The sequence below is a fragment of the Oculina patagonica genome, chromosome 7 (genome assembly GCF_052425735.1).
Source record: "Oculina patagonica isolate OP01 chromosome 7, crgOcupat, whole genome shotgun sequence".
Taxonomy (NCBI): Eukaryota; Metazoa; Cnidaria; class Anthozoa; order Scleractinia; family Oculinidae; genus Oculina; species Oculina patagonica.
Window position 1 is genome coordinate 11541365 of NC_135764.1, and position 143676 is coordinate 11685040.

The 143676-nt window shown below is 39.3% G+C and overlaps 9 protein-coding genes, 1 long non-coding RNA gene, 1 other non-coding gene and 1 pseudogene across 23 annotated transcripts; 8 read left to right on the forward strand and 4 right to left on the reverse strand.

The window, feature by feature from the left end:
* The first annotated feature begins 2162 nt into the window (after positions 1 to 2162).
* Positions 2163 to 58638, forward strand: LOC144659411 (uncharacterized). 11 transcript variants are annotated; one of them, XM_078519834.1, is made up of 21 exons: positions 5738 to 5866; positions 10590 to 11050; positions 13287 to 13462; positions 25240 to 25542; positions 30378 to 30443; positions 31692 to 31841; positions 34852 to 35015; positions 35813 to 35871; positions 36623 to 36714; positions 37543 to 37605; positions 38456 to 38550; positions 39040 to 39101; positions 39824 to 39898; positions 40219 to 40247; positions 40500 to 40549; positions 40698 to 40752; positions 41131 to 41247; positions 41473 to 41715; positions 43100 to 43239; positions 43547 to 43590; positions 54111 to 58638. In XM_078519834.1, exons 4-20 carry the CDS (start codon positions 25297 to 25299, stop codon positions 43551 to 43553), a joined length of 1713 nt encoding a protein of 570 aa, XP_078375960.1. In that variant the 5' UTR covers positions 5738 to 5866; positions 10590 to 11050; positions 13287 to 13462; positions 25240 to 25296; the 3' UTR covers positions 43554 to 43590; positions 54111 to 58638. The 11 variants fall into 11 exon arrangements, with proteins under 11 accessions (XP_078375957.1, XP_078375956.1, XP_078375960.1 ...); XM_078519831.1 differs by lacking the exons at positions 5738 to 5866; positions 43547 to 43590 and adding an exon at positions 2163 to 2269; XM_078519830.1 differs by lacking the exons at positions 5738 to 5866; positions 43547 to 43590 and adding an exon at positions 2167 to 2273.
* LOC144659417 (uncharacterized) lies at positions 32226 to 34123 on the reverse strand. The gene is made up of 3 exons (XR_013571886.1): positions 34066 to 34123; positions 32516 to 32729; positions 32226 to 32283 (listed from the first exon to the last, which is right to left on the reverse strand). It is a non-coding gene; the product is annotated as an uncharacterized LOC144659417 (long non-coding RNA).
* Positions 43732 to 46397, forward strand: LOC144660346 (uncharacterized). The gene has a single exon (XM_078520952.1). It carries the CDS (start codon positions 44658 to 44660, stop codon positions 46395 to 46397), a length of 1740 nt encoding a protein of 579 aa, XP_078377078.1. The 5' UTR covers positions 43732 to 44657.
* Positions 47486 to 51866, reverse strand: LOC144660237 (uncharacterized). Of its 2 annotated transcripts, XM_078520836.1 has the most exons (5): positions 51353 to 51866; positions 51104 to 51249; positions 49399 to 49725; positions 49007 to 49168; positions 47486 to 48219 (listed from the first exon to the last, which is right to left on the reverse strand). In XM_078520836.1, exons 1-5 carry the CDS (start codon positions 51546 to 51548, stop codon positions 47686 to 47688), a joined length of 1365 nt encoding a protein of 454 aa, XP_078376962.1. In that variant the 5' UTR covers positions 51549 to 51866; the 3' UTR covers positions 47486 to 47685. The 2 variants fall into 2 exon arrangements, with proteins under 2 accessions (XP_078376962.1, XP_078376961.1); XM_078520835.1 differs by having other exon boundaries at positions 51104 to 51487.
* A 5409-nt stretch (positions 58639 to 64047) lies between the features above and the next one.
* Positions 64048 to 65513, forward strand: LOC144661591 (uncharacterized). The gene has a single exon (XM_078522393.1). The coding sequence runs from the start codon at positions 64513 to 64515 to the stop codon at positions 65257 to 65259; it is 747 nt and encodes a 248-aa protein (XP_078378519.1). The 5' UTR covers positions 64048 to 64512; the 3' UTR covers positions 65260 to 65513.
* A 4549-nt stretch (positions 65514 to 70062) lies between these two features.
* Positions 70063 to 72399, forward strand: LOC144660894 (formate-dependent phosphoribosylglycinamide formyltransferase-like). The gene is given in 3 exon segments (XM_078521621.1): positions 70063 to 70154; positions 71140 to 72115; positions 72117 to 72399. Coding segments are annotated over 2 exon segments (1200 nt in total). The 5' UTR covers positions 70063 to 70154; positions 71140 to 71198.
* Positions 72400 to 74039: 1640 nt separating this feature from the next.
* On the reverse strand, positions 74040 to 88983 carry LOC144660396 (proproteinase E-like). Its single transcript, XM_078521009.1, has 8 exons — positions 88925 to 88983; positions 88405 to 88466; positions 82737 to 82877; positions 82324 to 82383; positions 81578 to 81799; positions 81233 to 81436; positions 80444 to 80752; positions 74040 to 76143 (listed from the first exon to the last, which is right to left on the reverse strand). The coding sequence occupies exons 2-8, from the start codon at positions 88457 to 88459 to the stop codon at positions 76136 to 76138; spliced, it is 999 nt and encodes a 332-aa protein (XP_078377135.1). The 5' UTR covers positions 88460 to 88466; positions 88925 to 88983; the 3' UTR covers positions 74040 to 76135.
* Positions 88984 to 101791: 12808 nt separating this feature from the next.
* LOC144660099 (uncharacterized) lies at positions 101792 to 102903 on the forward strand (annotated as a pseudogene).
* A 1144-nt stretch (positions 102904 to 104047) lies between these two features.
* Positions 104048 to 104270, reverse strand: LOC144661784 (small nucleolar RNA U3). Its single transcript, XR_013572351.1, has one exon. It is a non-coding gene; the product is annotated as a small nucleolar RNA U3 (small nucleolar RNA).
* A 3376-nt stretch (positions 104271 to 107646) lies between these two features.
* Positions 107647 to 139688, forward strand: LOC144659415 (uncharacterized). Of its 2 annotated transcripts, XM_078519841.1 has the most exons (3): positions 107647 to 108413; positions 108511 to 108576; positions 138220 to 139688. In XM_078519841.1, exon 3 carries the CDS (start codon positions 138279 to 138281, stop codon positions 139479 to 139481), a length of 1203 nt encoding a protein of 400 aa, XP_078375967.1. In that variant the 5' UTR covers positions 107647 to 108413; positions 108511 to 108576; positions 138220 to 138278; the 3' UTR covers positions 139482 to 139688. The 2 variants fall into 2 exon arrangements, with proteins under 2 accessions (XP_078375967.1, XP_078375968.1); XM_078519842.1 differs by lacking the exons at positions 107647 to 108413; positions 108511 to 108576 and adding an exon at positions 110557 to 110613.
* LOC144660896 (uncharacterized) lies at positions 113936 to 126215 on the forward strand. The gene is made up of 16 exons (XM_078521623.1): positions 113936 to 114048; positions 115930 to 116089; positions 116754 to 119205; positions 119419 to 119645; positions 119783 to 120005; positions 120381 to 120538; positions 120986 to 121097; positions 121421 to 121637; positions 121872 to 122805; positions 123196 to 123381; positions 123605 to 123823; positions 124112 to 124329; positions 124660 to 124930; positions 125226 to 125534; positions 125752 to 125817; positions 126012 to 126215. The coding sequence occupies exons 1-16, from the start codon at positions 113941 to 113943 to the stop codon at positions 126212 to 126214; spliced, it is 6063 nt and encodes a 2020-aa protein (XP_078377749.1). The 5' UTR covers positions 113936 to 113940; the 3' UTR covers position 126215.
* A 1522-nt stretch (positions 139689 to 141210) lies between the features above and the next one.
* LOC144661356 (uncharacterized) lies at positions 141211 to 143384 on the forward strand. The gene has a single exon (XM_078522081.1). The coding sequence runs from the start codon at positions 141211 to 141213 to the stop codon at positions 142417 to 142419; it is 1209 nt and encodes a 402-aa protein (XP_078378207.1). The 3' UTR covers positions 142420 to 143384.
* Positions 143385 to 143676: the final 292 nt, after the last annotated feature.

A 143676-nucleotide genomic window follows, 5' to 3' on the forward strand; every position in this document is an offset into this window, starting at 1 on the left:
CATCAACAACTCACTTTTTTTTCTCTATTTTGATGTACTAGGTGCATTCCCTGTACGAGATCGAGACCTATTCGCCATTTTTAGTACTTTTTCCCGAAAAGCATTTAAATCCCCGTAATAAAAGTAGAAAACAGCTACAAGTTGGTCAGAACGACAAGGTCGCATACTAATTTCCATCTCGTTTGATTTATAAAAATTTAAAGAGAGAAAAATCCTATACCAAGAAACCGGGATAGGTACTCTTCGAAATTTTTGATCATCGTGTACCGCTCAGCTCTCGGCAAATTCTTTCCTGATTTCGGCCAAAGTACGTTATGTTCCATTTCCGTTTCAAGATATGGGCCAAGTTTTTTAAAGTAGGATTAAGCTAATCCGGGATTAGCGAGAATTTTGATTTCAATAGCTAGTAACTTCACAGCGATATTTTATGTTTATATTTTTTGTGTTCCAGCTTTATTTTGACGTCGACTAATATCAAACTCCACAAAACATAAGGAATAAACTGAAACATTTTTATTCGAGAGAAATTAAAGCTTTGATCAACTTGTAATCAGGCTGGATTAGTGCCATCGGCTTTCGAACACAAACGTCCGGCAGGGCCCGGTTGCCGATAAAAAAAGATTACGGGTGATTTTCTGAAACAGCTCTCTGCGTTCTAGTGAATGGTTTCAAAGCGTTTTGGCTTTTTAAAGTACATTTTCTCCCGATTTATCCCTATAAGCACGGGAGAAAACTCCTTAGAGCACAGGGGCTTTCTCGAAAGCCCCGAAAACTTTTCGGGCCCGTAAAGCCATTTTAAATTATCTGTATTTTAAAAACAGAGAACTGTATAGGCGTGAAAACTGTTATGAAGGAAACCTCTGTTTTTGTGAAAAATATCATGGAATTAAACAGCTTTGTAATTATAAGGTTTGAGATTTTGCTATAGCTTTTCGGGTGCGAAAACGTTTCGGGACATTCGAGAAGCGGGCCCCTGGGCCCTTAACTACGATATATTTTGAGATCTCGCTGTGAGCGATAAATCGTGTTTATCCTGCCTCGTACCCAGACGCCTCTCTCTTGTTTGGGGACATGGGCGCGCAAGGGAGGAAGGGAAGGCGAAAGGAAGAGAGACGTCTGGCAGATTATGTTTTCAAGATGGCGGAGAGTTTAATGGCGGACGATTACGCAATTTTTAAAAATGAGTTTAGACCCGTTAATTTTGCGTTTTTAGTGGTCCCTCGCGCTTCGCGCTCGTCACCAATCACTCGCGCTTCGCGCTCGCTTTGTTCTCGCTTTGTCGGAGAAAGAAAATCGAGGCGCCTGAGGAGGAGGCAGAAAAACACGTCTATACAACCATAGTTTATAGAGGTAAATGGTTAGGAAGCCTGCAAAGTTCTTTGTTGTATGTTTTTGTTCGCTATTTTGGAGGTTGACCCTGCACAAAACCTGACAAAATACAATAGGTGGTTACGTGTGTTCACGTAGCTAACCAATAGAAACATTGGGATTACGTAATTCATGCATAGTGTATGAGCACAAAACAAAAGATGTGCAGGGTCGTGGACCTTCCAACATAAATCAAGGCCTCTTTGTTTGCTCCTTTGATGTTTGCCGGGCTTCCTAACCATTTCCCTCTATTAACTATGACGCGACTCTGCAAAATTCGGCAAGGTATTCGGGCGGAGTGTCAACCTCGAGGTCGGCGGAGTGTGGGGAGATGTTATAAAAGAGAAATAAACATTTACAACTGTTAATAACTAAATAATTGTGAATAACTGTACGTAACTATGTAACTCTTTCTAAGCCCTAATCGAATAACTGCATGAAAAGGAAAGAATAAAATTACAAAAATACGCCGGTTGTCAAGGTGACGAAGGCCTTTAAAGCTACAGGGGGCTGTATAATTTACTCAGGAGTGTTAGATAAATATTTTGTCAACTAAAACTGAAGATGAAGAGCACTAAGATATCTATTTTTCTTTTCGAAAAGAAGACAGCTCAAATATCTCTTCTTGACGACTGCCTACCAAACAGAATCTTCACAATTTCATGAATTAATGTCCAAATGCCCCGCGTGACACGCACGTGGGACGTGCGTCACGCAAGTACCATTCAATAGGTGCTTTACGTAAGCGACATCCTTTGTGTCTGGTCGGAAAAATCCAGACAGTGTAATATCGAATGCAAAATGCTTTCAAATTTCTTCCTTCGCGAGGGCGGAATGGATTACGTTGGATTTTCACCGTGTAAAGTCTGGCTAATGCTGAATTTTCCGTTGTTATGGTAAGGTAAGTTTCTTTTGCGATGTCTATTTCAAAATGTAAGTTTCAGACCAAGATAGTATTTGTAATTTACGCTGAGTCATTAAGATTATAGCGCCCAAACCCGTAACGAATTGAAAGATATTTTGAGTTAATGCCGTTTCATTTCTGTGCTTCTTTTAGCAAAAAAATGCGATCACAATTTTAATGTTTCTACTCGTTTTGCTGTTTGAGTTTTTAACACTCAAACGCACGACGCGTTCTTTCGATTGCATCAGTATTAAAGATAAACGAATATATTGTACCTACGACATCCATTGATCAGACAAAGACTCGATTTCTGCTTTGCACAGTTGTTTGTATTTTAAATATTTAGCGGTGGCAAAATTTTCTATGGATTGATGGTTTTCACTGACAATTTACGAAGCAACTAAATTGTTGGTTTCGGGCGCTGCCACACGAGAATATACAAGCTAACAATGAAATTTAAATCTTGAAATATTCCACTTCCAAAAGTCTCAAGATGCCGTTCGATCGCTGCTCGACTTTACGCCTACATTTGGCAAGCGGATTTTTTCTTCTTTCGTGCAGTTTTGACTTCGCATTTCGTATCTCTATTTTTTGATTTACTAATGATGTGTAGTCGGATCATACATCAATGTATAAAAGTATTAATTCACGCCGAATTCTCAAACAGAACGAATAGGGAACTTTATAACTGGTCGAGAATTAACTATTTAATATTTTTATTGTCCGAGGACGGTCTTCTGCATGTTACATAAACACCTCAGAATTTTGGAAAGTTTCGCTCTCACAACGTGCGAGAAGATGACATCCTGCTAAGCAATATTCAAAGCAATTTTAATTTAAGTGTGATGTCAAAATCGCTATCTATCATTCGATTGTTTGTAGAGTCGTAGAATTAAATAATCGTTTTCACATGGAAATTTCTCGTTGTAAACCATTGCAGTGCATTAACTGTTTTCGCAACTAAATCAGCGATCTGTGAACACTGAAAGAATTGTCTGTTTGAGACAACATTTTTTCCTCTTTCTTAGAACTCCAATTTGAACAGGAATTTTAACTGATTGCCAGAAAATTACTGTACTTCCTTGTTCGGTCAATATCGATTGTTTGAATTCTCGGTAGAAGAACTAAATAACCGTGAGTGAAAGTAAGATTATTTTCAGATTTCCAAAGCGTCTCAGTTATTATTTTATTCCAAAGAAGTCATCAATCACATTCTAAAGGAACATACTAGTATGTTGTGTCTGATCAATTGTCAAAATTTCATCGAAGCAGCTCAATTACAAAGCGTATAACTTTATAGGATATACCCAGGATTAATAGTCAGGTCTGATTCGGTGGCGAAAAAGGACACAGGAAATTATTAAGAGTTTTTAATACTGCCAAGTGTCAAATTGAAACGTTTTCGTCAAAATGCACTATGTTGGACGAATACATTTTATCGTTTTATTACGACCTCTAATAGGTTTAATATCTGATTGCCTAGCCGGTACATCGAGCAGGAAGTTTAACAACAAAGATTTATTTTCATCGTTTGGCCAGCCTTTCGTTATGGCGACGAATATGACAAGGGCGGTATTTTTTTCAAGTTTGCCATCGGCTGGATGAAATAAAATCCTTAAAACGTTTTCATTCTTCCACAGGGAACATTTCATGTGCTGAAAACTAACTTCAGTTTTGACAGTGTTTCCTTTTAGTAGGTTATTACCAAGTGCTTTAAGTTTTGATAATGTTTATAAACCATTTCAAACCGTATGGTATAAGGAAAACGTTGACAGGCAAGTGCTGTCAGCTGAGCAGGCAAATGGAACTTTATAAATCCAAAAGCTCAGTCAGTGATGATTTTAGAATAGAATATCATGCAAACATCAGATGTTTTCAGGTACTAACTTAGAAAACCCTTTGTGCCTAGCTCAAAACCCGTATGGGTCAAATTTCTGCAATTCAGTGCAATACGTTAAATGTTGAGCTGAGAGAAATAGCGTTTCCTTTTACTTTAAGCTAAGACATTCGCCAAGCCCGGCAAAATTGCTAATAGTTGATTTAGTTAGCACTGAAGCAGCTAAAACATTGAAAAGAATTAACTTATGAAATTAAAAATGCAAAATCAATTAGAAATTCTCATCGATAGATAATCTGGAGAATATTTTGAAAATTAAACAGTAGTGTCTCGTGACACGCCTCGTCGATCGAACCGTCCGATAAACCACACTTCTATATACGTATTGAATGTTTGATTACTGATTTAGAAGTGTTAATACCGGTTGAGAACATTGAGCACCATAGCTGATGGCAATTATCGTCAATTTAACGAAAAGTTCGATCTAACGGTTGTACAGTTCTAGCTAATTCTGCTTCGATTGTCATGAGGTCATGATCGACCTCGATGCGAAGTTGGCCTGGTAGCTTAGCCTAATCGGACGACAATCAGACTCTTCTCCAGTCCTTTGCTTCAATTGAGGAGTAAAGGAGTTGGAACATGTAAATTATCTTTCAAAATGACAAATGCTTAGCAGTGTTTTTCAATCTGTACAAGGTGGCTTCAACTGTTTAAGCCTACATCTGTGGGAGATACTTGTGTGTGTGACGATTCAAATGGCACTACTATGCAGTCAATCTCGTTCCCAGGGATTTTCCCTCACCTTGGAGCCCTGGGAACGAGGTTGACTATGCAGTAATTTCACATACTATTGTTGTAATTAAATATGCTGTACAAGGTGGTTCTTCCTTTTTTCTGCACATAAAAACCCAGTGTATGACCATTCAAATAACACGTAACGTTGTTGGGCAGTTCTGTTTATTCTGCTGTACAAGTCAAGGTGGTTGTTAATCTTACGTTTGTTGGTTAGAAACCCTACTCTGAATGTGTGACCATCCAAGTGAAAGCTGCTACGTTGTTCTCTTATATGGTACTTTTTTATGCTCCAAAAGATAGTTCTTACCTTTTTTAAGCCTGTGGATAAAATCTCAGTATGTTGATTGTGTCAGAAAATTAAAAAAAAAATGTCAAAACTAAGTTGGAAAAAGTTATGTTGTTGTCTAAACATTCTGACACAGTGAACATGCTGAGGGCATTTTTCATTCTCTGAAACTTTCAGCAGGTATTGGGTTTAGGATAAAATCCCAGTGTGTGATCATTGAAACACTGGGTTTTAACCATTTATAACAACATTTCGAAAATCTCGGTTGGAATTCCGTTTGGGAAGAGCGTGTTCCATTTAGGAGTAAGTCTCATTCGTTCACAGGCTCCTCTGTTCAGTTTTCTGTTAAGAAATCTATTTTTCTTTTCGAAAAGAAGACAGCTCAAATATCTCTTCTTGACGACTGCCTACCAAACGAAATCTACACAATTTCATGAATTTATGTCCAAACGCCCCGCGTGACACGCACGTGGGACATGCGTCACGCAAGTACCATTCAATAGGTGCTTTACGTAAGCGACATCCTTTGTGTCTGGTCGGAAAAATCCAGACAGTGTATTATCGAATGCAAAATGCTTTCAAATTTCTTCCCTCGCGAGGGCGGAATGGATTACGTTGGATTTTCACCGTGTGAAGTCTGGCTAATGCTGAATTTTCCGTTGTTATGGTTAGGTAAGTTTCTTTTGCGATGTCTGTTTCAAAATGTAAGTTTCAGACCAAGAGAGTATTTTCGAAATTACGCTGAGTCATTAAAGTTTATAGCGCCGAAACCCGTAACGAATTGAAAGATATTTTGCGTTGATGCCGTTTCATTTCTGTGCTTCTTTTAGAAAAAAAATGCAATCATGTGTTTGGTGTTTCTACTCGTTTTGCTGGTCGAGTTTTTAACACTCAAACGCACGACGCGTTTTTTCGATTGCATCAGTATTAAAGATAAACGAATATATTGTACCTACGACAACCATTGATCAGAAAAAGACTCAATTGCGAAAGATCGATTTCTGCTTTGCACAGTTGTTTGTATTTTAAATATTTAGCGGTGGCAAAATTGTCTATGGAGTGATGGTTTTCACTGACAATTTACGAAGCAACTAAATTGTTGGTTTAGCTTGGTTTCGGGCGCTGCCACACGAGAATATACAAGCTAACAATAAAATTTAAATCTTGAAATATTCCACTTCCAAAAGTCTCATCAGGATGCCGTTCGATCGCTGCTCGACTTTACGCCTACATTTGGCAAGCAGATTTTTTCTTCTTTCGTGCAGTTTTGACTTCGCATACCGTATCTCTATTTTTTGATTTACTATGTGTAGTCGGATCATACATCAATGTATAAAAGTATTATTTCACGCCGAATTCTCAAACAGAACGAATAAATAGGGAACTTTATAACTGGTCGAGAATTAACTATTTAATATTTTTATTGTCCGAGGACGGTTTTCTGCATGTTGCATAAACACCTCAGAATTAAGAAAGTTTCACTCTCACAACGTGCAGGAAAATGACGTCCTGCTAAGCAATATTCAAAGCAATTTTAATTTTAGTGTGATGTCAAAATCGCTATCTATCATTCGATTGTTTGTAGAGTCGTAGAATTAAATAATCGTTTTCACATGGAAATTTCTCGTTGTAAACCATTGCAGTGCATTAACTGTTTTCGCAACTAAATCAGCGATCTGTGAACACTGAAAGAATTGTCTGTTTGAGACGCGGTGACATTTTTTCTTCCTTCTTAGAACGCCATTTGAACAGGAATTTTAAAATTGCCAGAAAATTACAGTACTTCCTTGTTGGGTCAACATTGATTGTTTGAATTCTCGGTAGAAGAACTGAATAACCCTGAGTGTTAAATTATTTTCGGATTTCCAAAGCGTCCCAGTTATTATTTTATTTCAAAAAAGTCATCAATCACATTCTAAAGGGACACACTAGTATGTTGTGTCTGATCAATTGTCAAGATTTCTTCGAAGCAGCTCAATTACAAAGCGTAGAACTTTATAGGATATACCCAGGATTAATAGTCAGGTCTGATTCGGTGGCGAAAGAGGAAGAAAAATATGAAGATTCTTACTTACTGCAAGTGTCAAATTGAAACGTTTTCGTCAAACTGCACTAGCTGTGTTTGACGAATACATTTTATCGTTTTATTGTGACCTCTGATCGGTTTATTATGTGATTGTCTAGCCGGTATATCGTGCAGGAAGTTGGACAACAAAGATTTATTTTCATCGTTTGGCCAGCCTTTCGTTATGGTGACGAATATGACAACAGACAAGGGGAATTTTTTTCAAGTTTGCCATCGACTAGCCTGCGTTGCAGACGAACAAAACCCCCGTATATAGACGGACTATACCGGGGTTTTGTTCGTCTGCAACGCAGGCTAGCCATCGGCTCGATAAAATAAAATCCTTAAAACGTTTTCATTCTTCCGCAGGGAACACTTCATGCACTGAAAACTGACTTCAGCATGTTCAGTTTTTTAAAGGGTTCCCTTTTAGTAGGTTATTACGAAGTGTTTTAAGTTTTATAATGTTTATAAACCATTTCAAACCGTATGGTATAAGGAAAACGTTGCCAGACAAGGGCTGCCTGAGCAGGCAAATAGTACTTTATATATCCAAAAACTCAGTGATAATCTAAGAATATCAAACATCGGATTTTTTTAATATACTGGTACTACCCTAGAGAACCCAGTGTGCCTTGCTCAATTGTTTGAAAATCCTGTACGAGTGTGAATTTCGCGTATGGGTCAAATTTCTGCAATTCAGTGCAGTGCATTAAATGTTGAGCTGAGAGAAACAGCGTTTCCTTTCACAATCAAGACATTCGCCAAGGACAGAAAAATATGTTTTACTTATGACATTAATTAAAATGCAAGACGAGTTTGAGATTCTTATCGATACTGAGATAATCTGGAGAATACTTTGAAAATTAAACAGTGTATCATGACACGCCTCTTCGATCGAACCTTCTGATAAACCTCACTTCTATAAACGTATTGGATGTGTGATTTAGATGTGTTTGTACCAGTTGAGAACCTTGATCTCCATAGCTGGCGACAATCGTAAAAAAAAAACGATCTAAACAACGGTTGTACAATTCTAGCTAATTTTGCTTCGATGGTCATGAGTTTAGTATATGGTCCGGCCATGTTCAACCTCGACGGCGTGGAAGCTTAGCCTAATCAGACTATTCTCCATTCCTTTGCACCATTCCCTTGAACCTGTAAACTATCTTTCAGAATGAAAAATGCTTAGCAGTACTTTCAAGTGGTGTCTTTCAATGCTTTACAGTGTGGCTTCAACTGCTTAAGTCTAGATCTGTGGAAGAAAGCCTAGTGTCGACTAGGGTGTGTGACGATTCAAATGAACCTTCTATGCAGTCAACCTCGTTCCAGGGCTTTTCACTTGGAGCCCTGGGAACGAGGTTGACTGTGCAGTAATTTCACATACTATTGTTGTAATTAAATATACTGTATGAGGTGGTTCTACCTTTTTTCTGCACATAAACCCCCCAGTGTGTAACTATTCAAATGAATAACACATAACGCTGTTGGGCAGTTCTGTTTATTCCGCTGTAGAAGGTGGTTGTTACTCTTACATATGTTGGTTAGAAACCTTACTCTACATGTGCGACCATTCAAGAAAAAGCTGCTAAGTAGTTCTCTCATATGGTACTTTTTTTATGCTCCAAAAGATGGTTCTTACTTTTTTTTAAGCCTGTGGATAAAATCCCAGCATGTTCTTTGTTTCAGAATATTTAGACAACAAGTGTCAACACTAAGTTGGAAAAAGTTATGTTGTTGTCTAAACATTCCGACACAGTGAACATACTGAGGGAATTTTTCATTCTCTATATACTGAAACTTTCAGCAGGTACTGGGTTTAGGATAAAATCCCAGTGTGTGATCATTGAAACACAGGGTGTTAAGCATTTACAAAAAAATTTCGAAAATCTCGGTTGGGAATTTCCGTTTGGGAAGAGCGTGTTCCATTTAGACGTAAGTCTCATTCGTTCACAGGCTCTTCTGTCTGTTCAGTTTCTGTTGCTCTGAATGTTTTCTCAAATCCTCCGCGACATATGTTGGTTATGTTGATGTTGCATGAAATTTTGAAGTTTTCTGTTGACGAGGAAAGTTTGATATATTCAGGAGATGATAATTAATATCCCTACAGCTGCTGCAACTTTCATGAGACGCGACCTGTGCCAAAATCAACGCTATTTTGAATGTTCGTTGTCAGTATATTCAATCGATGAGTTTACTTGTACTTGCTCAAAGAAAGCTTGGCATCAGGCACAAATTGCACCTACCATTGATCTTGATGCAGTAAATTCTTTAGATCTGCTGCAAGTACGTGACAGATTGAGCACTCGTTTAAACCCTGAAAACTCGCAATCAAAGAACCGACATACTTCATACTATTCGCGCATATTTGATCAATGAATTTAACTGTACTTGCTCAAAAAAAGCTTGACTTCAGGCACAAATTGCACCTACCATTTACATGATCTTGATGCAATTTAGCCAGTTTATTTCGGAACTTTTTCAGTGGAAAAGAGTCGTGTGCCATTAACATCCGATCCGGAATTTCCTGAATTTTTTTTGTAAATGGTAAACACCTAGAGGCTACTGTTTATTATCATTAACAACATTCTCGTCCCCAGAGTTCACGATCCTTCTGGTCTGCGCCAGAGCTGGACAGAGGTCTCCATTCCTCGCGCAGACCAGAAGGATCGTGGGCTCTGGAGACTGGAATGCATTTACAAGAATGAGGTTCCCTATCGTTGTCACTTGACGTTTTTTGACTAAATTTTGACAACTTTCTGAAGGCTTTATTTTTAACTGGCCAATTAAAGTGCAAGAACAGCGAGAGGCGAAATTGCCCAGCCACGAGGTTGGGAGTTGTCAAGCTCCATGTTCGCTCTCTGACAATTGTCAACTCCGCAATCAAAAGTTTTCAAAAAGTTGTCAAAAATTCGTCAAAACTTTGTCAAGGGGAAACGGGACGGTGCACGCACTGTAAGGCCTGTAAACGTGCAGTTCTTTTAAAATTTAATACTTGTTGAGATTGGGAGTAACGGAAAAATGCGAGAGTATCAAATAAATGCTAACAAACCAAGTAAAGCTAGGAAAACTAACATTTAAAAAAAAATTATGGCGTTGTGTGGGTTAGGGACACATTCTATGAATAAAAGCTGGAGGTCACTTCTTATCTAAACTGCTCACTTCAGCGCTAACTAACTGCATTTTGTTTATTCTGTTTTGAAATTTATACAGTACATAACGTAAAATGATTTTACATTCGTTCCCAATTTCATTCCCAGCTCATGAACTATCAATTGATGCAAAGCCTCCCTCCCTTTTCTCGAAAATTATAAAAACTCGTTTTCTTTTTCAGACAGGTTGGACATTCGCCATAAAGTTTTGCAAAGTGCATCATGCCATTAGAAACAGTGGACACACATGCAACTGCAGACTGCAGTGCAAGCCGCAGAATGGAAAACTTCCTTTGGACATACAAACCGCAAAGAAGTTGATAGTGGTACTATCAACAATGTAACAAAAGTTGTCAGGCTTTGGTCAAGCTCCTTCTTCATAACCCGGTCAATTTCTCTGCGTGTTCTGTTTTGCCGTTTTGCCGATGAATAGCTGACTAAGCTGAAATGCAGATATTCCCAGGCTCGCAAGCTAAGGTCATGTCCTCACTCCTGACTGACAAAATTGAAGCATCGTATAAGCAGGTGCATCCAAATGTGTTGGCGAGCTCTCCAGTGCCTGTCGTTTGTATACACATCAAACAAGATGAGCTACACTAAACAGCAAAGCCGGAATAGCAAGGGGATTCTGTGAATGTCAACGGTAAGTACAGTTCCACCAAATGTTCTAACTTAAATTCTCTTTAACGGTCTACGTACGTTTCTTGTTGGGATACTAGAAGGAAACTAAATGTTAATTAAACTTAACATGTAAGTGTTTAGGCTCGATTTCCGCTGCTCTCTCACGTCTGGTCTTAATTCCGGCCTCGCCTTCGAGGGAAGGAGCGAGAGCTCCTTTCCCCATCAGTGGCTGGGAATTGAACAACCTCGTTGCCAGGGTCTCTCTCTCCCCCGTCCCCAAGAAGAGAGTGAGAGGGGGCGGGGAGAGAGAGACCCTGGGAACGAGGTTGGTTGTTCGAAAGTCAATAAACACTAACCCATGCAGGATTAAGGGCCTGTTTACATGGAGGGAGGGTGCCCCTGCTAACCGAGTTACCCGGCTAGAAGGGATGAAACATAGCCCGCCTTTACATGCAGAATTCACAGCCCTTCTACCCGAGATGAGACAGCTTCATTGAAGCGTGTCACGGCGGGGGAAAACATTGTAGCTCCAAATGATTGAAGAAAAATATGACTTTTTACTGAATAATCAAGGCTTTTCGTCTTCAAACTTATTTTAATTTGATGTACAAGTTCTTAGAAATTTACTGCGTTCATTTTTGACGAAATTCAATCGAAATTCAACAGTATTTGGCCGCTAAATTGAAATTAAATTTGTTGTGTCGTGAATTAGGATAATCATTCCCACGAAAATTTCGAATTAATTAGCTGTTGCTCAAAGAAATATTTCCAGCCGACTGATAAAACTAATTTTGATCAAATAGCACTGTTTGGGTCCAGAATTTATACATTTTATGCCATTAACTTCAAATTTAGTTTAAAAACACGCGCGAAAACTTATCCCGGCAAGCCGGGATAGCTCGGGCATAACCGTTTACATGGCAAAAAGCTATCCCGCCTAGAAGGGTGCCCCGGGCAAGTAGACCGAGTGCCCCGGCAAGGCGGGTTACCCTTCTAGCATGTAAAGGTTTCAATACATTTTCTTAGGAAACGTATGAAAAGTTGGCTCGCCCAGGGTAGCTCGGTTAGCCGGGTAACTCGGTTAGCCGGGGCACCCGCCTTCCATGTAAACAGGCCCTAAAAGTTAATCGAGGGTTCAGTTTTATCTTGTATAAAAGTGTTTTTATTGCTTTATGTTTTGTGGAGTTTGAGATTGGTCCACGTCAAAACTAGAGGGCGGAAAATATAAACAGAACACCTCACTGAAAACTGAAATCAAAATTCACGCTAGTCCTGAATTAGCTTAATCGTGCTTTGAACAACCCGGTCTAGCTCTTTTATATTGTCGTGGTTTTCACGTCTGTGATATGGTGCTTAGAAGTAATATTGTGGTAAGCCGGTTAACGTAAGGGATAGCTACTTTCCACCTGTTAGAACAGCCTATGTGGGCATATGTTCGCATTGGACCGGTCCGAGACCGTACTGGATCAGGTCAGTAGGTCAGTTTACTCTAGACCGCTCCTTTTACAAGGACCGGTTCACACTGGACCGGACCGCTACCAGATCAATGCAAGCGAATCAGCTCTTTCTATCATGCAGTTGTTCCTGCACAGAATGAGCGAATCGGTCTCAGACCGGATCCATTTGGGACAGGTTCCGTTTAAACATAGCCAAAATTTTCTAGGTGTTCACACAAGGCTTTCCAGTTTGGGACAGAAATGGTCGGACCGGATCCGTACAGACGCTACGGATAGCAAGTGAACGAAAGGCCTATCTGGTCCGATTTTTGGACGGGATGTATTTGGTACGGGTGTAGGTCCCGTGTAAAGATAGCCTACTTCGATCCTAATCCAGCGCAACACATGATTAATAAGTAAATCTAATGTTACAAGAGGTCTGAAAGTGAAAGGTTCGATAAGATCTCGTCGATAGCACCTGAATCAATGGAATTCATCGAGAGTTGGAGCCGGTTGAGAATTACAAATCGAGTTTTCTTTCATTCTTAGCGAGCGCAGGCCAAACGAGAAAAGCCTATGCTAATTTTCAAGAAAACGTTGAGCCGATCTATTCAAATTTGATGAGGGCACACCAGTCTCAATCAAGGCGTTTGTCCTAGGCTTGAATCGCCAATCGGAAAATGGTATCACTTGTTCTTCCTCTAAACAGAAAATTTCCGAGTAATGAAATTCTTTTTTCCCCGACACAAGTAAAAATATAGTCGTAGGAGTTAAAACAACGTATTAAGAGACTGAATAAAGCCGTTCGTTCTTTCTACACAGACTGCCTTACTGATCAGGATACACATGCATGCATGGGCAATCATGGTACGTATGGGAAAGCAATTGCTGTGTCCCTGGGCACGGTTATACACTCAGGGAGAGTCCTAAGATCAGAAGATGCTGACGATACCAGAAACCTTGTTGCAGCTTAAAGATTCGCCGGCTTGTAGGAAAAGGTAAGATTCTCTTTTAGAATGAACATTGTACGCAAAGAAACCACATGTTGACTCCTGAAATTAAGGACCATTCTCTTCCCCAGAGCTTCTCGTTTAGAAATGTCGTAACAAAAAGAAAGTAAAGCATTGGAAACGAGAATGATTAGAAGTACAGGTACCTCTTACGAGGAGAATTACTGATGTTATATATAATTACTTCATTCTAGAGCAGTTTTCAATGGGGTGTTGTAGAACCAAAATCAAAGTCATCACTCTGGTCAATTAGAAAAGGAGTAAGCAATCCAGTGATCCAATCAAAACTCGACGCAAGTGTATGTAGCCACCGCAAAGCGCGGGAAAACTTGCGTAAGCGAATCACGACAGCTTTTGGTTTTACTTATGATTAGATGAAAAAGTGGCGGGAGTGTTTTAGCCAATCACTCAGCCTAGTAATACAAAACCAAGCAAACCGACACCCAAATGAAAACCGCTCACTACAAATGAACTATACTATTGCGCGCAAACATTACAGAACTGGACAGACGGTCCAGCGTAGAAATTGCGCACAATGTTGCAACGTGTTTCCAGGGCTGTACGCGTGTCCCCTATCAACAACATTGCGCACAACTATTTGCTGCCTTCTGCCTATTCAACCTTAAATCCAAACACGACGATAGGTTTCTTTGTTTGACTTTCACCTTTTTGGTAATGTAATTGTAAACATCAGAACTTACTTCCCGCGTGAGCATTGCTGCGCAGAATGTTGTGTCCGGTCCTTAATTTATCCCTTCTTACAATGCAATGCAAGGCAACACAACACAACACAAGAAAAGAGAAGACAATGTAATGCAATGCAATGCAATGTAATGCAAGACAACACAACACAACACAAGAGAAGACAATGTGATGCAATGCAATGCAATGCAAGACAACACAACACAACACAAGAGAAGAGAAGACAGTGTAATGCAATGCAATGTAATGCAAGACAACACAAGACAAGACAATCCAATGCAATGCATGTCTTCTTCCTAACTGAAGACAAGACAGTGTAATACAATGCAATGTAATGTAATGCAAAACAATAGAAGACAAGAGGAGTGGAGACGAGGCGAGACAACACAACACAACACAAGACAATGCAATGCATGTCTTTCTTCTTCCTTATTGAAGTTTTGAACAATCATGCATGATTCTATAACAACAAACAAACAAAAACAAATTAAATAGAAAAAGCCCTCCGGTCCTAATTTTACCGTCGCAATTCTACGTTTTTGCACTGGCTGTTCAGTTGTGTAGACTGAATACTGCTTTACGTAATATTTATATCAGTATATCCTCCGCTATTCGTCCGACACCGCGTCGATGCGTAGTTGCTATTTATTGTTATCTGCGGATAGGCTAAAGCTAAATTGGTTTTCTATTTGAGGCTTTGCTCTTAAAGAATCCGCGTCATTAAAAATACCACAATCACTGGAGGACTCGGTTTAATTTCTTTTGTCGCCGCGTCATTTACAAAGCCACAATTAACTCGCGTGTTTATACGCACGCTAGTAAGTCATCAGTGCGTACCCAGCGAGCAGGAGGCGGTTTCCGCCACTCCCTTTTAAATGGAAACCTCTCATCGCATGAGGGGCGGTTCCATCCACCTCCTCTCGATCGAAACTTCTGCTCACGGACATACCATATAGAAGTCTATTTTAGGGTTAAATTTTAAATCACAGCTATTAGGTAATTACCGTACGTTTTGCTTTGGCGGCAACTCATCGGAGATTACGAAAACATTTGGTTCAACACTTATTTTTGATTGGACTGATATGAGGCGATCAAGGCTCAGTGGCTTGGTATCGCTAAAACTTTTTTTCGATGACGAATTTTGGAACAGCTAAAACTAAATTTTCAACGCCTAACGCCCAACGACTTTCTTTTTTTGGGGGGGGGGGGTGGGGGCTGGGAGGCAAGTTGCGCGGAGTGGGGGAGAGCGTTGCGTGACATCCCAAAAATCGGCTGCAAAGGAGACTATACCATCCAGTTCTTGTAATTTTCAAATCAAACGTGTGTATGAGGTTTTTCTCTTCTTAATCTTCCCATACTCCGGTAGCGAGGTGCCACTTTGTCGATAATTGCGGGCTCAGACAATACTTGGAAAAGCTGATATTAAAGGACCGAAGATACCAGTCAGGGATGTAACGTGAAGTTTCGTTGCTTCGCTCGGAAGACGTCGTAAAACGAAGAGCGATCGATCGTGCTTCGTCTCTTTCCGACGAAGGCACGGTACGTAACGAAGCATATGGAAAGTGATCGAAGATATATGTGGGCAGAGGGCAAGAGTGATCAGATAACAAAACTACAGCGGAAACCCAAAAAATGTTTCGCCAACGCCGCGCATTTCGTCGACGGCCAATGGCATTATTTCGCCGACGACAAGTTATGACCTGATGGCTGAAATATAAACTGCATAAAAACATGCAAGAGATCTACGATTTTCCTCACCCCAGTGGCCGTGAAAGAGGTTTACAGTCCCAGATGCAAAACTGTTGAGAAACATGCACCTTTGGCAAATCGACCATATATGTGAAATGCGCCCAATACATTAGAGCTAACTCTCCTCTGCCACAAGTGTTGTTTCCTGGGACAAGGTTGCAAAGTAGCACAGTACAGATCTGGGATACCCTCCCCCCCCCCCCCCCCCCCCCCCCCCACCCACCACCTCTTCTGCACAGACACACATACACGCACACACCTCCCCTGCTGGAGAAAAAGAGAGGTGAATAAAAATAAAGCAAATGATCAACTACCACCAAATTAATAATAGGACGGAAAGCTCATCTGCACAATGTACAATTTCTACACCACCACCAGACCCACCACCTCTTCTCTGTTCGTAGGACACACCTTCACACACGAAGCAATACACGAAGCGAATTCAGCGAAAAAAGCCTGCACCGATGATCCGATCTAAAAAGTCTGCAACAATGGGAACACGAGCTGAAACACTAGTGAACGCAAATGGAACACGAGCGAACACGAATCAACACGTGTTCCCACGAATGGAACAACAACCATCAAGTCTCGAAATAAATTCCAAAGTATTTAAAGAAGCTTACACGCAGTTGTTTACCTTTCACTAATTATTCAAGCCGGTTATAAATGTTCCGTCGGCGCCTGTTGAGAAACCTTTGAAGTGGTCACGCTTCACTGCACTTGGACAGTGGCCATCTTGGGACTCAGACAGACACCTTCATTAGCCAATCGACTAGTCAATTCACAACTCCGAAACGCAAACGCTTGTGTCCAGAACGTTCACACGCTTCAGATGACGAAGTCTCTCTTCGTTTCCCGTCGAGATTCTGTACTGTAATACCACGAGCAGCTACCATTGGGACGAAGGCTTGAAATAGCTCGCATTCCAGCTTAAAGGGTCTGGTTACACATTAATTGTATTGCGGCATTCCAGGCATAATTCACCGTTGTTGTTTGTCCCATTCAAAGGTCAACTAAATTAAGTTCAACTCAACTTCAAGGCCATTCACGGCCCTCTTATTGTTTCCTTTGCCGCAAAATTTGCTTCAAAAGTCACATGAAATGTTGTTCGCCTTTAATGCGATTGAGTTTGAAATAATAATTCCCGCCTCCGCAAAATTATTAATCACTTTATCACGTCTCATATTTTTTTAACACTTGAATTTTAAAAATGTAGTAGTAGAGAAGTTCCTGAAAATAAATCTTGATCACTTGCTTAATGATGTTTTTAAATGTTTTCTTTTTCTATTCCACCAAACTTCCCCTTTTTAAGTAGCACTTGATAAATTCCTAGGGGTAAACTATTATTTAGTTCTCTGCTACAAGAATTCCGCATTTTATACTTGCTACGCCTGAATTTTTCACCGTTGAAGTCACAGGAGTTTCTAACGCAAGAATTTTAGATCTGCGCACGTGACGTCCTTTTTAAAAACTAAAATCATTTACTAAATAAAATCCGAAATCATTTAAGTATAATCACAAAAAAAATGTTTATTTTTAATTTAATAGCTCGTTAACCTAAGAGTACCTAAGGGGGCTGTTGGAACGATTGTTCCTGCTTATAAAATTAAATGTCATTATTAATGTTTGCAAAATATCAGGGTTATTTTTACATTTATCGATCGATTATTTGTACTTCAACCTCAATTGCAGAACAGTGATCACGAGTCAATATCAGTTTGTATTAGAATTATCAAACGTAAACGCTTGCATGTCAAAAATAAGTGCATTTGTTTTACCCTTGTGAGACTTGATTTGCGCCGGGACATTAAAAAGGTCTTCCTATCATTAATAATATTTAAGCGGGCTTTAAATTTACGTCCATTTCAATGAAATCGATCACTACATGTTTTCCACTCCAGAGAGCACGTGTTTTTCGGTGGCTTTCTGCGCATGCCTACATGATACCTTGTTGGTCATTCATCGATCAATGAGGGAATTTTGTAGCGAAGAGCGCTAACCGCCTTTGCCAAGCTCTGCAACTTGTACGCTTATCGTTGAGTTGGAAGACTGCCGCCAGGTTTTGCTGTGATTCTACATTAGGTAGAGTGCTAGTACAGGTAAACAAATATCTTACTGTTGAATTCCACAAGTGTAGTCGTGCCAATAACATATTGCGTGAGGGTTGGCATAGGTTATTTTTTCGGCTCGCTTTTAAGCCCTGTCCGTTAAGGTAGCACCGAACGTTTGGTTGGTTTAAAATCCTCGATTTAATATCTTTTTTCGGGGACCAGTTTGCTTTTGCTAGCCACACTAAACAGCACGTGAAACAAGGGCAATCCGTAGTAGAGCCAGAAGGTGTAGCTACAACTTCAGATGCACCTCTCGTGTTCTCGGGGTTGTGATTCGAAAAATTACATTTTGTTGTGATGCGCTTCCAAGAAAGCTCTCTCGGACTCACGTGTGATTTACGGAGCAGCGTTAGGCTCTTGAGTCCTAATCGCGTGTGTGTTCTTAAAGACATCAACCATTGTTTGAGAGCCTATTAGCGAAAACACGGTAGAATTTTACGTACATGGATCTTGCATGTACAGTGCAAAGTATGTACTTTTCTCACTCGCGCTAACTGCGTGCGTTGTTCTGCGATTACGGTCGCGTCGATGGTGAATGGCGCATACATTGAACTTTACTGATTGAGTTGAACACTGAAGCAACGGCGAGCGCACCGAGAAATACAATCAATTTATTCACTTGGACGCTAACTTTGTTACTCTCATAGCGTGACTTGCATTGTTTATAGCCTTCGGTCAATTTCAGCCTTTTACGCGCGAAAATTGTGGTGATTCTGTTTACGAGCAAGGGGCTTTCTTTAGGTGTTGTTAACAGTGTGTGTTCTTGTAATCACTTTGTGGAGTTTTCCGGATTGAGAACGGTGTTTATGTCGGACAGAAAACACTACTTATGTTCGCCAAATATGATTAGAATGCGGCTACATGAAAAAACAAATATGTTAACCCGAGAGCCCCCTTCAAGTCTTGATCGTTTATTGAAAGGATGTTTTGTGGGCCGCTTCTAAAGCTCTCTGCACTGTTTGTGCACGGCTTTCTCTCTGTGAAGAGCTGATTTTGAGTTTGTTTAGGTAAATTTCGTGGAAATGATAAGCTTGTTTTTGTCACGGTTCTATGGCTCCATTCTTTTGTCCTGTGCTTCTTTACGGTTCAAACCACGCGACAAGCAGATCGACACCAAATAAAGATGTACAAATCAAACTCGAGAGAAAATGTCGTTGGCTAACAACTCGACGAGCTAAGTAAAATACTCCAAAGAAACAAGAGCACTTGTTGCGGCTTTGCTTCTTTTTCATTAACGTCAGTCAGGACACTATGCTGTATTCAATTAACATCACTGAATTAAACTGACGGGTTCGCTTTCCGTAATGATTCCGGGCGGAACAAAGGCGGAGGAAATCGTGTTCTTGATCGCACGAAAGTTCAGTGCTTTTCTATTTGTCTTAAGCAAACGCATGGCTAAATTTCAATTGAAAGTAATTCAAATTTCGACCAAGTTTGCATTTAGTGATTGCGTGAGTGCTTTTCAAAATGGCGCATGTGCCATTTGTTTTTCGTCTCTCTCTACCGTGTCAAAAACGCTTTGAAGCTCCACAAAGAACATCGGTGCGTTGAGAGCTTCATAGCAAACATTTTAAGCTAGCAAATGATTGTCACTTTCTTTTAAAAGTTAGTGTACAGTGCTTTCGTGATAAACCGGCGTCTTGTTAAGTTATTTGTGCGTAGAGAAAGGTGAGTAAATTGTTAACACCCTCGGCACACGTGGGTAGGCTCACAAAGTACTCAAAAAAAAACACGCTCGTCTCGCGATTACTAAGTCGAGCAACAGAGGTGTACTTTGTCGCGTTTGCAAAATCCACGACGAACCTCGTCCAAAGACAAAGTAGCGTTGTTCTAAGTGTGTGGCTCAAATTGACGATCTGCGATCCTTCGTCGAGGTTACCAAGAGGTCACTGTACTCACAACTGATTGTATATTTTTCACCTTTCACGTTGTTGCCAAGAATCATACAAACAACATCTACTTTGTCGACTTAATCAGCTGCTAAAAGTTTACTCGCTAAATTTGCTTCCAAACTTGTGTTCGTAACATTTTGGATTACAAAAGTAGCAACCATTTCCGTGCCGGCGATGTATTCCTGGCTTTCGTTCGTGTCCTATTGTAGCTATATATATTCATATTATGGCCACTTTGTCTATTTTATGCTAAAATATACTCGGTCAACAACAAACAAGATCAGCCAACAATAAAACGCCGCTTATATATAGCTCAGCACGCTAGCCGGATCCTTCAAAGAAATCCCTCGCAGGTTTTACCTCGCTGAAATGTACATTTCTCAGAGCAATTGCTGTTTTCTGTCGATTTACAAAGAAGCTATACAGACTTAGCACACCGAGAAAATTATGTATCAAGGAAGAAACTCACGCAAGCATCAGTATTTTTCACCATTCATCTGACTATTTCAAACACTTCTTTTTCAATATCTACAATATATCTGAATTCAGCAAGTGAATTTAACGCGAATCGCAAAATGTGTATCATTCAGGAAAAGATACCTGGTTGAAACACTAAGATGATTCACTTTATCTTTATATTTTAAAATATGACTAGTGATTATATTTTCACATAACGACTTCTCGGCCCATACAAAATAGCAAAGATATGTTAACTCTTAGGAACCAACGATATTTTCAACACTCTGTTAAATGTTATTTCCACCCAGCCGTGGTCTTCTGAGTACATCTCACACAAATAAAGTGCCATCAATTTCATAACATGACTACCGTATAAATCAGCAAAGATCATTTAACAAAATATGTTTATGTTAGTGCACTTCGGAAAATCGATTGCCAACAAAATGATAAAAGATCGCTTTTGCTCATAAAAATTGAAAAAAAAAAAAATGTTTCTGCATTGTTTCAAGATGAAACCCACATCTGGAAAGCTACCCTTCATTACGAATTTCAACAGATGGTTTTTCGACACGCAAACTATTAAACATCATTAAACTACCTCTATTTTTCTAGGCCTCTGTTGATGGCCCAAGCTAAGAGAAATACATTAGCACTGACATCTTTATCGCAAAATGCAGAACAGTACTATAAGCTTTTTAACGATCTCCATAAACTACGAGGTTAGCTTTAAGCTCTGTTAGTTATAAATGTCTTCTCGCATGTATCATCTCTTGCTTTGGCTGGCGATAGAGTCGAGATTGAATTGTCTAGTCGAAAACAACGTGTGGTCTTTCCGGCCTTTATTGTTGTGGACGGTGTGGCATGGCCGTGCTCTTGAATTCTACGGCGATTTTTTGTGTACAAATCATTTGACTGATACGGCGGACTTTTTATATACACACTCGCAGTGTGCTATCCTTTGTTTGCCAGACGCGAAGTCTGAAAAGAAATATAGTGAGTTTTTAAGAGGTGGCAGCTTTCTAAAATTTTTTGTACAAGACTAAATTGTAAAAATCAGTAGATTGCTTGATAAAAATGTTTGATACACAAAAAGGAGTGTTTGGAACAAATTATGTGACGAAATTGTACTTTTGTTTGCCTTTCAGCTAACAAACACTTGTTTATAATATCGGAATGTTGGAATTACTTTTACATGCTTGCATCGTTTTACAAAAACATAACTTTTAAGATTAAGATGAAGAATTTACTTTACAAGTTTACTTGTACGGGCGATGAACGATAAACATGTAGCTTTGTATTTTTACACAAGCTTTTTGAGAAATGGTTTTCTTAGTTAAATCGCTGAATTTCCGTGCGAAGGAAGTTTAGTTTATATATACCCTTCTTTTGATACGTTGCTTTTTGACATCCTATCTTTACTGACTTTTTCTTTATAAAGCTAATAATTATAGATAACTCGAAAAAAAAAACTTGACATTCAAAAATCTTCACGACAGTTGATGATACACTAAGTTTACTTGGTGCGTTTTCACTCTTTCAAACCAAACTAACGCAGCTCGAAACATTTTATAATCACCAAAGAGTTTTTATTAATATTAAAACCCATTGTAAATGCTTATCCCATAAACAGTATAAGCTTATTCGTCATTTTTATTCGTACAATAGAATGTTTAAATTAAAAGGTACAAGGTTGAGCATTTCTTAAAAATAAAGCGCTCGCAATGAGTAACGAATTTTACAATCGCGAAAATTATTTGTGTTTCAAATGAACTACGTTGGGTAAAAGGTCACTTAATGAAAGAGTTACGACTTATTCCTGAAAAGAACTTTCAACTTTTACTCCTTTGTCTCACTTGCAATTGTTTGGGTATTTAGCAATGCAAAGTTAAGTCGGAACATACAACAGTAAAAAGTTTTTTCTTTCGCACTTAAATTGTTCGGATTGCCATTAATTTGGAACATAAATCTTTCGTGCATTGTAAGAACAGATTTTGCGAGGAAAGATTGGTTGTAAAATACGGCATTTTAATACCAGTGTACAGTGGAACCTCGATGTAACAAAGGGCCAAGGGACTGATAAAATATGTTCGCTATAACGAGGTTTCGTTATATCGTGGTTTTTCCATATATTTTTCTATTACTGGTGTGAAGAATATCGTTTGTTATACCGAGGACTTCGTTACATAGAGGTTCGCTAATTCGAGGTTCCACTGCAAACGATTCTAAGAAATCCTTCGCTAGAGGAAGGATTGGTACATTTGGAAAACAATAGTTTTTTTCGTTACCTAATTTCAATGATTTTTGCTGTTTGTTAAGACGCCTTTGTCAATAAGCCCTAACACAATTTCGATGTTAAAAATCTTTCGTTTGGACGTTTCAACAAAGGAGGATTATTCTATTTGCAAATATCACCGCTTTAGCAGGTTCATAAAAATTAACCATTGAATAAGTTTTAACAACTCTATTTGTTTGGGCAAAACAAGGATAAACACATCAAGCAAATGTGTCAAATTTAAAAGTTGTTTAAATCATTAGTAAACCAGTTAGTTACAAAGTCTTCTGCTTAAATGTCTTGGTGTGAAACTTACGGTTAAAAAAAATGTTAGAAATACTTTCGGTTTTTGTGAAAAGTCTTGCGATTTTCTACTCTTCCATAGTTCAAGAATAACTATCACAAAAAGTTCTTACAAGCCGCTTTTATATAATGGCGTGTAAATTATAATTGGTTCCATGAAAAGCCATTCTTTTTGTGACTAAAATCACAACATTTTATAATGATTTCTCCGGGTTCCTTGTTTCGCTTCAAGGTTCGCGTGATTTTGCAGCCGGTTTCGCGCAAAAAAGGTAACGAGCATTTCCAAAGTTTGTCTTAAAAATTATCGTCTTTTCGCCGTGGTCTTTTGGTTGAATCCGAACTAAGTCGCCTAAGAACAACTTCAGAAATATTTAATGCGTGTTTATATGGTGGTAAATGAAAATCAAACGATTTCAAAGAGAGTCTTTCATCAATTATTCACGAAATCACTCTGGCGTAGCGAGAGATTCCAAAGGGTCGCTCTTTGTTCTCCCTTGCAATCTAACGGTTTGTCAGCCAAAGTCTCGTGGATTTAATCCTGCTGGTTTTTCACGGATATTTCCAAAAGGATTCCGCGCCCTACCGCTGTGAAAGCAAGGTAAAAACTTCACGCCACTTTCACTTTTTTTCAACCATCCATTCATTCCTTTAGCTTATAATACTTTGTAGCTATTTTAAAGTTGTTTACCAGGTCTTTTCGAAGGCCACCCAGAGATTTTTATCCTCTCAATGCCGGCTTTATGCCAAACGTCCCTTTTAACCCGCGAAAGCCTCATATATCATATTCTATCCCTGCTAAGTGTGAACGAACAAGGTTGTGAATTTTAGCGTCCGCAACACCTCAAACAGTTCACTTGTTCTAACGTCCAGAAATGAGAAGCAGTTCCACTGGATATATTTTTTTACGTAAATACACCAATATCTTAAGTGAATCACTTCAAAGAGAGATCTAAAGGATTTAATATAAAGAGAAGGAGCGCTATGTATTAATCCGCCATTTATCTGAAGAAAAGGTGTATTTTACTAGCAGTTGACGCCGTTCAAATCGTGTACACGATGATGAGATTAACACAAGTGCTAACTGAGCTTGTTTCTCGGTCATCAGTCACACGGCAAAGTGCAACCGTGGCGAGCTCGCTTACAATTCACTTTCGAACTTTTCACCCAGTGAATATCTCGCAGCAAATCAAGGCCGCGTGTTTAGAAACCATTTGGAAGCGTGAGGTTTAATGAATATCTTGCCATTGTTACATTGCCAGTGATGAGAACGACATGTAAACAAACGCAATGCGGCCACGCGATTGGCTACGCGCTTGTCAAACACAAAGTTTTGCTGACAGGGTTTCATTGTTCGCCGCTATTTGTGTGCTTAGCGACGCCATGCAGAAAATCGCACAAAAGTTTCGTTGCTCCGTGAATCCATTTTGGATGTACAATGGCAGAGGGCCTCTACCGGCGATAGTTTACAAATACCCACGCTCGCCGACAGCGGGACTCCCGTCTCAACGGCGCTAGCTTTCTTTGCGATAAATCATTTAGCGATTAGCGGCCCCCGCTGTAAAGCTTTCCCGCCGGACCGCTCATTGGCCGAGCAGCGTCACGTGCTCGCAGGCTAGGGAAAAGGTAGTAATTTGTGATTTGCTGGCAATCATCGAGTTCACGAACAAGGAGTTTGCGTGTTTCATATGTAGTTGACGTTGAGAGGTTAGCTGAGGCGAGAGTAGGTTTACATCAACCGCGCGTGTGGCGGGAAATTGACTTGCATGGCGTCACAGCATTTTTCATGGTAGTAGCATTTGGGCAGCCGATCGATGTCATTGCAGTAGGCAGTTTATACTCAAAACACGGGTAAAGCACCGCGTTCTTTGCAGTTTATTTTGTAAAAGAAGATAACCGATGTTGTGATCGGGCCGTAGAGTTCACCGAGTGGAAGCCATCCGTGGCCACGTGTGTAGGGGTTTGTTTACGTCCGATCGAACTTGCTCCTGCTTCTTCTAGCTTCTGAAAGTGAAGCTTTAGAGATACAAATCCCGCATTCAGAGTGACTGCAATTGGCGCACTTTGCTCTACGAAGAAAGATAGGCGATTTGTGCTGGATTTCGCGGCATGAAGTTTTGTTTGATGTCAGTAAAAAGCGGCATTTTGAAAACATGTTTGTAAAACACGATCGCTTGTACTACAACAAATCCAACTAGTGCCGCTTTAAAGTGGGTTCTCCAGCGTAGTATTTGAATTTCAAGTTGTTCTAACGAGCGTTTTATTTCGGTTTTCTTTCAGATTCAGGGCGACTGGAATGAAGAGGCCCTCGATCAGTTGTAGATTTGTAGGCGTATAATGAGCGATTCATTGGTTCAAGTTCTAGAGACATCAACGATGACAACTGATCGAACAGGCAACAAGGAACGCACGCACAACAAGGACGGTGAATCGCACGCAACGCACGCAACTCACGAGCCAGCGGCGGCGCAAGATCACGCGAGCAGGGATCTACAAGAAGGAGAAGCGCTAGAAGAGAACGAAACGCCGGCCGCGGAAGCCGAAAATCGCAACAAAAACGGACAGGAAAGAGATGACAAGAAGGTATTTTCCTCCGAGATAATAATTCTTGTATAACATACCACATCCGTTCATGTGACTGCCCGTAGATTTTCGCCTCTTCCAGAGAAGCGCTGTTAAAAGCCAGAGTGCGCCGGCTGTCGTGTTTTGGTTTCGTTTTTTTGAAAGCTTGCGTTTATTACACGTTCATGAATAATGAAATCTTGGCGATGTTTGTTGGTTTTGTTCGCGTGTTACGGCCACTGCGTTGCCGCGAATTCTCCGCATTCCCGCGTTTTCGGTGTCAATTGTACACAAAATCGCCATCGAGGATTCTTTAGCTATTTCACGAGCTCCGCCGGGTAATTTTCTGGCCGTGTGTTTGTGCGAGTGTGTGTGTGGCTTGATTGTAATTTGGCACGGCATTGTTGGTGTGGATCTTTTGTGCGAAGCAAACATTTCGCTAAAAGCTCACTTTTTGAACCATTGTTTCACGAAATGATATGGAGCTCTGCGAGCTCTGCGCCATTTAAAAGATCTCAAGTTTGCGTGTCCTTTCGCCGACATAATATCATCTAAGGGCACTTTCATTCATAAACGCAGTTACGAATACTATTTTCTGTTTTCGCTCGTATCCGCGAATGCTCTCCGTATAATAGTTTTCGTTCTCGCGCTAAGCGTGTACAATAAGCAAGGGATGAGCCTCGCAGTTAAGCCTTGTTTTTGTTGCTATTCTTGGCAAAAGAACCCCCGTTCGTAGCGGCTGCTTATTTCGAAGTCTTTTCATTCGCGTGATTTCGCTATTAGAGCGGCGCTCCGAAGCGAATGATCATTGTATATGAAGTAAATATTTAGCCCGTGATAAAAATAAAAACGCAAGCTATACTGTTGCGTGTGAAGGGGTGTTGAACACAACTGCCATCGCTTCCCGTGTTCATTTCATTCCCTTTTTGGAAGGAAAACCATTTTACTTCAGCGGGAGGGAATGTCTCATCGCTGTTCGCATCTGAAATCGACTGATTTCGTTGCGGTAAACGATTTTCGCATTGTCAAAATTAACACAGCGTTCCTTGTAAAAATCTCGGATCTCGGCTTAACACTCCGTCGCTCTTGTGAAACCTGTCGTCTCTTGAACAACATGGAGTGTCAAATAATCGATTCGCCGGCCGTAAACCGGTTTTTCCGACGGAAGTGTTACAACATTCACGACAAAATGTTCTGCGTGACTTGCCAAAGCCGTCAACGAAATTATCGAAAAGCTCGCAAAGCTAGCTAATTTACATTCTATATACAGTACATGATTTTATATTCAGCGGAGTATTGATGCCGCTTTTCATCTCCGCCGACAAAAACGTCCTTTTGTGACGGATCAACTGCGAATTTGAGGCTTGGTGTGTGAGCAATTTGAGAATGCCGTAATCGATAAGATTCAGGTGTTTGCTAAAGCGGGATGGTTGGTAGATACGAAAGGTCTAATTGACTCCAAATTGCGCTCAAAGCTTGGACGCCATTCATCCTGTTTTGTCAATAAAGCATCGGAAGTTCTTTAGTCACGGGAACTGTTGTTTACTCGTTAATCCCGCCGAAAAAAAATTCACGTTTCCGGAATCGTAGAAGACTGGAAGGCGAAAATCGCACGGGATTTTTTTTCTAAATCTTTTGAGGAAAAATATTTGTTTTTTGTTTTTTTTCGATCGCGGCGAATTTTATTCAAGCGGCTGATTGTTTTAGCGCGTGGATCGATAAGTGATTTGAAAGTTGAAAGTAAATTCATGTTTTATTTTATGTTTTTGGTCGTAACACGCTATCCTTTGACGCAGAACAAAGGCCCCAAGTGTATCTTCCACCAGTTATTCCCTGTTTTATGTGAAAATTAACAATGTTTTTGCCTTTTACAATTATATTCGTTGTAGTTTTGTTGTTTTTCTCGAAGCTAAGAGAATTTTTTGTTTTTTTTTTATCTCGGGCAAATCGTTATGTTTTAAGTTTCTATATGTCCTCTCTTTCGCACTTTGTTGTTATGCTTTTCGACAGGAATTACACAGAAAAATTACGAAAAAAATAACATATCTTTCAAAGAACCTCTACACTATGTTTGTACAGTGTAAAATATAGCAAGCGCAATATGCAATATCTAACATTCAACTTCAAACATGCGCTTGTTACATATTTTGGCGCGAAATTCGCGCGACTTTAAGTCAGCTTCTTTTATCTTTTAAAAATAAATTTTGCCTAAACTTAAGCATTTCCTGCGCAAACTTCAAGCCTCCAAAACTGCGTATTTGAACAGCGTTGCTCGTGAAAAGAACATCTTCATTAAGAAGTATTTTTTTTGCGTATTGCTTCAGTAAGTGTTTCACGAAGTCGGAGTTTTGATAAAACAGTCTAAATGCGTTCGTTATCAGCGGATCCTGTACCATTTTTCGCCGTTTGTTTAGAAAATGTAGTTATCTATAACTGATCCCTCATTATCTATATTTTCAAATTAACTAAATGTTTTTTGAAAAGGTACAGTGTAGTATATTCTAGTAGAAATATGCAATTGATATGGAGATGTTTACGCTCTTAACGCGGACTTCACTTGCTTAGTTTTTTCCTTTTTTATTTTTGAAAACTTCGGAAATACAGTTTTGTTGAAGAAGTTTTAGCTCGTCTGTAACGTTTGCTTTTTGCAAAGAACTTTTTGCGGCTTTCTTAGCACCAAATGGTATGGTCAAATATTGTTTTTAAAATCATGACAATTTCCTAAGGTCTTAGCCGAAATTTAAGAAAGGCACGGCGGCAAAACAATTTATTTAAGTGAGTTTGAACAACGACATAGAGACATAAGGTAAACAATTAAAAAAAATATGGTATAGGGTTTCAATATTTTCATCCATTTGTGTTTAAAGTTTCACTGGAGTCTTATTTAAATTTTATACATCTGATGTTGTAAATCTATCATTTAAAAAGATCATGTAGCGAAATAGAAATTAGGAATATTTCTGTGATAAAGCTTAGTTCAAGTCATACTAATGTATCTTTTGTGAAACTGTGAAGATATTGAATAACTGCAATTTTTCATTCAACAGAAGAATGTAAACATGATCTATTTTTGTAGCTTATGATATTGACTTCTTATTTCTTCTATAATACTTGTAACAACATACAAGTGTGATATCTTAATTTTTAATTCCAATAATAACAAAAATGCTATTGCATATATTGCTTAACAGTTTGCCTACACTATCATCAAACATATTTTCCTTGTTGTTAGTTATACTCTGTTTGATCTCCCTTCTTCAACTCATTTGAAACTCACTTTACTTAAAAACTCCTTACAAAAATGTTATAAAAATTGTATGCAAAATACTTTTAAAAATGTTTCTCTTGTAGCCCACACTTTTGGGCCAGTTGTAGTTTTTTTTTTATACAGTGTAAATACATGCAAAAGGCGAATGTCTTACAAACAAACATCGATCGGCTTTCACTTTGAATGTGACAAACCAATTTATCCCCAAGTGGTGCAATCAGCATATCGGCACTATTATTCTGTGTACATATTTGTATAGACCATGGACGGTATCCAATGTGCATGTGCAAAAATCAACAATTATAAAAAGCATTCTATACAATACAACAAAGGGCAATCTACAATGCAATGCAGTGTAGATTACTAATTTGCTTACCGAATGCAATAACTTTTAAAGGATATTTCTAAAAAATCCTGGTCATCCAATTTAACCATGCATTATACAATTAAAATACCATGGAGCTATATAAACACTAAAGAAAATTAGAAAAATGTATCACTGTCTGTGTGGTCATTCAAAGATAAAATAGGCCAGTCCAGTCTAAGTGGAAAATTTCTTGAATGAGTGGACCACCAGTCACCTATAGAGAGCCACTTTTACCGGTCAGGCCAGTCAATCTGAAATTCACCGTTACAAACCAGTTTGGACGCTGTACTTCAGACTAGGTTCTCGGATGCCAGATACTGTGGAAAGTAATGCAAAATGGAGAGGACTGTTCTGCCTGGTTGGTTAAATTTGAGACTCTTGTTCCATTTTGCAACTGCCGACCGGTTAGCTCAGTTGGTAGAGCGCCGGATTTCTGTGCGGGAGGTCTCGGGTTCGAGCCCAGACCGGACCAACACTCAGGGTCTTAAAATAACTGAGGAGAATGTGCTGCCTTTGTGATGACAACTGCAAATGGTTAGACATTCTAGTCTTCTCGGATAAGGACGATAAACCGTAGGCCCCGTCTCTTGCATCTTCACGGTTATGGTCAGCAGGGGACGTAAAAGAACCCACACGCTTATCGCAAAGAGTAGGGCATGGAGTTCCCGGTGTTGTGGCCTGGTCTTGTTCCGAAATTACATTGGGGGCATCTGTAAAAATAAATCCTCATTCGTTGTAAACTGCTCAATTGCAGTCTGTCTAAGTCCCCCGCAAAGTGTTGTAAAGCGCATTGAGCATATGGAAATGCGCTATATAAATACCGTCATTATTTATAGCTGATCCAACTGGTCAATCTCATCAAATGGAGAACATCCTCAGTTTACAGCCCTGGTTATTGAACCCAACTTTTTGATATAACATCTTCTAACATTGTTGAGCCTTGCTGTGTTGCTGTGACATGTTGTGGTGAAGTGAATGCAACATAGTTATTGGACTGTTCCACATGGTTTTTCGAATGCTGAAACATTTTTAAATGGACAATAATTTGACACCAATCAAATTTCTTTCAACTTGCTGCAACATGTCGCAATAGGGTGGCCAAATGCTTTCAACAGCTCTACCTAACAAAGTTGGATCAAACTGTTGGGCCCTAGAACTTCCAATGCTGTTCAATGTAAATATGTGATTTCTCATCCTGGTGACATTCTCGGTTTTGTTAAGGGTCCAATGAGACAGCAGCAGCAAAATCAGAACAGGAAGAAGCAACCTGCCAACCTTCCGAAAACAGTAAGTAGGTCTAGAAACAGATTAAATGCATTTTTGTGACTGGTTCACCATTCTTCTTTCAAGAATTGTCACAAATTGTTGGGGGCAACCTGGCAAAATGGGGGCAGGTAACAAACAAGCGAAGATTGCAACACTCCTACTTCCTTCATGCATGGTGAAGAATTAGAGTTTGTTGCTGCCAGGAACTTCTGATCCCTCTTCAGGCACCCATTATACAGGTTATACGAGCAGCTGAGTCCATGCTAATCCATAGCATAATGTACACTCCATTATCGTTTTCTGGGATACACAATTGCACAGTCCAGTAACGCATCCAGTGATAAGATTTAATGTAGTTGTAACTGGACAACTCGAGGCAAAAAGAGTGAACTATGATCAAAAAGGAACCAGCTGGTAAACAGTTGAATGTGATAGGCAACAACTTGATGGGAACCCTTGTACACCTGCATGTGGCTGTCAGTGCACTCAGAAAGAAAATTATAGACACACTAGACTTCTGGAGACAGTTTGGGAGGGGGTAATTTACTGTACATGCTCATGCCATGAACAACATTTGGAAGCATCGACACAATATGCCAGGATGCCTTAATTCCTTTGATGTGGGCATAAACATTTTCTCTGTCCTGTATCTTCTATACTAATTGTCCTTGGGATAATGTGATTGCAAGTCATTGTCAACAGGTCTAGAGATGATGTTGTCCATTTTAATTTGATCAGGAATTGGAGGGCCATGACAGTTGCAAAACTGTTTGTTGCATCCCTTTTTAAACAAAGTCAATTTTGCTTTCATGAGACGCCTAATCAAATTTGTTATAAAGGGTTTCTGCTGGGGATTAGAGGGTTAATCTGATGTGCTATTTGGAGGCATGGTGGTCTAATGGTCAGTGTACTGGGTGGGTGGTCAAGAGTTTGGCCCCTGTGCTATTGTCCTGATTTACCCAAGACATTTACCTTTCTCAATACCCCCCTCCATACAGTGTAAGAATGATAACAGTACATTGTTGGAGAAATCTGCCAGCAGATAGCAGTCAGTGGACAAGCATTTCTTCCAGAGAGAGCAATTCTACAAGTCACTTAGTCGCCTTATAATTTTCATAAAAACCAGAGTTTAGAGCTGGTACCAATGACCTCTTTGCTCCTCCAATCTTTGGGGCTGAAACAGCCTTCATCCCATATTTTGTTTTATAGTACCATGTTGTTCTGTGTAATACACTTTACTACATACACTTTCTCTTGACTTAATTGCAGCAGCAACAGCAGCAGCAAAAGACATACCATAGTGGGCGAAACATTCGTACAAGTCCAGCGGGAACATGGCAAGCATACCCTTCATGGCCTGTAGGATTCGCATCTCCACGCTTCCCACCAACAGCCCCAGTGTACGGTTATCATCCAGGGGTATGTAAAAAACAAACTATGTGTATGAATGCAAGACATTGATAGCCTTGGAGCTGCATTCTAATAGTCAGGTAGCTAGGACACATTTAATTCCAGACTGACAGAGATGTGAGCAGGGATTTTTTTTGGTAACCAGCCAGATGTACAGTTTACCAAGCACCATGTACATGTAGATACAAGCAGGGACAAAAGAGTAACTTAGGTGGGATGGTTTTGTGTGGTAAAAAAGAAGCAAACTTCACTGGACAAGAATTGCAAGTGCTGTAGAAATAAGGAAATAACCGACTGGTTGAAGATATAAAAAGCCACGTATGGCAAATGAAGTCGGCATATATCAGCCTCCATTCTAAAAGCAAGGGTTGTACATATTGGAGCAACTAATTTAAATTTTTACACTTCTTTGACGGTAAACAGAAACTGATTTGGTTTGTCCTTGGATGTCCTAGACAAAATGATGGTCTATTTATTTAATAAACAATAGCTAGTGTAATAAATAGTAATGACATGGTGCTGAGTGAAGACAGTTGTCAGGACAAGTATTGGCAGGGGGGCAAAGAAAATTAATTTAGATTGATTTAGAGCTTGGCCTTTGGGCAAGCTGATAATTCAAGGGCTCAGAGGTCATCTTAACTTGCACGAAACACATGCAAAGTCATAAAATTAATGTTGCTTACCTAATGGGCTATAAAACTGCTGGCCCTGGGCTATCAGATATGACTGTGTTACACACTTACAGTTCATGCTCAGTCTGTGAACATAACTGTTATCAACGTTAGGAACTGAGGGTATCCTAGCAATTGCTGCTAACGTACATATTCCAGAGATCAGTTCATCATTGATGGAATATGATGATTTCGGTGTTGTTTACATTTTTCAAATGCCAGTGGTCTACAGGTAAAAACAATAAACAGGAAATGAAGGTTAGACATGGGAAGAGGTCATGTAATCTCATGTGTACAGTAGTCCTACTGTTTCCTGTCTGAGTACAAACAATGTCTGATCTGTGGCTGTGGTTTCTTAACCAAGATGGCTTTACAGACTCCAGAGATGAAGACAACATCTCAATGTGTTGTTCCAGAAAATATCCATACTCTACCCACAGAAGGTCATTGGAAATTCTGAGGGAATGGGGTGTCTCAAAAGCCAAACTTTTTAAAGGAAAGTGTAAAGGGAAACTGGAATTTCCGGAGGGGGGAGACAAACCAAAATAAACTTCCATGGGAGAGGTATAGATATTTTCTGGAACAACACAATGTCAAAATATGTCCATCATTGTTAAAATGTTTTTGTGCTTCAAGAAAAGTGTGGGTGGCTGCATTGCAGTGTAGTAATCTAGCTACATTTACCAATCATCGCCATTGTGATGTATTACCTAATTTTGACAAAAATGATATTCATGGTCAGGTGGTAGCCCATTTGTGGCTAGGCTGGGTTGTGTTGACCTACAGTTTAGGGTAGTCCCTGGGATAGTTATACATGTACCTGTTTGTTGTTTTTCTTTTCCTCAAAGTTTACAAATTGTTAAGGGGGGAGATGAAATAAACACAAGTACCGCAAGACTAAGTTCCTCATGGCCTGTACATTTTTTCCGAATAAATAATGGCTATGATTTTTATTAAGAATAACAGAAATGAAAAGAGCATCCAGTGTACATTCATACATGATCAAAGAATAGCAAATATCAGGCCACTGGCATTTAGCAGCGAAATTTTGAAGACTTTTGAAAGAAAAAATAAAAACAAATAAAAGATTTGAACAAGATGTTAACTTCCACTCAAATCCTCTTAATTTTTCTGGCATTCAAAAAAGCATTGTAAAATTTCATCCTTAAATGTGACCTCAAAGTTGACATTCTTACTAATTTCATTATGCTCCTTCCAGACTGTCTGGTATTCTTCAATATGTTTACATGTTGCATAATTACTTAATTTAATTCTGACTAATAAATTTTGATTGTTATGTAATTTAGAAACAAAATATTTTTTTTCAAAGGAGTTAATTAATCCAAGATCAGTTTTGTATTGATCTTCACTGAAAAAAAAAAAACAACATCTGAAATTCATCAGTCATGTAATGTCAAAATTAATAGAGGCTTATTTAATTCACATTATGCAAAGAGCTGCAAACATCTTCAGTGCTCAAAATCAATGAGATTAGGAAAGAAAATAATATTATTGCTAACATTGATTCATAAATTAATTGATTATGTATAAGCCGGACCTACATTGTACATGCAAGTCATTAGCCATATTTCTTTTGGTTGACATTGTTATCTTGTGGCAAAGATAAGAATAAAGTAGAAATAAATGGTACATGTACTATAAATGTATGTTTAAGCTTGTACTATGGAACCTCAATTTAACTAACCTCTAAAAGAAAAGTTCTCAGTTTTACAACCAATATTTTTCACCCCAGTAGTAGTAGAATATTAGGAAAAGAACCTTGATATAAGGAAACCTTGTTATCACAAACATATTTTGCCACTTTCTTGGTCCTTCGTGATATTGAGGCTTCACTGTAGAACCATGGGAAAGAGAGTCTTACAAATGTGTGAGACAGCAGGGCATGCAAGACAAGGCAGCGATGCATGCAAAGGGAGGCAGTGACACAAACAGTCAGTGGCACAAACTACTCGGAAAACATTTTTCCATATTCTGCTAAGAAGTCAAGCTTGTGGTATTCAGTAGCGGATCCAGACCTTTAGCTAAGTGGGGGGCCCTTGAATAAGGAGGGGGCCCACTCTCAAAAATATTTTTTCTTTGCCCTTCGGCCCCTTTTTGGCCCAAAAGTAATGTGGGTGTCTGAGTCCCCCCGGGCCCCTCCCCTAGATCTGCCGCTGGTATTCAGCTCACCAGTTGGCAACATGCAATACTAGAGACTTGTGGTTGTTAGGCAGTATAGTTCAGGTTCAATGTGACAAACATCCTGTACACAAATAAGCCAGGATATTTTGTCCTTGGGAGCTGAAAAAGAGCTGTTTCTAATTTCACTGTATTCTCACCACCTTTAGACATACAATATACCAAGTAGTCCACCACCAAACTCTGGACAGAGAAGTTTATCAGCAAGTGATAGTCAAGATGAATCTGACGAGAAACTTAGCAAAACTAACCTCTACATTAGAGGCCTTTCACCAGGAACCACCGATGAAGATTTAAATAATTTATGTAGCAGGTGAGTGATGTGGGCAGGACTTTCATAACCTTTCAGGAAAAGAGGTGTGCAGTTGAATATCCCAAGGCTAAGACATCTGCTCAAGGGAGTGACCAAGGTTCACAGGGAGGGGGAGGGGGGATAGGGAGAATTACAGTGTCTAGTGGTTAGTGCATCAGACCCCAGATCAAGAGGTTCAAGACCTGGCTGGCATGGGGTCATTTTGTTGTGCTCTGGGCAAGGCACCTACCTCTAACGGTTTCTCTCTCTCCTCAAGGGTATAAATGGGTACCAGGAAGTTTTCAGGGCAACTTGAAAAATGCTTGGGTGGTAACCTGCAATCAGCTAGTACCCCTTAAACGGGGAGTGGCAATTGCACAGTTGCTATATGCCACATTGAACAGAGATAAGTGCCAGCAATGAAGATCCAATGACTATAATCCTTATGACATAAATGTCTAGTTGACTTTACCTAAGGACTGCCAGAGAATTAAGTGTGTGTTGCTTTCCCTACATACTTGACTATAGCTACCTGTGCTCCAGTATCTAGGTGATATGATAAAACACCTGTCACCTTTCATGAAACCTTGTTACATCACCTAGGTAACAGCTTAGAGGGCAGGCAGTGAACTGTGGGTAAAGTGAACATTGTTGTGGATGTACACCTGTACATGTAGCATGCCAGGAATTGGTCTCGAAAAGCCCCACTAGCAAGGGAGTGGTCAAGTAATTATTAGAAATGGTTATTTAATCATTACTGTTTGGCTGGCCCAAGATATTGCTCTTTAATTGCATAATATGACCTTTTTTATTCACAGATATGGAAATATTATTTCAACAAAAGCTATTCTAGATAAGAACACTAATAAATGTAAAGGTGAGTGCATACTGCTGTCGCATCTTTAGCAAGCCTTAATAAGGTGATGTTGTTGGCCTTCATTTCTCTTATTTTTTTCTCTAATATCTCCCGGCGTATCCAATCGAACAAAATTGAACTAAAAATCAATCAAACCTAATAGAACACCAATCGTTCTATTGGGTTCGGTAATCAAACAAAATCGAACATCTATTTTGCTGTGAGTTCGATTTTCCTACCAATCGAATTCAATCGAACACAATCGAATTCAATCTGACTCTATTTTGTTTGAAATCTGCCTCTTGATAAGTAAATCACACAGGACTAATCACGGGATTGGTGGACCGTACAAAATGTCCGCAATATAAACAAACTGCAGTTCTGTTATCGAACATTCATTTGAGAATGATTGTCGACTGTTCGGTGATCTAACGTTCGATTTTGTTCGATTGGCTGAATTTTATTGTGAGTTTGATTATGTTCGATTACTGAACGCAATCAAACGATTGGTGTTCGATTGGGTTTGATTACCGAGCCTTCAATTGGATACGCCGGGAATATCTTGATACAGTACAATGCATCGTTCTGTAGGTTTGGTGTAATGCGTTTAATTCATGATTTTATCAGTATAAGTTTACTTCTTATTACTTCTAGTAGCTTTTTATATTATTCATGTCACCTGCTTGCAACTGTTTGAGAATAATGTGTATTTTGAAGAGAAAATATTAATTACTGTTGGAAATAAAAAGATTCAATTGTTTCATTCTAACAGGATATGGATTTGTGGATTTCGAGTCTCCAACTGTGGCACAAAAGGCAGTAACTGCCTTAAAGAACAAAGGAATTCAAGCACAGATGGCAAAGGTAAGTAAATGTGGTGTTGCATTGTTCACTGTGTTTCCTGTTCATTTCCTACGCCAATTTATGATCATTTTTGTGGTCAGAAATCATGCAGTGATTTGTTTAATGTGCTTAATTTATTTTGGTCCATTTGAAATTGATTATGTTGCTTTAATAAAAAAATAATAATTATCACTGTATATTTACCTATTACCGGTAATGAATTATACAATGTAAAACTTAGTCACAGTGTCATGTAAAGTTGAACAGAAAAGAAGGCATCAAATCAAAGCCACAACATAGTTAGTTTTATATCTATTTTTAACTGCTTTGTATATATGCAAATGCAAATTTAAGAGAGTTTGCCTTTATACAACTGACAAGTACAGGTGGGTCAATATGCAGTGATTGGCTAGTTTAATGCACCTAACGAAAACACTGAATCAGATGTCATTAATGACAAGTCTCCTTGTCACCAAATTTTCTTCTTGCATTAATTAAGACTGCAGATGTCCATTTGATGACATAAGACATGCTTTTACAAGAATGACAAATTATGTATCTACATGTAATAATTTGAATTCTTTCAGTTGTTATGTGCATATGGTTAGTTAAAATTCTGTTCTACAATTTTTGACCACTGATAAGAATGTTTACAAATGGTATATGCCTTAGGTATATTAATTATGTTGTATACCTTAACTCTTTTATGTATGATAAACATTGTTAAATTTTACATTTAGAGTAAAATTTGAGTAATTTTTCTTAATTTGGCTTTAAAGTTGAGCAACTTGCATACAGTACTCAGTGATATACTGGAAAAAAATAAATGTATCATCTTCTTCCCAACAGCAACAAGAGCAAGACCCTACAAATTTATATTTTCTTTATCTTCCAAAGAATTTTGATGAAGCGGTAAGTTTGTTTTTGAATATTTTAAATGTGGATGCCTTCTTTTGTGTCATGATATACATTAAGTTATTGTTATATTGTCATCTCACTAAGGGGGTGCAACAAAATTATGGATTCTGGTATTTTGTTTTTACAATGTAGCAGGGCTGCAAATATTTTTTTTTTCACTTGAAAGGACATATGTCCTACTAAGACACCATCTTGGTTGGACAAAACAAAGTTCATGTTGGACAGATTTTTATTCATTGTTTCTGTAAAATGATTTTCGATCAAAAAATTGTCCAGACATCATGTCCGACCACACTTGGGATTTAGTGGGATATGAGCAAATTTTGGTCGGTCGAATTATTTGAGTCCTGATGTAGGGTGTTTAGGAAAGAACTCCAATAGTTACATTTAGCCATCAAGGTCTCCTTCATATTTTCATGCGAAGAAATAAAAAACACCATCATACTGTATTGGTGGTCTAGACCAACCAGACTTGGAAAATGGTATCTTTTAGCTCTCAAAAAAAGCTTGAGCCACACCCAAATTGGTCTTCTTCAGGGGACTAACAACCATCCCCATGGTTCTCATTAGAAGGTGGGACCCACCCAAGTCAAGAGTCGGTACACGCCTACCTTCAAATTGAACTTAAGGAAGTTTGCTTCATTGTGTTCTTTTCTGCTCGCCTACTCTCCCTTTGCTGCCTTCCTACTTCAAAACTTAATGAAACCCCTGCATCCCTGTCCTTTTCATATGAGAGTCTCTCTTCCTCCCCCTCCCTAGATGCATGAGCTACCAACATCAGAAGCAATCCCAGATTCTATACCCTCAATAGGCTTTAAACCTCAATGTTGTGTTGTATCTCCAGAAATTAGAAGCATTGCTGAGAAGATACGGCAAAGTTATATCAACAAGAATATTAAGAGATACAGATCATGAGAGTAGAGGTGTAGGATTTGCAAGGTGAGGTCATAGTTTGTGCTACAATATTTTTTTAAACCCTTACACAACACCAATTGACTCCTTGAAAACAATTTCACACCATAAATTTTGTTTTCAAAACTTAACATTGGTCAAACATTTACTTAATGTTGTGAGCGAAACAAACATTTTACTGTTTTTTTTCCTATTTTTTTTTTTGCGAATTCAGTCGTTAGTTTAGCTTTGCCAAGTCACCAATGTTGCAACATTCCTGTTTTCTTACCTTAAATTACAATTAATTTGTTTTTACAGTAGAACCCTGGTAACTGGAACTCTGAAGAGAAACAAAAAAACGTTCGAGTTAGTGACTGAAAAAAATGACTGAAAAGCGTGGTCAAATCCAAGGGAAATGGGACTTAGTTCAAGTTAGCGGGGTTGTTCTAGTTATCCAAGTTCGAGTTACTGGGTTTCTACTGTACTTTATTGTGGCTAATACATTAAAATCCTCTTCTTTTAAACCTTTTCTTACAGAATGGAAAATACACAGATTTGTGAACAAATAATTAAAGACTTTAATGGAGAAAAGATTCCTGGTAATTAAAAATTTTATTATGATGCTTTGTCTCTTCGCTACATCCTATTCTGTATGTACATGTATTTACAATTATGCAAATACATTCTGTAATGTATTTTCCATGGTGCTTTGTGTTAAACAACAAGTCCAGAACTTTGGGTTACAAATCAATTATAAAGTGTTGGTCTCTGACTGGCAACTTTCCATTATATAACTTTCCAACGTTCAAGATAGACCAGACTCCTTTTCTAGTTGGCTTAACTGTGAGCAGTCTTTTATTTGCTCTAAAATCCATGGGGATGATCACAAAAAACAGTGAGTGATCATGCAATTTGAGATATAAAAATTATGGGTGGAGAAGCTGCAAGCTGCAAGTAGCATAGGCGCTGGAAGAGGAGCAGAAGAAAGACTGCCCTGGTTGTCTACTGGTTAGCAAACAGGCTAAAGTTTCTGACAAAATATTTTGCTTCCTATATACGGTACACCTTGTGTACATATAGGTACAATTGAATTGAAAAGCGAAAATCAATGTTAAAAAATTATTCCAGTGACTCATCTGCATCAAACATTTTCTTAGGGACGGACCATTAGAATTTGATGGGGGGAGTGGTGATTTCCGGCTTGCATGATTTTTTTTGCAGGTGTAACCCTCTGCTCGAATTTTTTTTAGACAAATAGTTTTTATAAATGGATGGATATTATTAATGCATTGTTAAATTTATTTTTTCATCATCACTACAGGAAGCTATGAAGGACTAGTTGTCAAGTTTGCTGATGGAGGTCCAAAGAAAAGACAACAAACTCAGCAAAATCATGGTATGGGTTAGTTTGCTCACCTTATATATAGTTATTGCAGTTTGCATGCTGATACTGTACTTTTGAAGATGGCATAATGTGTGGGTTTTCCCTTGAATCCCCCATGAGCGTACTGAGCTTGAGCACCTAGTGAATAACCAGTACCTAATATTCTGATTATAAGCCCAAAAAATGACATGTGTGAAAAGTGACAAGAAAGAAATACTTGGCACTCTGGCAAAGATTGATGACCAGATTACATAATATGTATATTATTTTTTGGAGGAAGTACATGGATATCTAATTTTACCTTTTTTATATTCTTTTTCTTCTTTCAACAGAAAATTCATGGTCAATCAATAGACAGGAGGTAAGCGTTATTTTTATTTTTTTTAAAAAATATCAAACTCTTCTTCAAGAAATGTTTGGTTTGTGAATCAATCTTTTTTTCTAAATTTTAAAAATGACCAATTATATGTCAAAGAGAACTTTCAGTGTGTAGACACGCATATGTTCAAAAAAGCTGACAGTAAAAATCATGTTGGAAAGATATAGTAGAATTCTTCCGTGCTACAGAGGAAACACCAGTTAAATTTAACTGTGTTTTTTTTGTGTTATTTAGGGAGTACCCCTTCTGGGATCATATGGTGAACCACTAGTTATGCAAAATGGGTGAGTATTGTACAGTATTATAACAGTTACTATTTTTTTTATGTAGGAAGCTACATTCCCTTTCATCTGATACACAATAAAACATCAAAAGAGTATACCTTTAGTCAATATGCCCTATTTGATTGATAATTACATTACCAATATGCAGGTCTACTAGCTCAGCGAGGGTTATGACAACACATGGCACAGTACTTCCTGGACAGGTAGGTACCATAACTATTTGAAACTTGAGCTAAGATGCAAAATTTAGAACATCCAAACTCTTAACACAGCCAGATATGTGCAACTTAATTGCTACATGCAATCTGAACACAGTAACAGGGCTACTGGGTTCAGCAGCAGATGCCTAAGGCTTAAGGTCGTGCTTAAACCTTGTACTGGTTCTCTCAAGGCTGTCTCTCTCCAAAAATCATATGACAATTATTACTTTACCTTTGATAAAGTAAAAGTGTAAAAATGGACCTGCTACTGATTGATTGATTGATTGATTGATTGATTGGTTGAGAGAGTGAGCGATTGGTTGATTGATTGATTGATTGATTGATTGATGTCAAGTTTGATTTGTTATGTTCTTCTTCAAGCACGGTGCAGCCTTTGTGCAAACAAGCATACCTTTAGCATACCAACTTGCAGCAGGCGGAGGTGGCAGCTGGCTTGCACATCAACCATACATTCAGATGCAGCATCAGCTTCAACCGGTGAGGGCTCTTGTGCATACCCTGTTACAAATTTTCCTGGGAAGCCTTCTCATAGTCTCATTTTCTTTTGCAAAGCTAAGAAAGCCTCCGGCTTGTAGAAAAATATATCAGACTCGTCATCTTGCAAAGTCTCAAATTTACCATTTGACACCCCTTCTCTTTACCAGTTAACATTGCAATCTAGTTTTATTACAGTACTCACCGACATTATCTGTGATGATTCAGAGTCAACTGGCAGCAGCAGCTGCTGCGGCGACAGCAGTGACACCTTCATCGATGGAAGCCAATGTCGGCCCAATGCAGCAGAGCTCTGTGCAGCATCTAGCCAATCAGATGAATCAATTACAAATGTCAGGCTCGCAGTACATAACCAGTCCTGTTCACAATTCTTTCTCGCAAGCTTCATGGCAAATGATGCATCAGCACGGACAACCACAACACCCACACGCACATTACATGTCACTTGAGGTGAGAAATTTTTTAAAAGATTGTACTGTAAGAGAGGGAATTCTGTTAACAAAAGTCTTAAATGCTCCCCTGTTACTGTCTCCATATATTATTTCTTGTAATTCTTATTGACAGTACATGTATTGCGATAGTCAACCATCAATATAGTTCTAACTTGAGTGTGACCATTCAAATAAAAGCTATTGAGAAGTACTTTCATGTGGTACTTTTTACTTTGCTGTACAGGGTGATTCTAACTATTGAGTTGTATGTGTGGAGGGGGACAGGGGGTCTGAACCTCCCACCTCCTGTTCCTTTTACTCCTGCCTCCCCCCCCTTTCCATTTGCGAAATTTATACTCATATTCACAGGGACGGCGGAGCAGTTTTCCATGTGGGGGGGCTTAAGAGACTCTTCTCTTAAAAAGTCTTTATTTTTTCGGAAGTGGGGGGGCTAAAGCCCCCCCCCCCCCCCCCGCCGGCTCCGCCGTCCCTGATTTACCTTAGGAATCCTGTTTCCCGTCCTCTCTCTTCCCGTTTCCTCCCACCCTTTTTTTCTCCCAGGCTCCCACCCACTGTCCCCCTCCACCTATGTGGTACTGTATGTTATCATGACAAGGTGGTGCTAACGTTTAAGTCTGCCAATAACCCCCACCCCCACATTCCCAGTACCTCACCATTCAAATGAAAAGCTATTGTGCAGAACTTTCATGTGGTACTGTTATATCATTACAAGACTAGGACCTTGAATAGAGCTATAATATTGTGTATTTCTTTCTATCTTATCTTGTAATAAACCACACCTTGGTTTTACGATGATTAGAGCTGCAATGATACATTTTCTCACAATACGATATGTACCTCGATACAAGTGCCACGATACGATACACGATACGATACAAATAACATACAGCTGACAAGTGCATAATTTTAATAAATTCTGCTGGTAACTCAGTTTTTTTCCACTTTCTCAGCAGCGGAAACTCATTTGCAAAGTGACGTTCTCGTAAACCGCATGTTTTTACTTGTGGGCACACAAGGCTGTGTCAGTTGACGACTACTTGTTGCATCTTTAAAGAATAAGTGATTGGAATTAATAAAAGTGAAGCAAAATGGAACTTTCTTTTCCCTCAGTTTAATAAATCGCTATTGAGAGCTTTGACATGGGTTAAAAGTCATAAAAATTAGTTATTTCTGAATGCTGATGAAGAATATTTTATTGTTTCACGTACTGCGATATTATGTTTAAATACCGATATTCGTATCTTGACAAAAATTATCGCGATTCACCGGTGCACCGGTGTATCGTTGCAGCCCTAACGATGATAATGATCCTATGCTCTTGATCTCTTTATATCGTTTATTACATTCTTAATCTTAGGTGTGTTTTTTATTCTGTATTTCAGGACCATTCAATGGTTGGCGAAGGAGACCTTGGACCACCAATGTCACCGCAAGCGACAGGGCTACCGCAGCATCTTGCTGATCATGCTCAGTCGATGGAGGAACACAGAATGGCAAGCTACGCGTCACCTTACCAGCAAAGGTGAGTCATGCACACGGTGTTCATTTTACAAAAATAATTCGATCGATCTTGTTGCAAACTGAAAGTAGTTGTTCTTTTTTTCAAAAAAATAGTAGTTTGTTTTCTTTTATCCAGACAAAAATAATTATAATATACTTATAATAATCAGCTTTAACTGATAATAACAATGCTAAGTCAAGAATTATTTGCTGTTATGCAAGCTGTAGTTTAGTGAATGTTCTATTCTATATTTTGTTAACTTCTGTTAACAACTTGATGAGGGTCTTTTTAGTTGTTAGAGTGAAACCTTTTTTGTTCTTTATTAAAGAAAATGAAGATGGCAAAAAACTGGGGAACTACGAATTATTTAAAGTAAGTTTGCTAATGATTTTCATCTAATAAGCTTAATTAATAGCTGTAGATAAAATTGCTAGTTAAATAACCACACTAACTAATAATTGTGACCTCTCACGCGAAAACGTACACTAAGGGCTTTATACCGAACGGGTAAAATACACGGCTACCGAACGGGTAACGCACGGCTTGTAATTTATTCGGAACGCACGGTTATGAACAACCGAACGGCTGTCGAAAAATTTGGAACGCACGGTTATGAACAACCGAACGGCTGTCGAAAAATTTGGAACGCACGGTTATGAACAACCGAACGGCTGACGAAAAATTTGGAACGCACGGTTATGAACAACCGAACGGCTGTCGAAAAATTTGGAACGCACGGCTATGAGCTACTGAACGGCTTACCATTTATTCGGAACTCATAGCGATGAACGGCGGAACCTAAAGTTTTAAACAGATAGCTGTAAATGCCCGAACGCGAAAAGACAGAAATAATTCGTGATTGTATGCAGACGGTGCGGAAATAATTATACTAGCGGCGGTAAATTTCAAGCTTAAAACAACAAAAAATAACTTTGAACTGACAACCAAATGTTTCGAAAAGCCATTAATAATTTAAATCTCTTCGGCTTGAACCCAGAGTGGCTAAAAAGTATAATAAATTTTAATCGATCAAGCGAACAAGCAAAGATATAAACGTAAACATACTGAGCATGAAACGAGACGCAAAAGGTCAAATTTTAATTACATTCGACATTTTGTCGCTTTCTTTCGTTTGTACGTTCGAGTTTCTTTCTTAATATACTGATATTAATTTTTATTATAACTTAGGCCTGAAAACAAAAAAGCAAAACAAGACAGCTGAACTGCAAGCGGACTCTGTTCTGCTCAGTGAAGCATGACTTTGCGAGTCAAAATCTGAAAAAATTTGCATACGATTGACAGATCACCGTGACAGGTAACGCAACAGCAGCCAACCTGTTTCGATCAATTCCACAGAATGGCGCGTTGTCGTGGCAACTGCGCTATAAGCTCGCGTGCTTGTCCGCGAGCATTATCACACTCTTCACAAACCAACAATCATGGCGGAACGCGATCAAGCTGACGTAGTCGATTGTGAAGAGATCACAGCTAAAGTTAAATCGTTTTTAAAAGATGGATGCGGGTGCTCTCAAGGTACAAACGGAGGGCAATGTTCCCAGCAATTTCAGGAGACAACTGTGCTATCAAATCTTTACAACTGCTTGGAACTATCACACGGAGAACTCGACCTTGTGATACTAGCGAACATCCAAGCGTTCACAAGCGTTGACATAATCGGAGAGAAAAGAAAGCGAAGTGCACGATCCAGTTTTCACTACCACAACCATCCAATCTGCAAAGAGATGTTTTTAAACCTTCATGGCATTAGTTACTCACGGTTTCGCCGATTGAAAGAACATTATGAAGAACACGGGATCGCTCTTAGGATCCATGGAAATCACAAGAGGACACCTCACAACGCCTTGCCACTAGCCGTCACCGAGGACGTGAAAAACTTTCTTAACAATTACGCTGAGGAAAACGCTGTTCTTCTTCCCGGCAGAATCCCGGGGTTTAAAAACGACGACATTCGCCTGCTCTCGTCGTCGGAGACAAAGATGAATGTATGGCGCGCATTCAAAAGAGCTTGCGAAGCAGCGGACAAACAAGCTGTTTGTTACACCAAATTTATAAAACTATGGGAGCAGTTTTATCCAGAAGTCGTCGTCGCGAAACCCATGACCGACCTGTGTCTAACCTGCCAGCAGAACACATCAAAACTCCTGAGATCTGCCAACCTTCCGGACAGGGAAAAGTCCGAGTGCGTCCTGGCGCAACAAGAACATTTGAATTGCGTTCAAACCGAGAGAGACGTCTACAGGAACGCTTGTACTGAGTCGAAGAACAACCTCGAAGAATTGGAGGACACGATCGAATTAGATAAACAACATGACGCCTGTTCCCTTTTCACGACCATCCACTATTCATTTGACTTTGCGCAACAAATTCACATCCCGAGCAACCCGATGCAGCCAGGCCCGATATACTTTAAAACGCCACGCAAATGCGGAATCTTTGGTGTTATGTGCGAAGCAATCCCCCGACAGGTTAATTACTTGATCGACGAGGCAAGTGACGTTGGTAAAGGAGCCAATACTACAATAAGTTACGTTCACCATTATTTTGAGAAACACGGACTCGGCGAAACTCATGTACATCTTCATGCTGATAACTGTTCGGGACAGAACAAGAACAACTTCTTTCTCTGGTACCTGGCATGGAGAACAATTCACCATCTTCACGATTCCATTGATTATTCTTTTCTCATCGCCGGTCACACAAAGTTTGGTCCCGACCGTTGCTTCGGAATCATCAAGAGAAGCTACAAAGTCAATTACGTTTCCTCTCTGTACGAGTTTGCCCAGATGGTCGAGTCGTCCAGCACTGTTGGAGTAAACAAAGCTCAACTTGTCGGGACACACGATGGAAAAGTCATTGTGCCGGTGTACAACTGGTCAGCTTTCCTGGAACAGTACTTCATCAAGCTCCCACGAATCAAATCTTTTCACCACTTCAGATTTTCAAAAGACGAACCTGGTAAAATCTACTTCAAACAGTACAATTCATCTCCTGAACAATCTTTCATGCTCCTGAGGAACCCCACCATTCTTCCACCCGCTATTCTGCCACCCGTGGTCAGCCCCCAAGGATTTTCTCAAGAACGGAAGCAGTATCTGTTTCGTGAGATCCGTCAATTCTGCAAACCCGGGACGGAGGATTTGGTTGCTCCCGTGCCGTGATGTGATGACCGCAATGCTGCTGTGAAGCCTGGCTCAAGAAAACAAAACAGCTGTCAACGCTTGTGAATGCTTGGATGTTCGCCATTGTCTCAAGAAAACGAAAACAGCTCTTTTAAGAGCTCCCACCCCGCATTGCACTCCGCGGGGAAAAAATCCTGTGGGTCGAGCGTTCGACGTTGCACTCCACAGGTAAAACACAAAAACGGCTCCTTTAGGAGCCACCACTTGCAATAAAAGTCATGACCAACAGTGAGTTTCAAACCCCTTCCCATTAATAGTTGTGATGCTTAATTCCCTGCGTTTTCTCGTGTACTTGGTTTCGGCCAAATCGCGCACCAAAAGTTAACTAAAAATATCTTATAAAAATAGCTTTTCTAGATTTTGGCGCTTTAAAACCACGCATCACAAAACATAGAACAAGAACGACCGCAATTGTTACAATAGTTTAGAATCGAAATTAGAAAATACTTTGTCAGACAGCGCGCATAAGAAGGTCAATCTCTACATGTTTGACAGCTTTTCGTGGGGTAATATTGCAATATTGATTGGCAGCTTGCTTGTCGCATCCCAATTGTGTTGTATTTACAAATTTTCAACTCAAAATTATATTCTTTTCAAAATCTCAGCCTCGAGTTAATTCTAAAAATATTCTTAAAAATACGGATTTCGACGCCATCTTGACGAGTAGGCAAAGCGGGTAGAATTTACAGTGTTTGTATGGGAATCCGACGGTAAATATCTTTCACAAAAACTGAATTTTGAACAAATTATCAATTGTAAAGTTAAGATACTAGTCAAAAGATTTTATTCGCCAAGTTTGAAGGATGTAGCTGGGCTAGAAAGCATTCAGTCAACGTAAATATGCGGAATAATCAGAAATCGTTCAGTGTCGAGTGACTTGAGTGAACCTAATCTGTTTTGTTTACGTCGCTCACTTTAGCGATTTTTTTGTGTTCAGGCACCCAGGGTACGTTTTCGCCCAACTTTATTTCAGCTTCCTCGCGATAGACACTAAGTCTTTACACTGCGAAAAAAATTATGCGTAATCCCCTGACAGTCAAAGTACCACACTCAGTTTTGAACTGACAACAACTATTTTAATAACTTAAATAATAGCTTTACAGCAATGTTTTTTAGAAGAAATTATGCGTAATCCCCTGACAGTCAAAGTACCACACTCAGTTTTGAACTGGCAACAACTATTTTAATAACTTAAATAATAGCTTTACAGCAATGTTTTAAAAAAAAATATTCTTTCACGCCTACATTTACAACTTGAATTTCAACTTCACAAAGAACGCTGAAGATGAGCATTTTCTTTTGCTAGCCTACGTTTGACACGACACTTAGTATTGATTTTACTTTTAATGACGCTCCAGGCCCTGTTTTTTTCTTCGCTGTTGCTGGCCGGAAACTTGCTAAACACTAATATTTTTAAAGAATTCAGTTTGTTGGCGTCGAGACAGTTTTTGTTGTGGCTGCCGTCAGTGTTACATGTCGCCAACTCATCCTTGCTGAAGAAACAAGGAAGAAGCTTAAGTGCACAAAGATGCCGCTGATTCTCTGCTAGAAGGGCCTTCTGCACCATTTTTATTCTTGATGGCGTAACGCATGTACTGATGAGCTCCTCGCCAACTGGTGTGGTGGTAGCTGCCGGTAAGAGTGGACTGCACAGCTCGGGTGGTTCCTCTTCGTGAAGGCTGCTCAGGTCATCTAGATTGATGGTGGTCAGGTCTTGGGTCTCTTGGCTATCAGGGAGTTCTACTTCATGAGAAACCAGGCTTTCGTCGACGATTTCAGAGTTGGCTGTGGTGTGATGAGGCTGGGGAAAAATATAAACATCAATTAGCGAAAATAATGCTATCTCTCGTTGTATTTGGCATAAATCGATTATTGAAACGATGAATGATGCGCTCTGAATATTTGTTTACTTTTTTGCGAGATAAATTTTTGATCTATTGGCACGCGCCGACGAGACTTGATTGCTAATTGATTGTTTATTGAAGCGTCACGGCAAGTAGCTAAAAAATGCTAACTCTGGTTCTATTCGGCATAAATCGGTGATTTAAACGGTCAAATCTTCGTTAAACCAAGAAATGATGTACTATGATAGTAAATATGATGCGCTCTGAACATTTACTAACTTTTCGGGCCAGATAAATTTTTGATCTATTGGCACGCGCCGACGAGACTTGATTGCTAATTAATTGATTGTTTATTGAAGCGTCACGGCAAGTAGCTAAAAAATGCTAACTCTGGTTCTATTCGGCATAAATCGGTGATTTAAACGGTCAAATCTTCGTTAAACCAAGAAATGATGTTCTATGATAGTTTATATGATGCGCTCTGAACATTTACTAACTTTTTTGGCGAGATTAATTTTCGATCTTTTGGCACACGCCGACGAGTCTTGTTTGCTAATTATTTGCTTTGACGGCTGTCACAGGCTAATGCACAAATGGAGTACTCAACTGTCGATGAATAGAAAACGCTGTTTCTCTAATCTTGAATGAAGTCAACATCATTTTGCGTTCACAACAATATTCTTTTCTAACTCTGGTTCTATTTGGCATAAATCGGTAGCGAAAAATAAACTAATGATATCTTACCATGGTAAACTGATTTACTCTTTGTTCCTCCAGAAAGTCGAGGCGCTTTTCAAGGCTAGAAACTGCGGAAGTCGTTGCTTGTACGTTCTCTAATATCGCTGACAGTTTCGTCGCAAGGCTGGAAACTGCGGTAGTTGTCTTATCCTCCATATTCTCTAGCGCCTGCGAGTAAAGACAAAAAAATGAGATGAAGAACAAACCGAGTGTGTTTTTTTTGCCGGGGTGGGGGAGGGCTGCTTTGTAGGTTAATCGCCAAAACTTAACGTATTTAGAAAATAGAAGTTTGATGTGTGACGCACGTTTATCTTACAAGGTGATTTCGAACCCCCCCCCCCTCCCCCCCCCAAAAAAACAAACAAACAAAAAAAAAAAAACGAAAGAACCTCAGTTACCTTTAAAAAATTCTCCTGCATATCGGACTGGTTCTTGATAATTTTTGCGTTAACTTCTTCGAGGCTATCCAATCTGGACATGAGGCGTCGGCACTCTTCCGTCTTTGCAGTTAGCTGCTGGCGTAGAACAGCGACGAGGTCTTCCTGGATGTCATCACCTTTGCTCGTCGTAGGTGTTGTGGTCTGGGACTGCACCTTGGCCCGTTTTGCTTCACGACTTGCCTTCCAGTCCGATTCCCGCTGCTTTTGGCCCGCCAAAAACTCGTTGTAAGGATGGTCGCTCTCGGTCGATGTCGCAGCACTGATAGCTTCTTCATTAGCAGCAGTCTAAAATAACAAAAACAATGTATTTGTTTTTAAGTACCGTAACTGAAAAGTTTACACGCGCTTCGCAGCTTGGCTTTTTTTTTCGACAAAAACAATTTAAACTTCCCTCATTGATTTTTGTTCAATTTCTTACAATATGCTAAGAATTGGAAGAGGAAGTCGTCCATCAAAACAATTCGTGGTTACCGGCCATTTAAAAGCTGCAAGCGAAGTTTAATCGCAACGGCGACCATGAGCGCGCGCTTAATTATTGACATGAATTACGTACGCAGTAAAGATGTGCATAAACAACGTAGTTGTTCATGTTCCTCGATGTGCTTGTGTTCGCGTCTTTGGAGGTCAATCGTGTAAAGCGGGCGAATAAAAGGCACACAAAATTGTCTCGAACGCACTCCGCTAATCCATGATTATTACTAATACAAAATAAATTGTGATTTTTAAATAGCATGCGACTTTCAATGTTGTTTGTTGTCGTTGTTCAGTTCCATGTCATTAAACCTGCGTAGTAATAAGGCGATTCCTTTTTGAAGCACGAGCGAACAAAAAAGGCGCGCGCTCTCGTTCGCTCTCTATTTTATGAAACGCAACTTTCACGTCAAGATGTAAAAACGAACTCAACGATATTCAAGTCTATATTTCTTAAACTTGCTTAGTGACTTCAAAAAAAATCAGCGTCACGGTTAAAGGCTGGTTCTCATATGATCGCCCCGATCGTCTCTGTCGCTTCTGTCGTTTGCAAAGTCTGAGGCGATTGGAGCAAGCAAACTTTTTTAAGCGACAGAAGCGACAGAGACGATCGGGGCGATCATATGAGAACCAGCCTTAAGAGATCGGAGGTTTTGCTTCATCACGAGTTCACAACCAGCTAGTAGTTTGTCCCATCGGATACGAGTTCGCTCCAAACAGAATTAACTTAGCATGAAAAGGATGAAGAGTGTTCACTTTGTTATTCCTCGACATTCAAAGCAAAAATTACTTGTATGCGAAAATAAGTGGTTGTATTTTGCCAAATCTTTTTCAGTTAACCCAGAATACAGCATTATCAGTGACGAAGGAATGTCTCATGCAATTTAACATTGAATGTCTTATACTTAACCGTGTATGCAATTTGCAGAGATTGCTTTTAAAACTGACACACTCTGTTGAAACTCAATTTTGAAAGACTGCAAACGTGCGAACTTATGATAAAGTGAAGCCTCCGGTCACCAACGTGACTGCAAAACAGAATATACGCTAAAACTTAACTCTTATCACTCAACGTATATCTTTCATGTTATTCAATTTTTTTTTTCTTGCGATAATAACAAAATATTTGTTCTAATTCATTCATTTACGTTGAAGTAACAAATGAGTCCTCGTACGCAAAATTAAAACTTACCTTTTTTCGAGCAACTTTCTTCCTTGGGGGCTCAGAAGCGTCTTCCTCTGATGCTGGCTGCTGCTTGTTGATTACAGCAAGGTACTCTTCCGGATAGTTGGCTTTGCACCACTCATTGTCTTTTTGGGTCAATACTTGTTCATCATCTACAAAACGTGTGCAAAGAGGCAGAATCGTAAGTTTACGTGTGATTATGTGCATAAGAAAATTACACTTGGACAACATTGAAAACACAGGATTAAAACTTACCGTGCAAGGCAAGGATCTCTGCTGGAACTTTCTCTCCATCCCAGTTGACATGGACAAGTTGTCCCACGAAGTAATCGAGCCCCTTCTCAATAATTTTACGAGTTGGCGCGATACCAGTTCTTCTTTCATTCGGGAACATAAACAGTGCTTTTGAAAAAGATGTGTTTGTTCGTTTGCACAATTGTCTGACAGACATCACGCGACTTAATACAGACTAAATAGACTTCGAACTCTCGATAACAGCAGGTAGATTGCAATTGTGAAAAAATTGAGTGCCCCAGTTCCTTTTATATGTTACACTTCAAATCGCACGGATCCAAATTCTACTAATTTCATTGGATGAACAATGAACTCGAATTTTTTATTTAGCATATGAATATCCACGCGAGCTTGTATGATTTGATAATGAGCGTCATTAAGCGCAGCTTGTGATTATAATATCAATAGGCTTTTCAAACTTGTGATAAAATGGCACGCGCCGACGAGACTTGTTTGCTAAAGTGATTGTCTACTGAAGCATCACGGCAAGTAGCTAAAAAGAGTCTAAAAAATGTTGAACTCTGGATATATTTGGCATAAATCGGTGATTTAAACGGTCAAATCTTCGTTAAACCAAGAAATGATGTACTATGATAGTAAATATGATGCGCTCTGAACATTAATTTTACTAACTTTTGGCGAGATAAATTTTCGATCTATTGGCACACGCCGACGAGTCTTGTTTGCTAATTGATTGTTTATTGAAGCATCAGGGCAAGTAGCTAAAAAAATGCTAACTCTGGTTCTATTCGGCATAAATCGGTAATTTAAACGGTCAAATCTTCGTTAAACCAAGAAATGATGTACTATGATAGTAAATATGATGCGCTCTGAACATTTACTAACTTTTTTGGCGAGATAAATTTTCGATCTTTTGGCACACGCCGACGAGTCTTGTTTGCTAATTGATTGTTTATTGAAGCATCACGGCAAGTAGCTAAAAAAATGCTAACTCTGGTTCTATTCGGCATAAATCGGTGATTTAAACGGTCAAATCTTCGTTAAACCAAGAAATGATGTACTATGATAGTAAATATGATGCGCTCTGAACATTAATTTTACTAACTTTTGGCGAGATAAATTTTCGATCTTTTGGCACACGCCGACGAGTCTTGTTTGCTAATTATTTGCTTTGACGGCTGTCACAGGCTAATGCACAAATGGAGTACTCAACTGTCGATGAATAGAAAACGCTGTTTCTCTAATATTGAATGAAATGGAACAACATCATTCTGCGTTCACAAAAATATTCTTCTCGCAACGCGAACTTGCGTTTACTTTATGTTGTTTTTTGTTTTAAAGGGTAGTTTAAACGTGTGGTAAGATAAAATCTGAAGGATAACAAGTCATTTGCAGATGTTGACAAAAATTTTTTTTTAATTAGGGACTAATTAATTCTTTCGATGTAAACAAACGCAATTGCCTTGAACTAGAATCAAAATCTCAGAAAATCGACTAAAAATACAAACTACTACAAGAAATTAGAAAGAAAAATACGTTTAGTGCCCTGTTCGTAGCCAGAGTAAAAGAGGAATCCGTTTGCATTTCTTGGGTTACGTGAGTATTTACACAAGGGCAAGCTTTGAAGATTCCACGCATTTCTCTCTGAGCGGATACCGTAAGCCGTCCGAACTGATCGCGTTTGCTTTTCCTGAACGATTTACTCAAGCCGCTCGCACGGATGTAATTTTTTACTGAACGGTTGACTCGCACGGATGCAATTTTTTTCCGGCGGAACGGATGACCTTAGCCGTGTGCACGGATGCAAATTTTTTCGGAACGGATGACCTTAGCCGTGCGCACGGATGTAATTTTTTTCGGAACGGATGACCTTAGCCGTGCGCACGGATGCAAATTTTTTCGGAACGGATGACCTTGGCCGTGCGCACGGATGCAAATTTTTTCGGAACGGTTGACCTTGGCCGTGCGCACGGATGCAAATTTTTTGAGAACGGATGGTGAACGGCTACCGCACGGTTTTCCGTGCAGGAACGGAAAAGCCATAGTGTACGTTTTCGCGTGAGAGGTCACAATTAAACAAAATGAATTTGCTTTCGTTTTGATTCATACGATCGCCGTGTGGAAATGGATATTCATAATTTGTGGGGCTTTCTTAGAATTAATCTTGGTGCTATGCATTAATTAATTAACGGCTCGTTTCGCCTACTCTTGGGTAGGCCAGTTTAGCGATAAAATAAAATTTTTTAATATTTACCTCCCAAGCGCCATCCTCTTCCGCCATTTTGAATCTCTTCGCGAAAAGCATCATGGGATGATTTACCTCGTTTACCGTCACCAGGCAATGTTCGTGTAATTTTCGTGTAGTCGGTTAGCGTTCGGTATGGCTCGAAGTCCCCAATCCCTTCCGAAATGTTAAAAGCTTTTTTCCCGTACCGTGGGCGCCGTGATTTTACGTTAAGACCCAATTTATTGAAAGGCAGCTGTGTAATTTTTTCTCTTGATTTTATCCTCATTCATAACAAAAAATAACATGTCGTATTCCTGTTAACTAGGCCGGTAAGAGGCCGGTAAAAAAAGCCACTAGCTTCCCTTTTTGGTCGCCATATTGGATTTCTTTCGTGACTCTATGTAGCAACGCACGAAAAATACCCTCCTTCCCAGATTCGTCTCCAGGGCTCCGCGATGACAACTTCGTAAACGTCGTTTTTTATTCAGGCAGCTTATTATTTACAATCCTGTTTATTCTGTTTTGTTTCAGTTTAACGTGATCGTGGAAACTGGGCTCAGAGTCTACCTGAAGAAATGAATGAAAGAAACCTTGGCAAATGAATGGAATAAGATTTTACAGGCCGCCGCAGTGGAACCTGGCGGGTCAGGACTGGGTATTAATTTAAATAGCATTCACACCTGGTGCTTTTAGCTGAAATGAACTGAATGAAGATGTCTATTTTTATGATCCGCTTAATTTTTGTGACCTTGGCAGTTTTCGGTTTTATGTCAAAGGAAGCCGAGCCTTTCCCACCCAACTTGGTATCTCTCGAGGAACACCAACGTTTACCTACCATCCCACCGCGGTCAAACGACAGAAATATGCAAAAAATAAGAAAAGTACTGCAAAGATAAAGCTTTAATTTTCACAGTTCAAAGTTCGATACATAACCGGTATCCTAAGGGTTTACTAAGTTTTTTGAAGCTTTACTAAAAAAGTTCTACGTGTTTGAAAATAGCGATATGCGGACTTGTCGGCGCCATTTGTCAAAGCACCTTTGGTTCGGATGCGAAACATTTAAATAGTAAAAACACCGGTTCACCTGAGGGAATGGGATTATGCTTTCACTCGGCAACTATTTTTATCTATCCGTGCTTGTAATAACCCTTCAATTTGAACAAAAAACGGCGAAATGGAAAGAAAACCTGCCTGAGACGTTTGACCGCGGTGAAACCTACCATAGGCGAAGGACAATGGCCCGACCCTTACTAACAATGTCAAATACCCGAATCATGATTTCAACCTTTGCGTACAGTAATCCGATCATATTCTCGATTTTTCCCAAAATATGAGGGTGCTGGCTAAATGGAATACCTCACAATTACGTAGGTTTTTATAGCATTTTGTTGCTTAGTAATGTTTCATTTTGTGGGAAAGCAACGATTTAGTGTTTAGATGGTTAGATTTAGTAAGCTTGCAACGATTTATTATTTTCCGAGATTAGGGTTAGGGTTTCGTTGGAAATTGGAACGCAGCTACAAGGTATTCCATTTTTTTAAAGCCAAGTTTTATTTTACAGTAGGAATCTGGGCCATTTACCACCTCCCCATCTCATTTTTTGGCGCATATTCATGTCTGTTTTTTATGTCATTTTCTGTTTTCATTTAATCCCAGATCTCATCTTTATCGTACCCAGTCGCTGTTTTAATTCCTCTGAGAATGTTACCGCAAAGAGTCTGGGTGGGAAAGTTCAGAACGAATTTATTCCGATCTCATTCTCGTAACCAGGTCGTGTGTTTTAAGGTGTGCCCGTGTGTCCATGTGAAGCCCTGGGGAGAGATTGATTTTTATTTCGAAAAGGAACAAACAGATTATTTTAAATTGTTTTTCGAAACCAAGAAGAAAAAGAAAGAATCTATTGTGATCCGTATTTAATTCTTAATAGCGCTTATGTATGGCAGTTGTGGTTGCAAGCGGTTGACGTGTAAAATAACATGCAAACAAGTTTACCCGAATGTGCCTCGTTTTCATGTATTTCTGCACACACTAGAGCTGGACTATGTCATGGGGATTCGCAGTTTTTTGCTCTAAACTGTTCTGAAATAAGTGGTAGGCAACTTTACCCAAGGAAAACATTCTCTTTCAACATTTAACGGAAGATATAACCTTTATTTGGGGATAGAAGTCAAACTTCGACTATAAATATCGATTTTTCTTTTGAGGCGCGCGAAAAAAACGATGGCTAACGTTTTCAAATTGCAATTCATTTCCATCGGCAGCCAAACGCGCCTTTAAACAGTTTTAGTGCTCTTAAATAGCAATTCTTAATAAAAATGGACCATTATTTTCAGGTTTCCTACTACACAAATATAAATTTGGGCTGTTCAAAAATCATGTTTAAATCCATGACATAGTCCCATTAACAGCTAGGACTCAGTTGTTATAAGCGCTATTCTCAACTGTCTATTTTATGAAAGATGCAGCGCGCATTTGTACAAAAGCTGACGCAAAAAAGATTTCACGTCTTAAGTAGTTTCGTGGGTAGCCCAGGCTGCAAAATTTGATGCTAGGGAGCTGGAGTTTGAAATTGTAGTTTAGCGAAATGCAGCTGGATTTGGTAGTTGTTAGAAAAAAAATGAGTTTGACCTTAGAGGGGGAATTTTCCTTCCATGTTCTAAAGGAATTTTTATTGCAGAAACACCGAGCAAAACGGCAATTTGATACAACAACCAATCACGTTGCAATTTTAGGTTACGTGACATAACATCGCCTGTGGCAGCTTGGGTAACGTGGAGATAGCGAACCTAAGCTTGCGTCAATGTCAATGAAGTTACAGGGATTCCTTCCCCAAGGTCATTCTCTCTTAAGAGTCAAATTGTTCATTTTATTTTCATTGAAGAAAAGGGGTGAAAACATTTGTCAAATTTCATTGTACATATTGAGAAAATAGACTGAAAGCCGTCCAAATTTTCGCTTTGATTTGTTTTGAATCTAGGATGTGTTTCTTGTACAAAATCGTTTGCCTCGAACGGGAGCCGTGTAATTTTCCTTTCGTTTACTATTACAGTCCATTGTACCTTTGTCAGCTAAACGTTTTTTTGAATCAGTCGAGAGAAAGTGGAGAACACAGCCTATTCATTAATATTTGGAAGAACTCCATCCACTATACCCTTATAAATTTAAATTCGCTGGCTTAACTGTATCAAAATTTAACCATGTACCGTTCCCACATTTTTCTTCATAAAGAGTGCCCATACTCACAATTCTGACACGATAATATACTTCAGTTTAAACTGTTTCAAAGCTCCTCGCCACTGGCACATTTTTCCTCGTGTTCAATTCCCTTTTTCGATATCAAAGTGTTGAACATTCACCTTGCAAAGTTTTTTCTACGAAAGACACCGGATCAACGAAATATTTAAAATCTAAAATTCATTGTTCAAGCGTTTAGTCCTGAATTCCGTCTCAGTACACTGTGATTGTTTATATTTTTTTAGAATCTTTAACAATGGTCATTTTTATCCAACTGGCATGAAAATTACGCTAATTTATATTAAAATAAAATACAACAGGCCTTTTAAATACATTCGTGTTCGCTCCAATTTCGATGTACTCATTTTATTGCATTCCCTTAGAAGGAAACAAACTTTTTAACACTTACGTTTTACAGAGCGAAAGAAATCTTATCCCGTTTCTCCATTTATAAATTAAAATTTAAATTCAGGGTTAGAACATAACAGTGGAAGGACTGAGTACCAAATTAAAAATCGAATTTTAAATCGAGGGGTGTCTAGCAACGCACTGACAAGATGACGTCATTTTCGTAAAGTCCCCGTGCAATGTTCGTTATATTATCGAGGTCGGAAATCGTTCGGTTAGTCCCTCTGTTAGCTAAGCTTTAGCTGAACTAAAGTTTATTAATGACGGATTTTTTACAGTCTTGGCTGCTATGTAGCTGTCAATTGGTACAGAGACGTAAATCTCACATCGGCATGATTACATTCGGGAAAAATTGTTTTTTTGATTTGGGTTTAACGTGATTTGGGATTTGACCTGTGTGGGTTAATATAAATAACGTAGTTGTAGGTGAAAAAAATTTCCTTAGGGGTGACGTCGTCTCGTTCAATTTTTTGTCGGTAAGAAAATTCATCGCAGAGACGAATTGTGTTAAGAGAAATTGGCAAGTTTTGATATTGGAAGTTACAATTGCTTAAAAGAAAATTAGCGAGCAATAGTTGCATAGAAATGTCTCGAATACAACGCTGAGGGAACAAGCTCCTATTTCCATCGCTAAGCGAGAAATAATCCACCAGTAACTACGAAAAATCAAAACCCCGCGATTTACGAAGTGAAAGTCGTTTTGTGACGTCACCACTAAGGAAACCAATATAAAGAGCGGTTTTCCACTGACGTTAGCTAATCCAATCAGAGAGCCAATCATGAAGAATTTCATTTAGGATTACCAAATAAGGCGAACGCGGGAAAACGTGACGTCTGCGGAGAATGCTCTCTGATTGGTAAGTGCTAAGTGCATGCTTCAAATCACCCAGAAATATCACAATAAATTTCCTGACAGTATTTTTAATTAATAATTCTAATGTTTCTTAATAATATTTCTTTAATGTTGCTGGAAAACCCTCCACCCTTGATTGCCTTGCTTTGGTTTAACCAAGGATATTTGGTCAACGAACTGATTGTTCGGCGATGAAATATTCCTCGTTTTTTTTTCGGATTTTTTTTTCCTCAAGTAGTTTGGGCGTTTCACAATGCTTGAAGGTGCAACTTGTGTAAAATGAGTAAAAACACTTGAAATCAGAAGCAAGGTAATCAACGTTGTGTTTTATTTAAGGTTCATGTTGTTCGAGGTTAAAAGAAATTCATTGAAACAATGTCAGTAGTTTTGCTCCATCAAATCAACTCTAGAAATTCCAGTCGCTTTTTTAACGTGCTTGCATTGGTCTAAGAATGGTCGAATTGATTTGTAGGTTTTTCTCTGTTTTTTAAGTTTTAATTAGAGGTTTGTGTAGTCGAATCAAAATTCAAAATGAGGAAATAAAAAATGGAAACGACAAATTCAGTTACAGCTGTGATTACTGTGTCGCTCATCACATCCGTCCGTCTATCCTTCATTTTAAAATAGTCATTGATTGCTGGAGCTTTGACTGAAAGAAAAGCAACAGCCATTGCCCCTGGTTTACCCATGGTTTCTGGAAAAGGGAGGGCGGCAGACCGGAGTGTCTGGCGGAGAAAATCCCTTGAAAAAAGATGCGAACCAACAACAGACGTGGCACACGAGTGTCTCGCGCACGGAAAACCCTTCGAAGTTTCCCGAAGACTTCCAAGTAACTTCGAAAGATGTTTGAACTCACTCAGGAGACAGAATATCGTGACAAACCAATTTTACGCTACACTCGCGATATTTTCGGCACCTAAACGTGGAGGGGGGGGGGGCTGAGCCCCTCAAATTTTCGTTTGAGGGGCTTCAGCCCCCCCTGCTCCGCCGCCTATGAGCTACGACTCAGACTAGATCCCACTCTGTGATCCCACTCAGTTCATTTATTCACAAACAAGTGACTTCCAAACCTAAAAGAAATTAACGAAAGTTACAAATCTAAACCAACAACTCTCCCAAGACATCGGCAAAATACGTCTTCTGGAAACATTAAGGTAACGGAACCTCTCCACTTCATCGACTTGAGAAAGCATAGGTACATTATGTCTATTTAAAAGAATAACGATCTCAAAACGTAAATACTCACAGGGACTGATATTGCTTTGAAAATTTCTGCGGATTGATAGAAAATGCAGAAAAATGCTCGCACTGGCTAAAACTAGGTTCACCTACTACATTAGCGGGCGTTTTAATCCAAATACTCGAAGCATTGATATCGAGGCTAATCTAGAGGCAAAATATTTAATAATTATTTGCCGAAGTCGAGGGGAATATTTGCCGAGATTCACTTCGCCTTCGGCGAACAATTGTTTTAGTCTAATTTTCAGAGGTGAATATCAAGAACTACAAAATAAAGAACTAAAACACGGAAACAACAAACACAAGTGCTCGTTTAAATACGTGTAAACAAGTTTAATTCAGCTATTGTAAATCAGAATTTACACTTACGTTTAAGCAACATAAAAACGAAACAAAACAAACACTACGAAAAAGACAGATATCAAGTATCTTTGTTTAATCGATCTTATCACGGTTTTCGACGCCATCTTGACGAGTAGGGTAGAAATTATGTTTGTATGGAAATTCGACGGCAAATATCTTTTGCAAAAATTGAATTCTGGACAGCTTATGAATTGTTAAGTTAAGATACTAGGCAAAAGTCTTTATTCGCCGAGTTTAAGGGATGTAGCGGGGCTATAAAAGCGTTCAGTTACGTTTTTAATTTTTCCATACATTTGTCTGTATTTTTTTCCACATGATAGACGCGGCTCGCGGGAAAAATTATAGACAAATGTATGGGAAATTAAAAACGTAACTGAACGCTTTCTATCCCAGCTACATCCTTGAAACTCAGCAAATAAAAAATTTTGCCTAATAACTTAACTTTACAATTCATGAGTTGTCCAGAATTCAAATTTTTAAAAGATATTTGCCGTCGGATTCCCATACAAACACTGTAACTTCTACCCGCTTTGCCTAATCGTCAAGATAGCGTCGCGAACCGGGGATAAGGCCTATCGTTGGCGACATCTGAGCAATTGTGTAAACCCTTTTGAAATAAGTCGAGTAGCTCTGATCTGATGAGAACTGTATAGTTTTTTGTCAATTGATCTGCCACTGGGTTTCTTGTGGCCCCGTGCGATCTCCAAAACCACCGTCCTTAGCACCAATTCTAACGCCTTGAGAACCATCTCTTGAACATATTTTCGGTTCAAAAGCCTCGGTAGCAAATTTTAAAAATACCAACTGTTTTGAATACTCTGGACTTGGAGTGATTTCTTTCGAACGAACAAAAATTTCATTCAGCAAATGCTGCCATGTTTACTTGCCTGGATGGCAAAGATGGCGTGGCTTAGTAACCAAGCTCTGAAATGCTATATTCACCTCCAAGCGAGGTGAATATAGGGTCATAAACCAGAGCTTCTTGGCCAATCAGAATGTCGCATTCTTATATTCACCTCTTGAAATTAGACTAAAACATAATATATATCGGCTGATTGGAGGTTAAATCAAACAAGGATGCTGTTTAATCATTATCGACAACCTCATCCTCTGCAAAATTTGGCTAAAACGACATCAAAACGCAAAACTAATGTCACCGGGTTCGTCTCTAAGTCAATAACCTTTTACACAATGTAACTTCGACCCCACGGAAAGCGACCCGAGGTCTAAAAAGTCATAGAATATGGATTGCTGACTTTCTTTAAAGTTGCTTTCGCATCACATGGAGCCCCATCGCTGGATGATAAGCGCAACCGTACTGATCATTGAGAACCAGATCTACTGATCATGATATATATATATATATATATATATATAACCAACAAATGGAGTGAAATTCTCATCTGCTACAAAGTGCTCAATAGCTGAACTAGAGCGGTGAATAACAGTAAAATCTCGAGAGTTAGTTTATATGGTCATTTATTCGCTACTCTGAGTTTCATGCCTCGTGCGAGGCAATCATCAGGCGACTGCCAGAAAAAACGGTTACATTCAAAGATATTTGAAAATTCAGAACAATACAATACATTGCGTGTCATATGTCACGTCACGCGAGAACCTTATCACTAGTTAAAAAACATTTTTCAGTAAGAATTTCCTAGAATGTCTGCAACACGACACAAGCTCATTTCTGCTGTTCAGAGTTGACATTTCCGGTTTACATAAAATGAAAAATTTCTCCCACAAACACAAATTACATCTCTTGGTTACATTCGAATAAGACCTAGCCTGTTTAACTTTCCGCCACTTGATGTCATACTTTACTTTCTGATCTTTCAGGCTCCAGATATACTTACTTAGTTCAGTGGCGTGTTTATACCGCATAGCCGAACGACTCAATTTAGATGATCGCATTGAAAAATTAGCTAAGAAAGACGCATTTATCACATTGAAAGATCACAAGCCAAATTTTCAAGACCATCCAACGTGTCGCCTGATAAATCCATCGAAGTCTGAGATCGGTGTAATTAGTAAACACATTCTAGATGAAATTAACACAGCTATCATCGACAGCACGAAGATAAACCAGTGGAAAAACACCTCCAGCGTTCTAAAGTGGTTTAACAGTTTGGAAAACAAGAATTCACTCTCGTTCATATGTTTTGACGTATGTGAGTTCTATCCCTCAATAACTGAGAAGTTGCTTTCTGATGCGCTTGACTTTGCCACCAAGTACCGTCGAATCACCGAGCATGAGCGTGAAATTATCCTGCAAGCAAAACGATCTCTGCTATTCAGCGATAATTGGCCATGGGAGAAGAAATCTGCAAACAACCTTTTCGATGTCACCATGGGGTCCTTCGACGGAGCTGAAACCTGTGAATTGGTTGGGTGCTATCTTTTGTCCATCCTTACAAAGAAGTATGGCCAAAACATCGGCTTGTACCGCGACGATGGATTGGCAGCCCTCAAGGGCAACCCAAAGGAAGTGGAGAGGATTAAAAAAGATATATGCAAAGTTTTCCGTGACCACGACTTAAAGATCACAGTCGAAGCAAACACCACCAAGGTCAATTTCCTAGACGTCACGCTTGACCTCCAAAGTGGAAAGTACTATCCCTACACAAAGGAAGGCAACGTCCCTCTATACGTCCACAGAAAATCCAACCACCCACCATCCATCCTGAAAAATATCCCCGAATCTATCAATAAGAGGCTCTCCGAAATATCCTCTGATAAAGAATGCTTCGATAACGCTAAAGGCGTCTATCAAGAAGCACTCAACAAAAGCGGATACCACTTCAACCTTTCATTCAATGCCACGCCAAACCAGACACCCCGCACACGTAAAAACAGACAGCGCAACATCCTATGGTTTAATCCACCATATAGCAAGAACGTGGAAACAAACGTCGGCAAATGCTTCCTTTCACTTATTGATAAACACTTCCCCAAATCTAACCCACTTCATAAAATTTTTAACCGTAACACAATCAAATTAAGCTACAGCTGCATGGGCAACATCAAAACAATCATATCTAACCATAACAAAGCTGAAATTAACAAATCCACCAGTACTAATGACCAAACGAAAAATTGCAATTGCCGGAAATCTAGCACGTGTCCTATGGATGGAAATTGTAACATTGAAAGCATTATTTACCAGGCCGAAGTCACCACACCAACCACGAAGGAAACATACATCGGGCTATGTGACACTACGTTTAAATTAAGATACCGTAATCATGTATGTTCTTTTCGAAATGAGCGGTATAAACACGCCACTGAACTAAGTAAGTATATCTGGAGCCTGAAAGATCAGAAAGTAAAGTATGACATCAAGTGGCGGAAAGTTAAACAGGCTAGGTCTTATTCGAATGTAACCAAGAGATGTAATTTGTGTTTGTGGGAGAAATTTTTCATTTTATGTAAACCGGAAATGTCAACTCTGAACAGCAGAAATGAGCTTGTGTCGTGTTGCAGACATTCTAGGAAATTCTTACTGAAAAATGTTTTTTAACTAGTGATAAAGTTCTCGCGTGACGTGACATATGACACGCAATGTATTGTATTGTTCTGAATTTTCAAATATCTTTGAATGTAACCGTTTTTTCTGGCAGTCGCCTGATGATTGCCTCGCACGAGGCATGAAACTCAGAGTAGCGAATAAATGACCATATAAACTAACTCTCGAGATTTTACTGTTATATATATATATATATATATATTGGTTATGTAATATATCAAATACGAGAGACAGTGTTTCATCGGGATATCCAAACACCGAGAGGAGAGTTAAAAATACGATACACAGCGGAGTATTTTTGACGAAATTCGAGGTGTTTGGATAGCCGATGAATCACTGTCTCAAGTGTTTGATATATATTCTCGATCAAAGCAAAAACTATGGAGTAAACGAAGAAATAAAATCATAAACATCTATGCTAATTAAGACCGGGTATCCAATCCTCCTTCACGGTTATGATTTTCTTTGTTTTCACTTGATGAATTATTAATGAATTTGAGAAATTTAAGTCCGATTTTTTTGTAAACCTGCCGTCTTTGAATACGTACGTAGAAGACACAAGTGATTATTATTTACATTCTACACGTATATTTTATGATAATTATCCGCCATGCAAGACATTGTGAAATGTGGAGCTTAGGATATTTCCACCGTTATTATTTCGAAATAGTAAAGGATGAATGTGACATTCCATTTTGGGTTAAAAACTATGTGTCCCTTCTTGGGACATCGATAGATTTTTTTGTGGCAGCAACATGGTAGGTGTATCATTTCTTTTTTCTTTTTTTCTTTTTTCAGGTCATATTTAAGTAAAGTGGCGCTCTACACTTCAGATAACAGTTGGTCTTAACATCGTGATGTCTTCCAAGAATGCTGTCACCATTGGAAGTCTTATTGAAAAAGACTTGAAGGAAGCCTATTTTTAACTACAGCATCCGTCCTCGTATAGCAAAGGATACAGATTCTTGAACGATAAAAAATACCGACTATTCGATTATCCACCGTCACTGAGGGTGAGTCGAACTCTGTCGGCATTTAAACATCTTCCCGCAGCCGGGAATGAAATTCCAATTATTCTGGAGTGCACACCAGAATCCTACTTGCAACAGCACTGGAAACAATGGCTTCCTGCTTTCCCTCCCGTAGTTATCAAGCCATCGGACGAAGGACTGCAGGATGAAATTCCACTCGTGACAACAGCGGCATTCCAAGGCATCCCGAAGCACAAGCATAGCGTAGATCCAGATATTTTGTATGAAGTACAACTGAAGAGCTCGATACTTGACATCAAAGCGCCAACGCCAAGACACATGGACGAAAATGCCATTTCTTATCCTTGCATGGTTAAAGTCGACATGAGCTTTAGTGGACTTGGCAACTGTCTCGTTCAGAACAAGAGCGAGCTATCTGCCACTTTGCGACAAATCAGAGAAGTGTGCAGCTGGAAGGGAGGGATTGTGTTCCAAGAATTTATCCCTGGGGTCAAAGGAGTGGCCAGTTGTAACTTCCACCTGCACAAATCGGGGGAAATCTTCTGGATCGGCACAACCATCGCAGCCAGTTTTAAACGGTATTGTGTTACCTCCACAGAAGTGGACTGGGACAGACAAGAAGAGTATGAACACCTTTTGTACCAAGAGTTCACTGTACCAATCAAAAATTATCTTCAAGAGCGAGGCTACTTTGGCTTGGTCAATTTTGAGGTCTTGATTACAGATCACGGGAATTACCTGGTCGATTTGAACCCGAGAATTGGTGGTGATACCGCATATATGTTACTGGCTCGCTACATGGCTTTAGATTTTGGCTTGAAGCATTTAAAACTATTTTACTTCAACAAGCACAAAACTCCAGCTAAGAAGTTGGTTGAGAAGGCAAATGGCATCAACGAAAATGGAGAAGGAATAGTTATTGTTCTGTCTGCGGCTGATGCGGACGAAGGATGCAACATCAACAACAACAACAGCAGCAAACAACAACAATGCCAGTCTTTCTTGTCTGTTTTTGCCAAGACACCAGAAATGGCGCAAACTCTCTTTCACAGCATGGACAACTGATATCAGAATCAACCCACCAGATATGTTAACAGTCCTTCTTTTCAATATGGTGGTCAGTTTTCGTTTTAGAAAGGTGTAGAGTTATTTCACATAAAAATGTAAATGTAGCATATTGTTTTTATAGCATAGCGGTCATGTACTTAGCTCCCAGGACTTATAGGCACACCATATCGCTGTATATAGCTGTAGCTCTCTTTGAAAAAGAGTTATGGCCTGAGGCGAGAGTTTCCGCGCGAGTAGTGATGGATTATTTTGGGGACACAGTAAATAAATAAGCTTAGAGAAAGGCTGAATGCAATGGTGATTTGAAAGTTGGTCGAGAAAAGATAACAGACCAGTTTTAGTGTGTGATAGACCGTTAAAACGAAAATCGTGGGTATGGCTATCCGAAGCACTAGAAAGACAAAATAAGGATTTTTGTTCCATTTCCATCCGAGCCATCCGCAGCCAAAGACGCTTGTTTACAGTTTCAATGCTTTAATATAGCAATTGTTAATGAAAATGGACCATAATTTTTAGGTTTCTTACGACACAAACATAAATTTTGGCTGTCACAGAAATTTGGTAAAATCATGACAAAGCCCCGTTAAATAGTTTGTCCCCTTCCCTACCCAAGTAGGTCAAGTAATTGAAAGTTATTACCATAGGCGTACGAGGCGGGGGGGCGAGGGGGGCTGCAGCCCCCCCAGTGCCGAAATTTTTTCGGGCAAAATGCTTAGAATTCGGGCAACAAGCCTAGAGAAAAAAAGAAAATAAGCCGAAAAATCTCAACATAACGTTCAAAACGAATCACACCAACAGAAAAAGTATTGGAAATACACCGAACTTTGTGATTTAAAAGTCCAAATTTCTCATTCATCTGCTTTCGTTTCCTCTCGCAAATTGCTATAATCATCTTTGATTTTTCTCGCAAATTCTGCATGACCCCTCAGTTTGATTCAGTTGCAATCAGCTTTTCCATAGTTTGAGCGTTTACGCGCGGTGGATCCAGTGTAAGACTTTGAAACAAAGCTGTTACAATGCGATGAAGTTAATGCTTTTGACTCAAGTTCTCAAGACTAGCTAAAAACTTTCAACGAAATGTTTTGACCATTCATCCCTAAATGTTTCACACGCTTTTGTTTAACTTTCAAGTGGGGGAAAAACAATGTAAATTGGCTCCCCAAAATAATACTTTAATTTTTGTTGAACTAGAGTGAATAAATAAAATATTTCCGAAGAAAAGGATAAAGTGCATTAAACTCTTCGGGCAACGGAATTAATCAAAGGACTTCAAGCAAGCAGGCTAGTTAAGGTTTGTACACAACTATTTAAATGCCGTTTTTGTCGTCCATTTTATATGCCTCAGTTATTCGGTTTTAACCCCATGACATTTTTTTTCGGGCAATAAGGTCTCCGCCCCCCCAGGTCCGAAGGTGCCCGTACGCCTATGGTTATTACCCTTGTTCACTAGCGACACATTATTTGCTAGATAGTCAGGGGCGTTGACTCTATCTTATCGAACAAGGGTGGATCAGCGGCATTCAAAAAAGTCTAAAGCTCGCTGCGCTGCGCTGCCCTGCCTCGCTTCGTTCGCCGATTTTTCTTTCGCACTAGTTTATGTTAATTGTCGGTTAGACTACGAGGCCTGTTCACAGGCTAGAGAGACAAGCAAATTGAAAGAAATCGAGCGTTACTCTTTCTTTGTTACGACTCCTCCTACCCATTAAGTGGTTATTTTCTACTGTTGTTTCATATTGACAGTTAAACAAAGGTGTTTCGCAAGGTGCGGTTTATCATTGCCCCGTTGTACAGGACTTAGTCTTGCCTACAAGTCGAGCTCACAGAGCGCGAAGCGCGAGCAAGGAGTACTACCACCAAACCGGAAACGAGAAGCGAACGACTTTTAGAGGGGGCGGAGCGTTTTGGAACGTGCGGAGGGGGGGGGGGGGGAGGCTAAGACTGTCCCTAAAATACTCGACAAGTTTTCATATTTGAAACAACTTTATATTTTCTAACCGAAAATTTCCGAAGATTGTTGTTTGAAGGCCTTACGAACGTTTCCGGTCATTTTCGAACTTTTACCAAGATAAACGAAGTTTCCCGAAGACTTCCAGGTAACTTCGAAGATGTTTGAACCCACCCAGGAGACAGAATATCTTAACAAACCAATTTAACGCTATACACTCGCGATATTTTCGGCACCTAAACGTGGGGGGCTGAGCCCTCAAAATTTTCGTTTGAGGGGCCTTCAGCCCCCCAGCCACACCCCCCCCCCCCTCCCCGCTCCGCCGCCTATGTATCTAGGACTTGGACTAGGACTCCACTCTGTGATCCCAGTCAGTTCATTTATTCACAAAGCAAGTGACTTCGAAACCTAAAAGAAATTAACGAAAGTTGCAAATCTAAACTAACAACTGCGACAAGACATCATCAAAATACGATTCTTAACAAACACTGAATAAATGATATTTACCCAGTGACTCGCATAACACAGCAGAACGAAACCTCTAGATTTCGATGTCTTATGATCTTGCCGCCGGACCAGTTACAAAATAACAATCTCGAATACTAAGGCCCCGTTTACACGGGTCCGGACAAATTTTTGCACGGACAAAAACTTGCACGGTTCCACCTTGCGTTTACACGGGACCGGCGGAACTGGACGAATTTTTGAACGGCTAAGTGTGCAAGTTTGGGACCTGAAAAAAGCAGGTCAAATTTTTGACCGGCACGGTTCCATATTTCGTACGGACTCGTGTAAACACCCGAACCGTGCAACTTTTTGCACAGATAGCGCGGTTAAGGCCTGGAATCTAGTTATATTTTGCCTGGTTGCTTAGCAAAAATGAAACATTTTGTTGCATTATGCCCCTATTTTGTTACATTTTGTTTTAAAAATTTAAAAATTTGAGGCAAAAGAAACCCAGAAAGCAGTTCACAGATATGAGAAGACGAGCGGCGGCAGCCTGCATCGCTATTTTGGCGGGATTAGCTGGGCTTTTGTCGAACACTTTGCTGCAAATGGCCATTGTTTCCCATCTTCATCGATCGAGGCATCATGGATCGATTCCCCTGCTTTTCTTGCTTTGTAGTCTATAACTACATTAAGCAACAAATTAATTTCTTCATCAGACCACGTAAAGTTCTTGTCTGCTGCTTCTGCCGCCATGTTTGATTTGCCGCGTGCTGCATTAGCTGAAACATGATTGGCTTAAAACATAAGCGATAACCAATCACAACAGACACGTAAAAAAGCCATTCAAATGCCGCGACTGGTCTAAAATTGCACGGTTCCGTGTAAACACCACTGCAATCTGTAACAAAATTTGCACGGATCCATGTAAACAGGCGGTCCAGGTACAAAATTCGTCCGTGCAAAAATTTGTCCGGACCCGTGTAAACGGGGTCTAAACTGACACGAAAATGCAAATAATTTATCACACTTACACTATGCAAATTATTAACACACGCGTTCAAACGAAACAAAAGGCATTCATTCATGTGTTCTTTAATTTGGGTTCATTCACCCATTCTGCGTAGCATGCTAACCGTTAGACACGCAAACTAAAACACAGTGTTTATGATGCTAAATGGGTTTCCATTTAAAGAACTTAATCATTTCTCGAGTCCAAATTACCAGGAGCATTCAATGATCGTTCAATAAACATTTAAAGTTGACTAGTGTCTCAACCCCAGGGAGGGGGGGGGAGGTGGTACTCTCCGAAAATTTTAGGGGGTGTGCGGAGTGCTTTGTAAAACCCTTACCCTACTTCAGATTAAGATATATACGATTTTCCCTGATCTATTTCAGACCTCGACCGCGGTCAAACGACAGAATTTTGCAAAAAAAGAAATGTACTTCAAAGATAAGTTTTTAATTGAACGTCCAGTACATAACCGGTATCCTGACGATTTACTAAGTTTTTTACTGAAAAGGTTCTACGTGTTTGAAAACAGGGAAATACTGACTTGTAGGCGCCATCTTGTCAAAGCATTTTGGATTGGATGCGAAGCATTTGAAAAGTAGACTACTCAATTATCTGAGGAAATGGAAATATATTTACACTCAGTAACTATTTTGTCTACCCTTATTTATACGTCCACTTCAATATGAACAAATTCCCCTAAAAAGAAAGAAAAGCTGCCTGAGACGTTTGACCGCGGTCAAATTTTCGACAAATTTTAGCCCCCGTTTGTGTAAACATCTGATAAGGGATTCGAACGTCTGACGTTTTTTAGATTGTGGTAGCCTAATGGTTAGTGCGCCAGACAGCGGATCGAACGGTTCGTGTTCGAGACCTGGTCGGAGTCACTGTGTTGTGTTCTTGAACAAGACACTTTACTCTCACAGTGCCTCTCTCCACCCAGGTGTATAAATGTCTACCAGTACCTCCTAACCACGTAATGCAACAGAAACCGGGTGGACTAGCATCCCATTCAGGGGGAAGTAGAAATCTTCCTAGCCATTTAATGCTACAGAAACTGGGATAAGCTCCGGTAGTATGGGCCGCATGGCTCGAGGCTTCCCTTCTAAGGGACATGGATAAAAACTGTCATAAAGAAATTTTCTTCAAAAAATTACACCTTATTGTACCGATTAAACAATACCCTATTTCAGACCAAAATGATCAAAGTCAGTGCCCTATTTCACACGAATATTATATAGGTCGAAAACCAAACCCTTTTGCGCCGCAGATACCTATGTAGTTTCACCCCCTCCCCCGCTGGCAGGTGTTTCTGTGGGTCGGAACGATGTCATTATTATTCATGTAGGCAGCAAACTGAAACAAAGAACCTGGCTTCCGATTATCCTTTCCATCAAGGCAAAACCCATTATCGTCATTATCAGTTAGCATCAGGGCGAAGATCGAAGATTTTTCTCTCCATTTTGCACGTCTACTGGAAAAGTTAAGGTAACGGAACCTCTCTACTTTGAACACCAAGTAGGCATAGGTACATTATATAATTATGTGTTTTAAAGGATCTCCTGAACGTAAATATTCTCAAAACGTAAATATTCACAGTGACTAGTACTGATATTGCTTTGACAATTTCTGCAGATTGATAGAAAATGCAGAAAATGCCGTTACTGGCTAAAAACTAGGTTCACCCTTACGTTAGCCGGCGTTTAAACGCAAATACTCGAAGCATTGATATTGAGACTATTCTAGAGGCAAAATATAACCATGATATAACATATTAAAGATGTTAATTAGTATTCAAATGGCAACGGTTATGTTATCGGCTGATTGGAGATTAAGTCAAACGAGGATGCTGTTAAATCATTATCGACAACCTCATCCTCTGCAAAATTTGGCTAAAACGACATCAAAACGCAAAACTAATGTCACCGAGTTGAGTCTAGTCAATATACTTTTACAAAATGCAACTTCGACCTCACGGAAAGCGCCCCGAGGTTTAACAATTCATAGAGTACGGTATGCTAACTTTCTTTAGAGTTGCTTTCGCATCCCATGGACCCCCATCCATTGAGAACAAGATCCCTCATGATATATATTGGTTATTTTCAGTTCCGTTTTTTCGTAATTTTAACTGCTGTCTTTGAATACGAACGTAGAAGACACAAGAGATTTTAATTTACATTCTACACGTATGTTTTAAATGTATGATAATTATCCGCCATGCAAGACCTATTATATTCATTTCACAACTTCGTAATCTTTTTTAATCCAGCGTTATGGACATTGTGAAAAGGGGAGCTTAGCATATTTCCACCGTTATTATTTCGAAATAGTAAAGGATGCATGTGAAGAACTGATGTTTGTGTCCCTTCTTGAGAGTTAAAATTACTGATAGATTTTGTTGTGGCGGCAACATCGAAGGTGTAGCAATTTTGTTCAGTGTTTTTATTATTATTATTATTATTATTATTTCCAGGTCACATTTCAGTAAAGGGGCGCTCGACACTTAAGATAACAGTTGGTCTAAACATCGTGATGTCTTCCAAGAACGCCGTCACCATTGGAAGTCTCATTGAAAAAGACTTGAAGGAAGCCTATTTTCTTGCACAGAAACCATCTTCATATGGCAAAGGATACAGATTCTTGAATGATAAGAAATACCGAATATTTGATTATCCACCGTGTTCACTGACTTTTCGTCGGTTTTTGTCGCCATTTCGTCACCTTTCCGCTGCCGGGAATGAAATTCCAATTATCATGGAGTGTACACCAGAATCGTACTTGCAACAGCACTGGAAACAATGGCTTCCCGCTTTCCCTCCCGTAGTTATCAAGTCACTGGAGGAAGGACTACAGGATGACATTCCAGTCGTGACTACAGCGGCATTCCAAGGCATCCCGAAGCACAAGCACAGCGTGGATCCAGATGTCATATACGAAGTACAACTCAAGAGCTCGATACTTGACATTAAAGTGCCAATGCCAAGGCACGTGGACGAAAATGCCAATACACCCATTTCTTATCCTTGCATGGTTAAAGTCGACATGAGTGCAGGTGGGCTTGGAAACAGTCTTGTCAAAAGTGAGGATGAGTTATCTGCCACTTTGAGAGAAATCAGAGAGGTGTGCGGCTGGAAGGAAGGGATTGTGATCCAAGAATTTATCCCTGGGGTCAAAGAAGTGCCAAGCTGTCATTTTTACCTGAACAAATCTGGGGAAATCTTCTGGATCGGCACAGCGATCGCAGGATTTGATGGATATTCCTATATCTCCGGAACAGTAGACTGGGAGAAGCACGAGGAGTATGAACATCTTTTGTATGAAGAGTTCACTGTACCAATTAAAAATTATCTTCAAGAGCGAGGCTACTTTGGCTTGGTCAATTTTGAGGTCTTGATCACAGATCACGGAAATTACCTGGTCGATGTAAACCCAAGAATTGGTGGTGACACCACACGTGTTACTGGCTCGCTACATGGCTTTAGATTTTGGCTTGAAGCATTCAACAATTTTTTTCTTTAATAAGCACAAAATGACAGCTAAGAAGTTGGTTGAGAAGGCAAATGGCATCAACAAAAATGCGGAGAGAAAAGTTATTGTTCTATCTGCCGCTGACGAGGACGAAGGATGCGAGTCTTTCTTGTCTGTTTTTGCCAAGACACCAGAAATGGTGCAAACTCTCTTTCACATCATGAACAACTGGTTTTTTTTTTATTATTATTTTCAAATGACATAGCAGTGATCGATAATATCTCAAAAATCTGAGCTTTCTTAGATAGCCCAGTATATGTTTACAATGTAATTCATCAAATTGAATTGATAGCTTGGACCAAAAAAGACCATTGAACAATAGCGACTAGTTCACTGGACATGTTGAACATCAAAAATGCCTTTTTTTCAATATGAAAAGAACAGAATAGAGTGATCCCGCGTTGTTGCATCCCAACAAATTAGCATCTTTTAGTGCAGCAAAGAATTTATGGTAGAATTGTGGTAATGCACCCATGGAATATTTAGGATGGAGTTCAAAATAGCGTGCTATGTAAACGCTCATTCCTCATTGTGTATAATTTTGACTTATAAAATAAAATGAAGTAAATGGGCTCTCCTGGACTATTTTCTGAAGTTCGTTTGGGTAACTTGGCCGTTGTTGGGTGTTTTGCCATTCATGTAAATAAAGGTTACGACAAATAAAGGTTTCGCCGCTCGAGTTGACCAAAAGTACCCCGCCGTGAAAAGAGCACTCGGTCGCGAAATCCCGGCAGCTACGCAGGCTAATTTACTTCTTACATTTACCACTTTTATTTATAAGCTTCATAAATTAATAACAATTATGCTTTTCGTATCATGAGCTTGGAACGCCTGTGATATAAGAGCCATATAGCCATTTTCGTCCCCATAGCCCTTTTCGTTTCTCTTAGCCAGCGGGGCCTTGGCACGAGAGACGAAGGGCTCTGGGAACACAAGATTCCCAGTCCAAAGCCTTGTGCGAATTCTAGTTCTATCATAGCGGAGCTCCAGGGCGCGAAGCGAGCCAGCGGAGCACCATGGCCTGGGTTAGGAAAATAATATTTGGTAAGCCCATGAAGCCGAAAAATTTGGTTATCGGAGTGAGCGTACACCCGCCCGCCCGCACCTACAGACTCAGGATGAATTTCACTATGGTCGCTTTTGTCAAGCGCTGACTTATTCGCTCTACTAACCAGTGCTAACCTCCCGCTAATTTTGTCTGTCTTACTTGGGTGGCGAGTTCTTTACTGAGCTCTTGTTATCGATGGGCAGAATATCAACTCGCGCTAAATTATTCTGTCTTACTGGGGTAGTGAGCTGAGTTCTTTACTGAGCTCTTGTTATCTGTGGGCAGAATAATAACCTCACGCTAAATTAGTCTATCTTGCTTCGGTGGTTAGTTCTTTACTGAGCTCTTGTTAACTGTGGGCAGAATAGTTACCTTGCGTTATTTTTTTTTCAATCCGCGACGGAAGGGTTATTTTATCCTTTTTTATAGAGCTGTTTTAAGACAAGAACATCAAAACCCAGAATCCGGCTAATATCTGCTTTTTCTTTCTCTACAGAAATGTTACCAATAAAACCATTATTATTATTATTATTTATTATTATTATTACAGAGAAGCCGCGGCTATTATGACTGACACCTCACGGCAGTTCAACGTGCGACAGTTCAACGTGCGAACTACGATCTTATGTTACCGATCTTAATCGCCCTTAATGGAGAAATATTCTCCACTAAGGGGATTAAGATGTCCCAAACAAATTTCAGTGAATATATATTTTTGAAGTTAAAATGAGTTTATCGTGCATGTTGGAGAGGGGACTTGAGACAGCAAAGAGAACTCTCCTGTTTTAGATCAACAGACACTTTATTATTTTAAAAAGCTCCTGACTTTACATTTAGGTCACTTTGTAACTGATTAAACGTTGTATAAAAACTGATGCTCAAGATCAAACACATTGCGTTCCCGCTCTGGTGAGCTGTGATTGGTCAATTACTACGTGTCGTCATTTCTGTAGCTTCTGTTGGAAGTTAGGTATCAATCACTGCAGTGACTGGAAACAATGCGTCAGGAGTAAGCGAATGCGATCCTGACCTTTTTTGAAAAAAAACTTCAAGGAACAAAACTATATTGGATTGAGTAAATATTTTCGCTACTAGGTCAGCCTTAGGTTTCAGCGGTTATTTCGCCATACAGGCAACGTTTTTATTCTAAGAAAGTCTACTCTTCAAGCGGTCACCTAAAACTTACATAAAACATCACACAAATTGTTTCTTCAAACTAAGACAACTATAACAAAGTTCTTGTCATTCTAATATCGCTGATGTGTTCAAAAACACTGTTGGAAACATTTAAAAGCTATATTAAAGTCATCAAATGGAACAATCAAAATGATGTTTGCTTCGTGAAGGGCAATGAAATGAACTCGACCCTGTTTCAATTTTAGTTTCTTAACAAGAAGCAATTTCCTTAGTGATCATAAGGTGGAACTCGTATCAAAAAAATATTCTGGATTTGTGCTTATAGCCAGTGAAAAATTTTGGTTACAGTTGAACTGATATATAAGCGAATTGGAATGACAAGTTGCTTTGTCTGTTAATACAGCAACAAAGTATTAAAGCAAGCAAATAAAAAACGGACTCTTAAATCTAAAAAAAGCTTCAACACATTATCATTTCCCGCTTTGAGACGTTGCCTCCCAGTGACAAGGGGAAAAAATGAAGAAACAATGTAAATTGAAAACAAAATGCGGTTAATTGTTTTTTTTTTAAGATTTTTGGATCTTTTAACGTTTTTTTTTCTTTTTGTTTCAAACACAAGACACCAATATAAAATGAAAATACGTATATTGAAGTAATGGCTGAACGCAGTTCAAGTGTCAAATTAAAGGAAGCCACAAATTCAAAGATTTGGATTGGAAGCGGCATTCCGTAAAACGAAATCACAAGTGATATAGTAGTTCAAAACTGAACGGGGATGGGTACAGCTTCTAACACAGTAACCATAACCCAGCCATTACTTCCTAGAAACTAAAACAACGACTTAAAAAACCCAAGGAAAGCCAACAACCTTGAAGTAAAATGAGAAGGCAGTTCAGGGCGGGGAGATTTGCAAAAAGCAAGGTCAGTTAACTACAATAATAACGGCTTACCTATCGGCACAAAAGATGACTAAAGCAGGGAAAGAAGCCTCTGCATTTCAGAAATGTAATGTAAAAAAACTTATGTTTATCTAAAGGTTTGCGTATTCTGGCTTGAACGCCGTTCTAAACAAACAAACTGAAATAAAAAAAACTTGAATAAGTGAAAAAACGGATAAAGAAAATACATGAAAATGTTGCAAACCATGTTGCAAAATTTGATGTTTTGTCCAAACACAGGCGGCCCAAGCTCACTACGTGAATTGTTCATAAAGTTTAAGCGAACGTGACTCTTGGCTTCGAGTGGTGTTGTGTTACAAAGATTCGATTTATTAGGATTTGTATGGGAACTCTACGATCTTGGTTCAAAAGGTATAAAAATAAATAATCTGTGAATAAAATCGACTTATCTTGTTTGCATGTTGTATTCTTTGTTGTTTGCCTGTGTCTCAGTCCGTTTTGAAGCGTTTTCGGTGAGTAGCGCTGCTGAGACACAGGCAAATAACAAAAAAGACAACATGGAAACAAGGTGAGTCGATTTTATTTACAGATTATTAAATTTTATATCTTTTGAACCAAAATAGTCGAGTTCCCGTACAAATCCGTATAAATCGCATCTTTGTGACACAACACCACTCGAAGCCAAGAGTCAAGTTCGCTTAAACTTTATGAATATTCACGTAGTGAGCTTGGGCCGCCTGTGGTCCAAAAGCGCCCTTTTTCCTCACGTTTGACTTTTACTCTAAGTATTATGTAATGATTGTTATCTTCTACACCACGGTTGCTTCATTACATTACCACTGTAAGCCTTGGAAAAATCAACGACCTGTTGGAATAAGAGAACATTGGGATTAGTTTGTGGCTCAATGCAAATGGTCCCCACTATTGAGTTTCTTAACCCTTTAAGCCCTGAGGCGACTGGTCTTTTTTTCTTAAATCAATGTATGTCCATGTATGATACACCACTTGAAAAGTATTGATCAGAATAGTTCATAAAGCATGTCAACAAATAAAGAGAAAGTTATGGCCTTGAAAGAAATGGCTTTAAATTGTTAAAGGAAAAAGGTTTAAAAATGCATGTATCTCCATATAGAGTAGGTATACCCCTCAACTATAGCTGATTGTGCAGCTCTCACTGTTGTGGTTAATTTCGATTCAGTTATGTTGCATCTCACATACGCATCAGGAAAAAAGGTTCAAAAGTTACTGGGGTGATCGATCAAGTCACAAATACGGGGGAGAAACAATTTTATGTTTTTAAAATGCAGATCTTTCCAAGACAGTTTTGGTGGCAAAAATTCAAATTATTTGGACAAATATTGACCAAGTTAGGACATTATGTGCCAAATGGCACTATCGGGACTTCAAGGGTTAAGACAGTTTAAACTGTCAATTGTTTCATAGCTCAGTTGATTAAAAGATCGCACCAGTAGCAATTAGATTCTCATTTTGAATTCTTTTTGCAACTCAAGTTTCTTGCTTGGTTTACACTTGCGACGTAATAAGAACTAACAAACCCATCCTCATTCATAGCTCAGTCAACAAAGCATCGCACCACTAGCGCAAAGGTTATGGGCTCAAATTACGTTACATATCGAATTTATGATAAGTGGAATGGTGACTTGGATAAATTGAAAATAAATGAAGAAGCGTTCTAAGTCAAATACTCAGGAAAAAGACTTTCTGAGCCCCCCAACGGGAGTCGAACCCATGACCTTCCAGTTACCGGTTGGACGCTCTAACCACTGAGCTATAGGAGACCCGTGGTAAGCGAGGTCATATACCAGGTTCTTATCTGTAACACGTGTCCTGACATAGCTGTAAGGCTCAATACGTCGAAATGATAAATGCGGATAAATGATAAGTGGAATGGTGACTTGGATAAAGTGAAAATAAATGAAGAAGCGTTCTCAAGAGACAAGGATACAGATAAGAACCTAGTTTATGACCTCGCTCACCACGGGTCTCCCATAGCTCAGTGGTTAGACCGTCCAACCGGTATCTGGAAGTTCATGGGTTCGACTCCCGTCGGGAGCTCAGAAAGTCTTTTTACTGAGTATTTGACTTGACAACGCTTCTTCATTTATATCGAATTTAGTTCGTTTGTACATCCCCACCATAAAACTAAGATAACAGTCTTACGCTAGAGGTTTTAACTCGTTCTGCTTATTGTAATGCATTCCTTAAAAACATAGGTCTGAAAATTTGAAATATCAGGAAATATCCCTATCTAGTTTATTTCCTTTGCTTGGAAATGTGTTCACATTGTGAGGCTAAACAAGATGTTGATTACTGTTAGCAATAGAAGTACGACACTTAAACTTTGACGAATTTTTTTTTCTTATATAGGTTAAAATAAACAGTATATTTGGAGACTGACGGTATGGCTAGTTGCTTGCATATTTTGGTTGAAAAGAAAAGTTGCCTTCGAAATTTATGTGAAAACGTTAATGATCTCTAACCCCTCGCCTGTGGCTGGGGTTCACTAAAACATCGCAGTTCTCTTAGGAAGGCATGCATCATGATGTATTTACTAATTTGATGTTGCATAAAACCGGTTAATAATAGAAAATACTACAACACTTGCCAGGAAAAGGTCCTGGAAATATGCCAGGAACTGGTTCTAGTACTGGCCCTGGAGCGGAGATGAGACGGATAAGTTATAACCATCTTTTTTTCCTCTATCTTCACGCAAGACGCATCGGTATTACTGATCAACTTAGCAATTTGCAGGATGCATGTCTCAAATGAGCTTAGTAAATGACCTAGCACGCACCGCACCGAGTCGAATCTCCCTGTAGCTCTGTGGTTAGAGCATCCTACCGGTGTTAAAGGACATAGGTTCTATTCCCGTTGGGTATTCGGATTTTTTACTTTGTTCCATGCTCGCGACGGTTGGATTTACATCTTTCTAATCTCAGGTAACTTACTGTAAGCAAAACAAGCAATGTCATATAAGGTCCAAGGTGTTACAGAAAGTTTATATATTGATCAGTTTGAAGCCTCAAGACAACAATTTAACAGGCAAAATTTTTTTAAAAAAATCTTTCTTGAAGTAGTTTTCAGAAAGGAAAAGGTAACACTTTAAAAACTGGAAAAGTTCTCAAATTTGTAAACATAAAATAAGAACTGATTTTACAATAAAAATGGCAAGCATTTGAAACTGTGAAGAATAACAACAGAGATGCGTTTACGTTCTTCATAAGATATCGTAAAATTTGATATCCCCCCTGAAAATAATCTTTCCAAGTTTGAAACGATAAAACCGACCGATTATAATTAAGCCGCCCCCGAATATAAATCTAGTGCTTTTATCTGATCATTTGGCTCTTAAGGTGGCTCCATAGGGTTTCTTGACCGCGCGAAGAATGGGTACGAGCTTGAAATGCCGGCAAATCAAAACAAACATGGTGGCTTCACGCGAGCGTGAAATTTCCGGCGAGAAAACGCGAGACTTGCTTCCTGCCAATGAAATAACACCCGTGCTTTCCTGTGTTGAGCAGATAAAAGAGTTTACAACACCCTAAAAAGGTGTTTACAACGTCCGCGGTGCTTCTGGCCGCTTTTGTAAAGTTCGTACGATCGAAAGCAAAAGAGAAAATAAAGAATAGTCTCCGCGATTGTGAGATACTTCGAGCAGAATTTCAGAGGTTCTGCTACATAAAGGATTAAGGTATGTCTCTAACTAACCTTTGGGTTAACAGATATTCGTACAAAAACCGACAACAACGGGGAACGCTCGTCTTTACACATCAACTCGTATGGTTCGAAAGTTCGCGCATGCTCAAATAGCGATCTTGGACAATTTCTATTCTGATGACGTAATTGTTATTCAGGCGAAAATAGACATTTTCCCCCTGGTATTTACTAGAGTTTCCTTCGGTGAAATTCCTTAAAATTTGGCATAGATGTGATACCTTTTTAACTGCCCTTTTTGCCGTTTTTTAAAAAAAATTTGTAAGCGAGTTTTTTTGCTTGGTCAAAAAAACACAAAATAACCAAAAACGCAACCCCTACTTTTTTTATTTTTAAAAGTTACTTCTCATCAGATTCAATCCGTTGGGAGAATTTAAAAATTTTTCACCGAAGAAAATTAAAGAAATTTAAGATCAAAACCATAAAAACACCAAAAAATAGGACTTTTTGAGTAGATGTAGCTCAAAAACAAAGGCCGTTATTTTAAAAAAGAATAATGCACAACATATTTTAGTCCTTGTTTTTAATATTTCGGCAGCTTTTATTTAAATAGTTTAAAAAATAACGCGAAAATGATCTTTTGATGGGTATCACTTGTGCGCGCGCCGTAATATCTCAAAACCCTATGGAACCACCTTAAAGAACGGATATGAAAATGGCAAATGACCCATACAGTCAAATATGAAATACTTATTACACAATACTTACGTTGAGTCCTGGATTGGCGCTTATGGGAAGTTTGAACTCAAAGCAGTTTTACAGTCAAACCCGATGTTCTTTTGATGGGAACTTTGCAATGTTGCGGCGAAATGTTCCAATATTGATTGACAGTTTGCTCGTCGCAACTTGCAACTTTCAATTCAAATTTGCTCGAGCAATTTGCCAAGTTCCGGTTTTCATTTTGCCGTATAAAACGAGGTTGTACCACCTTTGTTTCAAAGAAACAGATAATAATTGCCCCTTATTTGACTGTTTATCAACAGAATGCGAGAAATAAGCGACAGGCTTAGGTTACATTGCTAAGTTGGGAATTACGCTTCAAAATTACAAACGTAAGCCGTAACTTGCGGAGTAAATTCATGTAAATTTGAATTTTTAAGCGCGATTCCAAGTTTGGCGATTTAAACTAAGCCTGTCGCTAGTTTATCGCAGTTTGTTGATAAGCAGTCGACCATAAGACAATTATTTCATCCTTCTTTGAGACAGAGGTGGAATTGCTATGTTTCATACGGGAAAAATAAAAACCGAAACTTGGCAACTTGCTTAGGCAAATTTGAATTGAAAGTTGCAAGTTGCGACGAGCAAACTGTCAATCAATATTGGAACATTTCGCCGCAACATTGCAAAGTTCCCATCAAAAGAACATCCGGTTTGACTGTAAGTGCTTTAACTAAAACTAATTGAAAACTGCTCTAATTAACATTAATTACCTGCTATAGTGGAGCCGATCCAGTCCACAAAAGAACTAACCCGAGTGAACACACTGGGTACAAAAGGAAAGCAATCGTCGCGTCCAGAGGAAGTGATTCCCTCAAGGACCCATACACCATTGTCGAAACAAGACAAAGGACCTCCGCTATCGCCTTTGCATGCACTCGTTCCTGCTCCTCCAGCACACAGCTGAAGACGGGGATCGGCAATACTTTGACATTGAGAGGTGTCCTGGATAGGCAGTGGGGTTTCTTGGAGAACTAAGGGATCGAATTTGAACGGCCCTGCCACAAGTGCATGGCCCCAACCTGTAAAACATTGTAAAGTAAGTTAGGTAACATATACAAAAGAAATAAAATGGACTTTCTGCTGTATAGTAACGCATTTTCACACAACACTAACAGTAAAAAGTAACAGTGGTGCCTAAATAAATTTAAAAGGCTAAAATTACCTTGTTATTTTTAATCAAATGATTATCATTATCATCATCTAGGGAATGGTACGTAATAGAGAGGGGAGTACCTAAAAACAATTGAAATTGCCGAGGGGGCTTATCACAGGGGGGAGGATGGACAATGGACTTTAAGAATAAAAAAACCTTAAGTAGTCAAATTCTCGAACTGTAAACAAACAAATTCATTGTGAGTGTTAAACTGAAAAACCATTTCGTCAGGGGAATCTCCAAAAGATAACAAACTCTTCCATGAAACTGTGGGGCTTAGTGAGGAAACTATGCACGTTGAAAGACAGGCTTTGATTATCATTTTTTTACGGTGTACTGTACTTACCCGCAACCCCGCAAAGACCGTTTGGTACTGGTGTTCCGCTAGCAGGCAAAAGTGCAAACGGAAAATTTAATGTCCTACCAGCAAGCCTTATAAGGGCAATATCAAACGGGCCGATTAACATAGGATTATGAATGTACCATGGATGAATCACCACTTCTGCAATTTTAAATGGTATCCCCTCTAGGCCAAGTCTACTCTTAGCTCCTGAAGAAAAAAAAAACAGACAGGATGTATAATAACTAAAATAAGAAAATGAAATAAGAGACTAAAAAAGCACGGAAGCTTATGTTGACGAGAAATCCTTAAAGCGGCCATCTGTAAGGCTCACTGTTGCCCGTTACTTACCGCCGACCACATCAATTAGCTGCAGATTAACCAATTGACTGTTTTTGTCATAGAAACAATGAGCTGCTGTGACTGCCCATTCATCAGCGATAAGTGAAGCACCGCAGCCATGTTGACCAAGATATTTGATAGACAACACCCAGGGCCAGGCAAAAGGGTGAAGTGCTGGCTGCCCTTGAATAACTCTTTTGAATGGAGGGGGTGGAATTGCGCCAAATGCACCTAAGGAAAAAAGTAATTTTTTTAATACGGAAGCCGGTAGAATAGCCTTTGGAAGGTTAATCGAAACGCTTCAGCTCTAGAGTGGCGCTTATTGGAAGAGCCTTTCGCCACCAGAAGGAATTTACTGATCGACCGACCGACTGACTGATTGACTGACTGACTGACTGACTGACTGACTGACTGACTGACTGACTGACTGACAGTCTGACTGACTGACTGACTGACTGACTGACTGACTGACTGACTGACTGACTGACTGGCTGCCTGCGGGCCTGCCTAGCTAACTACCTGGCTGGCTGACTGACCGACAGACAGACCGACCGACCGGCCGACTGACTAATCAACTTTCCGGCTGGCTGGCTGGCTGGCTGACTATTTGACTGACTGACTGACTGACTGACTCACTGACTGACTGACTCACTGACTGACTGACTGACTGACTGACTGACTGACTGACTGACTGACCTGCCTAATTGCTTTAAAAAAATTTTATCTGAACAATTTAAAAATTCCAGTTATCTTACCCGCTAAACGTTTAGACAAATGTTGAGATCCAGGAGCGTCCGATTGCTCTGAAACATTCCCTGAAATCAATAAATTGACGTGATTCCCAAACTTACATTACGAGTGGACGGCATAATTACGAAAAAGTCAAAACAAAAGGATTTCCATGGTAACGTGCTTTGCATAATTGAACTAGAGTAATGGGTGTGTGTGTGTGTGAAAGGTGGGGGGGGGGGGGGGGTCTTGGGTCTGCAACTCGATTTATTGATGTAAGCCAAGATGAGTAAAGCATAGGTCAGTTGAAATTCTCTTTTCTTTGCTTGAATTGGAGCACAAAATTAAGAAACACAGGGAATAATCACATAAAATAGTATGATAGTATGACCAAGTGAAACCGCTACAGTTTTATATAAAAAATATAAACGTTTATTACCTTGCTTTGTTTGGCACAGGTCTCCTGAAAAGTCCTTTGGGCACACGCATTCATAAAAGCCGTCACGTTTAACACAGGCTCCCTCATTAGCGCACGGCTGTTCCTTGCTGCATTTGTTCGTGTGTAAACTTGCTGCATTGCCTGAGAGCAAACATCAAACATTACAATCTAGCCAAACGATTTTTTGTCATTTTTTGCCAATGTGTTTATTAATAATAAACATATCCCGAAGTTTCAAAGTAATCGGACATTGCATCGCAGAGATATGGCAAGTTGAAATATGCTTTTTTAGGCCTTTATGATCGTCGGCAATCTCGAGCCCAGAGTCCGCCTAGTCTGTCAGCGGTACGGGACGGACTCTGGGAAACTGGAATTGATCAGATCAATTTCAGGTCGATTTCAGGTAGAAGCTTGGTCTTCCGGTTTTTATTGCGCATGCTTTTAGGTCTAAGCGGAAGTAAATTTCCCAGAACGGAAGTAAATCGAGAAACTATTTCTAACACAGTATCGACAGAACTTGTGTTTATCGAAGCAACAAAAGTAACAACAACGTTCTGCAGTTAACAAAAGAGACAGTCAAAAAAGAGCGTCTGGTGTTTTGATTTCCTTTAGTCTCTTTCTTGAGCATACTGCTATATTTGCTTTAAATCAAAGGTCTTGTTAGCCTTCCAGAATTCCGTCCGTGAAGACTGTCTGCGTGTGTCCCGGCAATGTTGTTTTGCAGTGACGGCTAAGAACAGGGACGGCGGAGCAATTTTCCAAGTGGGGGGGCTGACTAGTGACTTGAAGTGGGGGGGCTTAAAAGACCATTCTCTTAATAAGTCTTTATTTTTTCGGAAATTCTGGGGGGGCTAAAGCCCCCCAGCCCCCCGGCTCCGCCGTCCCTGAAGAAATCTACATAATGCCCAACGCATGGGTTAGCTACATTCTCGACCCCAGAGCACTTCTCTTTTGCGCATGACTGACAGCGAGAAGAGCACTGGGCAACCCTGGAACAGAACCTATTCCCATTTGAAGTTCGTTGAAACAATGAAAACACCTCTGATTAGTCAATCTGTAACCCGCCAAAATTTAAATGTGCGTCGGAATGGTTGTCCTGGCCCTTGGGGAATTGAATGTTTGTGCTTTATGCAAATCAAAGATTGTGCACGCAATCGTAATATGTTTTGTTTTCGGATGTATTTCTGTTTGGAGACGATATCAACAGTCTCGGAGCAACTCTTCCTTACTCAAATAAGCATGTTTAATGTATAACGATGTTTAACTACAGACAATCGTCCAAAAACAGCACTGATTACAATATAACGTGACACGATCTAAATTTGCATAAAACGCAGAGTCTAGTCTCTGGTGAATAAATGTGGAGCGTGCGCAATAGAGTCATCGCAGCCAGATTTTGGCTACGCTTGCGTGGAGTTTCCCAGAGCTCTACTCGCCGTCAGTCATGCGCAAAAGAGAAGTGCTCTGGGGTCGAGAATGGGGCAAGCTATTTTTCTATTGTAAAAGTTTTCGTTTGGCGACTCTCGTATATTTCAGAGGCTTCTCGATGACAGCGCATCTTTTCAGGATAGATTGCATGTTTTCGAGCAAATAATTTCTTCCTCGTCGAATGGCGGTAATATTAATAAAGACGAAAAGGCCACACCGGTCAACGCTATTCAAAAGGTGTAATTAGAATTTCGGCGACTCAGCACGTGCACACAATTCACGTGCACACAATTGTACAATTCTTTTTCCCCAGCAAAACAACAACGCGTAATGTTCAAATTCTGTGTTATTAGTTATTACTTTGAATCGAGCACTGTCTGCGATATTCAGTTTTTCAACCGAAACGGAGATTTGAATGAAAACAGTAGTTCTAGCGACATTTGTAAGTCAACTGTAAATTGAGTTTTTAATCGACCATACCTTAGTGACGCCGCCGCTGTTGTTTTAAAACTCCGTTCAGAATTGACGTTTAAAGGAAATCCTTTTTTATTCATGGTATCTTTCGAGTTCAATGAGAAGGGTAGAATTAGAAAATACTTCATTTATTTAGCGGCATATCACGAGTTCTTAGGTGTTTTACAAAATTAAGGTGATACTTCTGAACATTTGACCGTGGAAAACAAAAAATGTTTTCCAGGGTTTCCGGTTTGGTTTACTTCCGGGAAGATTTTCAGACTTCCGTGTTGATTTCTATTGTTCTGTGAGGACCAATAGAAACAAAGAAATACATTTCAGTTTCCCAGAGTGAGCAATCTCGAGCCCAGAGTCCGTCTATGTCGGTCAGCGGTACGGGACGGACTCTTGGAAACTGGAATTGATGAGATCAATTTCAGGTCGATTCCAGGTAGAGCCTTGGTCTTCCGGTTTTTATTGCGCATGCTCTTAGGTCTAAGCGGAAGTAAATTTCCCAGAACGGAAGTAAATCGAGAAAGTTGAACTATTTCTAACACATTCTCGACAGAACTGGTGTTTATCGAAGCAACAAAAGTAACAAAAACGTTCTGCAGTTAACAAAAGAGAGAGTTAACAAAGGAACGTCTGGTGTTTTGATTTCCGTTAGTCTCTTTCTTGAGCATACTGCTATATTGGTTTGAAATCAAAGATCTTGTATGCCTTCCAGGATTCCGCCTGTGAAGACTGCGTGCGTGTGTCAGTTGTTGTTTTGCAGATGACGGCGAAGAAATTTACATAATGCACAACGCACGGACAAGCTATTGTTCTGTTGATAAAAATTTTTGTTTGGCGACTTTCGTATATTTCAGAGGCTTCTCGCTGACAGCGCATCTTTTCATGATAGATTGCATGTTTTCGAGCAAATAATTTTTTCCACGTCGAATGGCGGTAATATTAATAAAGACGTTAAAGGCCACACCGGTCAACGCCATTCAAATGGTGTAATTAGCATTTCGGCGACACAGCTCGTGCACACAATTCACGCAATTCACGTGCACACAATTGTACAATTCCTTTTTTCCAGCAAAACAACAACGCGTCATGTTCAAATTCTGCGTTATTAGTTATTATTTTGAATCGAGCACTGTCTGCGATATTCAGTTTTTCAACCGTAACTGAGATTTGAATGAAAACAGTAGTTCTAGCGAAATTTGTAAGTCGACTATAAATTGAGTTTTCAATCGACCTTGTCCTTGGTGACGCCGTTGTTGTTGTTTTAAAGTGCCCATGTCACAAATTTTTTTGATTTTTCAAGTGAAAGTCCACGTTTAAGGGAAGTCCTTTTTTTATTCATGGTATCTTTTGAGTTGAAAAATGGTAGAATTAGAAAAAAATACTTCATTTATGTAGCGCCATTTCACGAGTTCTTAGGTGTTTTACAAAATTAAGGTGATACATCTGAACATTTGACCATGGAAAACAAAAAATGTTTTTCCAGGGTTTCCGGTTTGGTTTACTTCCGGGGAAAATTTTCAGACTTCCGTGTTGATTTCTATTGTTCTGTGAGGACCAGTAGGCAACTGAATTAAAATTCAGTTTCCCAGAGTGAGTCCCGGCGACCCTACCGCTGACCAACCGCTGACGGACCGAGGAGCCGGGGGTCACTCTGGGCTCGAGATTGCAGAGTGAGTCCCGGCGACCCTACCGCTGACCAACCGCTGACGAACCGAGCAGCCGGAGGTCACTCTGGGCTCGAGATTGGATCGTCGGAAATAAAAACTTGTAACGTCATAATTGGTGTTTTTGAAGACGACCGCAAACCGATTCTGCAGACCGCACCTTAGAATTTAAATAAATGTGTTTAGTGACATTTCAAGCAGTTTTTTCGTTCTGTTCGGCCGTTTTTCAGTTGATTGCTTGTTGGTTGTTGTTCAGAAACGCGCATTTTTTTAAATAAAAAAGCTAAAGCTCAAAAATAGCTTAAAGTTTTGATTGCCGTCGTTTTGAATATCTTGTGAGACATAGGTAGAATGCACGCTGGTATGAAAACAAATCAGGAATCTCTATTGTTCTTTCTCATTAGCATTTAGCGTTAATGAGCAGAATTATCTGCACGTGCGTTAACTCTGCACGTGCGTTATGAATCTTGGTACAATTGGAAGCCGTTCTCTGCAGAACGACAACGTGAAATGACCAAATTCTACGTATTTTGGACAACGTCAGCCACGACGGCTAATTTTTGGTTTTTCTATTTGAGGTTGAACGCTCTCTTTGAATATTCAGCGGCAGCTAGTTCTTAAAGCGATGAAGAAGCAGAATATGTCCGAAAAGTTGCGAGATCGATTCTCAAGTAAAATATAAATTCGTTTCCACAAGACGTTGTCGTTAACGTTGCCGTCGTCGTTGCTTAAGCTCTCTATTGTCTCGAACTTTGACAACCAGTGCGGTCTGCGGAATCGGTCTGCGGTCGTCTTCAAAAGCACCAAATTTGACGTCACAAACTCGTTCCATTCCTTCCATTTCAGTGCGCAGTAGGCCTTTCTCGATTATGCTAGTAAAACTGGCATTTAATGCTACTAGAAATTCTCGCATAAAGCCAAAAAAATGCTAAAATAATGCCTGATTTCTTTAAAAAATGCCACTTGAATTCCAAAGAGTGCTTTATTTTATTTCAAACAAAACGTACAAACTCTTACATTATATGCTCATATCAACAACAGGTGATACTTAATAATTGTTTGTTTATAAAAAAAATATAAAAAAAAAATAAAATAAAATAAAAAAACATATGTAAAAAAAAATTAAAAAATATATATTTTTCAAAAAACTAAAAAAACACACACACAAGTAACACAACACAAGTACACAAGTAACACAATGCACAAACAGTCGAAACAGACAGAAAACAATCAAATTAAGTAATCAAAATTGTGAAACTTTAGGATTATTTCTCCTTCTGAGTGCTGAAATCTGGATCACTGTCATGAAAAATGACAGAAAATGCTAGAAATTCTTTTTCAAGAAAAAAACGAAAAAAAATGCTCGTTTTCCCAAAAAATGCCGAAAAAAATGCTAGCATAATCGAGAAAGGCCTAGTGCGCAGTCAGTCAAAAACGTTTTCGTGACGCCTTCGGAAATCTTCGTATTTTTGCTGTAATTCGCGCTTTAAGGATCGGAAAACATTTTTTTTTTTCTTAATTTCACTTAATAACAGATATTTTTAGTGTTTGGTTGGTAAAAATGGCATTTCGAATTTCTGTTCATCTGACCTTTAAGGTGGGTGAGCCTTAAATACAGAAAGTACTATTAGGTACTACATTAAACAAATTTCGCAACTGTATTTAGATGTATGCGAGATCTTTGACGAGGACTAATGCTTAAAATGTCATCTTTCCAAATTTGTTTTGACAGTTAACTCTCCGTTATCGACTTAAATTTAATAGCACTGACCTAAGACAGAACAAAATACTCCAAGCCATTCATAATTTAGAAACTGTGTTAATAAAGTGTCGGCAAGAGTGAAGAATAGCCCCTCTCCATCCCCTTGGAAACATATGTGAACAGAATCGATACAATATATTGGCGATTGAAACACGCGCATCACACATTTACATTAACTTTATTCAAGCCTTTTTCAAATAACAACTTAGAAGCCTATGCGACTGTTTGGAAGAAAGAGCTAGCAACAAGAGTCTCGTAATTCGATTCGTGGAAAATTGCATTTATTTACTAGCTAGTCTCGACTAAAAACATAACACAATTACAAATTTTCCGAAGGCATACTTACAATAAACAATGCAACAGGTTACGATCAACAGAAGAATCCCACAGTTCAAAGTCATGTCTGTCCTGTGCGGAAAAAATGAAACAAAGAAATATGAACCTTAATTTGTAGTAAGAACGGGTGTAAACAATGGATGACAATTTCATTTAATGTTGTCTTGATGTACCGAACTTTCTCTGAAGTCTAGATTTCACTGAAAAATCAAATCGATACGGCAAAGAGAGCAAAAAACTCAGTATGGTTATTTACTAGAAAATAAACTAGGATTTAGTGATAGGTTATTGAAAAAGGAAAGAATACCTAAAACGAAGGTGTAAGGAAGTTCACGCAAAGCGAGTGACAAAGTGATTTCTCGCCAAATCAAACGCTTCTTAATTTTGTAAGAAACCAGCGCTATAACATGGTCAGCAAATTACACAAATTAAATCATCATAATGAAGTTTTAAAATGTGTATGAAACGACCTTAACACATTTGGCCTTCTTGAAGTTAAACTTTGCTAGAATCGTTTTGTTTAAGCTTACCTGCGAACGTCTAAGCACTCTGTCTTCTCAGCCTGGTACACCTACGTTGTAAGCTCCCTGAAAAGAAACATGCAAACTCCTAGCACTGAGGTCCTTTTATGCGTCTCGAGACAAAAGCAAGACAACACATTATTAACATCAAAATGGGCCATGCTATTTTTGTTAGGAGCATAAGTTCTCGTCTGCTCGTAGAAAACTTCCGCCATTAAGGCTTACTACTTTAATTAAATAGCAATAATACAAATTGAATGCTGCCGACCTACGTGCACGTACCTCTGTTTCATTCAGGCGTGGCATCCTTACAGGACCCCCACTCCTCCCCCTTCACAGACAAACACCGATGTCGCCAAACAAAATTCGTCGTGAAAGCTACAATATTGAGAAAGGACACAACTTTTTTCGAGCAACAGCAACTGGAATGTCATACTTTGTCCACCACGTATTGCAATTTGGTTGCTTTTACAGTCAACTCTATCTCTCTTAACGGACACCTCTATAAGATTGTACAATAGTGCCTTTATATAATTTTGCTGTGGTTTACCAGCACAATAATGAACAGCTATTGATTAGTAAGAGCGCGCGAAGCAACCTCAGTTATTGTATAAAACATTACGCTTTAGGTTTCGTACTAGGCATGTATGGAGGTAAAGATTTATTCTCAACGCGATGAAATTCACTCGAAAAGTTATAGCGAGCATTATGCTAAACTTTAATATCGCTTAGATCAATTTCACTCAAGTGTGTAACATAGGAATAAGCAGTGGGCATTGGTTATCGCACGTAGAGCAATTTTCACTCAAGTGAATCCAGCTGATAATAAAATGCTTCAGTAGAGCGGTTTTCACTTGAGTGTCGAAAGTAAATTGCTACATGTATTTGATTGGTTCACTGGTTTGTCTGTGTCCTTTGTGATTGGCCAGAGTAATTACTTTGGTTTTGGTTTTACGACACTCAATTGAAAACTGCTCTAAGCAGGATAAGGGCCTGTTTACATGATTCCGGAATGACTTTCATTCCGAAACTCGTTCCGGAATGAAATTCGTTCTGCATATACATGACAGAGTCGACCGGTTCAACCAAAGGCATTTTCACGTGCACGATTTCCGCGCGAGATCAAAACAAGGTGGTGCATGTTTCGCGCGAGATCAAAACAAGATGGCGCATGTTTCGCGCAAACATGTTTTTGTTCCCATTAATGGCCGTATCTGCAGTTTTAACGAGTAATTTGACCTTAGAGCTGCTTCTTTGAGCTAAACAGTAAATGCTATTATGTTTTTTCGCTCTGAATTCAAACTGTGGAGTCCGAATGCGGTTCAACAAGTTGCGAGTTCATCTCGGAACGAAATTCGTTCTGTGTTTACATGATACCAGAATGAAATGTCATTCCAGAACGAAACTTTCATTCCGGAATTAAAACCGGAATGAACTCATTCCGGAATGACTTGTCTTTCGTCTCGGTATCATGTAAACAGATACAGAGAAATGTATGGGGATGGAATGAACTCGTTCCGGAATGAAAGTCATTCCGGAATCATGTAAACAGGCCCTTAGTTAGTGATCCGTCACGTGTACATCAATTTCACTAAAGTGTGCAACACAACAGATAAATGACTGACAGTAGTAAGAATTAGTTAGCTATCGCACGTAGGGTCTGTTTCACTCAGGCGTATAACCCAACAGTTAAACAAAAGTAGTAAGCATCAGCTAGTTTCTGCACGTAGGGTCTGTTTCACTCAGGCGTATAACCCAACAGTTAAACAAAAGTTGTAAGCATCAGCTAGTTTCTGCACGTAGGGTCTGTTTCACTCAGGCGTATAACCCAACAGTTAAACAAAAGTTGTAAGCATCAGCTAGTTTCTGCACGTAGGGTCTGTTTCACTCAGGCGTATAACCCAACAGTTAAACAAAAGTAGTAAGCGTCAGCTAGTTTCTGCACGTAGGGTCTGTTTCACTCAGGCGTATAACCCAACAGTTAAACAAAAGTTGTAAGCATCAGCTAGTTTCTGCACGTAGGGTCTGTTTCACTCAGGCGTATAACCCAACAGTTAAACAAAAGTAGTAAGCATCAGCTAGTTTCTGCACGTAGGGTCTGTTTCACTCAGGCGTATAACCCAACAGTTAAACAAAAGTAGTAAGCGTCAGCTAGTTTCTGCACGTAGGGTCTGTTTCACTCAGGCGTATAACCCAACAGTTAAACAAAAGTTGTAAGCATCAGCTAGTTTCTGCACGTAGGGTCTGTTTCACTCATTCGTATAATCCAACAGTTAAACAAAAAGTAGTAAACATCACCTAGTTTCTGCACGTAGGGTCTGTTTCACTCAGGCGTATAACCCAACAGTTAAACAAAAGTTGTAAGCATCAGCTAGTTTCTGCACGTAGGGTCTGTTTCACTCAGGCGTATAACCCAACAGTTAAACAAAAGTAGTAAGCATCAGCTAGTTTCTGCACGTGGGGTCTGTTTCACTCAGGCGTATAACCTAACAGTTAAACAAAAGTAGTAAGCATCAGCTAGTTTCTGCATGTAGGGTCTGTTTCACTCAGGCGTATAACCCAACAGTTAAACAAAAGTTGTAAGCATCAGCTAGTTTCTGCACGTAGGGTCTGTTTCACTCAGGCGTATAACCCAACAGTTAAACAAAAGTTGTAAGCATCAGCTAGTTTCTGCACGTAGGGTCTGTTTCACTCAGGCGTATAACCCAACAGTTAAACAAAAGTTGTAAGCATCAGCTAGTTTCTGCACGTAGGGTCTGTTTCACTCATTCGTATAATCCAACAGTTAAACAAAAAGTAGTAAACATCACCTAGTTTCTGCACGTAGGGTCTGTTTCACTCAGGCGTATAACCCAACAGTTAAACAAAAGTTGTAAGCATCAGCTAGTTTCTGCACGTAGGGTCTGTTTCACTCAGGCGTATAACCCAACAGTTAAACAAAAGTAGTAAGCTTTAGCTAGTTTCTGCACGTGGGGTCTGTTTCACTCAGGCGTATAACCCAACAGTTAAACAAAAGTAGTAAGCATCAGCTAGTTTCTGCATGTAGGGTCTGTTTCACTCAGGCGTATAACCCAACAGTTAAACAAAAGTTGTAAGCATCAGCTAGTTTCTGCACGTAGGGTCTGTTTCACTCAGGCGTATAACCCAACAGTTAAACAAAAGTTGTAAGCATCAGCTAGTTTCTGCACGTAGGGTCTGTTTCACTCAGGCGTATAACCCAACAGTTAAACAAAAGTTGTAAGCATCAGCTAGTGTCTGCACGTGGGGTCTGTTTCACTCAGGCGTATAACCCAACAGTTAAACAAAAGTTGTAAGCATCAGCTAGTTTCTGCACGTAGGGTCTGTTTCACTCAGGCGTATAACCCAACAGTTAAACAAAAGTAGTAAGCATCAGCTAGTTTCTGCACGTGGGGTCTGTTTCACTCAGGCGTATAACCCAACAGTTAAACAAAAGTAGTAAGCATCAGCTATAGTTATTGCACGTTGGGTCTAATTCACTCAGGCGTATAACCCAACAGTTAAACAGCAGTGTTAAGCATCACTTACCTTTAAATCAATTTATGGACTTGTACCATCTTATCTAAGTGACTTGGTGAAGGTTAAGCAAACGAGCTCATACTCGACATACTCGTTACGCTCAAATAGTAGCCTATTATAAGAAGTTCCACAGGAGACAATGCATGCTCAACACTTGGCGGCAGGTCTTTTACTTCAGCTGCACCGGCTTTATGGAACAGCTTGCCGGCCGACCTGCGTGTTATCACGACACTTGGTGTTTTTAAAAGTAAAATTAAGACATTTTTATTTCGATCAGCATTTTAATGTATCTTTTTAATTTTTTACACAATATTAAGCGAATAAGTAAATTTCTAGCAAGGGATAAATTAGAAATGGTTTTGCACGCGTTTGTTACTAGTAGAATTGATTATTGCAATGGACTTCTTTATGGGCTACCGGACTGCGAGATTGCTAAATTGCAGAGAGTGCAGAACGCCGCGGCTAGGCTGCTTACTTCGAGTTGTAAATATGACCACATCACGCCTGTTTTACAAGAACTACACTGGTTACCTGTTAGATATAGAATTCATTTTAAAATTTTACTTTTAACTTTTAAGGCTCTTAATGGGATGGCTCCAACTTATATTAGTAACTTAATTAAGGTAAGGAAGCACGCACGCTATTCACTGCGCTCTATAAATTCAGGTACGCTTTTAGTGCACCCAGAAGGGAAAATGAAAAAGTCTTTTGGTGACAGATCTTTTAGTGTCAGTGCACCTACACTTTGGAATGCGCTTCCAGCTAGCCTTCGTAATATTAGTTCTATTTTTAGTTTTAAATCTCGTCTTAAAACATATCTTTTTAAATTAGCTTTTTTCTAACTTTTAGATCTAGCGAACATTATTGCCCCCGCAGGGTTTTGGCCCAGAGGCCAAAACCCGAGGAGGCATCATTGTAATCCGCGCGAATATAGAGTATATATATAGTATATACTGGGAAAAATCTCGATTTGATCAATTTTTGCCCGCAAATAGTCTCGGGAGTTGAAAATGCCGACAAGCTGAAAGCCCGCAAGTAGGTATCGGGAGTTGTAAAATGCCGACATACGGTGATTGATCAATGATGACGCAAGTAAACGATGATTGGGTAATGATGACAGCCCAAGCATGAGCACGTGCACGGATGACAACAAGCAAACAAACGACGCTTGTAAACGTTGATTGCAGTTGGGCAGAATTTTGAAAAAGATAATTTCAGGTTTTATTCGAGGCCTATTCATTTCACAATGCCTAAAAGCCGAAAGCAATGCAATTGTTGAAAAGACTTCGCGATAATTAACTAAGTAACTTGCGGAGTGAGTGGCCGAAGAAGAAATATGTCTAGGAACACGTACGAACATATCAAGCCATATCTTCAAATTTAGTCCAAAACCGCGATTTACCAAGCGCAAACTACTTGAACGGAGAAAAGCCTTGATCAGTCAATCTTCGGACGAGATTTACAAGAAACTTAAAAAAAAGATCTCGAGATAATTGTTTAAGACTCGCGGCAGGCGAAACCGGAAACCAGAAGCGAGCGACTTTTAGAAAGTCAAGCGTTTTCATTGTCAAAGGTGAGAAATTCTTTCGGTATCCTTTCCTTTTAAAAAGTTGATCGTTGTCATGAAGCGTGATTTACGATAAGAAAGCCTTTGTCCAACTGACCGTAATATACTGGGCACAAACTACTTGAATGGAGAAAACTTATGCGGCATCAAGAAAAGAAATTCAAAAGAGATCTCGAGATGCATTGTGATTATTTAAAACTCGCGGCAGGCGTGTTAGATTCGAGCCCGCAAAGCGGCCCATTCAAAGCGACGAAGTCGCGAAAACGAGCCACGCAAGTCGCGATAGGTCGACCGTGTTAAATTAATAAAGACGACGGACTTTTTCTAAAGTCTAGCTTGAGTCTAGCTGAGATCCCCACCACAGCAAAACATGACAAAATGATGTCAAGATGATGTTGCGTTCTTGTAATTAAATGATTTACCGTATCATAATTAATAAACATCCAAAATAGAAAATTAATTTCTAATAAAATGTCTGAATTGTAGAAAAGGATGAACAGCAGAGAAAAACCGATAAACATCGTCGAAACTTCGGGGGCAACCTAGTGTCAGCTATTTCTAGTGACAATGTGTATATAGTTAGTATATTTTAATATTTTTATGTTTTAATATTGTAATGTATATAGTTAGTATATTTTAATATTTTTAAGTTTTAATATTGTAATGCGCTTTTGCTCATTTATATGTTAAAAAGCGCAATATAAATTCATAAATTATTATAATTATTTACTATATTTTACCTTTAGGTTTTAGTTAGTTTCAGACGTCGAACTTCTGCCGAATTTAATTCGTTTAATTGAATTCGACACGGCAGAAATGCGACGTATGAACCGGGCCTTACTAGCTTTAGTTTTTATCAAAATATAGTTTGCATTTTGTTGTAAATATGTTGTATAACTTATTTATATATATACTTTTTATTGTTTTTAATTACATTCTGTAAAGCGCTAATAAATTATTAAAATAATTTAATAATTTATAGAGCGCTTTTTACATATTTTGATCAAAAGCGCTTTACAGGAATGATAATACCCTCCGAGATCTGCATAATTCTTCATATCATACAAAAGCCGAATTCAATAATTGCTTTATTATCCATTCAAAATATTTCCAAGAGCTTTAAAAACACAAAATGAATTAAAATGGCTACTAACTTCGGCGTAGAATTTTCGCTAACAGTGGCCAATTCCTCCGGTGTCGCTGGTTTTTTGATGTTTCTCTCCTGAAGATAAGCTTTAAAAATCAAGTGACTTCCCTTCGAAACTTTTTTGATGTTTTTGCTATCTTTATCATCTAATATTTTGGCCATTTTTTCGTCGCAATGTTGAAATTTAACGACCATTTTCGCCTTCGGCTGAGCTCTGTACAAAGCCGTTGTTGCGTGACGTCAATCGTCCAATAATTTTTCTATTATTGGACGATTGACGTCAATCGTCCAATAATTATTACGTCATTCGTCCAATTATAGAAGCGTCTTCCAAATTTGGTCGGCGCTAGCCGGTTAGTTGGAATTAGCCAGGGATTGGAAGCCAATCAGAAACGAAGAAATATTTTGAATGAATAATAATAGCAATTATTATACATTGTAGTCACTAGCTGTCTTCTCATTGGCTAAGAGCCTACAGCTAATTCTGGGAATCCGCGCAACCCCGCGCAACCTACAGATAAGTGAATAATCTGCTAGCAGATTATTCACTAATCTGTAGGTTGCGCGCGCAATGCATGATTTCCAAGAGGAATGTGTCAGGCATCTGGCGGCGAAAGAAATTCATAGTTCGTCGATTCACTTCTTCAACCGAGAAATAGTTTGACCAAAGTTCAAAAATTGCTGACAATAAAGTTTCGGAAATCACTAAATGACTAATTAACAATTAGACTACGAGCCCGAGTTTTCTATGAGCAAATAGTCAACGAGGCGCAGCCGAGTTGACTATCGCTCATAGAAAACGAGGGCGACTAGTCTAATTGTTTTAGTAGAAACTCTAAAGGATTGCAGTTCAAAACCTACAATATTGTGCACTTTGAAGACAAAAATCAAGAAAATTTACCGCTTAAAGAGCTACGCGCGCGCGCGACTGTTTTCTATCGGCGAATAGAAAACAGTGGGAGAACCAATCAGATTCGTGGATTTCCAATAGAACACAGCTGAGTTTCTACTAACAAAAATTAGAAAGGAATTATTCCACGATTTAGTAGGACCACCAGCCGGAATTAGCACATGTTTTGAAACATGTTGAAATCGTTTATCATTACTTCCTTTTCCAGAAAAACAATGTATAATAAAACAATTATTAGATTCGGTTTATGTGATATTCGGAATAAACGGCTGATAACACTTACCTCGACCTTGATTATTCCGGATATCACAAAAACCTCATCCAATATTAGAGATATTTACGTTTTTGTGTCTAGTGCGAAGCGCAGACACTAAGCTATAACGCTAAAATTTTTCAGTAAGTACTTCATATACGGCAAATTATGACGTCATACTAACCAAATTCCACTGAGATTTCTAATACGTGACAGCGTACACGAAGTTTTTTACAGAAATGCTTCTCTGCATAATAGTAATCGATAATCACTCGTTTTGCCTTCGTTACCCCTTCGTTATTCCTTCGTGAACAACTGATGAAAACGTAGAACAAACGGAACAAGTCTAATTTGAGATAATTAAGACATTAATTACGTCAACAAACGTCAACACAAAAGTATTGTGCTAAAAATAATAAATTCTCGGACGTTTGAAGACTTTTGTCTCTTCATTAACGTTAAAACTGCCGTTAACAGACAGCACGCGCAAGACCCTGCATTCAAATGGGATGAACGTTGACTTTGCTTTCTTGTGACAGTGCAAGCGCGCGCTTGCGGCAAAGATGCATTTTAAATTAATTTAAATGTACACGCGCGTGCTGTCTGTTAACCGCATTTTTTACACTTACGAAGACGCGCGTGACGGTATTTTTAACGCTCACGAAGAGACAGAAGTGTCGAAACGTCCGAGAATTTATTGTCTTTTAGCGCATCAACAATACTTTTGTTCAGATGTACGCGAGAGTAATAGCCCATTTCCGAGTTCTCGCATTTTAGAGATCTGGTGCCGAAATCGACTCATGAGATCGAGGCTAAGTGCATTGCATTCCATCCAACATGGAGGCTTCGAGTGAAAAAACAACATGCAGTGAAAATTTCTCGAAATTAAAGGTCGATGAGTTGAAAAATTATTTGCGAGAGAGAGGTATACAATTAAGCGATGGTAGCAAAGGAAAACGGAAAGCTGAACGTGGCCATCACGAAACAATTCAACCTGAAGCCAAGAAGACTTTTGAACGAACAAAGATTTTCAGGTGAATAATCTTCTTTACCTACCAAATAATTGTAAAGGTCTCCGAACGTGAACTCTGGAATTTTCGAGAAGTTGTGGGTCCAAGCGCTCAAAGTTTTAGGGTCTGGCAACTTCCATTCACTTGTTTGCAATTTGTCCTCCAGTAGCTTTGTGCGGTCTTCGGCAGAATCATCCAGTTTCCTCTGCTTCATTGCCGCTGCTTTCTGGCATAAATCAAGCAATTCAGCTTTTCGTTTTTCTTTGCCACCATCGCTTAATTGAATACCTCTCTCTCGCAAATAATTTTTCAATTTATCGACCTTTACTTTCGAGGAATCTTCACTGCATGTTGTTTTTTCACTCGAAGCCTCCATGTTGGATGAGATGCAATGCACTTAGCCTCGATCTCATGAGACGATTTCGGCACCAGATCTCTAAAATCTCTAACTCGGAAATGGGCTATTTATTTAAATCTCTTAATGTACAAATTGCTTCTCTGATCATGGCGCGTGCCCGATATCTTACATTGTGACAATGCGAGCGCACGAAAAAAGCACGAAAAAAGCGCAAGAATCGTCCATCTCTAGCTTCTATTAGGCGACTCTAGCTATTATGCAACGTCTATTGCAGATGGCTTTCCAGCATCACCTTGCACTTGTTGATAACTTCTACCCATATTTCTTCACTACACTGTTGAAGCTAGAATCCTCTACAACTATAGTCTATGCCGACAAAAAACCTAATAAATGCACTACCGTGACCGAGCAATACAGTAATGCACAAAGCTCAATAAAGCTCAGCACTAGACACATGTACGCAGTGCGGACCTATTTTTATATTATGCAAACGAGGAAAGTGATGACGTCATTAATTGTTCCACAAAAAGATGAAGCATTGAATCAAGAATATCTCTAGGAATATTTGAGCTGTATTCTTCAAACTTGGCACGATTAATGTACACCACAAAAGACACAAAATGACATCTGTCGTGTCGTTGTCATGGTAACAGTTTTGCTGCAAATACCTATTTTAATTAATACTGATATCCCTAGTTTTTGCTTAATCAAAGATGATCCACTCCCAACAAGCTAATGAGGAGAGTTAGTGTAAAAGGACATCATGTGTGTTCCAAGTTGGACCCTCTGTCCCACTTTAAAGGGTTGCAAATTGAGATATTTGGTTTATGACAGAAAGAGCCTGGAACCAAGAGTGTTGCCATGGTTACATCATAGTATGAGCTATCTTGCACCTTTAAGGAATCTCACTACTGATGCCAAGTTTCAGAAATATCACCTTTATATTTTCAGAGATATCCTTGATTTTGTGATCTATCTTTTAGTGGAACAATTTATGACGTCATCACTTCCTCATTTGCATAACACAAAAACGTGAATATCTCCTAAACGAAAGAAGATCTTTCAAAACGGTAAACGCCATTCTTTTTTATTTGTAAATGTCTTTTAAAAAAGCATTAATTAATTTTTACTTCATAGGCACTTTAAGGGTTTGTATAGGAAATACAGGAAATAACAGGAAATATTCGCCACCGAAGAGCCATGGGTGGCTGGGGCAAATTCTCCTATGAGTTTTTCACTTGAATGTTTAAGCATTTTTGTGAGTATTTAAAGCTCAATTGACCCAATCACTCTAATTGGGGCATCACCGGAAAGAGCTTTTCCTCCTGCAGAGTTTGAGTGTAAGTGATGCCTTTTTTGATCAAAGATGATTACGTCACAAGTGGAAGAAAGAGCAGCGATCGTCAAGGCCGGTTTAGGCCGGTACGGGAGCCAATGGGTTAACATACCACATAAAGCAATAGGAATTTTCTCGATTAAGTACAATAACCACTCCAGGAGAATGTCCACTTTTGGAAATGTGGAAAACAATAGCGTGACGTAACAACATGGCGGTTGTCAATTCTTCCCGAGTGGACTCCACTAGAATTTTATTTTTGCCTTTTTTCAAGTTTTCCCGTGGTGCGTTTCCTGCCAGATGGTAACACAAGACAAAGAAAGCATTGAAGAAGCGTTATGCGTGACAATTGTGTAAAATCACGGCGGATTGTGCGTGGAGGTTAGAATTTACTTTCGATGCGTATGTTTGTTTTGGTTGTGTTTCGGGTCGTTTCTTCAGCTTTAATCCCGTGTATCTCTTGTGAAAAATTTTTCTGAGCCTTGAAAAAATTCAGGGATGTTCTACAGTTATTCTAGTTGCTCTGTGCAAAATCTGAGCGATGGGCCGCAATTTGGGTGGATGGGCCGCGATTTTTGCTGGAAGCCATCGTCTACGCAAAGTGAGACTGCTTACAACTAATCTGTTTGGGCTTCTTTTCGTTCGCTTCAGTCGATGACTTGATGGATAAAATTGTCAAAGAACATCTTAAATATATCCAGGATCGCCACAGATTATCTACTGGACGTGTTTAAAGACACAACAAGGTTAACAAGGGCAACAGGATGCGAGCTTTGTTTTCTTTCTGGTTTCTTTGGACCGAAGGTCTTAGCGCGGTTGAGAGTCGGTTGAAAACCGCGAAAGCACATTGAAATGTATTAAAAGGAAGGGTATCTGGCAAAAGAAACCAAGCACAGAGTCGCCTGAAGCGAAGGAAATTATTTTCTTGATTAGATTCAATTTCTTGATAACCTGGAGTTAGAAAAACATGGAAGGAATGAGAACCCTGGCGAGCTGCGTGTTTGCGCCATGCCAGGGAAGGCGAAGGAGACTTCAGTCAATGTATGTTCGTTCATTTCAGTGGAGTCAACTTAATTCTAACCAGCTAGGAGCTAGGAGTTCTGACGGTCTTGTTGTTATGTTTATAAGGAGCTCAAAATGCCATGATGTTTTCAAATGATTGAGCTAACCTTCGAGTTGAGGTCATCGGTCTAATTGATTTCCTGGCCAGCTATTTTGCGAAGCAGAGTTTGACACCTTTTGACGCCTATTTGTTGATCGAATATATGTTAGAAAGGTTTGTTGTGACTCATTTTTATTGCAAGATAAAACTCAGTACAGCTCACTTTATGTTTTCACTACAAGACCAGCAGATTATGAGCTGCGCGAAGGATTTTTCTTTTCTAATATTTTTATTGTGTTGCCAAGCCAGGCTGTTTGATTTGCAGCAATGTAATGCCACTGTAATGTGTCGCTTCCTTCGACGCGTGTTCAATTTTCTTGACTCAGTTGCGCCAAATATTTATGTGGCTTCTGGGAAGCTATTTACTTTTTCGTTTTATTCGTAAAAAACAAGTAATAAGTTTAACGGCTTATGCAAACCTTCGACCATCAATTTGTTAGACCGGTCAGTTCTGGCACGATACCAACTGTAAATGTTTTCATGTCAGTTTGCGACATCGCATTTAATTTTTGAATTTCGAGACGCCGCCAAGCTAATGCCCGGGATAATTGTGAGAGTATCTTATCTGAAAATCGGAGTTCATAGCTCCTGTTAATTTACCAAACCAAATGCTTAGTGTGTCACTGATATGTACATAGCGCGCGACGGAAAACGTTCGTTTCCGCTTTACTCACTCTCGACCAAGAGAGATAAACGGCATATTTTTTTTTTCTGCAAGCCGTGCATGATGTGGCGTAAACTGCGAGAGTATCATATTTTAAAAGCGGAGTTCATAGCTCAGTTCTTTTAATTTACCAAACCAACTGCATAGTGTGGGCATAGCGCGCGACAGAAAAGCATTTAAAATGCAAGCGCTACGGTCTCCGCTTTACTTATTCCTGTCCAAGAGAAGCCAATGGCATATTTTCTTCTTTCTGTAAGCTGTGAATTTCCGCTTAGTTAATAGAACGAAGCTTGTTTCATTCGAGTTCGAGTTCTGTACACTTCGCTGTTCTAGATTTCGATCGACAGAGCAGGAATATTTTATGTCAACAGACCTCGCATCATGTGACTCAAAACTCGAGCAACGATTGGATAACTGTTTGTTTTGATCTGCGGATCAAAACATTTCCAAAAGTGGACATTCGTCTGAACTGATAACGTTCATCTCCAAGCTTCTCCAGTGAACCTTCGCTCGAACTTATACCAAATGCTAGGAAAACCCCAAGACTCCGAGACTCCGAGACGGAGGTTTTAAAAATTCGAGATTTCGAGACGTTCATAATATCAATGAATCCAAGATTACGAGACTTCATTTTAAAAAGCCGAGATTTCGAGACTTGGCGAAATTTGCCGAGATTCAAGCTTATTTATTTGACCATTCCATACCCCTAATACAACGTCTGGGCCGCCTGTGGATCCAGGCGTAATTTATGCATGGTGTTTAAGCCCAAAACAAAAGACCCGTCTAATAGTGACGCTGAGCATCAACCGGATGTTTTGAGCGTCACCATGGTCACAAAAGATGTTTTTTTCCTTTTCACCGTCGGTGAAGCCTAAACTCGCGCCAGTTGAACTAGTATAACAGAAATTCTGTTGCATGTTCTAAACATCGTGATGTCTTCCAAGAACGCTGTAACCATTGGAAGTCTTATTGAAAAAGACTTAAAGGAGGCCTATTTTTTACTACAGTATCCGTCTTCCTATAGCAAAGGATACAGATTCTTGAACGATAAAAAATACCGACTATTCGATTATCCACCGTCACTGAGGGTGAGTCGAACTCTGTCGGCATTTAAACATCTTCCCGCAGCCGGGAATGAAATTCCAATTATTTTGGAGTGCGCACCAGAATCGTACTTGCAACAGCATTGGAAACAATGGCTTCCCGCTTTCCCTCCCGTAGTTATCAAGCCATCGGACGAAGGACTGCAGGATGACATTCCACTCGTGACGACAGCGGCATTCCAAGGCATCCCGAAGCACAAGCACGGCGTAGATCCAGATATTTTGTATGAAGTACAACTCAAGAGCTCGATACTTGACATCAAAGCGCCAACGCCAAGACGAGTTGTCTGCCATTTTGCGATAAATCAGAGAAGTGCACGGCTGGGAGGGAGAGATTTTGTTCCAAGAATTTATCCCTGGTGTCAAAGAAGTGCACTGTTGCCATTTCTTAGATTGGCACAGCGATTGCAGCACGATTTAATAAGTATTGCGTTACCTCCGTAGAAGTGGACTGGGACAAACAAGAGGAGTATGAACACCTTTTGTACCAAGAGTTCACTTTACCAATTAAAAATTATCTTCAAGAGCGACGCTACTTTGGCTTGGTCAATTTTGAGGTCTTGATAACAGATCACGGGAATTATCTGGTCGATGTTAACCCGAAAATTGCTGGTGATACCGCACATGTATTACTGGCTCGCTACATGGCTTTAGATTTTGGCTTAAAGCATTCCAAAATGTTTTTTTTCTTCAACAAGCACTGAACGTCAGCTGGGAAGTTGGTTGAGAAGGCAAATGGCATCAACAAAAATGGCGAGGGAATAGTTATTGTTCTGTCTGCCGCTAATGCGGACACAGGATGCAACAACAACAACGACGACGACGACGATGTCAACAACAACAACAACAACAACAAACAACAACAATGCGAGTCTTTCTTGTGTATTTTTGCCAAGACACCAGAAATGGTACAAACTCTCTTTCACAGCATGGACAACTGATATCATAATCAATTCACTGGACATGTTACCGGGACATGTTAACAGTCTTCCTCTTCAATATGGTGTCCATTTTTCATTTTAGAAAAGTATAGACTGATTATGCGTGGTTGCATCCGAACAGATAACGTTCAGTTTTTAGAGCACTAGAGAGATTAAATATGTCGTTTATTTTCCCACGAACGGAAAAAATTCTACTCCGTTAGCCGTATAACGCCATGTCCCGCCACCGATTTTTAGCATAAGCCCACTCTATATGCTAACGATCAGTGGATTTTTAATAGCATAAATACCCAGGAGACCAGTTTTGATCACAAAGGAACATGCCAAAGCCTTTCAGGTTCTCATTCAAAACGATCATTTTCTTGTCAATTAAAATTCTCTTCTAGTATAGATTATTTTGAAATCACTGTAATGTATTTGTTATACAGTCAACTCTCTGTTAACGGACACCCGTAAGACAGACATCTCCATAAGACGGACACCTGGTGTTGGTCCCGTCCTCGCCGTTTCTCAGCCATTGTACTGTAACTTAACTCCCCATAAGACGGACAGTTGGAACCAGTCCCGACGGTGTCCGTTTTAGAGAGAGTTGACTGTATTATTTGCACGTAAAAACATTACACAGACGACCGCTAACGTCTGCGGCGATCACGATCACCGTTGCTCTACCGACTGAGCTACAAGGCCAGACGGCAGCAGGTCAAGGTGGCAATTTGTGGCAAGGTAATACAGTAGAATCCCGATTTCTCGAACATTCAGTTCCTCAGAAACTCCCTATTTCTTGAACCAATTTTCGTTTCCCTTGGATAGTGCTTCTCTGTAATTTTACCTACGATTTCTCGAAGCAATTACTGAATATTTTCGTTCCCCCTGGAGGTTCGAGAATTCGGGATTCTGCTTTATATCAAGGCCCCGTCAGACCCTACGGTTATTATCATTAGCGAAAACTAAAAGTAAGCGATTTTTTTTATTAGCGTCTCTAATTTTGGAATTAAAAATAATTATGTTATATTTCTGTTGTGAACATTTCTTAGACTAACTATATTACTTGTAGACTACTTTTTTCACTCTCCGCTCGGATTTAAGCCGGCGTAGCCTCCTTTAGAATTGGTTGGACTCTTCCTTTCATTAGAAGAAAAACAAAGCCGCTCTGAATGCGATCACCTCCTCCAGTTCCCCCACAAAAGGAGGAAAAGGAACGGTCAACAATCGCCGCCGACCGATTGCCCATGAAAGACAAAGTCGGCGACGTGCTTCGCGCTCAGAGGTGAACGCTTCGCATCGTCACCACGGTTGATGATGTTGTCTTTGTTAGGGTACCAAGACGGGACGCGTACTATAGAAATGATCCTGGTAAGTTTTTTTTATGTTTAAGGCGAACGAGCGGCCCCCACGTAGGGTTAGTGCAATGGCCCTCGGACAAAAACGACTGATCCCACTCAATGGCGGAGGAGTGCAATGCCTTATGATCGGGTACGCCTGAACGGAGGGACAACCATGTCGCCAACCCGGGATCGGACCCCGCCTCCAACAAAAATTAAACAAAAAACAAAAAGTCCTCCAAAAATGAGAACAGGACGGACACAGGAACAAGTGTGCAGTAGACCAATTAAGGACACCAAGCACAAAAGCTCCACATAAAGGACATAACAAGACCGAAAACAAGACAAGTGATGACAGACCAAGGAAAATGACACACCAGCCACGTTCCCCAGGAAGTCAGAGCACAACACTTAACTCATTCACGTGGAGGTGGCGGACCAGGAAACTCAGTGGGTGGAATGTCCGGCAGCACCTCAACAGGGCCAGGTGGTCCAGCTGACGGGGGACGATGTTCGGGAAACTTCTTGTAGTAGACCGATCTGAGTTGGGCCAAGCTGACTTGCTCGAACATCACCAGGTCGGTGAGAGGACCGTAGTCGTAACGCTCGGACATGCCGTCAGCAGCCGGGACAACAAGACAGAATTCAGAGAGCTATTGCTCCTCGGTACTATACTTTATGGAGTTCCTAGTCATGTTCGTTTCTGGTCTTGGGAGAATGATGTCTCCATTTCTTCTGCTTTCGCGGCTCGAGTTCTTCTGTACAAACAGATCCGTGAATTCTGTGGCGGTGTGGCCTTTTATACATTTGAAAACGAACTCCGACAGTCGTTTCTTATATACTTCTTCCAAACTGTCCCATCGTTTACGTGTTAAGACATCTTCAGCGCTGGTGTCCCATGGTAGTCCATATACGATGCGGCCAGCCCTTGTGTGTAGTTTTTCCAGGTTACTGAGGTGTGTCTTATTGCACGATGCCCAGAGCACTAGGCCGTACGTGACCGATGGCAATATGACCTTCGTATAGAAGTCCTCTAGTTGCTCCCGGGGAAGAAAACGCATACGTCGGAGTAGACTTAGTTTGGACGCAAAGGACTTCGCTACGTTTGCAGCGTGATCAGACCAAGACATCTTGCTGTTCACTTGTACCCCTAACAGTCGTTCTGAGGTTGTCCAGTTAATGATGCTGTCACCAAGATTCAAAGTTTGAATGGGTCCAATAAATGGTTGCCTATGCATTATCATTGCCTTGCATTTGCTTGGGTGTAGTACAAGTGAATTCCTGTCGCACCATCTTTTGAGCTCTGTTAGTACATTGTTTAGTGCATTTATTGCACTGGAAATGTTTACCAATGATTAAAATCAATTAAAACTGTTATTATTAACTATTAACTCCTCTCGCGGGAGAGAAGAGAGAAGGAGACAAGCTTGTCTCTCTTCTCTTTTCGTTTTATTTTAAGATTGTGAATAACTAATACAGCGTTTGGGTCCCCTGTGACTCTGTTAGAATGTCTTTAGGGGGAAAAGCTCTGCGAGAGGTAACCAAGACTCTGGGCAGATCTCCCGGGGGGGGGGGGGCACTCCCCTATATGGCCTATACGGGGACGTGCCGCTGGATAGGGTCTGGTTTTTGACTCCTCTGGGCTTGAACAGGGTATATAATTTCAAGCTCCTCTGTCCTAAACGAGTATGGATGCAAGACTGCAATCCATGTATTTCGCTTTCGCTTCAATAAAAAGCATTATTTTATTTGGTGGGATCGGTGTTTTCGCATTTCAATGCGTCAAACATCGCGTACGGGACGCAATCACGATAAAGCGTAAATGATTGTTGATGTTGTCCTTTGTCCTAAATAGGGTCTTAAAATAGGGGGTGTTGTCCAACACACGGTAGGTATTTTAAGTTGTTATTGTCCTAAACAGGGTCAGGGTTTCAAATCCCCAGCGGCACCCCTATACCTAAACTTAGGTCAAGTACCCACCCCGGGGCTGATCTTCTGAGCAACTTCTTTATTTTCTTCAACTCTTCTCTTATTCTGATTTCAAACTCGAAGGTTCATCAACTTTATAGTAAAATTGTAGACATGTTTGGGTTCGAATCTCTGTGACCTTGGAAAACTTGAGACATTCCCGAGACATACTTAACAAATACAAACAGACCTCCCGGGGCGGGGGTACTCCCTATAATGGCCTATACGGGGAGGCTCCGCCCGAAAGGGGTACCTTTTTCAGGCTTAAGGTATATAAAAGGGTAGGGATTTTACAAGTTTTGGTATACGAAAGGGTATGGAAATCTGTCATTTAGGTATTTAAAAGGGCCTTTAATTAAAATATTTCGAACAGACGCAATTTACGGCTGTATTATTTTAATGTATTAAGCGCTACGTAAAAATGACAAGAAAACGTCCTGTTCTAAATCTATGCCATGTCTTTTAGGTATATGAAAGGGGTACCCTTTTTCAGTAAAAGGTATACGAAAGAGGTACATTTTCTGTCAAAAATGGTATATAAAAGGGTAGGGGGTCAGAGGTCAGGGCGGAGCCTCCCCGAAGAAACTTTTTTGAGTGCCCCCCCCCCGCCCCCACCCCCCGGGACAGACCTACATCTGATCAACACGAAAAACTAAAATAAAGAGTAAACGACCAATAACAAATTCAGAAGAATTGACACGAAACTATAACAGGAACCTTTATGGAGGTCCAAACCAAGTTCAGCTAAAATTTCCAAGTTTATTTACCGTGGGAACGTAAACGTCTAATACACTTGACTTAATAACCAACACAAACACTTGACTTAATAACCAACACAACCTAAACTTAGAAACTTCTTGGGGGAGATTAACCTTCGAACACTCGATCACTAACCCAAACATATCCACTGAAGAAGGCTATCGATCTAAGCTAAAAACTCTTAAAAGATAAACAACTATAAATTTCTGTGCGGGCTGTCGGGCCCTTAAATCACAAGATTCTCATGGTCTACAAAGTCATTTATAAACAATTAATCATGATTTGAAATTACGGAGCTCTAAAAATAATATTTCACTTCATAACAACTCGATCATGACGATGGCAAGCGAGAGAATCATATCACCCTTCTGGCTACAATGTTTCCAGGCCCTCAAGACGGTCAAAACTTGTTTACTTTATGTCAAAAATCTGTCGTCGCTTGACTTGTCCTTGTGCGATCGCGTACTTTCGTGTCAGCCAAACATTCCAGCGGACGGGCAAACTTCAAAGGCTCCGATGGCCTGCACCAAGGCAGGACAAATATGGCCAAACAACCGAAAATACAATAGCTGCTGTTTGTGTTTCAATTAAAACGTCAAAAATGACGAGTAGCAGGGTTTAATTCCCGTTCTTATGTTACAATAGAACGTGACTTTTGTGTTTTCGCCCGTTCTTCAGTTTGCAATATGTTGGATCCAAACAGCCCGCCAAACAGCTTTCCCAAAAGCAAACGGATGGTAGCTCTTCTCATTCGTAGCTGTTCCCTAAAATATCCGTCTGGGATTCTTGGGTCATTGTAATGAATGTCAAACCATGAATCGGCGGGTCGAGGGAGAACCCAAAAGTATGGATGCCTACGGCGATTTCGTCTTCGCCTTCAAATCTCGTACAGTCTCAGAAAAGCTCGCCCCTCTAGTTGTATTTGAGCAAGAGACAAAATTATCAGCATCATCCTCAGCTGCATCTGAAATTGTAGGACAAATGCTGCAGCTACAAAAAGCAGAAAACGTATTGGGATCATGTTGTTATGAAATACTGATTTAACGCCAAGTACTGCAAAGTACTGAAATGTAAACATTTCGGCTTTGTCAAACGTAAACAAAACGCTAGTGCGATAGCGCGTGGACAACAGACAAATTGTCGGCGGACAAACTTTAGCCAAATCCTGTGGAGTTTGCCCTGGGACATTTGAAATGTCTGGCTCTAGTGCGATTCGGCCCTCTGAAAAGCACGTTTAATGTGTTTAATGTATTAAATATTAAAAAAAGATCAACACACGCAATAGCTGTCAATAGAGAGTGTTAACTGACAGCATGTGTAATGAGAAACCTCCTCTGGCATGCAGTGGACATCTACATTCACATGGTTAGGCCTGTTCGTTAGACAGATTGCGCGGCACATTATCCACGTTTTCACATCTTCACTCCTTTCACTCCTTATAAGTAGCGTTGAGTAACTTTGGTAAGTTTTTTTTTAGATGTGCATTTCCGCTTCATTGATTTACAAAGGCTAAGAGATTGCAGGTACTTATATTGTTGCCTTTGACTGTTTCTGGTAGATTTTGGTTTCGTATACACTGGTGTTCTGGTGCAGTACTACTTGGACCTGTTGGACTCGTTTCAAGGTAAGATTTAACCATCTTTTTACGTCAGTATAATGCGAATTTAGTGGCAGCGCTCAAGCTATATTAGCCTGAGTTCAGATCAAAAATGTCTATGTATTCATTTCCTTTCCAAAACTACAATAATGGCAGTCAGGTAGTCTTTTAGCTTCGATACACTCGAATGGTATCATTTGCCTTGCCGTTGCAAATTTTATGACTAAAGCAGTACATAAAAACTTCATTTAAACTCTCATTTATGTCTTCAATTAATTATGGCAATTCACTTTATACGTCCAGGAATTTTGCTTTTTGTTCTTGCTCGTTTCCTGTTATTTACCACGAGGATGTTGGACTTTATTTACCACAGTGACTTATTTTGCGCTTGCATCGTTCATAATAGAGCTGTACAAGGTTCAACACTGACACCTCTATTCGCTCTATCATATTCTTGGCTTGCACGTGACGTCAGAGATGTTTCCATATTTGGGTATCCGCCATATTGGTGTTCCACCGCGGGTGAAATTTACATATGTTTATATGCCATCGCTGTTGAATTACTCGAAATTTCAATGGCTTTTCCGGAAAACGAACGTGTTCCTTCAATAAATGAACTTTGTAGTACGATTCCAGTATTATCTGAGTATTGCAGAAAACTCGACGACCTCGTTAAACGAAGATATTTAGAAAAAATCGCCGAGACGGTCACTATTCCCGATGAGCGGTTTATGGTAAATAAAGGTGACGAGCCTACACGACTCCTACGTTCGTGACATTTGTACCTTTGCTGCTCTATATTAAGTTCGGTCTTTCGACCTTATTTGCTTCTGACTTCTTTTTGAGGGTACTGTTTTTATTTGGAGGCATTATGTATTGAATATATAATAGCCGTAAAAAGGAAGTGTCTAGAGGTCATTGCGCTGCGTGGTTTCCGTTTGTAGAGTTGAATGACACCTCTAAATCTGTACTCTGCCACATTTTGTGCTAGTTCAGTTTGTTTTGGCTAAATTCTATTTGCAAGATATGTTTTAGGCTCTCAAAATGTTTGCCCAGCCTGGAAGGACAAGATCTGAAATGTTCCGGGAAAATGTAAACTACTTGCATTTTATTGACGCCGGACGTAATGCAAGACGTATTGTCTTTAATATCACGGATAATCTTGGTCCGGCTTCGCCAGAGACTGTTTCAGCTTTACTATGAAAAAACTGAAAGTTGGTTTCAGAGAGACCTTCTGTATAGTAAAGTCTATGTTTCTTGCATTATTTTGATCGAGTGCTCTGTCTTTTTAGCTCGATGTTTAGGATTTTTTACCTCCCTTGTTCGTTGCGTTACCTTTGGCACCACATGATTCAAATCTTTCTTTGAAATCTTTCACGCGCAAGTCCTTTATCTATTTTGCGTTTTGTTTATGCCAGTGTATGGTTCAGTTAAGGCAAGACCATGGTTTTGATCTTCCGTGTGGATCTCATCAGTTGCCGGTATTTGGTTTTCTTTAGTAAATAAAGGTGACGGGCCTACACGACTCCTACGTTCGTGACATTTGTTCATTTGCCGTTCTATGTTAAATTCGGTCTTTCGGTCCCACGAAGAAGCTGTGGCTCCAGAATGAAAATGCTGATCACAAACCCTATCGTTACTTAAGATTTTTTTCTGAGAGGTCATCGCGGCTTATTGCTAATCCATCTTCGCCTTCGCTCAATGCTGAGCTCTTCAACTTCTGGCCCTGATTCGTCACAAGTCAGTTGTGATCGATACAATCGTATTCTCTTATCTTGACCAGTTTTTCTAGAACAACCCACGATCAGGCATATAGGCATTTTGAGGACGCGAAACTGGAAAAAACTCGACTGAACACTTGTGTTTGTGACTGGCATATGTCCGCCATATTGGTATTTGGAACACCATCATGGCGGACGGAAGTCACACATAATCCAAAAGTCACGTGAGTGCAAGCCAAGAATAGATCTATTCTAGCCCCACCCCAAATGACCTCAAATAATCGGTAAAGAGGGATATAAGTTTGGCTTCGGCTTGGCAGGCCGCAAACCGGAAACAACTCAGGTCAGTGTTGAAGGTAGCAGCGCTGGTGTTATGTCTCTTATGAACGGAGGACGACTTGTTTAATCGAAATCTTAAGTTCCCTGAAATTATTTTGACCAGAGATCTCTACAGAATTGAGGAATTACGACACAATCGATTTTCAAAGAGACCCGCAACCAATCACATACAGCATCGTGACAGCCTCCTGACAAATTGGTCATTGCTGCATGATTTTTTATCATTGCCAGACATTTTGGTGCTGTATATGAGTATCTTACACTTTATGTTTCACATCCTACCCCTATGCTCGCTTGGTTTTAGGTACACTGTATTTTCAGTTTACTAACTAACATTGGTGGTATTTTCGCTAAACCTTTGCTGTCCAGCTCTTATTGATTCACTCAAATTATTCAGCCGGAATTATTACTGACGCGAAGCGGCGATATCGAATCGGATGCGGGATTTACACTTTTACGAGTTTTGCAAAAAAGTGAAACAGTACTATATAAAAAATTTTGTGCGTAGATGTCTTATCTGTAATGAAATAATTTTATACACAACATTATTTTATATACATATAAAAAATTTAGGGCGAAGAACTACATCCCCATACCATTTATCTGTAATTAAATTATTTTATATACATATAAAAAATTTAGGGCGAAGAACTACATGCCCATACCATTTAACTGTAATTAAAATATTTTATATACATATAAAAAATTTAGGGCGAAGAACTACATGCCCATACCATTTAACTGTAATTAAAATATTTTATATACATATAAAAAATTTAGGGCGAAGAACTACATGCCCATACCATTTATCTGTAATTGAATTATTTTATATACATATAAAAAATTTAGGGCGAAGAACTACATGCCCATACCATTTATCTGTAATTAAATTATTTTATATACATATAAAAAATTTAGGGCGAAGAACTACATGCCCATACCATTTATCTGTAATTAAATTATTTTATATACATATAAAAAATTTAGGGCGAAGAACTACATCCCCATACCATTTACCTGTAATTAAATTATTTTATATACATATAAAAAATTTAGGGCGAAGAACTACATCCCCATACCATTTATCTGTAATTAAATTATTTTATATACATATAAAAAATTTAGGGCGAAGAACTACATGCCCATACCATTTAACTGTAATTAAATTATTTTATATACATATAAAAAATTTAGGGCGAAGAACTACATGCCCATACCATTTACCTGAAATTAAATTATTTTATATACATATAAAAAATTTAGGGCGAAGAACTACATCCCCATACCATTTATCTGTAATTAAATTATTTTATATACATATAAAAAATTTAGGGCGAAGAACTACATGCCCATACCATTTACCTGAAATTAAATTATTTTATATACATATAAAAAATTTAGGGCGAAGAACTACATCCCCATACCATTTATCTGTAATTAAATTATTTTATATACATATAAAAAATTTAGGGCGAAGAACTACATGCCGCAACCATTTCCCCTGCTGGTGTGGTCAGGGCGTGGTTGATCGGGGTTGAAGTATCTTCTCTATCATATTTACGTGTTGCATCACAAACATGGACGTTAGATTAACGATTTAGACCCAGATTAAGAGTTTGTAACCTGATAGAGGTATATCAATAAATGAATTCCTTAATGTTTTCAGCCTCGTTAGTGTGAATGTGCATTCTTCACAAAGCTTATAGAGTTGTGAAGAAAACTACATTATCTTTCATTCCAGAACCTTATTTTTAGTTCTTACCGCCCGGTGCATTAATTGTTACAACACTGTGAGTTTTCCTGATCATTATCAGGGTCTTATCACGAAATATCGGTAATCGCCGTTACCTGCCTGGCGTGATAGCATTGCCTTTCACCATTTTCTACGCCATACTTAGTCTCGCACGCAATCTTTGATACTTTCCATTTATCTGAATAGCCACAGATAGCAGAGAAACGACGCATCATAAAATGGCGTTGGGGATTTCGAATTTTGACATTTAATGACACTCACGGGAGTTGCAGTGAAATAGAAACTGTACTTCACTAAAAAGAGGAAATCATCATGTAATTAGCGATAAAAATCTGGAAGTTGCTTAACCTTTTAGTCTATCTGATCGCATCTCACATTTTCATTTGTGAAATTGAAAGCCTTTAAATTTTTTCTTTTGTGGTACGACTCTGCATCTTGAGAATGGCCCCTTCTGCTATTAACGTAGCATACATAAATGTTTTCACTCTCAGTTCTTTAAAGAAAGACAATGCCGTCCAGTGCATGGAGACTTACGACACCTCCCGGGCGACAACTCGTGCCTTAAGTGAATTACACACCGATCCTTATCAGTAGTTATCACAATGGTACATACGTACTATGTCTGCTGCAGTTCTGCTTAAGTTCAAATCGTTTATAAGATGCTGTGATAAATGTATATGTTAATCAGCCGAGTAGCTGAATTGTGATGTGACCTTTTATTTTGGTAATAAAAATAAGTTTCATACAGAAATCCCGAGACTAAAATGATAAAAAGTCGTCAGATTTGTCACAATTGTAATCATGTTGTTTTCGCTAGATTTCATAACATCCTCCTACCACAGATTGTGCAAACGCTTCGGTGACGTTTATGTTTCGTAAGACAGGGTATAAAATGGAGTTACTTTTTCGTTTATTGTCCATGTGTGCGAAATTCCGCAACTACTGCAGACGGAGCTCGAAACCATAAGGAAGTCTTTTGCGACGATCTTTTTTTATATAAGCTTATATAGAATTATTTAGTGATGGCTGAAAAGGTCGCTCTTTACTCGGACATTGTTAAAGGTCTTACGGAACCAAGGCAGGAAGCTAACGATGAGAAGCTACAACCGGTAAGTTCGTCGCGCATTCTTATTTTACTTTAACATTCCTTTGCTGTCTATCTGTTTAATGCTTTCGTGATGTGCAAATTCTATTAGTAATTTTTTTTTTTGGTGGAGGATGAGAATTTCTCTTCAACTTAAAGGGCCGTTACTAGAAATTGGCAAAAAGGAGGCAGTTGCCTCAGTAGCTGAAAATCTTGCGGAATCATGATGTTTTTCAGGTTTTTGCTTGATGCTATACATTAAAATAAAACTACTTGATAATAGTACCTATTTTACTTGGTATTGGCTCGGTAAGAAGTTTTGTCTAGCTGCGGCCATTCCCTTTGAACGATTTTCTATCTTGTATTTAAATAAGAGAATGAAAAGCGAAAGCGATCGGATACGTCTCGACCATTATGTGATTTTTCAAACGTCCGCTTTTATAGACGCTCTCATAACGGATCGTTTTTGTGTGTTTTGCTTAAAGAAATCTTGGATGCACATCTTCCAATTTGAGGAGGAAGATGCTGCCTTAAATAAAGCAATCACTTTGTCACTGGAAGACGTCTACAAGAAAAAAATGGAGAATTGTTCGGTATCAGAGGTATGCTGTCGTCAATTTCTTAAACATTGTTAAGGCCCGTTTACACAGGCGATTTTTGTCGCGCAACTCAATGCAATTTTTGTCGCGCCGAAGTTGCAGCATGTCGCCGCGATATCGCGGCGACATGCTGCAACTTCGGCAATTTCGCTGCGATATCGCGGCGATAAAATCGCCATGAAATCGCCGCGAGTTTGTACGCGTGAAAACTAATGGCTAAAAAATCGCCGCGAGTCGCAGGAGTTTAGAAACTTGATGCAACTTCGGCGCGACAAAAGTTGTATGAGTTGCGCTACAAAAATCGCCTGTGTAAACGGGCCTTTACCGGGGGGGGGGGGGGGGCACTCCCACATATGAGCTATATAGGCAATTGTGCCGCTGTGAAGGGTATGGTTTTCAAGCAGTTTAGTCTGGGATAGGGTATAGAAATCAAAGAGTTTTGGTCTAGAATAGGGTATCATTTGCCGGAAAACTGATCAGTAGTATGAGGAATTAATTCCAGAATAGGAATAGAAACTCGGAAGAGAAAGAGGCCCTCTGAAACGTAAATAAAATCATCGCGGCAACGTTGTGACAGATGGTTTCCCATTAAAAACACATATAGTGACACAGTTCTGAAAACAACAAGTCTTTGATAGGGTAGCAATTTTCGGTCTTTAGTCTAGTAAAGGGTTGCGATATCAGCTGAACAGAGTCTATTATAGGAAGTCCCAGCGGCACACTCCCACCCAAAAAATATATAGAGTACCCCCCCCCCCGGGGGGGCCTTTACACTGTATGTAAAGTTAATTGGGACTACGTCGAATGGCAATTGTAAATGTCTTTTCGTTTTGCGTTTGTTCAAAATTGTTTACGCAAACCTAATCAAACTAGTCAGTGAGTAGGAATCGAATCAGATCATCTTTTCAAATTTCTTTACAAACTCTAACAAATTATGCTAAAAGCAAAAGATTGTAATCTTCCAAAAAATCAGTATAAAAGCTGGCTTGAAAAGCGTTAACAGCATGAGATTCCCGGGGAGATTTTAGTATCCGATTTCATTTCATTCAGCACAACTTGAACTACTGTACTCTTTAATAAATTCTGAACGTCGGATAGATGAACAGACAAGAATGCGATCAAATAGCCGGGTTGAATGTTCGGATTATACTGTCAAAATCTTATAAGTTTCTAAAATTTATTGCTTAATCAGTCAGCGTATAACGCAGACTACAGACCGGGCGTAAAAGAAGGACAGCGTAAAATTAAGACCAATGGCGTTTTCTGTTAGCCGTAAAACAGCCAAAATTTAGCAATTAGGCGTAACTATTGGAAAATTTGAACCGTTTGCCGTTTAATATATCGCCGATTCTAAACAAGTCATTTCGTTTCTCTATTCATTTTAGAGCTTTTCTCAGCTGAATATTTCAAGACAGCGTTCAATACCAAATTACTGAACAGTCTAAGGCCCCGTCCACACTGACCCGGGTAAATTTGAAAACGCACCTTTTTTTCTCCGGTTAGGCCAACCGTCCACACTGAAACGGCGTTTTCGGTCACCGAAAACGGAGCTTTATTTTCAAAAACGCTCACCAATGAGCGTTTGGACTTGGAGCGTGAAATAGTGTATTTTTATATTTTGTTGTAAATAATTTTAGAGGGCCACTGGTTTGTTAGTATTTTTTATGTTATTTTAGTGCTACCCTCGTTAAATAAAGACTTTACTTTTACTTTTACTTACTAATGAAGCGTATCGTTTTCAAATTTACCCGGGTTAATGTGGACGGAAAACATTTTACGCGGCGTTTTCAAATTTCTCCGCTTTCGAATTTACCCGGGTCAGTGTGGACGGGGCCTAAAAAAATTAGTACTGGTTGCCTAAACACGATTTATTCTTTTTGACAGAAACCAACTTTTTCTTTGATGCCATCTGTCTGTCTAAGTGAAGATGAAAAATTCGAAGCTTTGCTGGAAGCATTCACATGGTTAAATAAGACTCTTCCGCCGAACTACGCGTCTTCAAATAAGAAAATTAAAGTCTCCAATCCACGCATAAGAAATCCAGGTACAGTACCGTTCATCTGGAGACAGCCAAAAACTCCTTGTGGACTTTGGGACTACAGCAAAGTATTTAAAGGTTAAATCAATAGGCTAACATAAGAATGGGAGAGACGGTCGCCTTATTTGTTATGTCTAATTTACAGTATTTCTTAATAATATATTAATATAATTATATATTGTAGTGATAGTTAACATTATTACAGCCGCCTCGCTGTTTCGTTTTTCAGTGCATAACTAACAAAAGTGATTTTTTTTGCTCGATATTTTGGCTCTTAACTTTTATTTGTTTAATCAGTCTTCTGATAGAACGTGTTTGCGAGAATTCAGAGTATCAGGCCGATATGAAGCTGAGAAAGCACTCGCTAAAGGCTTTTGTTTTCGTAATTATTCACATGTCGTAATGTAATTTTAAGAATCAACATGGTTTACTGACTCCTTATTTAACATCGGTCGAGGGAAGTCAATTTAAAACATTTTTTTAGGATGAACCTGTTCAGCAATGATGGGACATTTGTTTAGCATCACTACTTTAGCAGCATTCCATTGATTAAGAATTGTTTCAATAACCAATCAAATCATAAGGTTTTGAACCTCCTTCAGACGCCACACGAAAAGGAAATTAAGGTCATTTAAAAAGATTAACTAGACTCTTTTTCATGATACCACAGGTTATGAAGGCTCTTTCAAAAAAAACGACAACAGACCAGGGGATGGATATCCTTTAAAGCTTTTTGCTGGTGGAGAAACTGATGTCACTATCGACCCAGATTCTCTGAGGCTTGAAAAACATTTTTTCGACAAGGGCTCAACATCCCGTGTGTATAAAGGAACCCTAAGAGATGCGAGTGGTCAATTTAACACTATTTGTGCGAAAGAATTTTTGGTTTCCTTACGTGGTAGCCATAAAAAGAAGTTAAAAAAGGAAATTGAGAATATCGTCGCTTTAAATCACCCAAATGTCCTTTTGCACTATGGAATCGACTTTAATCGATCAATACTTGTAACCGAGTATGTTGAAAAAATAATTGAATTTGATGGAAGCAAGGAGCATATTCATAGTACCAGGCAGTTACTAGACGTTATGGAAGAAGAAGTTCCATGGCGTATTCGAGTAAACATTGCAATGCAAGCAGCTGAGGGTTTGACTTTTCTCCACAGTCAGGGTATTATACATGCAGATATCAAGGCTGGTAATGTTTTTCTAGGCGGTGGAAATGACTCAGACAAATGGTTAGTGAAATTGGGCGATTTCGGCGAGTCGCTTTTTGAATTCATTCAATTCACCTCTACGCAGGTTTCTAGTTTAGATAGCACTAGAAAAGCAACAACAGCTTTTCTCGCTCCGGAGAGAAAAGACGCAATGCAAAAGCCAACCATAGCAAGTGACATTTATGCTTTTGCCATGTTTCTCGTTGAACTCACTCTTCCGAAACGTATTCACCCATTTGATGGTGACTTACCCCCGAATTCTGCCATAGTGGATGCCGCGGCGAGAGGATTAAGGCCTACTTTGCCGGAAAGCGTCAATGAAATCAGTTATGAAGTGTATAAGTCATGGACTTCTGTCATATCAAAAGCTTGGTCGCAAGATCCAGAAGCAAGACCAAATTGTCAAGTTTTGTTAAATTACATCAAAGAGTTATGCATTGTTCTTGATCGATCACATTCAGAAGGAATTGCAGAACAACAACCTGCAAATGCTATTCCAAAGGTGGAATATCCGGATGAGATAGTTCATTTAGAATTACATCAAGGAACTGCTGTGGAAGTATTAAGTGAAATAGCCGCAGATTCCATTCATAAAACAGGACACATTTCACCTCATCTACAACAAGAAATTGATCAGACATTGGAAGCTAGAGATGGTACAAACGCCTGTGTATTTTTATCCCTTTTAATTTTGGACAATCTTAAAAGAATTCTTAGCAGCGGTGATGAGATAGACATTTCCCGAGTGAAAATCTTTTCAGAAGAAAGCATAAAAAGAGCGCCAAAATTGATTAATCAATTTCGCGACAGAGTAAAATTGATGGCAGTAGATGAAGCTTTGGCATTATTGCAAGGACATAACATGCTAACATTTCAATATGAGATAGAGGAAAGACTCCTGGGGCTTACAAAAGATTACAGCTACCTCAAGAGTCTAGCTGCGCTCGAAACCGCTCTACATCAACTGGTAGAAAGTGGGCCTGGATTTGCAATTTACACCCAAACACCTATTTCATTAAGTATTGTGGCGATGGAAAATCAACTTATTATAGTGGACACACATCAAGTACATAAATCCTTGGGAGGGAATGGCAATGGTGCAGTGGTGGTTTTCAGCCGTCAAGGTAACCAGTTGGAGATCGATTCCATTTATAAGAGGGCAAGTATTTGGATTTTGAACCGAATTTCCAAGTCGGTATTAAAGCTTGGACCACAGTCTCTAGTAGTTTTGAAGGGAACTAGTCCCCTGAGAACGGATTCATCTCAGTTAACTAAAGACGAGGGTACATCAGTCATAGACTTTGAAGATAATTTAGAGTGCATTGAATGGGAAGATGACGAAAAAATCTTAGAAAACTTAAATTTGTTGGCGGAAAATCCGGTCGCTGAAGTGGAAACATATTCAGAAAAATTTGTTGAGATACCAAGTGCAGCACAAGATGTAACTATTCAAGGTCACGCTACAAAGCTGGGAATTATGAAGTTGAAGGACTTCCAGTTGCGAGCAGTAAAAGCTGTGCTTGAAGGTCGTGATTCTTTGATCGTACAGTCAACTTCCAGTGGGAAGAGTGCCTGCTTTCAGTTACCAGCTGTTATTTTAAAGGAAGGGTACTTTGTTCTTGTGGTTTCGCCTACCGTCTCCCTTATGGAGTCTCAAGTGCACTCATTGACAAAGCTTGGTGTTGATGCAGTTTTCCTTGGAGCTGCGTCATCCTCCGATTGGACTTTCTCAAATTTGGATAATTCATTCTCCGATGACATAGCTGTACCAAAGCTAGTTTATGTCACTCCTGAGTATTTAATAGGAACTGAACGGAGACCTGGTGCATATTTAAAGCTTCCCTCTGAGAGAATTGGTCTCATAGTGATAGATGAGTGTCACAAAATATTTGAGAGAAGTGGTAATTTCCGGTAAGTGCGATTCTCTTGTCAAAAAAACTGTCTTTTATAGATACATTTCGTTTCTTCAATATTGTTTAATTATCTTATAGGCCAAGGAGAGCAACGGGCTACCACTGTTTTGAAAAAAAAAATAAGATATCTGATAGTATAGTCTTTTGCATTATTTACTTAATAATTTTCTCTTACGAAGCTGCGATTTTAGCTTTGAATTTAAAATTTCAGGAAATGCTACGAGGAACTAAAGCATATGAAAAGCTTTTTCCCGAGCGTGCCTATCATGGCAACAACGGCAACTCTCCAGCCCGAGAGACAAGACTTGCTATGCCAGTTTTACCTGAGAAATCCTGTTGTAGCGAGGTCTACTGTGAACAAGCCAAATATGAGGATCAAAGTCCTCCCTTACGAACAGTTAAATCGGCGAAACATCAAAGCTCGACGAGATACAAATGGTAAGAATATTAATATTATTGACAATATTTACGTCCATCTTACATTGCTTAATGTGGCTCCCCTTAATTCTAGGCGTTTTAAAGGAGAAAACATACTTGAAACGTTTTACTTAATCGGTTCTGTTCACTTCACATAGGTGATGCTTCCGAAGACATAATGAAATGGGAAAAATGGCATTCCGTGGTAGAGCTGATTTCAGAGGGAGCCGGTGAAGACTTTTCGATCGTATATATGGATTTTGTAACGGATGTTAAGGATCTGGAAACCTGTTTTCATAGTGGCCACAACAAGCATGTGAAGTCTTACACAGGAAAAGGAATGTCCGCCGCCGAAAAAGCAGATGTCTCCAAGCGTTTTAGGTACCATGTATCGATTACTGTAGATCAGACAATGTTTTCAATTAGTTGCATTGCTACAGTTGGTGAACAGGCAATAGTTTTCACTACACTCTAACAGATGAAGTTAGCAATTTCCTTGCAATTTCATTTTTAGTTCATTGTTGAATATTAGATACAGTTGCATTCCGATAACTCAAGCCTCTAACTCAAGCCTTTTTAATTCCCCTTCAAGACATTTTCTCACTAATTTTACCCTCGATAACTTGAACTCCCGATAATTGAAACCTTTTTATTTCCCTTGAAGGTTCGACGTATCTTACTGATTCAACTGTAGTTAATGCAAACTCTAACGCGCGCTCGTGGAACAGTTGTTAAATATTCCACTTTATTTTGCAGAGAAAAGGAATTTCAGTTCTTGATAGCAACAGAGGCCTACGAAGTGGGTGTACACAACGATCATGTTAAAAATGTGTACCGCATTGGCACTCCACGGAATTTGACAGTTTTATTGCAAGAATTTGGAAGGGCGGGGCGCTTGGGAGACATGGCAAATGGTAAATACGATTTGAGTGCAATCTATTTAATATTTAATCTTTCGTTTGATCTCTCTATTCAGGTAGCGTATTTCATGTAATCTATTAATTTCCTGTTGGATGTATATCTTTTATGCGTGAGTGTTGTAATGGACTATAAACCATGCCAAAACTTCATTTCATTCCCTTATTGATTATGTAATTGTTTGTTTTTACCATATTAAGCAAAAATAATAGTGTTAAGTTCGTATGTTTTCAGTGGTAGTGTCAATATCTAATATAGCACGTTCACTGTGTTTTCTCGCCACCATAACAAAACTGTGCCTTCACCTTTAACCGCATGTTACGTCCTGTATTGATTACCTTTTTTGGTTTTTGCGTAATTTACGCGTTCATAAGTAAGCGATGTTTGTGTTGTTCTTGTTTCAGAAATATACAGGCTGGACTAACCATTTATCTTTTTTGTAGGTTACTTGTTCTATAACGAGTTTCGCGATGACCAAAGATTATTTCAGTGGCTTTCAAATGCAACCGAAGAGGAAAAGAGGAATATAAAACATAATTATTTAAATTCTTGGAGGTGCGTAAACTGATCAAGAAAAATACCCCACTTATTTTTCCCTTTTTAACATTGTCAGTCGTAAATTGAGGGGCGATAAATAGTATCTATGTACCTTTGTCACGTGCAGATATTACAACACACCTAAATTGAACTGTATATTGTAGGAAATTCGGATGAAATGTTGAAAAAATAAATAAAACATTTTACAGTGCTCAAACAGGCATGCAGCATTGGGTGTTGCACTTGAATATCTTTCATCTCTCAGTATTAGCCTAGCCAATTACTAGTGTACTGACCTGAATAAGAATGTCTAGAAAAGCACCTTTTATCTGAATTTTCAGATTTGTGTACGCTACACTCTTGGGAAAATGCCTCAGAGAGTCCATCGTAGAGTACTTTGGAGAAGAAAGTGATTCTTTAGAGGTGAGCGAGGAAGGATGTGGATGTCAGAGTTGTTCTGAAACAGCTGGTGGTAACAAGGTCAATATCAAGAATGACGTTGCTCTCCTTTTGAAAACCATAACAACGTTACAAAGAAGTGACAGAACAGAAAAGAAGGTATGTCAGCCGATATAGAGATGTTGCTGTCATTCTGGTTGTTGTTCGGTGTGTTTACGTGTAGTTGTTGAAACCTTAGTGTTAATGCCCAAAATAAAGAAGCGTAGATAAGTACCTTATCCAGCTGTTTCGAAATAAATTGACTTAGAAAGCGAAATAATATCCTTTGGGAATTAAAAAACGATATTTAAAACTGCATAAATCTTACGATCTTTTTTTTTTTTTGGCCTTTAGATTGCTTCATGGTTGCGCGGAACCTCAGAGAGTTGGGTTCGTGAGCCTTACTATAGGCTACTTCGTGAAGAAAATCATACAACGTACAACAAAGGAGTCTCCCATGACAAGAATTACTGGCAGCGCGTTCTTAAGCAGGCCGTGGCTTTAAAACTTGTCGACATAGAGTTCAATTTATTTACTTTCAACAAGGCACCGAGGGTTTGTCGACGATATCAGCTAAACCAAGAGGGAAGTTCTTTCTTAGAAAATCCTAGCGATGTTGAAGTCCCTGAACCAGCTGAAAATGCTTCCCCTGGAAAGATAATTTCATCATCCAAATCAGTTAAGAGAAACGGTCGTGGAAAACATTACCTACCCATAATTAAGGAACTTCTTCTCACATGTGAAGCATGGAACAAGATTGAAAATCAGAAAGCGTACTCGTTACCGGGATTTAATAGTTTACCCGAAGTTTTATACTGCAGAGATTGGGAGAATCTACCGTTAGCAGCTTCCAGCGATTCATTTCTAACAAAAGACTGTCAGTTATCGTTAGGGTCCACTCACACAACTACACGAGAACTTATCATCGATGGAACGTCGACTAAGGTTAAAATCAGGCGTGGCCAGTGCGAAGGTGTCAAAGTGTGTTCTGAAGAAGCTTGCGAAAAACAATACATAGTATCTAGATCTCAAAAGGTGAACAGGTGTCCAGACCACGGTAAAAATAAGACTGAACTTAAAGAAACTGGCCCTTGTCCAGTAAATGTTGTTTATATCACACCGCAAGATAAATCAGATAAACAACGCTGGATTGTGTCATTATCACTGGAAGGCAGTGGGCACAACCATGGCATACCAAGCCCGCACACCATTCCAACTTTGGTTAAAGAAGACATGAGGGCAGCTGTTGTGGCAGATCCGAGTAAAACAGCTTCTGATCTCCAAAAAGGTAAATTTATTATCATTTCTTTTTATAAGAAGAAGTGGAAAAAAAGGTTGATGAAGACGAAAATTTAAGGTGGCTCTGAAACAACAGTACAGAATTTTTTAAAGTACCAAACATTATTCCATCATAAAAATGGGTTTTACCTAGCTAGGTTTTGAGTTAAAAGCACCTAAAGCGGAAATTAAGGATGTTTAAACATATTATACTGTTGCTATGGTTACCAATGAGGTAATGAAAATGACTTGGTCAATAATGATTGGACATTTGTTGATATTGTAATTGTTGCAGCAACTGATAAATCTCTGTAGTACTGAACCATTAAAGTATAAGAACTGGAAAGTAATTACTAGCCTCCTTTTCACAATAATTATTTGCCGCGGTTATTTGTTTAAGGAAATGGAATGCCGTATATGCCTTCTGACGTGTCAGTGGTTGCCACTAACATCTCTAAGATAAGAGAAGTCAGACGTAGTGTAACAGAAGCAGCTGGCGGACTATCAGGTCTTGCAAAAAATCTGTCACCAATACTCAATTTTGAGAAAGAAATAAGGGACAGAGTAGAACAAGTCGCCAAAGGAGGTATGTTTCTGATTTAATACATAACTGATCACAGATGTAAACTGTTTATAAACACAATCGAAACTAATATAGCCACTGTTCGGTGCCTTACATAATTGAACTGTTAATTCTAATTCATAACTTCAGCATTATAATAGCTTGTCTGTGATTCCACCGGCATTTCGTTAGTTTTTGTTTTTGCCCGAAAAATATCGTTTAGCATATTTTTGTTTTGTTTTTTCAGGAAACAGCCAAGAAGTAACAAGCCTGTCAAATCCATACCCAATGCCGGGAATGCCTTACTTACTAATGGGTGAAGAAAAGTATGCCTTCTTCCAGAATCCATACCAGGCGGAAATCATGGGTCAATCGGAGTTTCTAAACATTGACATCACCTTCACCCAAAACGAGCTGTTTCCCTACCTGCTGAATATAGTGGCATTTGATTACCTTGTGTTAGAGTGTAAGTATGAACTAGCTTTATAATAAAGTCCTGCAATAGTGTTCCCGATGGCATAAAAAGAAAAACATGATTAAACGTGAAGATAAGTTGGCAAAATATGGAAAGATAACCAGACAAAGAGAAAGGCTTCCTCACGGAAAGGACAGTAGTATTTTCTAAATTAAAATGATAACAAACGTTTCCGCCATTTATAGAACATAAAGAGAATGTAAGAGCAGATTGTTGAACGTTTAACGTGTACAGACTATTCAGGTATAACTGGAATTTTATTTATATTTCACCTCACAGGGGTCGCAGTAGCAAGAGTATTATTAAATTCTCAAACGTCCGAGGCGCATGCCACTGCATTTAGAAAAGTATTTGAAGGAACGACACAAAGATGTCCTTCCTTTGAAAATGGAAAAAACATCCATGGCATTACCGTCGATTTTTCGGACGCTGAAGCCAAAGGACTCCGGGAAGTGCTAGGTCAGACGTTTGTGGAAAAAATCTTGAGAGGTTGCAAGGTGAAATACTTAAAAGTAGTTGAATCTATAACATTCTTTCAACGGGAGAAGGGTGGGCTCAGTTTACCTTTGTTAATCTCTTTGAAATTTCTAAAATATAGTGTGCGATTGCTGAAGAAATCCTTGATTAAATAAAGATGGCAGTTTCGGGATAACAACTATAGGCTTATCGTGCGTGACGGCTATGAATAATTGTTATGAGACAACAAAGACAAAGATAACAGAGAAAGCACGACTAAGAAATTTTACCGTCATCCTGACAGTCCTACCTACAACGATAACAAAAGATGCAAATGTTGCCAAACCATGACTCAAATAATATTTTTGCAGGTGCACTGGAAGAGGTCAGCGATGAAAGTAAGTACGAGAGTGTGCGACACACCTCTATCTATGAAAACATTCCGTTTTCTGGCGGACAAGATTATCACTTGTACTACAAAAGAAGAAGTCCAAACGATTTTTAATGTTCTTGCTGGCGAGCTTCCAATTTCGTCGGTGAATCACCTCCTTACCGAAGAAATGAAAGACGGTAATCTTAACAACGAAAACTGGAGAAAGCTGCAGAATTGGAAAAAGTGGTGGACGAGGGAGGAGCATTTGAGTAAGTGTTTTCTCTTTTCTATCCCTAGTTTGTCACAAAGAAAACCGCCTCAAATAGCTAGGCTAATTGCGGGAGCTGAAAAATTATATTGTAACTGAATAGTTTGATTATTTAAATAAAGTTTTGCTGTTGTTGTTGTTGTTGTAAGCGAATCAAAGACCAATATAAATCTTCAGTTAAACATAGTTAAAACATAGTAATTTTTTATGCTGGTGCCGTTAGAACCACCATGTCCATATGACGCATATGACTCTGAATCAAGTTAACATTAATGTAATTTGTCTGCTCCCTTTAGAAATGTTCACTACTGCGTATACGTTAATGGAACCCTGTCATTGGTCAGCCTGCCCTGAGACAACTAATCCAGTGGAGCACATCAATAAGGATTCCATACCACCTAGGGAGAACAAGAAGACTATCTGGGTTGTTCTGGATAACCTATACAGATGCGATAAGCTTGCAGCAGCCAAAAGAGTAGCTGTTACGAGCAACGTAACGATAAACTACTCCATAAGGCAAGACGACGCCAGAAAAGAAACAGCGGCCAGGAAAAGGAAGTGGAGGAGGAGTCTTGGCAAACGTGGAGATGCTGATAATCCCGAAGGTGGGTTATTTCAATTGACATTTTGTAAGGTGCATGTGTCCTAAGTACGCACACAAAAGAAACATGATACTTAAAGTTGTGCATGAATGTATAAGTGTTTATATTAGACCGGAAAGACTGCCTGGCTAATTGTTTGTCTATTTGTTTCCTTTTTAAAACCAATAACCATTCAGAGGTAAAATTGTTCACAAAATTGTTTTCGTTTGTTTTCCTGTAGGACCCCCTGACAAAATTCCTCGTCAGAATGAGGAGGCACAAAAAAAGCAGACTAGAAAGTCAAAAAGTACGTATGTATAAAATTTGAAATAAAAGCTTTAATTGATTAATAAAATAAGACTCTGATGAATGTTATGGCATGCCTGATAACAGACCTATCTTCAGTTTTTGATATCAGTTTCCAGTCTTTTCAGAGCTTAAAAATGTTTTAGACAACGAGAACTATAAGAAATACCTGTATATATTGTCTTTCTCTAATAGGACAAAAACAACCGTTCCTTTTAAAAAAGAAAGTGAACGTGGAGATCGAGGAGGACGAAGAAGGGACCACCAAGTGGTACGTTGGCGTGATAACCCAAGTAACAGATGGAGTCTGCACTATCTCTTTTGACGGATTTGACTCGTCACATAACATCGAAGTTATCGAAGATGACGTACCATCAGAAGACATCATTCTTTTGTAAATCATTTGCATGATGAATAGAACTGCTTCCAGCTGAAGTTATACCTTATTTGACGCAAGCAGTAGCCGTACGTGATATATAGTTTCAACAGCTTTACTTATATTCTTGAAGTAAAAGCTCAACGCGAAATTAAAAACACAGTGTACCGAGGCGCTCAATTTTTTTTTATTGTTTTGTCACCTTTCTATCTTCTATATAATATTTGTTTTCATTTGTTGTTGTTATAATCTATTATCACGTGCGGCTATTTCGACACGGTTTAGAATTTCGTTGATATAATAAGTATAAATAATGTCCTATATGCTGTTATTCAGGCACGATAACTATTCGTTCCCAAACCCCCCCCCCCCCCCCCCCCCTACTTTATCACAACGGCAGAAACGGCCCATTTTGTATCGGTAGATAAAGTATTTTGAAAACAGAAAGTTAGGCAGGCTGGCAAAAAGTGTTTCACCAGAATTCTTTTTTAGTTAAATAACATTTATTACACAGACTTTTCAACAGGGACAAGAAGTTCTTTGCCTTAATATAAGTATATACTATCATCATTCAGTTACGGAGACTTCTAAAGGGTGCATAGATATTTGCCCTAAATAACAAAAGTTTATCACAGAGAATTCCCTGGGTGGGTAGTTCTTCGCCCTATATTTTTTATTAGTATTTAAAATAAGTTTATCACAGAGTACTCGTAAGGGCGTGCAGTTCTTCGCCCTAAATTTTTTATTAGTATATAAAAAGTTTATAACAGAGAATTCGAAAGGGCGAGTAGTACTTCGCCCTAAATTTTTTATAAGTATTTAAAATAAGTTTATCACAGAGAATCCGAAAGGGCGAGCAGTTCTTCGCCCTAAATTTTTTATAAGTATATAACAAAAGTTTATCACAGAGAATTCCCTGGGTGGGTAGTTCTTCGCCCTATATTTTTTATTAGTATATAAAAGAAGTTTTTTACAGAGAATCCGAAAGGGCGAGTAGTTCTTCGCCCTAAATTTTTTATAAGTATATAACATAAGTTTATCACAGAGAATTCCCTGGGTGGGTAGTTCTTCGCCCTAAATTTTATATTAGTATTTAAAATAAGTTTATCACAGAGTACTCGTAAGGGCGTGCAGTTCTTCGCCCTAAATTTTTTATGAGTATATAAAAAGTTTATAACAGAGAATTCGAAAGGGCGAGTAGTACTTCGCCCTAAATTTTTTATAAGTATTTAAAATAAGTTTATCACAGAGAATCCGAAAGGGCGAGCAGTTCTTCGCACTAAATTTTTTATAAGTATATAACATAAGTTTATCACAGAGAATTCCCTGGGTGGGTAGTTCTTCGCCCTAAATTTTTTATTAGTATTTAAAATAAGTTTATCACAGAGTACTCGTAAGGGCGTGCAGTTCTTCGCCCTAAATTTTTTATTAGTATATAAAAAGTTTATAACAGAGAATTCGAAAGGGCGAGTAGTACTTCACCCTAAATTTTTTATTAGTATTTAAAATAAGTTTATCACAGAGAATCCGAATGAGCGAGCAGTTCTTCGCCCAAAATTTTTTATAAGTATATAACATAAGTTTATCACAGAGAATTCGAACGGGTGAGTAGTTCTTCGCCCTAAATTTTTTATTAGTATATAAACAGTTTGTAACAGAGAATTCGAAAGGGCAAGTAGTACTTCGCCCTAAATTTTTTATTAGTATTTGCATATAAAGTAAATGTAATAAAAATGTAATTTACATTAAAAATATTAATTACAGAATAAAGTTTTACGCACAAAATTTTTTATATAGTACTGTATAAACTTTTTTGTAAATTTTTTAAATATATTAATTCCCATCGGATGGCGGCTTGTGTCCAACTGTACATAAACGAATACGTACCTCTTGCTGCTCTTGTAGTCGATAATCGTGCTCGCAAGACGATAATTCTACTCATGTTTCTTTATTTGAAAAAATGAGTTTTAAGATTTCATTTAAACATACAAATGGCCAACAGCAGTCTTCACGGTACGTGTCGAAAGAAACCTCTTGAAGTATTTTACTGCTGTGAGATCAATGCTCGGATAAACCTTTCTCGCAACTGCCCACTGCCTCTGACATGTAGCCGATTCCAACTCGAAGCATTTGATTTTAGTACTCTCTATTGTTAGTTGATATGTGGCCCTCTGTTTGTTTCTTAACATAAAACGAGTATTTCTGATATTAAAATTAAAAAAAAAAAAACGTATTTGAGATCAAGCATGGGAATGAATATGTTTTAACACACTGCCCCGGGGTTTTCACAACCGTGACAGGAAAAGTGTCCAAGAGATGTTTTGATTTCTGCCTTCAGTTTTTCGCCCTTGCCAATTGCCCGTGCTTAGTTTTATTCAAGTAACTGACTACTTGCATCTTTTTTATATTTGATCTACGCTATACATTCTTAATTATACGTAAAAAGGGAAATGTTAAGTTTTTTGAACAGACCGCAAACCGGAAACAATTCAGGTCAATGTCGAAGGTAGCGTTGGTGTTCTGTATCTTTTTAATACGCCACAAGGAACGGGACGGGAGAAGATTTGTTAAATCGAGCTTCCAAGGAAGGCTGACGTTTAGACCAGCAAAGCTTTTCACTCTCTTTGTGTATCAATTAACTTTTTAGGCAATTTTTTTTCTGTGCCGTTAGCGCATTGTACTTGCGTTAACACATTATCTAAGGAAAGAAGCAGAAGGTTATAAAATATAAATAAGCAGTTATTTCTCCACCTTTTTACAATTATAGCAAACTTATTTTGATACGACAATTAATTTTATTGTTAATAACACCAATAGGGCTATTTTTTATCGGTATAAACTGGATTGATAGTTTTCATTACATTTCATTTCAATATAACCCGTTTGAAAAGGTTTGTCGTACCTATTCGCTGTCTTATTGTTGTTTTCAAGGCGAATAATGTTCCGCAATTTCTTCATGATAGTTTTAACTGGTACTAGTAGAGTTATCGGCTTGTTTTTTTCTTAAGCGCTTTTGATTATTTATGGTATCTTTAAACTTGTATTTGCGATCAAGCTTGGCTTAGTTTTTGAAGGAATTCAGTGCAGCATGTTCAGTTGCCAAGCATCTTGGTGTCAGCTTGGTGGGTGTGGACAAAACCTGGGCCCAGGCTCATGGGCGAGACCATGGTCCGGCCCATGGGCTACCCCTAAATTTCTTTTTAATTTAATTTTTTTTCAGACTGTTATTTATTATTAATTATTTATTAATAAATTATAATAATTATTATATAAACATCAATGACATACTAGGAAATCTTTCGCAGGAAACGTTGTCTCACAATGCTGAATAAGCCCAAGTTTATCGATATTAAGTCAAAACATCTTCGGATTTTCCTCGGCAATCTTAGGAAGTCTTCGCAAATTTTCGGAAAAGTTCGAAAACTGTTTGAAAACATTCATATGACCTTCGGACAACATTTTGAAATTCTTCGGAAATCTTTGGAAAACGGTCGAAAATATACGGAAAATCTTCAAAAGCCTTGTTCATGCTTGTTGGTTGCTTGGAGATATGAAATGTACCTTGTACACTCGAAGATAATTTCATATTTCCACACAGCCATGTATTATCTTCTATATATTATCGTATATTATTACATAAGGAAAGCTGGAAACAAGCAGCAGGGTTTTTTCCTGGGGTCCCAACTTATCAATGAATTATTGAGTGTTATTGCCGCGGCCCTGTTAGGGTAGGTATGCATGTCTCACGTCTCCTTTTTCAAAGCTTGTCATGTCGCAACTAATCGGGGGTGGAAGCGGAATCATTGGACTTTGGATATTCATGATTCCTGTCTTGTTTTACCTCAATGATTCATGATTCATGTATAAGTTTTATTCGATATTCATGATTCATTTTTCATTCTTTTCATCCAGTTTTCAAAATAACGTGTTACCAGTTTTTGTTGTTTTGCACTTACATGCTGGTTGCACATTCCGGATCCCTGCTAACAGAGCCTCCTTTTACAAGTGGACTCTTTTTGCACAGAATTATGCCGGAAGCCGATGTAAAATATTTTCAGTCGTCATATTATTTCTAAATATTCACTGTGTGTAACATACTTGATCACTGTAAAGTACCGGTAAGGGATGAAGATGTGAAGCGAAGGGTGCATTCCGGTGTTTCCGTTGCTTTCCTATAGGGGGGTCTGGGGGCATGCTCCCCCAGGAAATTTTGAAAAATTAGATGCTCAGAAATGCGATTTCAGACCATTACTGGAATATATTTGTTAAGAATTTAATAAAATGACCCATCAGTTTAATTTTTGTTACATTCTATATTCACAAGCATTCAATATCGATGGAAGCATTCATTTGTTATTCATGATTCTTTTAGCCATCTCCGTTATTCATGATTCCCAAGTTGTAAACACAAAGATTCATGATTCCTACTAATTTTACAGATTTATGATTCATGATTCATGATTCCGCTTCCACCCCCGAAACTAAGAATGGTCCGCGTGTCGCTGTCGTAATTTCGTCATTTCGTCTAAGGACGGGCGCGAGTAACAGAGCAGAAGCTTCCCAGGGGGGGGGTACTCCGGGATCAAAGTGACGGGGATGATCGAATGGAGGCAAAACTCAGGACCCAAAAAAATCCCTAGACCAAAAAAAAACGCCCAAAAAAATCCCTAGTCAAATTACCCCTAAATTGCCAAGGCTGTGCCAAGTTACTTTAGTTTGATTTTAATACCCAAAAAAATCCCCTATTTAAATCAAGTCACCTAAAAAAAAACCTGCCAAATTCTTCTACCCTAAAAAATCCCGGAATCGAAAATTTCGACCCCAAAAAAATCCTTCGCACATCCCCGTCACTTGGATCCCGGAGTACCCCCCCTGGGAGAAGCTTCTCAGATATTTTAATTTCTCAACCAATTAAAAAAATGCGTGAGTAACCTAGGTTCACAGAGCAGTAGTTTCTCTGGTATTTTCAGGGGCACCCAACGAGAAAATTTTACTATAGGTGTCGGAACATCGTTTTTACGTTTTAAGTGTCCTTTTTGTGTGATTTAAAGCCTTATTTTTAAATTCTGACAAAAGTGTATCTTTTCGGATACGCAAGCTAGTACTTTCAAACTTCAAAAAATTTTATGGACCGAAATACTATTACCCGAATTTACACCGAAACGGTCTGCTGGGTGCCCCTGTATTTTAATAAGGTAGTTCATTTTTTTAATATCTCGACCAATTAAAAACGAGCATTAGTTTTCGAGCAATTAAAAAACGACATGACTCTGAACTAAGTACACAGAGCAGAAGTTTTTTCGTGTATTTTGAAAGAGTCGTTAAGATTAATTTAATCATTTGACAGATAAAAAACACGACGTTCTAACTTTAGAACACAATACACGTGAGTAACCTAGGTACACAGAGCAGAACTTTCTCCGGTATTTTAAAAAGGCAGTTAATGTTTTTAATGTCTCGACCAATTACAAACGACGTGACTAAATTAGGTACGCAAAGCAGAACGTGTTCTCAACTGATCAAAAATTCTCGATCGCAAAACATTTCTCCTGACCGATTTCTCGACCTCGACGGGCGATTATTTTTGGACTGCTGTCCGCTGTTTCAGGCGTTAACTGTCAATTTTTCAAAGGTGGATTTGACCTCGCTCGGCTGAAATGACATCTGGGCTTGTTTGTCGTATTTCCTTATACTTTGCTATGCTTTATCAGGATGAAGTACGTTAGTTGGTTGCCAGCTCAGTGATTATAACAGCAACATTCTCGCTCTTCCGCTCTAATGCAAACCCTCATTATCGATCATTAGTTTAGCCTGAGTTTGTTCCTTTCCTGTTTCCTTTTTTTATTGAATTTATAACTTTTTGATCAGCCACAGCCATAACGAATAAGGATCTGTTGTTCCCTTTATAGCGAAATACTGGTGAGTAGGGCAAGCAAATAAAATTTTTGACTGTTTGTATTTATCCACTTTTCGACTTGATAGCTGCGGGACCTAAAAGCATGCCCTGCATGCTGATGGGGCAGAGGATTTGTGTCGATTTGTGACTACATCAGGTTCGCCGTCGAACATTTAAGAAACCGAGAGATTCGCCGTAGTGCTCTTATTTAATTCTTTCCTTCGCTGTCGCTATTTCAATAAAAGTCTTGTCGTTCGTCGCCATTTTATTTCTTCCATGTCGCTGTTTAAACGCCGTGTCGCTTGTCGGAATTTACCCTAAAAGGGCCTCTTTGCCTTGCTAGCCGTAAACGTGCAGCTGTAAGATGTAAAAAGATAGTACATTTGTACAGGGTTTATACTGGCTTAAATAGCCGAGGTAAATCTGTCATGAAACGCGATCACTATCAAATCGAATTGGCGGTAGCCTGTTCCAGGCGTTCGGTTAGTTGGAAAGCGCGAAAAACGGCGCGAAAAACGCCGAAAAACGCCGCTTCCCAACTAACCGAACGCCTGGAACAGGCTAAATTGGCGGCTGAAGAAAGAGAAAAGCTGTGGCTCTTATTTTTGAGCTGCAAACTCAGGTCTCGAGATTTCAGCGGCTCTTACCTTTGCAGCACCTCAAGCTCGAGCAGTCGAGGCCAATTTCTCTTTGAAAGACAATGCGCGCTGGACGTGCAAAATCTTGGCCGAGAAACCAATTCTGGTTTAAATTTTTTTGATTACATTGTCCTAGTGGTTGCTCCGGATTTGGCAAAGAAGGACACCAGATTGATAGGTAGATTAATCAAAGTCTCTTCGAGATATCGACGTTTTTGCATGAAGTATGAGTCGAAGGTTTATCCTGTGCATTGTTCTTCGAACTTATCATTACAGTTTCTTTGTAGTTTAGTTTAACAATTTCCTGTCTTCGCGGAGGAAATGCAGCCGTATAATTTTGTCAAAAATGGCTCGTCCGCGCCGGGTATTTATACACATATTCCTTAACATTACACAAATAAACAGTGCAAATTTCACCGAGATCTGACAATTCTATACTTTAAAATTGCAAGGACCTTTCGAGGCAGTCGATTTCGGCAGCGAAATTAGCAAATGAAACAGCAAAATATGCGTTCGACGCTTTGTTTTTGCGACGCCATATTTGAATTGTTATAGGTAGACCGCTGTTCAATGTGTTCAAGGCCGTATCGTTACGATTGCTCCACGAAAAAGCACGAAAAAAAATACGGATATTTCCGACTTCTGTCGGAGAAAACATTGCGCATATAAATCGTTACACTCAAGCTGCGTTTTGTCTAGGCTCTGCGAGGGTCGGATATCAAGACCCAGGATTAAACAAAAGCCATATATACAGTGAATGCTTTCGAATTATATTTGAAGATGAAATAAGAAAGAATTTTGCTGTCTTTGACAGAAATTCCACTCGAACTGCGTAGATACGATCGCATGTTGTAAAGCCGATTCATGCGACATTGCTGTCATTCCCTGTCAACGCGAGGTCACGTCCCTAACGACCTAGGCTGATGACGAAATAGAATGTGGCCTAATTTTTAACCGCTCCTAAGCTAAAAGAAGCCCCCATCTCTTGCATTTGTTTTAACTTCAATAATATCTTTGAAAAGAGCGAGTTTTTTGGTATGGTTTATTTTTGACGTTTGTAATTTTTAAACGATGTAAGTGCTAGTGATTAAGTATTTATTCGTGTTTTATTTACGCAATCCATTGTTTGTGCGACGCTTTTTATAGATCGCCTTTCAGACACACGTGCGTTGAGATAAGAAAGCTGACATGTCACTTTTAAAATTGTTATATAACGTTTGTAAATGTGACAAGTCACGTTTTTTTCAGTGATCACCCACAGCGGAAAGTAATCCCTTGAGAAATTAAAAAAGTCCCTTGAGAGTTTACAAATATGTGGTTCCAAATTGTGTCTACATAACCCCTATTCTACGTTTTTAGCTTGTAAACAAGCAAAAACGTCGAAAAAACGTGGAAACAATCAAAACGTGATAGAATGAGACTGACACAATCTGGACACCACGGGATGTGAAATACTATGCGACCGCAAGCAGATATATCTGTCATCTCAACCTTGGTTACCGACCTAAACCATGCCTGAGGGTTAATCGAGCTTTTACCTTGGTTAACTTTCTATTTTCTCGGGCGGATCATGACTAATACACCACACGAGTACTACGAGCAACATACGGGTAACATACGAGTAACACACGAAACATACGGGCACATACGGGTACATACAGGTAACATACAAGTAACATACGGATACATACGAGTAACATACGGATACATACGAGTAACATACAGATGCATACGAGTAACATACCAATACATACGTGTGTATACCAGTTCCTTTTTCATTTCCCTTTATTTTGTTTTATTTTTCATTTTTATCAGTATGCTCCCCCACCCCCTTCCCGTCAACAAGGTTGCTTGACGAGCCCAAAGGACAAAACGCATTGAAGACGTATCAAGAATTTGAAATGTTATAAGGTCAATAGCTCAACTTCTTGAATTCACTTACATACGATCTTACCCGTAGCATACGAGTAACATAAGGACACATACGGGTGCATACCAGTTCCTATTTCATTTCACTTTATTTTATTTTATTTTTTTTATTTTTCATTTTTTTTGTTCCTTGTCCTTTGGTCTTGTCACGCAATCTTTTTTGGAGGGGAGAGCGATGGAGAAACACGTTACATCTAATGACCAATGATTGATTTTTCGATTATTATTCGATTATTATACTCGTATGTTACCTGTATGTACCCGTAATTGCCCGTATGTTTTGTTTTGTTTACTTGTGTTGCATAAAATAAAAATGAAAAATAAAATAAAATGAAATGAAATAGGAACTGGCATGCATGTATCCGTATGTTACTCGTATGTTACCTGTATGTAACTGTATGTAACCGTATGTTCCGTGTGTTACTCGTATGTTACCCGTATGTTACTCGTGGTACTCGTGTGGTGTATTAGTCATGATCTCTTGGGCGACGTTTACCGCATAAGTGGCTTAATAAGCAACCGACCGGCAGTGTTCTGCTTTTTTTTCAATTTTTCCTAACAGGACAAGACACTTTAAGTTGACACCATGTTATTCCGATTGCTTATGTAACATAATAGCACAGTGAACGTGGGATAACACAAAGCTTCGCTTCGGATAGACTTTACTTGCAAAGTTTTTGATAATTTTGGGAATGGATTCTTCGTCTCTTTCGTACGCTAGTATTGTCAGGGGATACCCTTCTCCAAGTGATAATTAATCATAATATATAGGAGATAATACATGGTTGTGCGGAAATATGAAATTATCTTCGAGTGTGCAAGATACATTTCATATCTCCAAGTAACCAACAAGGCGTTTGACGATTTTCCGTATATTTCCGACCGTTTTCCGAAAATTTTCAACATGTTGTCCGAAGGTCATATGAATGTTTTCAAACAGTTTCCGAACTTTTCCGAAAACTTCCAAAGACTTCCGAAGATTGCAGAGGAAAATCCGAAGATGTTTCGACTTAATATCGATAAACTTGGGCTTATTCAGCATATTTTTTGTGAGACAACGTTTCCTGCGAAAGATTTCCTAGTATGTCATTGATGTTTATATAATAATTATTATAATTAATAAATGAATAATAATAATAATAATAATTATAATAATAGTCTGAAAAAAAATTAAATTAAAAAAAATAAAATTTAGGGGTAGCCCATAGGGTAGCCCATAGGGTAGCCCATAGGGTAGCCCATAGGATAGCCCATGGGCCGGCCCATGGGCCTGGGCCCAGGTTTTGTCCGCACCTGGTGGTGCTCTCAGTTTAACTAAAATATATTTATACTATATCGCACGCCTAAAATATTGCCTGCTCTTTTTTTGTAGATTAAATTTTTTCACTGATTGCGGTTGACTGAAGTTATCGTCAACGAGTTATTACTTTCAAGGCAGCCCAGCTTGTCTTCGGTTGGCTTTGCTTAAATCATTTCAGCCGCCAAGCGACAGTATCTCTGATGGTTATTATTTACACACGAAAAACAAATCCCACTGGAGTAGAGTTTTTGCTTACAAGAAAACAATTTTTCACATGTTAGCGAAAAATAACTTTAAAAAGGTATGTCTGAAAAAGCCGCCCCCTAGTTGATTTCGGCTCGCTACGCTTGCTTATAGAGGGCGTCTTTTAGCCAGTTCAAAAGGTTCAAGATACGAGATATTGGTAATAAATAGGTCGCCCATTGTTTTCTAAATGAACTTATTTTTTTGATAGTTTAATAAGCGAAGAACCACATTCTAGATCAAGCATGAGAATGTACGTTGTTTTGGCGAAACCTGTCAAATAGTAGTAGCCTGCGAACAGGCTTTCCGGAGTTTTTTTCCCGATAGCGCTAGGACGGCGCGAAGCGTCGGCGACGAGGTGCGAAGCGCCGGACTTTCCGGAGTTTTTTTTGCCGATAGGGCTAGGACGGCGCGAAGCGTCGGCGACGAGGTGCGAAGCGCCGGAAAGGAAAGCTTTCCCCTCCATTTTTGCCCCGCCGGCCGAGCGCTCTACAGAAAGCCTGTTCGCAGGCTACCATTTCTTAGGTCTCTTGGAAATGCGACTCGTCATATTAGAATTTTAATTTTCAGCTGTGCACAAATATGCTAGACTTACTATAGAGAGTAAGGCAATGGAACTAAAACTCACTGGAATCGCGCTAAATCGCTCCAAAAACCACATAGGAGAAAGAACAACAGACAGAGGACTTTAGGTAGTTTTTTTTATTTAAAAATTAGTTCGCATTTTTAAATTAAAGCAGGAATCGTTATTTCCCATACAAATCCTTATAATTTCGCTGTTACCCAACGGCCGCCCGCGCCCTGACGCTCAAATTACAATACTCACAAAACGCTGAACAAAGGTCACACGGTCTATATCTCCCATAGAGCTTGGGGTACCTGTGGTCAGGAGAGCGAGAAAACGAACGCGCGAGCAAAGCGACGGCGGGGCAGAAGGAAAGAAAGAACGCCAGCCGTCAGACGCCTCTTTAATAAACGTGAGAAATCTAATGAATTAGCGGCCTCTAGAGGCCGCTAATTCCCATTGGCTAAAATCGCTTATCTGTCCTGTGATTGGTTCGTTGGCTTTGATTTATTCCAAATGTCTCGAGTGTTTGATATATGTTCTCAATCAAAACAAAAACTATGGAGTAAACGGAGAAATATAATCGTAAATATCTATGCTTATTAAGATCGGGCATCCAAACCTCCTTCACGGATATGATTTTTTTTTTTTTTTACTTGATAAATTATTGCGGGCCCAAGAGAGGCCCGCAACCCTAATCTTGACAGTGACCAGCGGATTGCGTATGACGCGTGCGCGCCACGTTTATAAAAGACTAGCTGCAAAGCGGAAGTTAAAAATTTTGTTCTTCCAGCAAGAACGATCAGAATGCGAAAAATGTGTCAATCACAACAGTTTGTCGAAACACCGGAAGTTTGAAATCTGTTCATCAAGACGATAAGAATGCGAAAAATGTGTCAATGTCAACAGTTTGTCACATAAGATCGAGGCTTCTGTCACATCATTGAAGAAACATTACGTTTTGCAGACGTTGTTCAGGCGTTGGTTTTGAGAAGATTTGCTGTGATTGTATCACAGATAAACCAGAGCAAAACGAATGCTTCCAACAACAGTTATTTAATCTCGAAAAATTCCTTACAACACTGACAACATAGCGAGTTCACCGACAGAGGAAAATCACATCTTTATTGCACCGCGTGCTCGATTAAATCATGCATTCCTCGCGTGACGCGTTACTTTTGTCCAGTGATTTGTCAATTATCAATCCGTAATCTTCCACCATGAACGGTTAATGCAAAAGGATCCGAAAATGTATCGTTCAAACACTGGGAAGTTGAGAATTTTTTTCCTCCACAAAGAACGATTAGAATCCGAAAACAAAAGTTTGTCGAGGCCCGCACTTTCTAACCTGTGGTTACCACTAGTTAATTAGTTTGAGAAATTTAGGTCCGATATTTTTGTTAACCTGCGGTCTTTCAATACGTACGTAAAAGACGCAATTGATTTTTTTTTTCAGGTCACGTTTCAGTAAACAGGCGTTCGACACTTCAGATAACAGTTGGTTTAAACATCGTGATGTCTTCCAAGAACGCTGTTACCATTGGAAGTCTCATTGAAAAAGACTTGAAGGAAGCCTATTTTTTACCACAATATCCGTCTTCGTATAGCAAAAGAAACAGATTCTTGAACGATAAAAAATACCGACTATTCGATTGTCCACCGTCTTCACCGACCGTTAGTCGAATTCTGAAGCCATTTCGTTCTCTTCCCGCAGTCGGGAATGAAATTCCCATTATTATGGAGTGCACGCCAGAATCGTACTTGCAACAGCACTGGAAACAATGGCTTCCCGCTTTCCCTCCCGTAGTTATCAAATCACTGGACGAAGGACTGCTGGATGATATTCCACTCGTGACAACATTGGCATTCCAAAGCATCCCAAAGCACAAGCACGGCGTAGATCCAGATATTTTGTATGAAGTACAACTCAAGAGCTCGATACTTGACATCAAAGCGCCAACGCCAAGACACATGGACGAAAATGCCATTTCTTACCCTTGCATGGTTAAAGTCGACATGAGCTCAGGTGGGGCTGGAAACTATCTCATTCAGAACGAGAGCGAGTTATCTGCTGCTTTGCGACAAATCAGAGAAGTGCACGGCTGGAAAGGAGGAATTGTGTTCCAAGAATTTATCCCCGGGGTCAAAGAAGTGCCTAGTTGTCACTTTCACCTGCACAAATCCGGGGAAATCTACTGGATTGGCACAACCATCGCAGCCGGTTTTACTGAACAGTATAGTCTTACCTCCGTAGAAGTGGACTGGGACAAACAAGAGGAGTATGAACACCTTTTGTACCAAGAGTTCACTTTACCAATTAAAAATTATCTTCAAGAGCGAGGCTACTTTGGCTTGGTCAATTTTGAGGTCTTGATAACAGATCACGGGAATTACCTGGTCGATTTGAACCCGAGAATTGGTGGTGGTACCGCACATACGTTACTGGCTCGCTACATGGCTTTAGATTTTGGCTTGAAGCATTCAAAACAGTTTTTCTCTAGCAAGCACAAAACGTCAGCTAAGGAGTTGGTTGAGAAGGCAAATGGCATCAACAAAAATGGAGAAGGAATAGTTATTGTTCTCTCTGCCGCTGATGAGGAAGAGGGATGCAACAACAACGACGACGACAACGACAAACAACAATGCATTTCTTATTTGTCTGTTTTTGCCAAGTCACCAGAAATGGTGCAAACTCTCTTTCACAGCATGAACAACTGATATTAGAATCAACCCACCAGATATGTTAACAGTCCTTCTTTTTAATGTGATAGTAATTTCTCGTATTAGATAGGTATAGAGTGATTACACGTAAAAAATGTAAATGTAGGATATTGTTTTTATAGCGGTCGTGCACTTATCTCACGGGACTTAGCTTCGAGATGGCTAGTTTGCAGGCATGCCACTGAAACAGCGAAGACAAATATTTTAAATTAAATGAGCATAACATTGTTAAAAATCCCAACTGGCAGGAGAGACCAGTTGGCTATATACAAAGCGTTACGGACATATATATATATAGTTGCGTCCGAACAGATAATCATTCAGTTTTAATTTTAGAACAATGTTGCACCACTACCACGGAGAATTTGCTGTATTTCAGCCATTTTTTTTTTTGTTTAACCGTATTTAGAATTTTAAAACCCATTTATAATAGCCAACAGCAGCTTTTTAGAGTTGTTTTGCATTAGGCCACTCCATATGCTAATGATCAGTGGATTGAGTAGAAATACCTAGGAGACTAGTTTTTATCACAAAGGAACATGCAAAAGCTAGCCTTTGTCTCGTTCAAGACAATCATTTTTTTTTGTCAATTAAAATGAAAGCGTTGAAGTCTCTACTAGTTATAGATTATTGCGACATCACATAATTGTATTTGTTATTTTATTTACACGTAATATCATTTTCCTGTATAGAAAAAAATAAATAAAAAACTAACGGCTAGGCCGTGACTCGCGAACTTTGATAAGAACTCCTTTCGAACCGTGATTTACATAGTCCGTGAATCATTCTCTTCATTTTTAGTTTTAATTTTTATTTTGTCAGCCTCGTAAAGTTGTAATTATTATTAAGATTTCGCTGTCATCAACAAATGATTTTTACTCTATAGTAAGTGATCTTTCGCGTGACCCCATTTGTAAAGCTTTATCGATAACATTTCGAGGAAATCACGATTACATTTTAGAGCCTTGATTACAGGCTAAGTTGGAATAAACTGCTGTTAAACCAAGCTGAGTTGCTGCTATTGCTTTCCTTCCAGTTCGTGGTCAGTTTCCGGTATCTAAGAGTGTACCGTCTCTTCCTAGCCCAAGTTTGTGTTCCCCTTTTGAATTTAAATTCTATTTCCCTGGATAAAACCCTGTTATGCTTCCCATGTCATTTTCGGTATTATTTTAACTTTGGGTACACGTTTCGGCCGTTTCTTCAAGCAAAACACGTTTGTGTGACTCCAAAATCGACGCCATATTTTTTTGTATGAGATCGAGGCTATGGGCGGCCAGCCAGACCAAGATGGCGTCCAAATCCTGAAATCGCCCAGCTTAGCAACCGATACCCGCGTGACTGAGTAGGGAAAAAACGACGCGATTAGTATGTGTTCTATTTCGTCAAACGCAAATAGAATGGTTTTGAAGCTAGACAAAGGTCTTTGTATTGTTCACATTTTACATTTTCTGGTCATGGCCGTGCACAAAACACAATTATAGTTGTTCACGGGTGAACGAGCAACAAACCAATAGAAACGTCTCTGGTACGTGATCCAGGTGTAATTTATGCATGGTGTTTAAGCCCAAAACAAAAGACCCGTCTTATAGTGATGCTGAGCATCAACCGAATGTTTTGAGCGTCACAAAAGTGTTCTTTTTTTTCTCTTTCCACCGCCGGTGAAGCCTAACCTTGCGCCTGTTGAACTAGTATAACAGAAAATCTGTTGCTTATTCTAAGCATCGTGATGTCTTCCAAGAACGCTGTCACTATTGGAAGTCTTATTGAAAAAGACTTGAAGGAAGCCTATTTTTTACTGCAACATCCGTCTTCGTATAGCAAAAAAAACAGATTCTTGAACGATAAAAAATACCGACTATTCGATTGTCCACCGTCTTCACCGACCGTTAGTGGAATTCTGAAGCCATTTCGTTCTCTTCCCGCAGTCGGGAATGAAATTCCCATTATTATGGAGTGCACGCCAGAATCGTACTTGCAACAGCACTGGAAACAATGGCTTCCCGCTTTCCCTCCCGTAGTTATCAAATCACTGGACGAAGGACTGCAGGATGATATTCCACTCGTGACAACATTGGCATTCCAAGGCATCCCAAAGCACAAGCACGGCGTAGATCCAGATATTTTGTATGAAGTACAACTCAAGAGCTCGATATTTGACATCAAAGCGCCAACGCCAAGACACATGGACGAAAATGCCATTACTTACCCTTGCATGGTTAAAGTCGACATGAGCTCAGGTGGGGCTGGAAACTATCTCATTCAGAACGAGAGCGAGTTATCTGCTACTTTGCGACAAATCAGAGAAGTGCACGGCTGGAAAGGAGGAATTGTGTTCCAAGAATTTATCCCCGGGGTCAAAGAAGTGCCTAGTTGTCACTTTCACCTGCACAAATCCGGGGAAATCTTCTGGATCGGCACAACCATCGCAGCCGGTTTTACTGAACAGTATAGTCTTACCTCCGTAGAAGTGGACTGGGACAAACAAGAGGAGTATGAACACCTTCTGTACCAAGAGTTCACTTTACCAATTAAAAATTATCTTCAAGAGCGAGGCTACTTTGGTTTGGTCAATTTTGAGGTCTTGATAACAGATCACGGGAACTACCTGGTCGATTTGAACCCGAGAATTGGTGGTGGTACCGCACATACGTTACTGGCTCGCTACATTGCTTTAGATTTTGGCTTGAAGCATTCAAAACAGTTTTTCTCTAGCAAGCACAAAACGTCAGCTAAGGAGTTGGTTGAGAAGGCAAATGGCATCAACAAAAATGGAGAAGGAATAGTTATCGTTCTCTCTGCCGCTGATGAGGAAGAGGGATGCAGCAACAACAACGACGACGACGACAACGACAAACAACAATGCACATCTTATTTGTCTGTTTTTGCCAAGTCACCAGAAATGGTGCAAACTCTCTTTCACAGCATGAACAACTGATATTAGAATCAACCCACCAGATATGTTAACAGTCCTTCTTTTTAATATGATAGTAATTTCTCGTATTAGAAAGGTATAGAGTGATTACACGTAAACAATGTAAATGTAGGATTTTGTTTTTATAGCTGTCGTGCACTTATCTCACGGGACTTAGCTTCGAGATGGCTAGTTTGCAGGCATGCCACTGAAACAGCGAAGACAAATATTTCAAATTAAATGAGCATAACATTGTTAAAAATCCCAACTGGCAGGAGAGATCAGTTGGCTATATACAAAGCGCGACGGACATAGTTGCGTCCGAACAGATAACTGGCATTCAGTTTTCATTTTAGAGCAATGTTGCACCACTGCCACGGAGAATTTGCCGTATTTCAGTCATTTCTTTGTTTAACCGTCTTTACCATTTTAAAACCCTTAAAAAGCGAACAACAGCTTCTTAGAGTTGTTTTGCATAAGGCCATTCCATATGCTAATGATCAGTGGATTGAGTAGAAGCACCCAGGAGACCAGCTTTGTTCACAAAGGAACATGCAAAAGCTAGCCTTTGTCTCGTTCAAGACAATCATTTTCTTGTCAATTAAAGTGAAAGCGTTGAAGTCTCTACTAGTTATAGATTATTGCGACATCACCTTATTGTATTTGTTATTTTATTTACACGTAATAGCATTTTCTTGTATAGAAAAAAAAAAAAACAACTAACGGCCAGACCGTGACTCGCGAACTTTGATAAGAATTTCTTTCGAATCGTGATTTACATCAGTAGTCCGTGAATCATTCTCTTCATGTTACATTTTTATTTTGTCAGCGTCATAAAGTTGTTATTATTATTCAGATTTCGCTGTCATCAACAAATGATTTTTACTCTATAGTAAGGGATCTTTCGCGTGACCCCATTTGTAAAGCTTTATCGATAACATTTCGAGAAAATTACGATTACATTTTTAGAGCCTCGATTACAGGCTAAGTTGGAATAAACTGCTGTAAAACCAAGCTGAGTTGTTGCTATTGCTTCCCTTCCAGTTCGTGGTCAGATTCTGGTATCCAAGAGTGTACCGTCTCTTCCTAGCCCAAGTTTGCGTTCCCCTTTTTGAATTTAACTTTTTGGGCCTCTTCACATAAGCCCAGCTTACGGGCGGTCTCGGTTACCAGGACGGATCTTGACGTCTGTTTATATGGCAAATATAAGCCCGGTTGACGGGGATAAAATTCAAGAAACGAAGTCAAAATGGCGACACAAAAAGTTGCATCTTTCGCGAC

Bases quoted from the DNA above. Each gene is read 5' to 3' on its own strand.
- LOC144661356 (XM_078522081.1), top strand. From the start codon at position 141,211: ATGTCTTCCAAGAACGCTGTCACTATTGGAAGTCTTATTGAAAAAGAC.
- LOC144659415 (XM_078519841.1), top strand. From the start codon at position 138,279: ATGTCTTCCAAGAACGCTGTTACCATTGGAAGTCTCATTGAAAAAGAC.
- LOC144660896 (XM_078521623.1), top strand. From the start codon at position 113,941: ATGCACATCTTCCAATTTGAGGAGGAAGATGCTGCCTTAAATAAAGCA. The intron at 121,638-121,871 runs GTATGTCAGCCG...TTTGGCCTTTAG, and splicing joins GTGACAGAACAGAAAAGAAG to ATTGCTTCATGGTTGCGCGG. The intron at 123,382-123,604 runs GTATGTTTCTGA...TTGTTTTTTCAG, and splicing joins AGAACAAGTCGCCAAAGGAG to GAAACAGCCAAGAAGTAACA.
- LOC144660346 (XM_078520952.1), top strand. From the start codon at position 44,658: ATGGCGGAACGCGATCAAGCTGACGTAGTCGATTGTGAAGAGATCACA.
- LOC144659411 (XM_078519831.1), top strand. From the start codon at position 25,297: ATGAGCGATTCATTGGTTCAAGTTCTAGAGACATCAACGATGACAACT. The intron at 36,715-37,542 runs GTAAGTAAATGT...TCTTCCCAACAG, and splicing joins TTCAAGCACAGATGGCAAAG to CAACAAGAGCAAGACCCTAC. The intron at 39,102-39,823 runs GTAATTAAAAAT...TCATCACTACAG, and splicing joins TAATGGAGAAAAGATTCCTG to GAAGCTATGAAGGACTAGTT.
- LOC144660237 (XM_078520835.1), bottom strand. From the start codon at position 51,481: ATGAAAGAAGAACTGGTATCGCGCCAACTCGTAAAATTATTGAGAAGG. The intron at 49,726-51,103 runs GTAAGTTTTAAT...TTGTTATTTTAG, and splicing joins AGAAAGTTGCTCGAAAAAAG to ACTGCTGCTAATGAAGAAGC. The intron at 49,169-49,398 runs GTAACTGAGGTT...CTTTACTCGCAG, and splicing joins TGCAGGAGAATTTTTTAAAG to GCGCTAGAGAATATGGAGGA.
- LOC144661591 (XM_078522393.1), top strand. From the start codon at position 64,513: ATGGACGAAAATGCCATTTCTTATCCTTGCATGGTTAAAGTCGACATG.
- LOC144660396 (XM_078521009.1), bottom strand. From the start codon at position 88,459: ATGACTTTGAACTGTGGGATTCTTCTGTTGATCGTAACCTGTTGCATT. The intron at 81,437-81,577 runs GTAAGTAACGGG...TTTTTTCTTCAG, and splicing joins GCTAATTGATGTGGTCGGCG to GAGCTAAGAGTAGACTTGGC. The intron at 80,753-81,232 runs GTAAGTACAGTA...AATGTTTTACAG, and splicing joins CGGTCTTTGCGGGGTTGCGG to GTTGGGGCCATGCACTTGTG.